Source organism: Mustela putorius, unplaced genomic scaffold, assembly GCF_011764305.1.
Source record: "Mustela putorius furo isolate JIRA1106 unplaced genomic scaffold, ASM1176430v1.1 tig00003870_pilon_pilon_pilon, whole genome shotgun sequence".
Classification (NCBI taxonomy): Eukaryota; Metazoa; Chordata; class Mammalia; order Carnivora; family Mustelidae; genus Mustela; species Mustela putorius.
The window spans coordinates 300,656-423,926 of NW_025422022.1; the positions used below are offsets into that span (position 1 = coordinate 300,656).

Below are 123,271 nucleotides of genomic sequence, written 5' to 3' on the forward strand. Positions count from 1 at the left end.
CATTTCTTCCAGCAGTGAATAGTTCCCAATCTTGATGCATGGGAGAATCCCCTGGGGAGATTTTGAAGGGACCAGTGCCCAGCCTGCGCCCAAGACACACTGGATGGGTTGGGCGCCCTCAGAGTGGAACCCAGGCAGCAGCTGACTCTCGCCGACACATGAGGTGCATGACCACTGCCAGGCAAATGGGTGGCCCCAGAGCATTCCAGAGGCAATCTGATCATGCAGGTGGGGAACTGTAGCCACAAGACATTTCAAAAGGATATAAAGAATCAAAGACTCTTTGATTTGGGCAGTGAGCAGCTGATCTCTAAGAGAATTGTGACTTTTCGGGCAGGATGCAAGTAAAGAAAACATAGCAAAGACCGGACACCAATACCCAGTAGAGACTTGTGAGACCCCCTTCTCCCAAACTTCCCTCCTCCATCCTCATTTTAAAAATCCACCCAATGTATGGATTTAATTAATGCATTCCAAAGAGTAAATGACCAGGGAGAACCAATTCTTTTTGGTTGTGCAAAGAACCAAAGCGATGCCCTTGGTTGGAGCCCTGGAACTTGATCCATCCTCCCCACGACCCCGCAACACACAGGTGCACATGTGCATCTACACACCTACACAAACACACAAGTACACATACCCACACGCACACACACATGTGCGCACTAATCAATATTTTATGACTCTCCATCTTTCTTCAAATCTTAGAATACTAAGGAGATCTTTTGCCTTTTAAAAACCTCTTTTCCTAAGTTTTGCTAATTCCCAGGGCCCTTCTCCTGCACTTCTTTTAAAAATAAATAGGCAAGTCCTTTTGGGTTTAGAGAATTTCATTTTTAAAAAGAGCGAAATAGATGAGGGTAGAGACATAATAAGCAAGTAAGATTACAGAATCTAAAAAATGCAGAAAATTCTGGAACCATGGTTCCAACACTCCTAATTGCCTTTTCAAGGAGATCTGGAACACTCTCCTACCTCCAGTTTCTATCTGTTTTTCCCAGTGGCTGGCTGGGGAAGCCCAGCAGCTTCAGGTCTTTGTTTTTATTCCTGGGAGTGAAATACACACCACAACCCCACCCGCTCCAACACTCCTGGCTCAGTCCTGAAGGACTCATCTGTCACTAGCCCCCCTTTCTAGCATCTCTGCCAGCTGCTATATATTGGGCATTTACTCCCACTAGGCTCTAAGCCCTAAGTCCAAAGACCATCTCTACCAGGGGAGAAAGTATTTGGGACATCAAGGAACGGGGGAGGGAACATTGAGCGACATGAGGTCTTTGTCACCTGTTCCCCAGAACATGGGACGATAAATGGAAGGCTTCCTTCTTTCAAAACCCCAAATGGGCCAAGTTAGTGGAAGGGAATACTTCACAGCAAAATAACTTTCAGCATTTACTAATTAAGCATGTGACATTGCCATTTTTTAGATATAGTAGAAATGGTTAGAGGTGCAACAGCTTAAAAGAACAAAATATTTGGCAAATGTTGAATAGCTGATGTCAACTATTAATGTCAAAATATGACAAATATTAATGTTAAAATATGCCACCAGCCTGCCAAAACTTTAAGTTACTAATATATCTGCAAGGCCCTTTGATAAAAGTTGTCCCAGGCACTTGGGAGCCTGTGGTCTAGTGGAGAATGCACTGTTCTAGGAAGCCTCACCCCCAGTTCTGCCAGAAGTAACTTAGATTAGTCATGCAGCCACTAGAGACCTCAGATCTTTACTTGTAAATTCGTGGCAATAACATCTGCCTAGGCTTGGTGTGTTCCCTAAGAACATTGGGGCATGTTGTTTAGCAGCAGTAGTATCTGGATGATAAGCACATAAAAAGGTGTTCAACATTACTATTCACCTGGGAAGTGTAAATGAAAACCACTCTGAGGTTACCCTATATTCACACTGGAATGGCTGAAGTAAAGGCATTGACTATACCATATGTTAGTGAGGATGGGAGCAGCTACTGGTGGGGATGCCAAATGGCACAATCACTCTGGAATCCCACGTGGCATTATGGTACCTCCATATGACCCAGCAATACCATGCTTGAGTATTTACCCAAGGAGATGGACTGTATTTCCACACAAAGACTCAAATGCCAACATACATGGCAGCATTATTCAGATAATGAAGACCTGGAAACAAATGCCCTTCGGTTGCTAAATAAAGAAAAGTCTGGAATATCCATAGGATAAAAACTGTTGGTCAATAGAAAGGAAGAAAACATTTTTTTGAACAGAACAAAATAGTAACACAAGCAGCAACATGAATGGTGCTCAAAATGTGCTGCTAAGTGAAGGAAGTTGACTTTTTTTCACAAAAAATTACAAATCACTTGATTCTGTATATATAAAAGTACACAGAAGGCAAAACTAGAGTGACATAAAGGTATCAGTAGTTGTCAGGGGTTGGGATCAGGAGGGGGATTAAATGTAAAGGGAAACAAGTTCAATTTTATGGTAATGGGAATGTTCCATATCTTTGTTGTGGTGATGGCTGTTCTATCAAATGACCAAAATTTATTACACTGTACTCTACCATGTGTATGATGTAGACAGTGTGCACACTTAAAATGCCTGAATTTTGTTGTATGTAAATAATACCTTATTAATTTAAAAAAATTAAGTTCCTCATGCAACATCTATTTTTAATATTATCATTATGGTGTTAGCCTTAGGGTAAGCAAGTGTCTGCTGGTTCCTACCATGGCCAGTATCACTCACTTATGGGGCTCTTGGCCAAGTTTAGGGATCAGCCTCAGTTCAACTCTACCACCTCTGCACATTCTAAGTGGACAACTGTTTCTTTCGTTGGCCCACAAGGCCATTGGAATTTAAGAACATCCTGTTTCCAGTAGGATAACCAGACAAGTGCAAAAGTAAAGTATGCCGCCCTTTGGGACAGAGCTCAGGGAACAGAGGCTGATGGTAGAGAGGCTTCCAGATGTCCGTTGCTATTCTCAGGAAGCCCTGACTTCTATATTCCAACCCCCCACCTCCCCTCCAAACCCTCAGTTTGTTCCTCAGAATCCACAGTCCTCGTGGTTCGTCTCCCCCTCCGGTTTCCCCCAACTCCCTTCTCGTCTCCTTCATGTTATTCCTCAAATCCAATGCAGGAGCGTGTAATAGGGCAAAGCATTAATGGGAACAGTAGTCAGGCTCCCATTGTGTAAAAACTAAATACAGGGTCATCAATTCATTCAAATAACGAAGTGGGTATTTATTTAAATAAACGGACCTTCTCTTCCACTTTATTGAATAGTGGAGAATTAGCTATAATGACCTAGCCAATTGGTCACTTTGTTCCCATGGAGTTTCAACTTTAAGGATGTTGGGAAGGCATCATTTAGAGTTATTTTGAAAACAGAGTCTGAGACAAGAGTTTGGATGCAGGTAGTTTATAGAAAAAGTAATCCCAGAAAGCAGAGTGAAGAATGGAGAAAGAAAGACCAAAAGAGAAGAAAAGTCCATCAAGATTGTTATTGGCCTGGCCAACCCAGTGGACAACTGGGCTCAGCTCCCCTGTGGATTCTGAGGAACTGTGAAGAATGTGCCTCAGCATCCTCTCTCCAGAGAACAAGAAGTTGCAGACTTCTTATTGACTTTCAATGCCCATGGGCTGAGGGTCCCCCCAATAGGTTTTGCTCCAAGGCTGTGCCTAGAGCAAAGGCATAGCCTTGGAGCCAAAGACGAAAGTCAGCTGAAGTACACATTTGCATGGACTTGGAACAACCCACTGCAGCTGCACTAAACCTAGGTGAGTGTGGTGCCAGACAGTAAAAAAGTGGGGCAGACAGTTTACCCTGTGACATGCATTGGGTGCCACATCAGTGCTGCTCAGGGGTGAGCAGGTTCCCAAGATCCTGTGACTCAATAAATGGTGTGGGTCTCCCTATCTGGAAGAACTGGAGGTAGAGCATGAGGCCCTCAACTTAAGGCTCAGACTAAGCCATCACACAAACAGATATGAGGACAAGGCTTAATGGTTTCACTTTAATTGCTTCTAATTCCTCCAGTGCAAGCTGAGGGCTCTCTTTCTGCCTGGTGCCTTGGAATGAAGTCTCCAGGTCTAAATGGAAGACAAGTTGCATTGGAGAAAATCTGATATCCTAGCTTTGTTCCTGGGGTGGGTGGGTAGAATATGCACATGTGTAAAATGAGCTGGGGTGGGGGGGACCAGATACTTGCCAAATGGCCTGGGGGATTATCTGTGCTTTTTGAACTTTTCTTTGGAGAAAGGGATGATCAGCAGGTTTCTGCCATTTTTTAAATACTATCTGAATGTGCCCAGCCTGCTCTGTGGAGGTCACTTCACCCTGAAGCTTTGAGGAAATGTCTTTAATTCTCCAAAAAGCTCACATCCTGGAACAAAACTCTTGTCCTCGCTAAAGAGGAGACCCAATCCCCAAGCAGCTCACAGATGGGAAATCAGAAGTCAAGAGGAGGGATTTCAGATAAGCTCTTAATAACTAAACCTTTTATTAACAATAGTGTTTCCCTGTACTGCAAATTTCCAGAACCTGGCTAAACACTTTGAGTAACTGAGAGTCCAATCTATCCCCAGAGTGTATTTGACACTCAGTTAAAAAATTAATTAATTAATTAATTTAAAAAACTGTATTAATTTCAACAATTCCAGAATGGCTGACAAATACAAACAAAGTTTTAGACTAAATAATAAAAATGTAATGGGGGATTTTCATTTTGAATGGTCAGATTGACTCTAAAACAAAGATAGCAGATAAGAGCATCTAATAAGTCAAAATCATAGACTTGTTTACAATGAATAATTATCTGGTAAAATACTGACCTAACCTAAGAAGAAGGCTGGGATATCAGATCATCCAAAATGTACTTCCTTGTCTTCCAGTTCAATTTATGTCCTTTCATGGCAGATGCTGCAAAGCAGGCTGTGGGAAGCTCTATGTGTGTGTGTGGGGGGGGTGGCATTTGTGAATTCATAAAAAATAGGAAATAATACCTATGTGAATATAGGCATAAAGAGAGCTTCTCTTTTTTTTAAACTTTATTTTTTTTTCAGTGTTCCAAGGTTCATTATTTATGCAACATGCCCAGTGCTCCATGCAATACATGCCCTCCATAATACCCACCACCAGGCTCACCCAACCCCCCACCTCCCCTCCAAACCCTCAGTTTGTTCCTCAGAATCCACAGTCCTCGTGGTTCGTCTCCCCCTCCGGTTTCCCCCAACTCCCTTCTCGTCTCCTTCATGTTATTCCTTAGGCTGCACACATAAGTGTAACCATATGATAATTGACTATAGAGTTTCTTTATGATACCATAAGTGCCACATATGTGCTAACTGCCTTTATGACCATAGTTGCCATTGCTGCAATCTTAGTATCAAAGGAACATCTCTTCTGTAACCCTTAAGAAGTAGATGCATTTTTCACAAGGGAGAGAATTCAAACCTTTTCAAATTGGCTCTTTTACATGTTTCTCCCCAACCCAATGACTTAGTGCCATCCTCACCAGAATAGTATCCATATAGTCAGGACATGCCTGTGAATGGAAATTAGAGGTAATGTGATAGACAGTTTCACTGTGGCTTTTGGTTTTGAAAGACCTTAGGGTAAACCCCAACTTGGTACTTGACAATTCACCTTGCTGTGGAAGACTCCATTTCCTTATATGAACAATTGGTATTGTAGAAGGATACAACATTTCACACAGACTACTATGGAGATTAAGTTAAATAATGAGGGCAAATCTCTTAGCACAAAATATCCATTCAATTAATGATGATAACTATGAACATGGTATGTCAGATTACTTTTCATGCACATAAGCAAAAGTGCTGGAATTCCTCATTGATTTGCCCCTGACTTGGGGCCAGTCTGCTTCTTTTGGCTGCACATTAGGACCTCATTTTAAAATGGTACATGAGAGCATAAAATTTAGTAACACTAATATCTATGTATTATATCCAAGGGAGTACAGCCATAAGTTAGTGCAGTATTGTCTACAAAAATATCCCATGGAATGGATCCCATATACAGTGTTATTAGGAGACTAGTGGATATTTTATTTTATGGCACAAGCTGAGAAGCTCCCGACTTGTATCACAAACTTCCTTGGGTTTACAGCTAAAGCAGTATTTAGGGAAATTATTAGCACTAAGTGCCTATATTGGAAAAGAGGGAATATTTCAAATCAGTGACTTAAGCTTCATTCTCAAGAAACTCGGGCTAGAGGGAAACAAACTGAATCTCAAATAAAAAAATAATTAAGATAATAAAAGAATCTCATGGTTCACCTCCCCTTCCAATTTCCCCCAACTCCCTTGTCCTCTCTAAATCCCCTTGTCCTCCATGCTATTTGTTATGCTCCACAAATAAGTGAAACCATATGATAATTGACTCTCTCTGCTTGGCTTATTTCACTCAGCATAATCTCTTCCAGTCCTGTCCATGTTGCTACAAAAGTTGGGTATTCATCCTTTCTGATGGAGGCATAATACTCCATAGTGTATATGGACCACATCTTCCTTATCCATTCATCCGTTGGAGGGCATCTTGGTTCTTTCCACAGTTTGGCGACTGTGGCCATTGCTGCTATAAACATTGGGGTACAGATGGCCCTTCTTTTCACTACATCTGTATCTTTGGGGTAAATACCCAGGAGTGCAATTGCAGGGTCATAGGAAAGTTCTATTTTTAATTTCTTGAGGAATCTCCACACTGTTCTCCAAAGAGCCTACACCAATTTGCATTCCCACCAACAGTGTAAGAGGGTTCCCCTTTCTCCACATCCCCTCCAACACATGTTGTTTCCTGTCTTGATAATTTTGGCCATTCTAACTGGTATAAGGTGATATCTCAATGTGGTTTTAATTAGTCCCTGATGGCTAGTGATGATGAACATTTTTTCATGTGTCTGATAGCCATTTGTATGTCTTCATTGGAGAAGTGTCTGTTCATGTCTTCTGCCCATTTTTTGATATGATTATCTGTTTTGTGTGTGTTGAGTTTGAGGAGTTCTTTATAGATCCTGGATATCAACCTTTTGTCTGTACTTTCATTTGCAAATATCTTCTCCCATTCCATGGGTTGCCTCTTTGTTTTGTTGACTGTTTCCTTTGCTGTGCAGAAGCTTTTGATTTTGATGAAGTCCCAAAAGACTATGGACTCTGAAAAACAATCTGAGGGCTTTGAAGTGGCGGGGGGGGGGTGGGAGGTTGGGGGAACCAGGTGGTGGGTATTAGAGAGGGCACAGATTGCATGGAGCACTGGGTGTGGTGCAAAAATAATGAATACTGTTATGCTGAAAATAAATAAAAAATAAATTTAAAAAAAGATAATAAAAGAATTTGATGAACTAGAAAACAGAAAATTAATAGAGAAAACCAGTGGAACAAAAGCTGGTTCTTTGAGAAGATCAATAAAATTGATAAGCACCAAGTCAGATTGACCAAGAAAAAGTAGACAAGAAACAAATCAGAAATGGTAGAGGTGGAATAATCATAGATTCTAAGATTATTAAAAGAACCATAGAGAATTTTATGAACAATTGTGTGCCAACAAACTTATGTGAAATAGACAAATTCTTTGAAAGACATTAACTTCCAACATTAACTCAAGAAGAAATAAAAACTCTGAATAGCCCTATATCTGTTACAAGAATTAAATTTAATTTGAAGTTAAAAACCTTCTCACAAAGAAAACTCTAAAAATATGGCTTCATTAGTGAGTTCTACCAAATATTTAAGGGATATTCTACAAGACTCTTCCAGAAAAGTGAAATGAGGAAATACTATCTAGTTTATTCTATGAGGCCTACAAAGGAAAAGCCATATGATCATATAAATATATGAAAAGAAAGTATTTGATAAAATCCAATATTCATTCCTGATGAAAACTCTCATAAAAATAGCAATAGAAGGAAACTTTCTTAACCTGATAGAAGGCATCCATAAATAACTTACAGTTAATATTATATTTAAGGTTGAAAAGTTGAATTTTTTTCCCTAAGACCAAGAATAATCAGAGTTGTCTATTGTAATATTGTACTAGAGATTCCATCCAGTATAATAAGATATGAAAAAATAAATAAAAGAAATCCATATTGGAAAGGAAGAAGTAAAATCATCTCTTTGCAGACATTATGATTGTTTATGCAGAAAATTCAATGGAAAACAAAAAAAAATCTATGAGAATTTTTTAGTTCAGTAATGTTGCAGGATATTAAGATTAATATGCAAACTGCAAACTCAATTTTATTTTTACAGTGGCAAAAAACAATCAGAATCTAAAACTTTAAAAATGCATTTAACTTCAAGAAACAGGAAATACTTAGTGATAAAATCTGACAGAAAGAGCAAGACCTAGACACAGAAAACTACAAAACACTGATAAAAGAAATTAAAGATCTAGTTAAATGCATAAATATACTGTGTTTCATGCACCCCAATGTTTATAGCAGTAATGTCCACAATAGCCAAACTATGGAAAGAGCCTAGATGTCCATCAACAGATGAATGGATAAAGAAGATGTGATACACACACACACACACACACACACACACACACACACACAATGGAATATTATGCAGCCATCAAAAAGCTGAAATCTTGCCATTTGCAATGACGTAAATGGAACTAGAAGGTATTATGCTAAGCAAAATAAGTCAGAAAAAGACAAGGAGCATTTGATCTCCTGATATGAGAACTTTGAGAAATAAGACAGAGAATCATAGGCAAAGGGAGGGGAAAATGAAACAAGAAAAATTAGAGAGGGAGAAAAACCATAAGAGAATCTCAATCTCAGAAAACAAACTGAGGATTGCTGGACAGAAGGGGGGTGGAAGGGATGGGATGACAAGGTGATGGACTTGGGGAGGTTATGTGCTATGGAGAGGGCTGTGAATTGTGTAAGACTGAAGAATCACAAACCTACACCAGTGAAGCAAATAATACATTATATTTTAATTAAAAAAATACTAGGGCACCTGGGTGGCTCAGTGGGTTAAATCCTCTGCCTTCGGCTCAGGTCATGGTCCCGTGGTCCTGGATCAAGCCCCGCATCAGGCTTTCTGCTCAGTGGGGAACCTTCTTCCTCCTCTCTCTCTCTGCCTGCCTCTCTGCCTACTTGTGATCTCTGTCAAATAAATAAATAAAATCTTAAAAAAAAATACTGTGTTTTTGTGTTAGAAGCCTCAGCATTTTTAGGTTGTCAGTTCTCTCCAAGTTAATTTATAGGTTCAATGAAATTTCAATTAAACTTCAGGAGGACTTTCTTTGTAGAAATTAACAAACTCATTCAAAAATTCTTGTAGAAATGTAAAGAATTTATAATAGCCAAAACAATTTGAGAAAGAAAAAAGAGGACAAATAATCCCTAATTTCTGAACTTATTATAGAACTCCAGTAATCAAAATATTGTGGTCTTGACCTCAAGATAGGCAAATAGATGAATGAGACACAATAAAGAGTCTAAACTGCACATATATAATCAACTGACTGCCTAAAGAGAGTGCGATGCAAAAAGTATTTTTTCCCAATAAATAGTGCTGGAATAATTAGATACCCACAGGCAAACAAACAAACAAACAAACATTCATCCATGCTTGCGCCATATGCAAAAAATAACCAAAAAGGCATTATGAATCTAATGAAAAGTTTAAAATAATAAAACTTTTAGAAGAAAATAAAAAAAGAAAATCTTTGTGACCTCGGGTTAAACAAAGATATCTTAGGTATGACATCAGGAGCATGATCTATAAAAGAACAAATTGATTAATGGAACTACAAAGTAAAAACTTCTGCCATTTGAAAGGCACTGTCAAGAGAGTAGAAAGGCAAGTCAGACTAGGATAAAATATTTTCAAATTGTATATCTGATAAAGGATCTGCATTGAAAATATATCAAAAACTCACAGAACTCAACAATAAAACACATGAACTATGTAATAAAAAGAAGAAGAAACATCTGATCAGACACATCACCAAAACTATACCAATGGAACTTAATACATGAAAAGATACTCAAATTAAATGGCCATTAAGGAATTCAAATTAAAGGCACAGTGAGATACCACTACACATCAATTAGAATGGCTAAAATCAAAAGCGTTAGTCATACCAAGCATTAGTAAAGATGTAGAGGAACTGGTAAGAATGTCAAATGACACAACTAATGTGAAAAACAGTTTCTTAGTAAGTTAAATATTCATCTAAATTAAATATTCATCTACCCTATTTTTCAGCCATTCTACTCCCAGGTATTTACACACACACACACACACACACACACGCCCCTAAAAAAAAAAAGAAGAAGAAAGAAAGAAAGAAAGAAAGCAGATGTCCATTCAAAGACTTATACAGTACATGAATGTTCATAGCAGCTTTATTTTTAATAAGCAAACTTTGGCTACAACCCAAAGGGTCCCCAACAGATAAATGCATAAAATGGGTTAGTCCTCAGCAACAAAAATTAATAAACTTTTCATATAACATAGATGAATCTCAGACTAATTGTGTTTCATGAAAAGATCCATACAAAATAATATATACTGGGGCGCCTGGGTGGCTCAGTGGGTTAAGCCGCTGCTTTCGGCTCAGGTCATGATCTCAGGGTCCTGGGATCGAGTCCCACGTCGGGCTCTCTGCTCGGCAGGGAGCCTGCTTCCCTCTCTCTCTCTCTCTCTCTCTCTGCCTGCCTCTCCATCTACTTGTGATTTCTCTCTGTCAAATAAATAAATAAAATCTTTAAAAAAAATAAAATAAAAAAATAATATATACTATGTTTATATGGAATTCTTAAAAAGGCAAACTAATTAGCATTAGCTCCGATAGAAAACAGATTAATGTTTGTATTGGAATGTGGGAGTGAATTCTAAGGGGCAAGAAAGAAGCCTTACAAAAAAGTGTGAGAAATTTTGAGAATTGATGTCTATGTTAATTATCTTGAGTGTGGAAATAGTTTCACAAGTATATACATATATCAAAACTTATCAAATTATAAGCTCTAAGTTTATACAATTTATTGAATGTCAATTATATGTCACTGAAGCTATTAAAATTGTGAGTATATTAGCTATTTTCTATATAAATTGCCTATATGCACCATTTCAATGAAGAATGTGTATAGATTTTTGTTAACTCTCTTCTTTTTATTTAGCTTATATTTATCAAAGTCTAATTTTACATCTCCTGGACCTAGTGAAAAATCAAGGCCTGTATTTTTAATGTCTTGTTTTTCTATTTCATTTTGTTAGTAATTTTTACTTATATTTTACAAAAGTATCAATTTGAAATGGATTGAAAATTAAAACAAACAATCCAAAACACCTGGTGTTTTTCGACCTATAGATTGAGAAACACCATCCTCACATAATTCCTCTCTATTAATTTGGATTGGATCACATGGTCATGCCCAGGCCATAAGAGAATCTGGGAAAGAAAGAGGAGCAACCAATTTTATCACATCTAGATGATATATGGGTGGGACCCAGAATGGTGGATTAAGGACCTTTGAATATCCACTTCTCCCTTAAAAAACAAAACAAGCAGGGGCACCTGGGTGGCTCAGTGGATTAAAGCCTCTGCCTTAGGCTCAGGTCATGATCCCAGGGTCCTGGGATTGAGCAGAGGGCCTCTGTTCCGCAGGGAGCCTGCTTCCTCCTCTCTCTCTGCCTGCCTCTCTGCCTACTTGTGATCTCTGTCAAATAAATAAATAAAATCTTTAAAAAAAATAAAACAAAACAAAACTGTCAGAAAACTAGTCCAAATCAACATTTTTAGAACTCTAGAAATTAATCAAAGGCTTGCAACAATCTGAGGAATATTTATTTAAGAGTAGCTGAATATCACAAGTACAGACAGCTTTGCAACACCTTAACTTGCCCTATTCTCATTCCCTCCTCCCCAGCTCTGTGGTAGTCTTGAAAAATAGCAGCTTAGCAGTCATAAGGGGGTGTATAGTACATTTGAAATTCCTCAAAAAGTTTCATCCTGAGAGCATTATCAATATCAGACCTATCTGGTGTTTTCCTGAGAAATCCCATTTTCAGGGCTTGCTGTTATTTGCCCTGACTTAGATCTTGTCCAATGAAAAAGGCCCTATCCCCAGGGCAATTGTCAAAAATGACCAATGACCATTGTTTAACACCTTAGTGTCCTCAGTTGGCATTACCAGGTGGGCTAATGAGACTGATTAAAAACCTAGAAGAAAGATCTGGAGAATGAGATATTCATAGGGGGGTTGGAAAAACTCTGACATATTTCAGGGGACTTAAAAAACCATGCACATGTACAGGGCTATGTACATACCTAGGAAAAAACTGAAAAGACCATAATCTATCACATCTGACCGACCTTGAGGCCTTGTACAAGAAGGAAGTGAAGGCTAAGGCAGAGCTCTAAACTGCTGTTTCATTGAAGAAGTGCCCCAATACTTAGAGACGGTCCCTGAGTAAAAAGTGTAATGCTTATGTTTAAAGCATTTATAAAAATCACTGTCTAATTATGAATTCATCACTAAACTTACACTGAGTAGAGACTTCAGTGGCCTCTTCATGACAGAGAATACAGACTTTACAAAATTAGTCCAAGAATATGATTAAATGGGCACCTGGGTGGCTCAGTGGGTTAAGCCTCTGCCTTCAGCTCAGGTCATAATCTCAGGGTCCTGGGATTGAGCCCTGCATCAGGCTCTCTGCTCAGTAGGGAGCCTGCTTCTGCTCTCTCTGCCTGATGCTCTGCCTACTTGTGATCTCTCTCTCTCTCTCTCTGTCAAATAAATAAATAAAAACCTTTTAAAAAAAGAATGTGATTAAACAAGAACAACAATGGCAAACCATATGAAGAGAAGAATTTTATTTCTAGAGTAACTATTATTTAAAATGTTCAATTTTCAACAAAAAAATACAAGACACTGAAATAAAAAGAGAAGTATTACACATAGAAAAGAACAAAAGTAATCAATAGAAATTATCCATGAAAAAGCTAAATTTGGGCACTTATTAAAAACACTTTTAAATAGCTATCACAGGGCACCTTGGTGCTTCAGTTGGTTAAATGCCAACTCGCTCTTGGCTTTGGTTTAGGTCATGATCTTGAGGTCATGGGATCGAGCCCCCCCTAGGACTCTGTGCTCAGTGCAGAGTTTGCTTCACATTCTTTCTCCCTTTTCCTCTGCTCCTCTCTGCTCTCTCTCTCTCAAAAAAATAAATAAAAATATTAAAAAAAATAAGAATATAAGCAAATAAATAGCTATTACAAATTTATGCAAAGAACTAAAGGAAATCAAGTCTAAAGAATTAAAGGAACATATGAAAATAGTGTCTCACCAAACAGAAAATATCAGTAAGAGATGTAGATAGAAGGATGCCTGGGTGGCTTAGTTGGTTAAACTTTCAACTTTTTATTTTGGCTCAGGTCGTGATCTCAGGATTATGAGACTGAACTCCACACCCAGGGCAAAGCCTGCTTAAGATTCTCTCTCTCTCTCTCTCTCTGCCCCTCCCCCAACTTGTGTATACTCTGTCTCTCTAAAAATAAGCAATAGATATCAATACAGATAGAAATTATTTTTAAAAATTAGTAATTATGTGGTTAAAAAGTTACAACTGAAATGAACACTTTACTAGAGGGGCTCAATAGTAGATTTAATTTGTAGAAGAAAGAATCAGTAAATGTGAAAATAGATTAATTTAATTATACAGCCTGAGGCAGGAAAAAATAGAATGAAGAAAAATGAGCAGAGCTTAACAGACAGCTGTGGGACACCATCAAGCATGCATCAGATACTCAGTGGGAGTCCCAGTAGAAGAGAAGAGGCAGAAAAAGTTGGGGGGAGGAAGAGAATTATATTTGAAGGAATAATGACCAAACACTTCCCAAATTTGGTGAAAAACATCAAGATGCTCAACAGACTTCAAGTAAACTAAAAGAGGTCCACACCTAGCAACATGTCATGATCAAACTGCCAGAAGACAATCTTGACAATAGCAAGAGAAAAGAACTTATCACATGCAAGTGATCCTCAATAAGGATAAAAGTTGACTTCTTGTGAGAAACCATAGAGGCCAGGAAGCAGTGGAATGGTGTATTCATAGTGCTGAAGGAAAAATACTGTCAGTCAAGAATTCTATATGTAGTAAATGATACTTCAAAAATAAAGGAAAAGCAATTCCAAGATAAACAGAAATTGAGAAAATGTGTTAATATCCCACCTTCTGTATAAGAAATAGTAAAGGAAAACCATTTGTATGCTAATGAAGTAAAATAAAGTAAATACCTCAACAAAGTAGTTTAAATAATAATAATAATATAGGGAAGCCTGGGTGGCTCAGTTGGTTAAGCAGCCGCCTTCGGCTCAGGTCATGATCCCAGCGTCCTGGGATGGAGTCCCACATCAGGCTCCTTGCTCAGCAGGGAGTCTGCTTTTCCCTCTGCCTCTGCCTGCCATTCTGTCTGCCTGTGCTCGCTCTCTCCCCCTCTCTCTCTGATAAATAAATAAAATATTAAAAATAATAATAATATGAATCATTCATGGGTGCCTGGGTGGTGATCTAAGGGTCCTGGGCTCGAGCCTTGCATTGGGCTCCCTACTCAGCGGGGAGCCTGCTTCTCCCTCTCCCTCTGCTACTCCCACTACTTGTGCTCTCTCTCTCTCTCTCAAATAAATAAATAAGATCTTTAAAAAACAATAATAGTCATAATAATAATAATAATAATAATATGAACCACTCAGGCTAACATGAAAGGGCAACAGATAGTAACTTAAATCCATATGTAGAGAAAAAGAGCACCAGTAAAGGCACACAGGTAAATAGAACATCTTTTATCTGATCTAAAAAACACTGCATAGAGAAATAATTATAAAAATATGTTGATGAGATGATAATATATAAAGATATAACTTATATGATAATAAGAGCACAAAGGAGAGGATAAGAATAGAACTATTCTGTAGCTAAGTTTTATATGCCATTTAAATTAAGTTGATATTAATGCAAAGCAGAATGTTTTAACTTAACATGGTAATTGTAATCCCCAGGAAAATCTCTAAGAAAATAACTAAAAAAAGTAGTTTAAAAAAAAAGAGAGATTTAAAATGATACACTAAAAAAATACTATTTAACACAAAATAAAAGAATGATAGAAGAATATGGGGCAAAAAGATATGACATATAGAAAGCAAAACTTGATTAATAATTACATTAAATGCAATTGGGTGAAATATTCTAATTAAAAGGCAGATATTGGCAGAATTAACTTTTTTTTTAAGATTTCATTTATTTATTTGACAGACAGAGGTCACAAGTAGGCAGAGGGGCAGGCAGAGAGAGAGGGGGAAGCAGGGTCCCCGCCGAGCAGAGAGCCTGATGTGGTCCTGGGTTCATGACCTAAGCCGAAGGCAGAGGCTTTAACCCACTGAGCCACCCAGGTGCCCCAGCAGAATTAACTTTTTTAAAAAGCCACAATCTAACTACATGGTACCTACAAGTGACAAATGCTGGATTCAAAGTTAGTTTGTAGGAAAAAAAGATATACTGATATACTATGCAAACAGTAAGCAAAAGACAGCTAGAGTGGTTATACTAACATCAGATAATATGGACTTTAAGACAAAAATTACTACTAGAATCAAAGAATGATGCTGTTTAAATTGCAAAAGAGACAATTGATCAGGAAGTAAAAATTACAAACATATGTGCCTAACAAGAGAGCTCCAAAATGGGTGAAGCATAAACTTAGAGAGTCGAAAGGAGAAATAGATAATTCACTGTAACAGTTGCAAAGCTCAATATCCTACTTTTAATAATGAATAGAACAACTAGACAGCAGATCAACATGGAAAGAGGAGAATTGAGAATGTGTGAACCAACTACACCGAACAAATGTGTATAGAACACCTGCTACTGAACTGGGCCCTTGGGCTCTCTAAACAATGGAAATTGACAAGATGCCAAACAGGAGTTCCAGGCGAGGCTTTATTGAGGCTTATGCTCAAGCACAAGGGAGACAGCACAGAGGAAAAGTCCTTCAAGCTGGCCCCAAGAAGAGTTGCAGGAAAGCTTTAAAGAGGCCCAGGTGGAAAAAGGGTAACATTTAAGCATGTAGAGGTAGAGATTTCTTGGCTCCTGTGCACCTAAAGGTCATGCTTCTTCATGTATTGCAAGTCTAACTGGAATGTTAATCTCCACCCTTGGGTGTGATTTTTAGTATTACAGTGAGAGGACATGTCGGTGAAAGGTCAGTGCTGGGGTCTACCTTGGCAAAGAGAGAGGTTTGGTCCTGACTTCTCCAGCCTTCATAGCTGAGTTCCTCCTTTCTAAGTTCCTCCTGCTTCTGCATTCCTGCAACATATACTACTCAAGAGGCACCTAGGTTTAGCTTTTCTTTTTATGGAGACAGCCAAGGAATACTGGATTTTGCAGTTAGAATTGAGGGGACCCAAGTACAGCCTTTGCTTTGCTTCAGACCCAACCTTAGCAGAATATACTTTATTCTCAAATGCATGAAGAACATTCTCCAGTATAGACCATAGATTAGGTCATAAAAGAAGGTCTCAGTAAATTTGGAAGAAGTTAAATTATACAGAGTATGTTCTCTGATCCCAAGTTAGAAATCAGTAATGGAAAGAAACTCACAAATAGGTGGAAATTAAGAAACACACTCCTATATAACCAGTAAGTCAAGAAGAAGTCATAAGTAAAATTAGAAAATACTTTTAGATGAATGAAATTGAAACACAACATATCAAAACTTAGGGGATGCAGGGAAAGTAGCGTTTATACCCAATTTATATGACTGTTAACATTTATATTAGAGATGGATGTGATCATCATCATGGAAATAACTTGAGAGTTACATCTATTCAATTGTACCAACATCTCTCAAAACCATTTTAGGACTTTTAAGGAATAATTTTTAGGGTATCCATTACAGTTTTTTTTTTAAACTTCAATGATAGCAAGTCTTTAAAGATTTTACTTAATTTTTGAAAACAGAAGTCATTTGGTGCCACGTTAGTGCATAAAGTGAATGGTGAGACTCAACAATCCCACTGTTGGCCTAAAGAAATGATACTGATCTGATGGAGGTATTTTCCAAACAAGATAGTGGGCAATTCCTAAAGAGGAATTCCAAACATGCATGAAATTTTAAAAAAGAGAGAGAGAGAGAGAGATTGGAATAAATGTATAGTCAAAGAAGATGACTATTTTGAGTACAGTAGTCACTTAAATGTATATTTTAATCCTGTTTCTAAATTAAGTATCTTCAAATCCTCTTTACTTTATGAATCCCACTATTCCCAGGTAGTTATCATTGTTATCTGCCCATTTTGCTTGTTTCCAAGAGAAACTGGAAATGGTAAATAGGCAAATATTGGCCTAGGATTTTGGTCTTCTTTTTTCCTTTTTAATATTTTATTTATTTATTTGACAGAGACACAATGAGAGAGGGAGCACAGCAGAGGGAGTGAGAGAGGGAGAAGCAGGTTCCCTGCAGAGCAGGGATCCCAATGCGGGGCTCGATCCCAGGACTCGGGGATCATGACCTGGGCCGAAAGCAGACACTTAACGACTGAGCCACCCAGGTGCCCCAGGATTTTGGTCTTCTAAGTTAAGTTTATATTGACTAAATGGGTTTCTATTTGATCTTAATTTGATTTTTCCATTGTTCTGACAATTGTACATCTGTTCATAAGTCTGGGAATATGTGTACATGTGTGTATATGCTCATACAAAAACAATAGACTGTTTTTAAAGTCAGAAAGTCCATGTGCTGCATATACCCATCTAAGCCTAATTTTTTTTTTATTTCTCTAGCTGTCTCCACAGGATACCAATACCACATAATAACTACCAATAACTAATAAAAATGGCTATTAAGTTATATGGAATATAAATGACTATATAAATGCTGAACAGTAAACACTGTTTACAGCTTACTAGGAGAAAATGGAAACCTCATTTTGCTGATACAAACAAGATCTCCTCTTATCTTATACGTTGAAGGCTATTATTTTGAAAATTACAAGTCCCAGTGGATTCCCATACCAGAAACAATTATTATCTGATTTGTTCTCTTTATGTTATTGATAATATGTTGTAAAGTACCTTAACATAAATATTCGATTTCTTAAGAAACATCTGGTTGTTACCCAAATCTGTAAGATAGCACAAGCTGAAGCAAAAGGACTGCTGAGAGGGACGTAAGTGAAAGCTATTGCAGAAAAACTGAGCAGAGCCATGGGATCTGGTTATAGGCAACTTGGAAGGCAGCTTGGCAGAGGAGCGAAAACATGTTTCACTTTGGAAAGCTGTGAGGTACTACACACCACAAAAGCTGCCAAGTTAATTTTGCATGATAAGATATGGGACAAAAAGGAAGCATTTTGGTAAAAGGATTTTTTAAAAACTATTTTAAAGCATTTATAAAAGTAGACCATACATTGTCTTTTGAAACCTTGGGGAAACTTCATAATTTTTGAAATGTAAAGTTCAATTTTATTAAACATATGGGTAAGTTTGAAATTATTCAGAATATTAAAATTAATTTGAAAATAATTAAAATACAGAAAAACCTCAGGTGTGCGTCCAAGTTCTGGGCAACATTAACATGGTATAAAAATTGCTCAGGAAATTTACAGTGAACAGGTGTGTGAAGTAATTGAGGGGAAAAAAAGTTCAGACATTAATTAGCAAGAATTATGAATATCCTTGTTGAATTGTTTTCTCTCGAGTTGGCATACTTTTAAGTATATTATGAAAGAAATTTTTAAAATTATGAATACACATGGAAAATAAACTCTTACTTATTCATAATATTCTATACTTTTGCCATTAATCACTTGATACACATGGAAGGGGAAAAAAAGGGGCCTAATCCAAAAGAAAAACAAATATTTTTAGAAGTTAATTCAATAAGTCTTGCTAATATTGTTGAAATGTTCTCCCAAATCCAGCAAAATGAGGATTCATGCATTCAAAGGGTATCTCTGTTGAAACTTACAGAGAAAAGAATAACTATGACAAAAATAAGACCCAAGTCCTATACTCAAGGAGCTTGTAGGAAAAGGGAAGCCAGACCAGAAAAGCCTAATTTGATTCCAGAAGGCTGGAAATAATGTAACAATCCCCATGAGAAACATAGAGGATGTGATAAGGACATTGCCCCAGAGGGGGAAGGATAGTTGGATTGGGGTGTTTATCAGGTAGACAACATAACAGACAAACGTTTCAGAGAGAGAGAAGGGGGTGTATGAAGTTGCAGAATTACAAGCAAGCCTATTGTGTGGTCGCCATCAGATGCAGTAGGGCAGTGCCGTAAGAAACACCTGAAAGGTGGGAGAGGCTTTGGAAACAGGCTGTGGGAAGAAGCTGGGAAGACTTGGGTTAGGGGGGTGTATTTGAAAGCTTGAAGAGCCTGGAAGAGTGTTTCATGAAATCCTAATAATCTTCGAGGAGGTTGTGAGTGATGACTTGAGGAAGAGAGTGAATAAAATGTTAACTGAAACTGGAGGAAAATGATCTTTGTAATATAGGGGCAGAAATTTAGCACTGTCATTTGATAGGAAGGAAAGTAGAAAATTTACCAATGAACTTTGTGATCTAGCTAAGGAGATTTCCAGATCCTGTTGACAGTACTTCTTGGTTTCTTCTTGCTGCTTATAATAAAATGTGGGGAAAGAGAGGTAAACTAAAGGAAGGCGTTCTACACAACGAGGGAGTTAAAAATTCCAGCCTCTCCAGATAATAAATGATAGTACAACTAAGAAATGACTGGAGTCCCTGGGGTTGTGAGTTCAAACCCCATGCTGGGCGTGCATGTTTTTTAGAAAAATAAAATCTTAAAAAAGGAAAACAAAAGAAAAAGAAATAGCTACCAGGTAAAGATCAAATCCAGAGCTCTCTGAAGAAACAATGGTCCAATCATGAAGCCAAGAGTTTCAATTTTTTAAAAGACTTCCGAAATATCCAAGACAATACAACATGGAATCATTCAGTCAAATAACAGGGCTTCTAAGAACTCCTAAGTCCCTCAGTAGGCTCAGCAGAAGTCTAAGGTAGAGAAAAGTGTATCTCGAAGAGATCTGTGGGGGTGGTCTTTTCTAATAGAGTTGATCCCAATAAAATTCACAGGCGACCTATAAAATTTTTAAAAGATTCATGTCACCAGGTGCACCACCAGCTTGGACTAAAATGGGCAAGAGAGCACAGAGAGGAAAGGGGCCTTTGAATTCTCAAACTTCCCTAGGCAGGAGTGAGGTCGAGGAACCACCAAGTAGCTGGCTCAGGTGGGAAACTACAGCCTTCACTTATTTCTACCTGTTGGAAGCTTCTAACAGCTCCCAATAAGATCCCAGGAGTTGTGGTGGCTTCGATCTCTCCCAGCACCAAGAATGACTGACAGGGCAGTGAGCATTCTCAGCACTTTCGTGACACTGTGCACATAGTGTTAGTGTGATGGGGACTCCAGAAATGACATCTTAGAGTGCTGGCCTCTAAGAGTGCCGGCAGGGGCCGCTGTTTCAGGGTGGGCTGAAGCAGCAGCAAGGAGGTGCCCTCAGATGCTGTCCTGCCAGGAGAAACTTCTCTGCTTGACGTGCTGGCTCCTGAACTCGTGTATGAAGCCTTTGGAAATCTCTAAAAATAACTGGGTGAGGTTGGAAGAGGCTCAGGAGCCCTCGGCTCTGCAGGTGAAGCCATGAGCCAACTAAATACAGATTAGGACCTTTTACGAGACCCTATTTGTACCCACAGCAATGTCTGGGGAACCTAAGTTCCAAGCACTCGGAGAAGCCCACTATGAGGAGCAGCTGAGGTAAGTTACTGAAGGAGGAGCCTCGGGACCTGCTTATCTTCCTGATGGGTGTGGATCATGAAGTGGGGTTGGTGTCCCCTTTCAGAGCAAGGAGTGGTAGGAGGAAGTGACAAAGTGGGTGGCAGGGTGCTCCCTTTGTAGGGGTAGTGAGGGAGATTGCCCCACTCACTTTACTTCAGGACAGAGCAAGGAGAAGGGCAGCAAGATAATTGGCTCTTACCTCTGAGTCCCAGGACCTGAACCTCTGCCTTGAAGAGCGGAGCTGTCCATTGGGACCTATATTGTGCCAGTACTGGAGGGTAAGGAAAACTGTTTCTCATAACATTTCTGACACTGACTGTGTGGGGTTTTCCCTTGTATTAAACAATTCTGGCATGAAGAACTTGCAGTTCTCACAGACCTCACAGGTTAAATGCTCAGTGCCACAAGACTGCCCCTACTTCAAGCACCAATCACTACAGTGGGTGCCCAGGTTACTCACACTTCTGTCTGACATGACTACACATGGAGGCTTCCCATGACTCCTTCCTAAGGCTCAATAATTTGCTACCATGGCTCAGAGAATCCAGGGGAAAACTTTACTCACTTTTACTACTTCATTATAAAGCACGTAATAAAGGATACAAATGAATAGCCAGTTGAGAAAGTACATAGGGCAAGGTCTAGAAGCATCCTAGAAGCGTCCTAAGCACAGAAACTTCAATCCCTGTAGAGTTTGAGGTAAGTCACTCACAAGGAGGTGTTCTTGTTCATCAGCCCAGGAACTCTCTAAACCCCTTTGTGTGGAGTTTTTATAGAGGTTCCATTACATAGGCATGACAGATAAAATCATGGGCCGTGGGTGATTAAGTCAATCTGCATCTCCTTTCCCCTCCCTGCAGGTGGAGGGGTGAGGTTGAAAATTCCAATCATCTAATCACATGGTTGTTCCTCAGGCAACCAACCCCATCCTCCAAGAGTCTGCTCAGTGGCATAAACTCAGGAATGGTTGGAAGGGGCTGATCATGGAGAAGAAAAGATACTTCTCTCACCCCTATCACTCAGGAAATTCTAAGTGTTTGGAAGCTCTGCACCAGGAACCAGGGATGATATCAAATACATAGTTGTTGTTGTTTTTTAAATATCACAATATCGCAGATGATCCATGAGGTTTCCTCACTTTGGGGAAGAAGTCAGAATGCTTCACCTAGCGGTGCAAGTTGGAAACAACCCGAGTTTCATTGAGAGGGATAGGATCCCTTTGTGTGAGACAATAGAAAATTTGGTAGGGCTATCTCAAGCCAGGTTGGGGTTGAGGGGGCTTGTTGACATAGAGTCAATGCCAGTCACTGCCGGGCTAGCATGTGACTTGGCACAGAAAGCATATCATCTTCAAGCATGCGTGTGTGCTGGGAGCTGAGGCATCCCAGCAGCATTTCCAGCCAATGCTGACCCCGAAAGTGATGTGGCAGCTGACAACGGGGAGCCATTATATTCTGAAATATTTCAGTAGCAAGTTTTCTGAAGCAGACACCTTACAGACACCTGTCTGAGGAATAATCACGAAGATACACTTAAAGAGATTGAATTGCTAAGTGTCTTAATAATTTATTAAACACTGTTCTGGCACTAGACACTTTGCATATACCTCAGCCCATGTTTTCTATTAATAGAAATTAATAGGGAAAAAATCCCAAATCTGTGTGGATACATCCCAACCACCACTCTTTTCAAGTGGGAGAGTCGTTTTGCCACCTTGGGCCCTGCCAAAAATGAATGCTTCTGGAACCCCAAATAAGTAGTGTGGCATCATTTTTTTAAGGTATGAGGTTCTGGGGCGACTGGGTGGCTCAGTCAGCTAAGTGTCTGCTTTTGGCTCTGTTCATGATCTCAGGTCCTGGGGTCAGGCTCCCTTCTCAGTGGAGAGTCTGCTTTTCCCTCTGCCCCTGTCCCTGCTCATGCTCTTTCTGTCTATCTCTCTCTCTCTCTCTGATAAATAAATAAAATCTTTAAAAAGAAAAAAACCTTATTCTTAAGGTATTGTGTTCTAAATGCCATGGGATTTTTAACATATCAGAATTTATCATAAAGGACAGAGTTTGTATTGCAATTACCAAGTCCACTCTGAATAATTTAACTCATTAACCAAAGGATAAATAAGGTCCATGTTTATTCTTCAATATAATACATATATATGACGGTTGTACATCTTTGTAAGGCAAAGAAATACAGCTGAATGAAACTATGCTCAGAAATAAAAAAAAATACATGAAATGTGCAATCACCACATTAAAAATACATTTTTATTTCATACCTACACTACTAAACCTCATTGAAAGGACTCACTGACATTCATCAGCTGGGACAACTACAAAATACATACAGTTCAAGACCGGAACACTCGGGTATTCATGTTTTCTGCTCCTTCGAATAAGTAGTAGTTGAGTTATAAGCCTTCATGGAAGGTGAAACTACCCACATCAAGATCACTTACAGAAAGGACACCTGACTAAAATGGAGCTCGGAGACATATGTAGGACTTCTAGCGGGAGAAACCATCGACTTCATGCTAGACAAGGAAGTCACCTTCATCCAGGACTCGAACATCTAGTCATCTAATAGTCCAGCTTCAAGTTTCCTTTAGGACAGCAAGCAACTTGACTTTTGGAAAGACCATTTTTATCTCAAAAAGGCTTTAGGGGAGCACCGTGATGGATAAGAAGATGGACTTTGATTCTAACTGAAGAAAGAGAAAGAAGAAAAAAGAAAGCGAAAAGATAAAGCAAAAGCAAGGTAGGAAGCATCATCATGGCTTTTGAGAAGTGAGCCACAGCAAGGGCACAGCCTCCACCCATGCCGAAATTGCCCAGGAACAGACACCTGCCTTGCCCTCTTGTCACACTCGCACAGAGGGACTTTCCAAATGAGGTTTCCTCATTGAAACTGGCCCGTCATCCATAGGGAACTAGTACATGTATGCAACCTGACACCATTTGGCTCATGCCTCAAGTAGGGGTAGTGGGAGCAGAAGGAAGAGAAAAGGAATGAAATAAAAAATAAGACCCTCATTTCCTGATATCAAATACATATTTTGATTATAAAACAAGAAAAAATTTTGCTATGCTAATTTCCATAAAAATGGTGAAAATGTCATACATAATTCACACAGCCTTCAAAACACATTCACATCAAAGTAAGCCACAACAATAGCAGCGTGCCTATTTACATTTTTGAGGAAAGAAAGCAAAATAATATCAAGTCAGACTAAAAACAAACATGAGAATTACCCCATTTCAACCTAGAAATCTTTCCCCAAGGTAGTTCAGGTGAAACTCCAATTTCAAATGTTTTCATGGCATGGACTGGGGCATGAGCTCTTTTCTCCCTGATTTTTAAATAGCAACAGGTTCTGGGGAAGTGTTGGTATCTTACAAATGACAAATGACGGCATGCTTTTTCTTGAATCCTTTGTGAGTTTTATTTCTCTCCAGGCAGTGGGAAGTGCCACATCCGTGCTGAATTTCTGCCTTTTTCCAAAGAAATGGCTACTGCCTGATGCAAGCAACTGAAGCCATAACGTCCATTAGGAGGGCGGAGGAGCAAATCAGGCTATCAAATCCTAATGACTTCTTGGAAAAATTGATCACAATAGCCCCAGTCTTGCCAGACTCAGCTTCTCTGGTCCGTGCTTGCATCTGGTTTGATTTCTCGGCTGTGCAAAGCCCCCTTTCCCATCAGAGTGGCAATCTACCAAGTTACCAGTTCTTGCAGGAGCAGCCACACTGGGTGTGGAGGGAGGGAACAGGATGAGCAGGAGACTGAAATTCTCCCATTTCGCTGTAACTCGAGACTGTAATCATCAACTTTGCAATGCAGACTATCCTCAGCTCTCGTATAAAAGGCACCCTGCTGACAAGGGGGGGGTCCCCATCCAAATGTGAAAATTAAACTCCGAATTCAAAGGGGATCCTTTTTTTAAAAAGTAGAGTCTCCTTTCTAAACCTCTTTTTTTTTTTTTTTTTTTAAATTACACCCACTGACTGCAGGGTCCTTAGTGGATTCATTTGATAAAGAAATCATTCCTTCCGTTGGCTTACGCTGCCTCTCCCATGTTTTGGGGTCTGGTGAAAGTTTCTCTGCCAAGGTGAGTCAGAATGGGACCTGGATGCAAAAGACCTGCTCTATCTGGTAGATTCCACCCTCCAGGACAGAAAAACGCCCTTCCATGAGGGGTTTCAAATCAGACCCTTGCATCTTATTTAGCATTTGAGAAGATGCCAGCTCTCTGCGGTCTGCATATTAATGCACGCATTGGCTTGTCTTTTTCCAGACTCGATGAATACCATCAGCTAAAGATAGCCCAGTAATATAACACTTCAGTCGCAGGGCTTTGTTGTGTTGTGTTGAGTTTTTTTTGTTGTTGTTGTTTTGTATTTTTTTTTTAAGGAAACCAAATTAAATATTTTAAGTATAGTCACATAACAGGAGCAGGAGAAAACCAACCTTGAATAAATGCATAGGCCAAAGGAAAAAAGAAATGCATATAATGCAAGAGCAAAGCTAGAAAGGAGTCAGTTTTATAGCTAGCATGACCACTAAATTGGCATGTGGTCTTCACTAAATTACACATTTTCTTCTGTCTCTACCTCCCCTTTACCTTGCACATGAGAATAAGAACATTACACATGCAGTTATTCACGGGCATGCTAGAAGGATCCACTAGGTGGATACGAGCAATGATGGAGAAAAGCCAATGCCAGGTAAAACTGACATCACTAATACAGCCATTGCTAAGGTATATGGTGTCTATTGGAGTCTAGAACCATTTACAGCTAAAAACACATTCTTATAGCTGATCTCAACACAGGAATTCTTTGGAAATGGCAACTAGGAGGACAGCTTAAGAAGCTGAATGGCAAGCATGAGGCTGGATGTGTGATAGGAGTTCAGTGTGGCTCTGCACGGCCTCTTCTTCACCAAGAAATGACACACACGTTTCACCATCGAGAGGCCCTCGCCTTTCTGTGCTATATATGGTAGGGCTCACTTCCGTTATTAAAAATCCGTAATGAGATGGCTCATGAGCTCAGGAACAAAAAGCTTCCAACTGGAATCATTCTCATATCCAAAGAGTGAGCAGGAGTGTTTGCCTCACCTCTGACTTCTGAGTGTTCTTTCTTCACAACCGCTGAGCCATGTGAGACTTTGCGTGGGTGAGATCACTGGGCTTCAGAAATGTTGGAATTTAACCAGAAACTTGAGCATTATTGTCAAAGCAGTTTCAACACTGGAAGCAAAGTGCCGTCCCTAGGAATTGGGATCCTCACGGCCCATCTCTCATTGACAACAGCAGCGTGAGGAAAGCTCTTGGGACTGTTACCATTACTCTAAATTCTAAACACTAGCCGTAAGCAAACACCTCTTGCTCCAGTGGTGAAAACTAGTGCCTTTCATCTCATGAATGCTCAGTCAGACGAGAGCAGAGAGTACCTTGTGAAATTCATGCCATTCATTTGAAAGTAGAATTGCTATTTGGAAGAAACCAATGAACTGGGAGAAAAGTTCAGAACCAATGGAAGACATGATGTCTGATGCCTCTTGCCTTAGGATTCAGAGACAGCTCAAGTTCCAGAAAGCAAATTATTTATCATTTGGAGTCACCTGATTTCAGACCAAATCAAATATATATATATATATATATATATATATATATATATATATATATATATATATGAGAAACCAAGTGTTCAAAGGTGCAAAAGACATAATTTTCTTCTGGTGATATGATCACCCCTTTGAAAGGCATAGATAGCTTAAGGACTGGAAGCTGTTTTCTCCCTCTCAAGGTATCCTCCAGGTTTAAACGTCTCCAGTAAATCTCCAGTCTGATTGTTCTAGTAAGCGGAGAAAGAGCAGAAATCATGTACCCCTTATCCCAGCAACTAAAATTAAAAAATAAACATTGAAAACTCAAGATGTCAAGGAAACATCTTCCCAATTATGTCCTACCGTGGGATGTGGGGATATGAGGAAAGGGGCATGGGGCTTGTCTACACCCCCAGAACCACAGCAGTAGGCACCCCCTGAACTGGGTGCTCCAAGTTCAAGTGCAGCGTCACCCCCCCCGCCCCCATAGCCACCCGTCATCATTGGGGTCAAGGCATCAGAACTGCTGATTTTTCCAAAAATCTTCCCAACACAGCAGCAACCACAGCAGTTTTCCTGCAAAGCAAACAAAATATGACTCTTGTTAATTCAGCAGGGCTTTTAAAATTGTAATTAGTTGGTTGTGCCCCTTAGGAAAACCACACATGATTTTTTATAATGCATGTGTGCGTGTGAGAAGGAAAAAAAAGAAACCCCTTGCAGGATTCCACTGCTTACCAGAGCTGGGTTGGGTTTTTATTTTTTCAGTTTATGCAAGATATTTTCGTACTATTTGCAAGATCGAGGGACAAGGCCGCTTTGTTTCATATGAAGCCTAGCCAGCTCCTGAGCTTTCTGCCACACTTTCTGTCCTGTGAGCTTGACCCCACATCAAGGTGACATCAAGAAGCGGGTGTGGGAACGTTTTCATTGCATTATGACAGTGTGTGACATGGGCCCACACAGTTTGCAGGCCTACATCACTCCTATGGATCTGAGGACATATCCTCCATTTTTATTTCACAGGTTGGCAGAAGATGGAATGGAAACCCAAAGAGAAATGCCACCGGGTTGATTTTAGTGTTTCCTCAACGCATCAAAAAACCTCTAACAAATTGCTGGAGATTTATATGCCTCAATTTACATTGTGGATCCTGCCTTATTCATAGGGCCTGGAAGTCATTCTTTTTCCACAGGAATAATCTTCAACCACCAGATTTTAAAAATCAATATTATCACAAAGTTGGTTTTACTCCTAACAAAGTTTGCCAAAACCCCCATCTTATCCTGGCAGGAAATACTATAAAAAAATGATTAAAAAAAAAAAAAAACCTTCTCAAATGAGGCTGCACTCAGAGTTAATATATTAAGCTTACATTTTAATTTGAAAGAAAAAAAAAAAGGAAAGAAGTAAACTAGGAAGTGCCCACATCCCATGGACCTGAAACAGCTCTTCCCCGACCTGCAGTGCAACCAAGGTGAATTTCTGTGGCTAACTGGAGCTGGAGGGACTAAGGAGAGGAAGGCAGCCAGCCCAAGTGACTATCTGGAGGCAGGCCCAGAGAAAGGTCGCCATCAAGCAATTCCAACCAAAACGGTATCCAAGCGCCAGTGTGACTGGCTCACATGTCTTTGTCCTCTGTAGAATGCCACCTCTTGGACTGCCACCATCCTCCATCACATTGGTCAACGTGCCAATGTGACATGGAAGGACTCTACCATCTCCCACTGTCATTCCTTCCTCATTCTTTCCCTGCTGGACCCTGGTCACAGGTCTGCCTTGCAATGCAACCTCCTGTCACCCAATGAATTCATTCCTACCAGGCCTCAAAAGTGACTCCAGTGCTCATGGTAGGAATGCAGTTTGTGGTGAACCCTTGAGGTTTATGGTCACTGTGGATGAAATTGGGAGGGAGAGCCGCCTGCAAACTCTGGTGCCCACCACTCACAGGGAAGGCTGGTTTGCACCTCAGCAAGCCCAGTGACCCAGGCCTCAGAGTATGGAGAGTACTTTCCTTCTCTGCATTTTCACAAGATGTAAAGCTTTCTTCTACTTTCCCAAAAACTTTACTTTGACACATGAGAATGGTCTTTGTAAGTAGGAAGCCCAAGGCTTGCTTTTGGTATTTCATAGATTTCTAGATATGTGACAGATTTCTAAGTAAATGACCCATGCACCAAGGACTGAATGCTTTCTAACTCTGGTCTGTGACTTTGTTATGATTTACTGATTTGTTTTTGCATGATCTTATTCTATGAAAGATTCAACACTTTACAAGAATATAAAGTCAAACAGACAAACCAAAACTTCAGACCAGAATAAATACCAATCAGAATAAAAGAGTAAGACCAGTGGGCAGCAAGAACACAGACTGGAAGGTCTTACACATTTGTTAAAATTGAGTTGAAGCGGGCGCCTGGGTGGCTCAGTGGGTTAAGCCGCTGCCTTCGGCTCAGGTCATGATCTCAGGGTCCTGGGATCGAGTCCCACATCGGGCTCTCTGCTCAGCAGGGACCTGCTTCCTTCCCTTCCCCTCTCTCTGCCTGCCTCTCTGCCTACTGTGATCTCTCTCTCTCTGTCAAATAAATAAATAAAATCTTTAAAAAAAAAAAATTGAGTTGAAGCAATGGCCATGGACTTACTGTCCCAAATTAGAGAACTGACTTGCTGGAAGGTAAATGGTCCCTCAACAACAATATAAATATTGGGATTCCTAAAAGTCCTCTGTGATAAGTACACTGTGTTAGAGCTTTCCTTCAGAGCATAAATTAAGCTTGCTTATTGATATAATCAAATGTGTTCATGTGTAAAACTATTGCTTATGTTTTCTGACAAAATTCTAAGTAGGGTAGAAGCTTTGTATGAAGTGGTATGAAGTTTGTATGAAGTGGTGATTACTCCAGGTCCAAGAATGGGCCAATACCAGAAGGCAACTCAGGGAAGAAAATAAGCATGGGCTTTAAATTCAGAGACAATTGAGAAGTCACATTCTACCATGTACTAGCAGCACAGCTTTGGGGGAGTTATGTAGTCTATGAGTCTCTGAGATTGGTTTTCCCAACAATACAAAAACCAAAAAAATTACAAATACTTCCTCTGATCCCACACAATTGTGAGGACAACCAGAGACTGTCCTCTTCAGCTATTAAAGTCTCCTGAGCTAATTATTGAGCACCTTCTATGTTCCAGGCCTTGGTCTGCAGGCTTTGCTTGGGTTATCTTGTTGGAGCCACTCAACAAGCATAGGAAGTAAGACTATGCTCAATCCATAAATAAGGAAATGGGTTTTTCCTGCTAGAAAATGGCAGATCCATGTTGCACACAAAGCAGTCTAAAATCAGAGCCCTCCCTCTCTGCAGAAACACTGCCCTCCTTCCCACAGTGTAGCACACATTTGACTTATTTCTTGTTCTTCTCTCTGAAGGCTTGCAAAAACATCCCTTTAGGAAAAGATCCAAGACCAACCTTTCAAATGGGTACCTTCCATGGGCTATTTGGTCACAAGGTTCTTCTCATTAGAGCAACAATTCTTCTTCTAGGGAAACCAGAAAACATTTAGAGAAAGATTAGAACTTTTTTTTAATCACTTCATTCCTAACTTATGAGAACACCTGAAGAGTTAATGACTTGCTACTAAGTAGAAAATGCTCTTAGAGAGATGTTCTAAAAGCCTGCATTGTTTGTTCATAGCAGCAATGGCCACAGTCGCCAAACTGTAGAAAGAACCAAGATGCCCTTCAATGTACAAATGGATATGAAAAATGTGGTCCATATATATTACGGAGTATTATGCCTCTGTCAGAGAGGATGAATACCCAACTTTTGTATCAAATGGATGGGACTGGAAGAGATTATACTGAATGAAATAAGTCAAGCAGAGAGAGTCAATTATCATATGGTTTCATTTATTTGTGGAGCATAAGAAATAACATGAAGGACTTGGGGAGATGGAGAGAAGAAGGGAGTGAGGGAAACTAGAGAGGGAGATGAACCATGAGAGACTGTGGACTCTGAAAAACAATCTGAGGGTTTTGGAGGGGCAGGGAGTAAGAGGTTGGGTGAGCCTGATGGTGGGTATTATGGAGGGCACATATTGCATGGAGCACTGGGTGTGGTGCATAAACAATGAATTCTGGAACACTGAAAAGAAATTTAAAAAATAAATAAAAATTAAAAGAATTACCAAAAAAAAAAAAAGCCCACAATATTCATGACCCTCTGACAGACACATTGACCTACATTCAGGATCCAACTTGAGCATGTTCCCCACTTTCCCTTGTTATCACTCTCAGAATCAGAAACAGAGGGATTTTGACTAAGCTAGAAGCAGTAGCGGAGACAGGACTAGATGTCTGAGATCAGGGCTTGTCATAGCAGGCCTTGACTGCTGGGTATGTGTGTTTGGTGTGCACGATGGGGAACAGTGGAAGAATTTTTGGTGGTACAGTAAGATGATCAGAGTTGTCATTAATGAAGTAATGATTTGGTGAATTAGAGAACAGATGGACAGAGGTAGAATATCGTGTTCTAAGGTATTTTATTAGTTCCGTAAATTGGAAAAAGGGCATGATCTAAGGTCATAAAGCTGGGAATGGAAAGGAAAGATAGACTTATTAGTTCTGGCAAAGAAGAAACAATGTCATAGTTGTTCAGTTTTCCTTCCTTCAGGCCCAAAGCATTTATTAAGTCTCCAGTAGGTGCTTGATGAGTTCTAACAGATTTGTAATTTGGAAATGCTTTGTTCCACTCCAGCTGAGAGCTGTTTCTGATGGAAGATGGGTTATATATGGATGGTTGGAAATGTAAGATCATACTACAGAAGGCAGAGAGCTACAAGGCTTTAATTCCTGGGGGGAAAAAATCCTTCTTAAATTTACTGACTGATTATAGGCAGGTTTAGTGGTTAAGGAATGGTAAGTGCTTTTAAGCATGAAACAATTAAAAGAGATAAATAAAAGTTCTGGAAAGACTTTAAAAATAAAAGTTAGATTTAAATAGTATATAGTTTTGGATAAGACTTCAATTCTCAACATAAAGTTAAATTCTGATTTTATAGAATGTATCGGAACCAAGATTATTCCAAAAATGAATCTTCTGGAAAAATCTAGCCTTAATTTTTCCTTGAAAAATAAAATACATTAAGCTTGAATACTGGCTTTTAGTAACACCAAAAATGTACAGAATGTAAAGAGTTCTGGAAACATCATCAGGCCCCCTTTGCCCAGAAGCCCATTATCCAGCAGGATAGCAGAGTGGTGAAGTTCTGCTCAGACTCCAGAGCCTGCCTGTCTACACTGGGATGCTAGCTCCATCATTTTCACCTGGTGGGATCCTGTACAAGTACTTAACCTCTGTCCTCTGTTTCCTTATCTAAATGAGAAGAATAACAGTACCTGTTTCAGAGAATTGGCATGTGGACTAAATGAATTAACTTCTGTAAAGCAGTTAGAACAGTGCCTGGCACAGTACCATATAATTATAACTTTCATGATAACTAACTAGATTTCTACAATGGAAATTTTTTTCCAAATCCCCATCATTCTTGAAACGTTCATTCACCTAAGTACCAACAGTTGGATAGAATAACAAAAAGGTGATTTTTGTTGTTGTTATGTGGTTTAAAAATATTTTAAGCACTTTTTAAACTGTATAATGTCATTATTTATCTGCAGTGGTTTCCATATTGTCCTGCCATGTCAAAGTGTATTTGGATACCAATAAGCTTGGATAAAAATACCTTGGTGGAAAATTGGCCCAAAATAGGTTGGTAACCCTAATAAGCAGTTTATGTAGTCTGGGTGAGGTACCAACTAGGTAAAAAGTCTATTTTTACTTGACATTGGTACCAATTATCAAGGAAAGGTATATTCAGACACAAATAAAACTCAGTTCTGATGCTGAATTTAGAAGTAAAGTTAATTTCAATAAGAACTGGATGTGGAAAAAATGAGTACCTGAAACACAGTCATTCCAAGGTTTGTTGGTCAGTGAAAAAGCTCCACTCTAAAACCCTGGGGAGTAGGAAGGATGGGGAGCAGAGATGGAAGAAATGAAAGTGTATCAAGCACATATGGCTCCAGAGCATGATGACCACCATCTTAACTGATGCTCAAGTTAGACTTTCCCCAATGAGGCCTGAAGACAGATATTGCTTATTGCCTCTCTATATATCTTGGCCAGTTAGACATCCTAAATGTTTGGTTGAGTATCTTAAATGTTACACTTCTGGTTCTGTGTTATGTGTATGATCCATAGGATGTGAGTGGAAAAGTCCAGAGGAGGCTGTTACAGTAATTCAGATGAGGGGTGTCATATGCCAGGATAACCAACAGAATGGAGAAGGTTAGACAGATTCTAGAAGTAATTAGAGAAAAGAATGTACAGAACTTGGAGATAAATTAAATACGAGATGGAAGGATGCAGGTGAGGAAGGAAATAGCAAAGCCCAGGGGGTCTGGCTTAAGCCACTCAGTGGGGGTCATTCTTGGAGGATGGTAGAGGAGGAGGGGAGATGGGGAAGACAAGTTCAGTTTAGGACTGAGAAGATCCAAATGGAAATGTCAAGTACGCAGGGGGATATATGGATCTGAAACTTAGGAAAAGAATCTGTGCTAAAGAGACAGATGGCTACAAGAACATAAGTGGCAATTGAGGCAGTAAGAGTAGATTAGGAATTTTATTGTACGAAGTTCACACAGAGTATGGGCTCAATTATTGTCAACAAGTACTCAGAAAAAAGGAAGAGAGAGAGAGAGGCAAACCAGAAAGCTGAATCTTAAGGATAGAGAACAAACTGAGGATTAATAGAGGGAGGTGGTCGGGGAATGGGCTGGATGAGGGATGGGGATTAAGAAGAGCACTTGTGATGAGCACTGGGTATCGCATGTAAGTGAGGAATCACTAAATTCTGCACCTCAAATTAATATTACACTCTATGTTAACTAACTTGAATTTAATTAGAAACTTGAAAAAAAGGATGAAAAAAACCACAAGTATTTAGGTCATCTTCATTCAGTCTTTGGTAAGAGTCTCCTTCACATATATTTATGTTGTTTTCTGGATCAACCTGAGTCTCACAGCTTTGTGGTGCTCAGAGAAGACTGAACAATGTAACCATAAACATTAAAATTCTGAGTTCTGTTTTAGGGAGGCATATTTATCCTGAATGTACACTAACCCATATATTCCCAAATATTGTTTGTTTATATATTCTAGACTATATATGTGTATAAGTGTGTGCACATAGTACAGTGATGTAATTTATATCATAATGAGTACAATGATTGAATAATAAACATAATAAATAGTTATGCTGAAAATATCTCCTAAACCATGTAAGAAGTATTTATTTAAAAAAAAAAAACTCATACAACTGCTCAATAAAAATATTTTAAGCAGTTCAACATTAGCACAAAATTGGAAGGCTATGAGAGATAGAATTAGACAGAACCCCATATGAGACTAAGATGCTTTTAGCCTCTGATCATCAAAAGACTGAGGTCAGGTAGAAAAGAAGAGGAAAAGCAACAAGCCTCCGTTACCTGTGTGATGAGTCTGGAGTGGAGCTTGTGATCTGACAGCCAAGGGTGTTTGAGAGCTTCACTTGCACTTATTCTCCAGCTAAAGGGAAATTTGGAAGGCTGTTAGCAGAGACACACTAAGGAGGCCTGAATCTGTCATTCACCTCAACTCTGGCCATTGCATTTGAGAGACCAGATGGCCAAGTGTCAAATTCACAGGCAGTTCTATCTTCTCTGGAACTATCACTGATGATTGTAGGGTACTATCAAATCCAGTCAGGGTAACAACAGCAGTGAGACAAATGAGGCAAATAATTCAAAATTGTTGTTCATAGTTGAACATCCACTTTCCAACACAAGTAACCATTTTTCATGCAATGCTTGAGCTTCATGAATTGAACATCTATCCATCAGCAGAAAAAAATAAATGTACACTTACTATTCCAAAAACAAAATGCTACAATGATTCTTGATAATTATAAAAGTGACTTTACATATTTAAGCTCTTAAAGCTCTTGAATAATATGCATCACTAACTTTTGAATTAAGAAATTTTGGGGGTGTCTGGGTGGCACAGTTGGTTAAGCTCCAACTCTTGGTCATGATCAGGTCGTGATCTCACTGTCATGAGATTGAGCCACACGTCAGGCTCTGCCACATTCAGTGCAGAGTCTGCTTGGGATTCTCCTTCTCTCTCCATTTACCCCTCCCACACATTCTTCTGTCTGTCTCTCTCTCTCTCTCCCAAATTAAATAAATAAATATTTTTAAAAAGAAATTTTGAAGACTTAAATAGATAAGGGGTTAATGTACATACTGAGAGAGAGTTCATTAGATACCTTTACAAAGAAACTATATCCTTTTGAACCAGCAAAGGTTTATATGATTTTAAAATAACATGGGAAAGAATTATAAAGATGATATTATTTTCTAATTCCGAGTTTTATAAATTTGTCTTGTGTGCTAACATTTATAACCTTAAACCTAATAACCTTTCAAAATAAAAACTATAAGTGAGTGCAACAGTCTGGAGCCTACTTCTGAAATAGTATCAAGAAAGTAGTTTCCAATGGGCATGGAGCTCCAGTTTGTAGATTTCTTCAGTAAAATTGCTTCATCAGATACTGAACATTTAAGTAAAAGACCTGAAGAGATGGAAACTCTTAACTTGAATCCATGAAGGAAAGTTTAATAACTTGGTGACAACATCACCATTAGTAGGACCTTAAACAGCCAGATATAATTTTTTTTGAAACTCTTGACCTCCACCAACCTCACCTGGAAGTGCTATTTTGTTGAATATCATAAATTTTCAGTATTGGACCTCCTGAAGCATTCCAATAACTGAAAGTGCCAAAAATTATTATTTCTGTACTGTAGTAATATAAATTTCTGAAAGCTGACTATTAAAAATAAATAATAACATAGTGCAGATAATTAAAATTTTGGTACAGTTTCAAGTTTATTTTTGCATCCAGAAATTTATTCTCTGATATTGGTACCAGGTTTTGACTGTAGTTTCATCCAACTATTGATTTGAACACTTGCCCAGTTGTCTTTCTGCTTAAATGTGTAGCTATCCCTCCTAAGGTATTAGTGAATTGCTCAGACCAAAGGAGCAGGCATGACATGGCACTGGATGCCACGAAGCAAGGCTATGACCTGCCCTGGGCTAGCCATGTGACTGCTTGACTACTATCAGCCTCTGTGTCTTCATTTAATCCAGAACATTAAATCAGATAACACATAAAAGCATATCTGTCTAATAGATTCTCAGTAGATGTAGATCTCTCCCACCAAAGATTTGACAGAGTTGACATTTTCCATCTGTTCACTGCCTATTGTTCAGTGATATATAAATATTAATAATAATAATAATAATAATAATGGTAATATCAGGTGTTGTGCCTTTCCATGAAAGATAAAACCCATGTCTGTACAGTGCCCCCTCCTCACACTGACACCCCCTGCCTAGCTAAGTCCTCCTTACCCTCTAGGACTCAGTCCCGACTGACCCTTTTCAACAGACTACCTTTGCATTAACTGCATTGTATTCTATCCTTTAAAAAAATATCTATCTCTTCTCTTAGATCATGGGTTACCTATAGACAGGGTCAGACTTTAAATATGTGTTCTCAATGCCCCAGACCCATTTCCTGGAAGACTACTGATAAAACACCTCCTTGGTGCAGGTATAGCTCCAGACCCATGTTGCTTCTTTAATCCCCTCCCCCCAATTACACCCTCCTATCTGTTCACGGTCATGTTTATTAATAACTTAAAAGCCATAAAGATAATAAAACAGTGAAGCCAGTATGGTTGGCCTTGAAAATCTTAAACACTGTTTACCATTTTACATTTTAAATATAAAACCACCTGAAAAAGTGTTTTTGACTAAATCACAATATCCTTCCACTGACTGTAATTCTTAATGACTGAGCCACCCAGGAGCCCCTCACTGCCTGTAATTCTAAAATGCAAGCCCCTCTGTTTCAAAGTCACTTTTCTTCATTAGCTGAATTCTTTAAGGTTTTATTTATTTATTTGAGAGAGAGAGAGAGAGTGCGCACATGCACAAACAGGGGAGAAGGGTAGAGGGAGAAGCAGACTCCTCACTGAGCTGGGAGCTCCATGCGGGGCTGGATCCCAGCATCCTGAGATCATGACCTCAGCCAAAGGCAGGATGCTTAACAGACTGAGCCACCCAGGCGCCTCCATCTGCTGAATTTTGAATTAACGTGGTTTTAGCATGACAGAAAATAGAAGACCACATAATATGTAATAGTTAAGTGGGCAGCCTTAGGGGAAGGTTGAATTTTGGATGCTCCGTTCTGCCACTGACTAGCCATATGCTCTTGGGAAAACTATTTAGAGTCTCATTAATAAAACAGGAATGATAATTCCCACCTCTCGGAGATGGATAGGGGTTAAAAGACAAGCCTATAAAGCACTTGGCACAGTCTGGCCCACAGCAGGCTCTGAAATGAAATGATAGTTAAGTATTCAGCTACACAGAGCCAGATATGTGCTTTGTAGATGTGAAAGGGGTTATGGAAATAACTTATCCCAAACCCTTCATTTGGAGGCCCAGTAAGAGCCCCTAATTGCTAGAGTCTTATTGCAAAAGGCAGAAGCAGGGAAGCTTTTGTAGCCCCTTTCAAGCCTTGTGACCAAACCAGTCCCTGATCTCAGTAAGCAAGGTCAAGAGCATCAAACTCCTTCCACTTACAACTTTTCTCAGGCATCAGAGATGTCACAAAGAGAATTTAGGAGTTATTTCCATGTATTATGGTAGCGTATGCTTCCCTATTCTCCCTCCTTCTTCTAAAGCCCGGAACCAACTTGGGTTACCTCTTCTCCTTAATCAAAAGCTTGGAGATAAACTCCCTGGCCTCCTCTGAGATGTCCTGAAATTCTTCATCCTCTAAGTCCCACCTGCAGGCCAGGATGTTGCTCAGGGTCTCAGCATCATTGTCCCCCAGGAAGGGAGACAAACCGCTCAGTCTGTAAGACAGAGGAACCAGAGTGAGGTGAGAGGTAAGGCTAACCTTCATCATTTAGGAGATCAGGACCCAAGTTGCTTTTTTTTTTTTAATTTTTTATTTTTTAGAAACATATATTTTTATCCCCAGGGGTACAGGTCTGTGAATCGTCAGGTTTACACACTTCACAGCACTCACCAAAGCACATACCCTCCCCAATGTCCATAATCCCACCCCCCTTCTCCCAACCCCCCTCCCCCCCAAGTTGCTTTTTAATTACTTTTATTACATGAGGTATTGTCCTAAGAGTTAACACAATTACAAGTAGACATACATTTACTTTTCAGGTGATGAGCAGGGAAAGAATTGACTCCTTTCACCCACAGGATTCACAGAGCCCAGAAAGTGACTCAACATGGCACGGTGGTGTTTATCTGTTAAAAGACCTAAATTGATGCCTGTGTGTAAGTGTCAGAGAGACTGGAGACCTGCTTACAGCATATAGGCAATGACGCCCACACTCCACATGTCAGTGGGAAAGGAAACAAAATCATAGTTCACAACTTCAGGGGCAAGAAATTCCGGAGTTCCAAAGTTCACCTTCAGCTTCTCTCTGGGTTTGTACCTGGAATTTGGGAGACAAAGTGGAGGGATGAGAGGGTCAATCAAACAGCAACCGTCATAGAAACTGAAAAGATGCTGTCTATAAGACAAAATAACTTCAGCCACGCAGCAAACTTTAAATACACAGGCTTTAAAAGAAACCGTGTATTTAGGAAATCGTGTTTAAAACTTGTTTTTAAAAGTTCCAGGAGTTTAAGAGTCATAATTCATACTGGAAAACCTTAATAACCTGAAACAGTGGCGGGGAAAGCTGGTAAAAATAGAACACCTGAAATCTAGAACACAACAAAAGGAAAACTGATACAATCCTTGACATACCAATGGCTTGAGTATGGCCATCTTAACGCGTAAGTGAAATGCAATTATTTGCATCCATTTTATATTCACCATTAAAGGACTGAAGTCCACATATAAACTCTGTTCACTTAAAAAGCTTATAGGAACCAGAACCCTTTGCAATCTCATATTCATTTTTTTAAAAGTAAATCTTCTCTTTACGGATGGAACAAATAAGAAGACTAAGACAAACTTACAAATTCTAAATTAATGTCTTCAAATTTAATGTATAAGATTTTAAGTTTTCTTATTTTTTTTTCTTGGATACACTGTAGAAACCTCTAAACATTCCAATTCCAAAGTCAGCAAGGTAAGTCTGGGATATAATTTTTGTCAAGTTAATTCTAAACGAGAGTCTAAAACCAAGAAGTGTATCAGATTTATCTTTGCAAAGAAAGAGCACCAACATGCTCACTACCTCCATTCATATACCTATGTCCAAATACACATACCTTCTGGCCAATCCAAAATCAATAATTTTTATTTGTTTAGCATCCCGATTCACACACAGGATATTCTCAGGCTGCCAGGAGAAAGAGACACATTAGCAATGAAAACAACCATCATTCACTCAAATTGTCCTTGAACCACAACTAAAAATACAGCAATGCTCAGGAAAAACATATCAGGCCTTTCACTTTGGGTCTGGCTTGTCTGTGTGGGTATTTTCTCCTTTAATTTTGTGGTGGATGAGGTTGTGGGTACCCTGCCAACCTTGCATTACCCTGCCTGTCTCTCTCCCTGGTTCTGCAGTTTACCATAATGTGTGAGTTCAAGCAGAGGCCTCTTTGAGGGAAGAAAGACAAGGAGCCTGCTTCAGTACCTTCCAAATGGACTGGTGGAGGCTGTCTCGGACTTGACTCTGCCCCTCTAAAATTATTAAGTACGAATTTCCCCTTCTTGGAGGAATATCTTTCCCGAAGATTTATGAGTTCCAGGAGAAATAGCCTGATTCATTTAAACAACCACACTGAGTATGCAATATAACGTGAACGCTCCTGACCTCCAGATTTTCCCTTTGCGCTCAGTCTATGGGAAAGTCATGTGTAAAAGGAAGACTTCCCCCCTCATTCATTCCTCATTCTCAGCAATTCCAAAGTTTTGCTGAGTTTGTTCTCAGTGCCCAAACCCTTGACTAAGTGTTCTCTTGAGTTTGACTCTGGTTAAGTCTTTGCTCTCCGTCAAGGTGACAGTCTAGGGGGTGAAGAGGGAGAAAACATGGATATTAGAATTGCAACTTGGTGTTTATGGAGTGTCTTATAAGGATGCTTGTATTTGTCAGGTCAGAAAAACTGAGGTCTGAGAAAAACAGGGAATTTGATTTAAAGTCTAGGTCATCCATAAAAAAGAATTTTCAAAGAATTGCTTGGAACTCTCAAGTTCTAGTCCCAACTCATGCCTAAGAGCTGGGGCACATTAGCCAAGTTGCTGAATGCCCAGGATCCCATGTCCCATCCTATAGGTGGGATCACAGCTATTCCCTCTCTTCCTGTCTTGGTGGAAAGGAGGTTCAAATGAGATCAGAAACTAAGAAGCACTTGATCAACATTCAATGGACCATTTGGTTGACATAATGTCTTTGGAAGTCCTTTTCTAAAATATCTCTAAAATATCTCTAAAATTGGTGTCCATGAATAAAAGCTATTAATGATGAAGTGGAAACTCTATAAGAACATTTGGTTTCAAGTTAAATAACTGATCAATATGAATAAAGTTGTCCAATTGTCAAAGAATACTATGATATAAAAATGTGTTTATGCTTTGAAGGCACTTCAAAAAGTTAATTTTTTTCTAACTATTAAAGAAAAGCATGTTCATTGAATAAGATTTGCAAAACCCAGAAAAATATAAAGGAGACCATTTTTCATTTTTAAGTCACCTATAATCTCCCCTCCAATGGTGATAAGCACTCTTAATATTTTTGGTCCTTTTTCTTCCAAGGAGATTTCTGTAAGGGATGAGTGGTCCTTAATGACCCATCCAGCTGTCGCCTTTACTATTATCTTTGCCTTCAAGCCATAACTAAAATTGCCCATTGCAAGTCTTCAATCAATGTTATGAAGCCACATACTGAGCTTTTTGACTTATGACAGGTCAGGTCCTAGTTATAGTTGCCAATCAAATCCCTTTAGGGATATCTGCAGAGTATCTACACTCAAGGAAAATGCTCCATGGAAACACATATTATAAAACTCAGTTTGAAGCCAGCGCTTTGCTAATGATTTTCAACCTCTGACTTTGTCTTTCATACACCACTTCCTCCTGCCCTGTGAATGGGAGAGGTAGCACACATAAATCAAAACAGTGAGGGAAGCTAAGTTACAAGAAGAGTAGACCATGGAAACCAATTTAAGGAAGTTAAATTTATTTAGCTCTATAATCCCCTATGACTTGCAATTGATGGTATGTTTTAGAGAATATATATTTTATCTTACGGTCATGCTGTACAAACAGGAAAATGAGAAAATGATTGTGCCACACAAGAAGAGGCAATTTATGATATTTAACCACAATATTAGAGCTGATCAGAGTTACTGAGTCTGGGTCTTTCCTTAGTTCTAACCATTTATAGTCCAATTCTAGGCACTTCATAATGGAAGAGAGATCAAAAGGGAAGGGTCATTAAATTAGATGAGAAAGGCAGGTGGCTTGGCTCCCCGCTGCTTACATAGGTTCTCCACCATGTCCAATTTGGTGCCAGCCCCACTTCCACCACCCTTCCCAGCTCCTCAGCATTTTAGCACTGCCCTTCTGGCTGTCCTATACCCCATTCTGCCATAGGTATCTACTCACTGCTCTAGCATGACCACAGAAAAACAAATCCCTAAAGTCCAGTGCCTCCTAAAAGAGTTGGAGACCACTAAGGATGCTTGGAGAGTGGGAAAACTTGGCTACCACTAGGGAATTCTGAGTTAGCTAAAATCCTCCTACCTACTTATTCTAAAAATGAGAGGGACACAGCAATGACCCCCACGGTGCTGGTGCTGGTGCTGGTGCTGGTGCTGGTGCTGGTGGTGGTTTTAATCCTAATCTTTTAGGGAAAGGATCTCCCACGTGGATTTCTTTCACAGGGAAGTTACAAGAATCTGAATAGTTGTCCCTGAAGGTAGAGATGTGCAAATATTAGGGGGTGATGAAAGCTGGGATTAGGAAGATGACGCTAAGAATCCAGGTTTTCTTTAATTTCCAAATATGTACCTCATGACAGCATAAATTTCCCAAGCTGGCAAATAGTATCTGACGGGACCCACTGATCTACAGGAGGGGAGAGTGGAAGGGGCTTCATTCCAAACAGCATGCTTTACCTTCAGATCCAAGTGGAGAATGTACATCTGATGCATGTGTCTTATGCCCTCACATATCTGCTTGATGAACAGGATGGAATCAAACTCGGTCAGATTGTAGTTGTCATCGATGATGCGATCAAACAGCTCCCCTCCATCCACACTGCAGAAGGAAGAGGTGTGAAGTCCTGAGTATGACTCCTTCCTGAACACAGCTATTTCTTGGTATAGCAGCTGGGTGTTTAAGCTCCCCTAACTCCTCCAGCAGGTGTGTGTGACTTCTCTACCTCCATCACTATCTCAGATAGATGATGCTTAGCTGAGGCCCTTTAATGCTACCATCAATTTCACTATGGGAAAGCCTCAAGGTCCCCATCATCCAGTGGCTGCAGCTCTGAAGTGAGTTCACATCTGCCATTTACAAACATATATGTATATTTAACATATACAAAAGATAAAGAGGACCTTACAAAGGCAGGGAGAGGAATCCCAAATACCAAGCAAAGGTCAAATGGGGTCTCCTCAGACTTTCAGTGTTAAAGAGCTCCTATGTGCTTTTTTTTAAAAGATTTTATTTATTTATTTGACAGACAGAGATCACAAGTAGGCAGAGGCAGACAGAGAGAGAGAGCCTGATACAGGGCTTGATCCCAGCACCCTGGGATCATGACCTAAGCCAAAGGCAGAGGCTTTAATCCACTCCTGTGTGCTTCTGATGCTAGACATTTTATTACCCAAATTCCCATTGCACAATGATAAACAAAACCCCAAGCGGAGGAAAGAATGAACTGAATCACAATAGTGAATCAGCGTTAATGAGAACTACTCACTTTCTAACTGCTTACTAAATTTTTACAAAAATGAAACCTAGTTGCAAGTCTCTTAGTCCCAATTACTAAGAATTTGATGTGAACTTTGTATTAAAGATTAGGCTGAAAATAAAGTGTAGTTCAAAATCACTTTCCTTCAGGTTAACCATAATAACCTTTAGGCTGGCTATTTGACAGTTTTATAGCTTAGATCTAAAGCTATGTCTATGAGGTTATTCTACTTCTCAGTAAAGTCACACATGGAGATGTGGATTCCTACATAATTTTCCTTCTGAAACCGATGCAGTTGTCTGGTACATGCCAGTCGGAATCAGAAGTGCACTAAGCACAGATCTAGCAACTTCCAAAGCAAGACAGAGCTACGGCTGCGTAATCATGGGGTCTGCACGTAGCTGTGCAGGGGAGGGGCTGGGGGCCGGTAGAACACGTACTACTCCATGACCAGGACGATGTCATTCTTTGACTCAAAGGCATCGTAGAGCTGAATGAGGTTCACGTGATCCAGCTGGTTCATGATGTTGATCTCATTCTTCACTTCATCCTGAGAAGAAGGACAGATGTTTTAGCGAAGTGAAGATGATGATGACAAGGAGAGATCCACGTGACACGGTCTTTACCTTATCCCTCGTGCTTCTGGTCTTGATGATCTTGGCCGCCAGCTTCAGACCTGTTGCTTTCTCTTCACACTTGTGAACCTGGCCAAAACGCCCCCTGTGGAAGAAGAGGACGTGGTGCCGCGTGAGGTGCGCCCCAGTGGAAGACGCAGCTGTCGGGGCATTTCTCTTTCGGGGTTTGAGTGAACAAACCTGTTAAGTGTATCTACTATAGCCAATAAGCTTCTAAAATAATATTAAAGTGCGGTCTCTCTGTCACGGGCTGAGGGGTTTCCCGGCCCTACCCCAGACCTACTAAGGCCAGAATCCAGGGTAAGTCCCCAGAATCTGCATTTTCAGAGCTCCTTAGGCGATTCACATGCAGCCTAAAATTTGAGAACTTGTTATAGGAAAAAAGAGAAGCTTTCTGAATACATATGAGTGGAATAAGCTAGGCTTTGTAAGCATATGAACAATACAGGGTGTGGGTCAGCCATATAAAATTATTTTGGAAACTGCATATAAATAAAGTAATAGCAATATTGCACATGGATACACATAATAAAAATACGTATAATATAATCACCCATGAGATTTTTTGACAATTTATCTTGGATATAAATTTATATATACTTTGAAGGACAGCTTCTTACACATGTAATCACATATCGAAATGCACAGTCTTGAACAATTTTAAAATACGACTTCTTTCTTTGATTCCTGATTTAGTAAAACAGAACACAGGTGCCTGCTTGTGCAATGTGGCTATCATGGTGTGGGTCGAAGGGGAAGCTTCCTGAGCAACATTGTGACCTGAAGGCCCACCACATCTGGAGGACTGCAGAGGTGAGGATGGTGGCAACAAGTGACAGAGGCAGTGTGGTGACCACCACTACGTCCCGCTCAACTCAGCTACATCTGTGCAAAAACAGATGGGTCTCAGAGAATGACATTCCTGTAAACAGAAGCCAAAGAAGGACCTGAATTCCAACTACCATTCCAGATCTAGTCTCTTTAGTGGACCACATGAACACAGCCCAGGAACCTCACCTGTGACTACTGATGAAGATAATGCCCTGGGAGTGCCACAGATGGCTCAGTGGGTGAAGCATCGCCCTCTTGATTTCGGCTCAGGTCATGATCTCAGGGTCCTGGGATGGAGCCTCTCATCAGGTACCCTGCTCATCAAGGAGCCTGCTTCTCCCTCTCCCTTTTCCCCTCCCCCTGCTTGTGCTCCCTCTCTCTCTCTCTCTCTAAAATAAATACATCTTTAAAAAAAAAAAAGGAAGGAAAGAAAATGCCCTTGGAATTTTCTCAAAGCATCTTCAACAAATAACTATTCTCCTTCCGAGACAATTGCTGGGTTACCACTGAAGTCCCTCATGACCCGAATGGGCCTCTACGTGCAGTAATACTAAAGACTCCCAGGGTACCTATTCATGTTTCAGAGTTCCCATTTGTCTGTCTGCCCTTCCTCATAGTCTCAAGGGCAGTTCTCTATCATGAGCAGGCTGACGAGCGAAGCATTCAGGTGGTTCCCCCTCGTGGAGGACAAAGGAAATATGGAGCCAGAAGAGGAAGAAGAAACTTCACAGTAGGGATGACCCCCCACCAATGACCAAATGCAGAAACATGCCCTGTAGTTTCTATGCATATTTTCCATGTGTTGGTAAAGTAACTTTTGTGTATAGCAGTATAAACATTCTGCTTCCTTTTGCTATTTCACATAGATTTGCTGACAGTAGCAAACTTTACAATTTAGACATTAAATTACAAGATATCAAAGGAGGGTTGTGACTATTGTAGAAGAGGAAGGAATATCCCCCACTAATAAATTCGGTCTGATGGACTGTACTTTTCCTCCTTCAAGGGGAGAGTGTACATTTAGACATCCTTCAAAACAATTCTTCGGTGACTGAAGCAATCACTCAAAACACATAATAGCAATTAATACAGTAACGACATAGATGGAAAACCAACAATAATGGTAAAAAAAAAAAAAGATTTAACACATGCCACAATAAATACACAGTGTTCACTCATTTCTACATTTTGTATCTTCATTTTCAAGTTTTGAACAGCTTCTAAGCTTCCTGGTGACTCACTAGGGTTTCTCCCACTTTCAGACATTACAACATGGGAAGTAAAGCAGATAATAAATGTGGACTTCAGTCACTGTCACCACATCAACATTTCTGACATCAGTGACGATTTTCAGAAATGCTTGCAATCTCTTAAAATGCTTCTTTATAATGTTTCTGGTTCTTGGGTCAAGGCTGGCAAACATTTACGCAATCCTCAGGATCTGCCTCTTTGAAAACTCTCTTCCTTTGTTGAAAGCGTGTTAAAATTGAGCATTACTTACCCTCCTAAAATTTCCGTTCTGCTCACAGTATAAAAACTGTTGATGGCTGCTTGTTTGGCTGTCACGATACGGTGATTAAACGGGGCGGGAGGAGCCGGGACATCATCTAGATGGTGAGAGGAAGAGAAGGGCCATTTGTTAAACAGACCTCTTTCTGGCACCCAAACTGGGCCCTATTTTGTGGCTAGTGATCCAGGGAATGTATGTTTTTATTGCATATTATGGTCTGTAAGACATAAAAGTGACACCTGACATCTTTCAGAAAGAATGTCAGGACCACAAAACTATGGTTTGTACCATCTTCAGAACAACTTTTAGAAATGCCACAATAGTTGAAAAGCTCTAATCCCAGTACAGTCCATACAGATAATTCTCCTAAGCCCGAAACCATGTAAGTTCAAAGATAAGAAATTGTTTGATCCATTAAAAAAAAACACTGATAAGGTCCATTATTTTAATTAAAACAAAGAAAGAAAGATGAAGAGATTCTTATGTCATTGAAATGTTGGCTATTATTCTATATTACTTTCCAAAATATTTTAGACTTTATTTAAGACACTTTTAAGGCACAAAGATGAAATTTTCCTGTCTGGAAATAAAACCACCAATAAAACTGGCTAAGTACATATGCTACAGCTCTCAAATTTCTCCTGCTTCCCACCCTCTTAGTTAGAACTAAGTGTTCTAACTCTAGTCCACGACATGATCAGTTCTAAAGCACAAACTCAGTAATATTCTTCCAGCGTTCTTTTAATTTTTCCATGGTTTGCTTTCCATGAGCCCATTCATTTCCCCATTTATTCCATATTTAAGCATCTATTGCATTCAGCTTCTTACATGCATACAAGGATACAAGGGGAGGTGAGTTGATAATAACTTTGGTTTCAGAACTTTAAATGTATTCAACGTGTAATTCTGGAGCACTTATCTTGTGCTAGGAACTCTGCCAAGTGCTAATATTTTTAAAAATTCAGATACTAGAAGTCTCCGGGAATCTAATTTGATATAGCCATTCATCTCTTACACCATAAATATGCTGAAAACGAAAGAAGTCATGCAAGAATTCTCTTGGTGGCATTCATCTCTTCAGACAAAAAAAGGGGGGAAGGGTGATTTTTTTACATACACCAATGGCATCAGTTGGCATTGTGCCTCCTTCAGGCTGTTAGGCTAGGTGGAATTCAGTTGGAAATGTTTGCTGGAAAAGATTAAGAAGTTCTAAAAGACTGAAACAAAAGCCATTTCCTACCCAGTAGAGCCACCAGATCTTGCTGTCTGGAGATCTTAGTTCCAGTGGACTCCAGGGGTTTGCCTTGTAAGCCCCCCTGGGCTTGTCCAGTTTCCTGTGTCCTAAATGCGTGTCCTTCACCTGGGCTCGCTACATCTATTCTGCACTTTTTGTTGTCCTCTTTGGTGAAGCACTCCTCCATCACCCTCCGCTTGCTGCTGCCAGTGGGTTCTGCTTTCTCAGCGTTCTGGAAAGTGGGCACTAGTGCTGAGTTTTCCAGGATTCGGGATGAGGAAATGGCTTTTACATTGCTGATACACCTGGAAAATAAAATCCAGCTGCAGCTCTCAACGTTTCAAGGAGATAACTTTCAGCTGGTCAAAGGTGTTAGCGCTAAAGCTTGCTGAACATGGTGGTTTGGTGAAGCTTCATGATAGAGTGGGCTGGTTCGGCATTTGGGATGAAATGGAGCAGTATGTTTCCCCGTCAAATGAAGAAGCCCAAGAACAGGTGTAGATGACTTGGATCCCAGGGACTCCCCTGATGACCTCATTATGACCCCAAGTTATTCCACGGAATCTTTACCAAAGGAGTCATTTTATGATACCTAGATAATTCGATCTTCATTTTTTTCACTTCCTTTTCTTATAGAAGAGACAGATGACTAAATTAAGTATACTAAGGGAAGTAATCATCTCTCTGAATATAAACAGCAGGGAGAGTAAACCTTCATTGATGAAAGAATTGAACTAACTTCAGTTTTTTAACAGCTCCTTACCTTACCAAGCACATCCTCGCAGTGATGGACTTTCGTAATAAATATTGGTTTTTACGTTTAATTCTTTAAAAATTAGGCTTCTCCATGATTAGCTTTCAAATACATTATTTATAAGTGAAATAAAAATTATATCTTAATTCCCTAAAAAACACACAGGTATTTGGATACTCTGTTCCAGATACATTCTGTGGCCCATCACAATATAGAGTAATTGATTGTGATTGGCTACATAATTACCTGAACTTATATGTGAAACTTTGCAGTTGAGGAAGAGTCCTTCTATAATCTACTTCTTACTCAATCCTTACAATAACCTCGGAAAATAGCCAATTTATCAGGCATAAGTTAAGAATTAGTTTCTTAACTTATGGATAAATCTGATCTCATTATTCAATTCTTGATCTTAGGAAGGATGTGCTTTATATTGCTAAAAATAAGAACGTCTTAATCTCTTAAAAAAATACTGATTCGGGGCGCCTGGGTGGCTCAGTGGGTTAAAGCCTCTACCTTCGGCTCAGGTCATGATCCCAGGATCCTGGGATCAAGCCCCGCATTGGGCTCTCTGCTCAGCGGGGAGCCTTCTTCCCACTCTCTCTCTGCCTGCCTCTCTGCCTACTTGTGATCTCTGTCTGTCAAATAAATAAATAAAATATTTTAAAAAATATTGATTGATAATAGTCATTATCTTTATCTATCAGTTAGTAGAAGAAAACAGTAAAAATGGCTGAAAATATCACAGGCAAGAAGAAAAAGTAATGGCAAGAAACAGGGCCAAGAGAAACCCACACCAGCTGGGAAACTAGTTTCTAAACCGTTGCTTTATTTTTTTTTTTTAAAGATTTTATTTATTTATTTGACAGAGAGAAATCACAAGTAGGCAGAGAGAGAGAGAGGAGGAAGCAGGCTCCCCGCTGAGCAGAGAGCCCGATGCGGGACTCGATCCCAGGACCCTGAGATCATGACCTGAGCCGAAGGCAGCGGCTTAACCCACTGAGCCACCCAGGCGCCCTAAACCGTTGCTTTAAAAACTCACTTCAGTTCTCCTTTTGGTATGGCCTTAAATTGCAACGGCACATAAGTCTACCAAAGACGTCAGCTGTAGGCGAGCAATGGTTTAAAGCCTACCTTTCCCAGAATCGATCACTGTTAGTTTTACCAACACACTGCTTTTTATCTGAGCACTTGTCCAACGCTGTTTCATTTGCAATTGCTGATTCTCCTTTCATCTCAACTTCTTTTCCACTAGGATCTTCCTTAGAATGAAGCCCATTTTTCTCTCCTTTGCACACTGGACGTTCATTTTTATCCACGATGGCTTGCTTATCATTTCCAGCACTACTGTTTTCTTGTCTGCTCAGTCTCTGTGTGCTTGAAATGCCTCTTGTGTCTTTATTTTCTCCTGGCTCTATGGAACTTCTTAGAGCAAAGTCTTCTACCTTGTCTTGTGGTCTTTCAGTAAGAAACGTGGCAAAACTTCTCTGAACTAGAGAGGCATTGGTCTTCTCAGAATTTTTCTCATTGAGTTTATTAACCTTCTCTTTCTCAGAGGAGGGCTGATTCTTCTGGGAAGATCTCTCTAAAAGCCACAAAATATTTTAATGGAGGACGCATGTGATCAGTATAATTTCGGCTTCACATAATGGCATTTCTATTCAGGTTTCTCTTTATCAGAAGATATACGCTTTGGAAAAGCAAAGTAGACGTGAACATGACCAATTGACTGACATTTGGGTTCCCAAAGAGTTTTTAGTTTGTAACTAGTAGGACCCAAAGCCAATCAAATAAAGTTATTCAAACAGCGCTTCTCCCAACACAGAGCTTTATGAACACGTAATTCCTTCTGAATAAGAACAATGACAACAGGACTTTTATACCAGAGCTTTTTTTATGCATAAATCTCTAGTCTTCTAAAGATGTTACCTGTGAGGGCCGATGTCCTTTTGTCTTTGACAGGGGCTGTTTCCTTCAGGCCAAGCTGTGACCATGACTTCTCCTTAGCCTGTGGATACACAATTGAATAATTGAAGTCACTTATTAATTACATCAGTGTTTCTCAACCTCAGCACTACTGACACATGGTGTGGGTAATTCTTTGTTGTGGAAAATGTCATGAGCATTATAGAACATTTTGTAGCATCTCTGTCTTCTACCCACCAGAAAACAATGGTAGCTTCCCTCCCAGTTCTAATATCCAAAATGTCTCCAGAAATTGCTAAGTGTCCCCTGGGGGTAAAATCATCCCAGATTTAAAACCACTGTATTGCATGATTCAAAAAAAACAAACAAAACAAAACACTAGAATTAATAGTAAGTTAGGGGACAGTCTGAATTGATGAAACTGTATAGACTACAATATTTGAAAACAAATGATCTCATTGCTCTAAAAGAAATTCTGTTAAACTCTGGCATTGTTTGTAAAAGAAGGCCCATCTTCATGAATGGATTAAAGGATATTGATAATGTATCGTCACCTCTGACCTCTGGTTATATTGTCTTGATATGGTTCACATATAAATCAGATAAAAATGAGAGGATCTATGTGACTAAGATTTTGTAAACCAAAAAGTAGGAGACTAAATAAAGTAAGCCACTGTAAATGAGCTTTCACATGGCTTAGAACAGATGACCCTTTTCCTAGGCAGGTAAACATCCTTCTCATAGTTCTGGCTTCTCTGAATTGGCTTAGCCAACTTTTCTTAAATACCACATAAAATATAAACATTAGCCCAATCCACCCAAGTTATCATAAATTCCAAAGTTTTGCACTATAAATTAATTAAATTGTGTGGATGTCCAAAGAATCAGTTTCTTTTCTTCGAAGAGAGAGTAAAATCTGCCTTAGGGTGACTTGCAAGCATGAAACTCCATGTAAGTGCAGCTCAGAGGCATCAAGACAGACTGCTGATGTACTTTTAATAATCCAAAGGGCAGCCTCATAGCTTCAGAGCATTTCCCTTTTTCAGATAGAGACATTGAAACACAAAGGTGGTAGGTTTAGTAAATCTGTGGAAAACCGAATTAGAGATTATATCCTCAGAGTTTGTAACTTCCTCTTCTAAGTAAAAGTGCAGGACAAATGTTCTTCAAGTTCTTCAGGCAAAGCCAGCTGCTCTTCCCTCTGTGTGCAGCATATCCACCCACCCCAGCATCACCGACAACACTTTTAAATATTTTTTCCATTAATTTCCCACTAGCCTGTAGGCCTTGCTTAAATGGGCAGGAAGACTGGTTCATCTTTGAATCTCTGGCACTTAGCCCAGTGACTACGATATAGCGATGATGGTGGTGATGATAGTGATGATGATGACAATGGTGGTGATAATGATGGAGGTGGTGGTGATGATGATGATGGTGGTGGTGACAGGGATGATGCTGGTGGTGGTGATGAAGATGAGGAAGAGGGTGATGGTGGTGATGATGTCAATGTTGATGTGGCTAATATACACTAAGCACTATCTACATACGGGGCACATTTCTAAGCATGTCAGTTGATCCTCATAGCAACCCTTTGGTTAACCCAAAGGTGAACCCTTTGGGATAGATATTATTAGCCACATTTTATAATGAAATCAGGTAAATTCCAAGGATTATGCAGTTCAGAAATGGTCGAGCCAGGATTATTAGTCAGCTGTCTTCTTCATTTTGTGCCTTTAACTATTACACTGTACTGTCACTCAGAAAAAAAAATAGATTACAGGGAAGGTGTGTTGTTAGTATTTACTGAGTATCTATCGCACAGCCAGTATCACAGGAGATAAGAAGGAAGATTAAGAGAGAAGGGTATAGAGGCACCTGGGTGGCTCAGTGGGTTGAGCCACTGCCTTCCGCTTAGGTCATGATCTCGGGGGTCCTGAGATAGAGCCCCACATAGGACTCTAAGCTCAGCAGGAAGCTTAGAGTCCTTTTGTCTTTGCCTGCTTCCCCCTCTCTCTGCCAGCTTGCTGCTCTGCCTACTTGTGATCTCTCTCTCACTCTGTCAAATAAATAAATAAGAATCTAAAAAAAACAGAGAAAGAGAGAGAGAGAAGGGTATAAAATGGAAACAAGTTAGTAGAGTGAAGAAATAAATATTTACCAAACAATTAGAATTAACATAGAAGAAAGGCAAGAGAGAGAGAATTCAAGTCCAACTTGGAAAACAAGTCAAATTAGCCAAATAAGAGAGTCTAACAAATTGTGTTTAAGATACTGTACAATTTTGTTTTTCAGTGTTTCTTTTTTGAAATGAAAATTCTTGGTGGGTAGGCTTTGTGCTTCTGGATTTATTCTGGATAAGATGAACATAGGTGGACTTGATAAAGAAAACAGGTATGTATCAATCAATTTCAGTTCATCAAAATAGGTAAAATGGAGAATTTGGAGGTAAGACTCCATGGAGTGCCAAACTGATGAGCCTTTGCCTCTAAGGTCATCCAGGTACTAGTGGCAACGTTTTAGGAGTTTTGTGAACATTCTTACGGTAGAGCAATGGGAGCTGACCAACAGGAGAAGCTGTCGATTCTGAAGAATATAAGAAACCAGCTTCCAAAAGAGGCTGGTTTTTTTCTTTGTCAATTATATATCACATATGTTTTACCACTTAAATAATGTAAGGAGGTCTTTATTCATTGCCACAGGTCATTGTATTTTTATTTCTCTATGTAATACTGACATCTAGAGGAAATTTGAACTGAGTTTCCAAAAAACAGAAGCTGTATTTCTCCTTTCCTGCTTCTGAACAGCAACTTCAGTATGAAGAGGGTTTTCATGTTATCTGAAGAAGATGATAAAATAGGAAGCACAAGTCTTTAGATATATCTTGTCCAAAGATGAACATATTTTCTACCCATTTTACTATGTTAAGCATGATGTTCTGTAAGGATTACTGTCCTCTTCTGTTAATAAATAAAAGTCATGTCAGAAACTAAGTTCCTTTGCTAAAATCACACTGATGACAGAGATGAGTGTGAGCGCCTCAGTGCTCTCAAATTCACTCATTATTCCTTCACTTAATAAATACTTCTATATTTGCATATGGATTCCTTTAATGACCAATTATTCATTGCTTTTTTAATAATCCATTGATGCATTTAGAATGACATACAGAAGAAAGGAGACCCAAATGCCCAAGTATTTAAAACAAGTTCTGTTCTCTCCACTCTGTACAGTTTTCTTGACTGGAGTCCTGAGTGGGGAATGTTTCCAAAGTAGTTTTCAGGTTGTATAAAGGACATGTTAGAACTCATTTCTATTTGTTTTCTATTCTTTTAAAATTTACATTTTATATATGTTTTAAAACATGTATGAATAAAATTGGACAGGTATATAATTTATAAGTTTCTGTCATATGCTAAATTTATTTATAAAAATAAATATACACATATTGTTTATCAATGTGCATATTTCTGAATAAACGTTGGGATTTACTTAAATGCATTTTACTGATAGCAGTGCAAAATCAAAATAATTTGAGGACTTCTTTCAAATAACACCATTTCTTACATTATGATTTTCTGAAATAATGTGCTTTAGAGAAGAATTATTCTAATCAGCAGGTTCAAGGGCAAGTACATAATTTGAACAATGAGCTCATTTCTTGCAAATTGCTTGTAAGAGGTCAAGATTCATTGCTTAATGACTATTTTGACATTTAGACCAATTGTATGCATCTTATACTCTGTCTCCAGGCAGTTTCACTGACTGCCATGGAAACAAGAGCTACTCAGGAAGACAACATCCATCCGGAAGCCTGTGTCCACCTACCCACTGTGGAGTTCACTCCCACCGCAGACCACAAGTCTGTCCCAGTACTACACGACAACTCTGTTTCTCCTCAACGTGGTAGAACAACCAAAAGGAAAATTAGTTCTGTTGAATGACTTTGCCTCATCCCTCTCCTTTCCATTCAATACAAACCAACCTTAGAAATCCATCTTAAAGTGGATTTAAACTTTTAAAGAACAGAAAGGCAAACAGCTACTGCCTCCTCTGAACGCCCTCAAAGCAGTGATCATCTTCTGGGTATTCTATGGCCACTTGACATGCCTGTCCCCAACCTGGGATATGGACCCTTGTCTTCACATTTGTTTCCCCAGCACCACATGATGAATATGCTTGGTGAACCTGTGTATAGTAAAGGAAAGAAGTGCCTGCAGGACGGGTATCCTCATTCTGACAATGTCCTTTTTTTTTTTTTAGAGTATTTATTTATTTATTATTTATTTTTACTTTTTTATGTGCAATTAGCCGGCATAGAATACAAGATTCGTTTTTGATGGAGTGTTCAGTGATTCATTAGTTGCATATAACACCCAATACTCATCACCACACGTACCCTCCTTAATACCCATCACCCAGTCACCGCATCCCTCCGCCCCACTCCCTTCTGTGACCTTCAGTTTGGTTCCCAGAGTCCAGAGTCTCTCATGGTTTGTCTCCCTCTCTGATTTCTTCCCATTCAGTTTACCTTCCCTTCCCCTGTGGTCCTCTGCTCTGTTCCTTATGTTCCACATACGAGTGAATCCATATGATAACTGACAATACTCTTTAATCAGGCTGTGTCACTGAAAAGCCCCACTCTCCCAGCACCATCCGAAATGTATCCCTGTCACTGATGCTCATATCCTTTGCATCACTTAACTGATGGTAAGTTATATCCTCGGCCCTGTATTTGGGGATTATGATTGCTACAGAAAACTGTTTTCTTACCATCACAATGGAACATGACTATACTAACTGCACAGCCCGAGCTTGTCATTATCACTGCTGTGGCGACGCCAAGATGAACACCTTGTCATTATCACTGCTGTGGAGACGCCAAGATGAACACCTTTTGGTAATTTTAACCTAATACCTAGAAATACAAAAACAAAATGATAACAATGTATAATGACTGTTAAACTTTGGGCTCATCGTGAGGAAGAGAAAAAAAAATGGAATACAATAAAATAAAAGAAATACAAAAAGAGGAATTTTCAGAATATCAAAACTACATTTCCTTGCTTGAGTAAAAAAGATAATTTTAGAAATTCTTTGTAAAGTAAATCTATTTCTTTTCATCTTCAGGGCACACTCAAATTCTTGCCCTAAGTGAGAAGACTCCCTAAAGTCCCCGGGCTGATGAAAGGAATGTTCACAAAGCATAACCGGTTTCATGGTCCATCGGGACTGGCACAGAATAAGGCAAGACAGGATCGAACGGACCAAATCCAGGAAGGAAAGTGTTCACCCTGGCCTGAAAACTCAGTAAGCAGACCCTCCCCTGCTGCTGAGAAGAACATCAAGGATAATCAGTCACCTGAGAAAATAACCCTGCAGGAAAATTAAAGCCTTTTGATGCATTCACTGTTACATGGGCAGTGCTTCATTCAGAAAGCAAAAGACCGGAAATTAAAGGCTGGTTCAGGAGAGTCTAATTAGACCATCTGTCAAGTGAAGATACGTGGTAATTTTACTTTTATTCAACTTTAAGATGTATTGAACAGAATTATTTAAAAAAAAAAAAAAAAAAGAGTGTACTATCACATTTAACTGTCTCCTCGAGCAGGAAAGACTGAGTAGGGAACAGCGCTGGTCAAATGCACTGTATCGGGTTATTCCTCATTGACTACAGACTTTTCTTAATTTAAATACACTTTCAGGTTTTCTTATTCCAATAAGCCCTTGTTATGGCCAATACCATGCAGACCATATGTTCAGTCCTGATGCGATGTGTGAAGACTGACAGGTTAGGGGTAGCAGACCCCTAATATCTGCCCCACCATCCCAAGGGCCAGGCCAGGCTGTGGATGAGAGGTACAAGTCATTAAAACCATAGGCTCGCCTCCATTCTTCTAACCAGCCGGCCTTTGCCGATTTTAGAAGAAGCAGTTAGAACAAGTTAAGAATCGTCACCTAAATATTTAGTCACGTCAGGTACTTTGATCATATAGATTGTGTTTTTCCCTCATCTTGTGCCCAAGGGATAAGCTTACCCAAAACATCTTATAAATGAACTCATATTATTTTATATCCTTCTCATCATCACTTCTCCTGCCCTCCCCACCAGAAAATGCTGAGCCCTCTGACTCTAACTGCTCCTTTTCCCCAACTACCCACGTGACTTCTGTTGGCCACACACGCTATACCCCACCTTCCAGGCCCAACCCTCCTTTGTTCTAAACAGGTCAAAACTAGGGGTGGGGGGCAGGCGTTTGACAATATTTAATGCACAGGTTCCACCCCTAAAGAGGGCGTGCGGCTGCACACTACTGTTTTTTCTAATATCCACCCCACCCTCCGCCCCACAGCCACACATACACACCCCAATTCTAAGGTACTGCAAGGGTTGGGAGCCACTGTCTCTGTGTTCTCAGCTCCCCTCACTCTGGGTTGTTTTGTCAAGGTGGGGTTTCTTCCCTGAGTCCTTCTTACCATCCAGGCTGCTGTACCATAGTTTTGAATGACAGTAATAACACTGGAGACGTGGTATCTCTCCAAATCCCGAGTCCTCTCCAGCACCAGCAAGGCTATGTGACCCTCTCTAGGACGGATCACCCAGCGAACCACTGCCTCTACCTTGCCGGCCGCCCAGGGACACATGTACGGACATGAGCCTCAGGCAGACTGGCCCAGAGACCACAGAACATCCTCTTCAAAAGGGATCTCAGGGACATCCAAGGAGGGCAAGCCAATAAAAAAAAACCCAGCATTTCTAACCACACCTGAAATCCTCTGCCTTGCTTCCTGGTCAAAGCTCAATTAATTGAAAGTGATTTAGCTCCTCTACCAAAACGGAGGTGAGCAGAAGGCAGCCTGACTCCACTTAAGTGGAGAAACACCACTCCACGCAGTGTAGAATTATTTATAGCCCTTTACACAGAAGTGTATCTGAAAACCATAAATGGTGGCTTGCTCTGCCCTCTTGGGATTCTGCCACCAGAAAAACAAGCACCTGAGCATTTCAAAAACAAGGCATCAAGATTATTAAGGAATTGCAATGTGTTGTGTTGTGTGTGTGTGAGAGAGAGAGAGAGACAGAGAGAGAGGAGAGAACAACCAATTTCAAATGCAGGTATAAATGGGATTATAGCTCTTTGATGTTCCTCTGATTAAATTGAGTCTTACTTAGTAAGATTCTTCTTTTACACTACATAAGACCCAACCTTGGAATGTTTTCACATGAAGTATATAGTGTTTTTTCATCACCTAATAAAACTCTTCTACTTCTTCCTGCCGCAGACAGTTTTACAAGCATTCATTTCACATAGTGTTCTCAGTGTGCTTTTTAATTTTTATTTTAGGTTCACTTTTATCACTCCATCTCCTGTCTCCTGCTCTGAGTAAGCAATCAGCATTTTGGTCCAGCCTCTCACCACAGGCTGGCTCGTGGAAGTAGCGTCTGCTGGCAGAGGCTCCTGGGGAACTCTGTGTTTCCTCAGGTGAGGTGATGTGTGGTCCCACGGGTTGTTAAGGAGGTTCTGAGATTTGAACTTAGATTTATCAAGCAAAATATCTAACCTCATTATGGTTTGTCTTTCCATATCTTACCCTGCACAGCAAATTTTGCAAGCACACTACAAAGTAGCTTTAAAAAGCTATCTCTGAAAAAATAATGAGAAGTTGCAAAGCTCTTAAAAAGTTTCTTAAAGCTCTTAAAAAGTTATATAGTTTTTGGAATATATAATCCAAACTCAGTAGATAGAAACAATCAGTCATGACTATCCCCAAACCTTTCATTATCTAGTCCCTTCTACTCAAAGTAGGTCTGGGGACCACAGTGACCTGGGACCCGCAGAGCCTCTCAGCCCCTCCCTTCACTTATCCAGTCAGAATCTGCCTTTTAACTATTCCCAGGTGATTCCCATGCACATTACAATGTTGAAAACATTGATCCAGATAACATCCATAATGACTTGGTGCTAAGAAATATTTCACAAGATATTTGTCATGGCTGCTTGTATTTATTTGAATCTGTCTTCTGTCCATAAAAAGCCATCATCACATTTGGTTAAGCTCAGAGGGAGGACTGTGGAGAAAGCAGGAAGGAGCTAACACATGTTCCGCTGGTCTGGATGTTGGCTGCCCTTGAGGGCAATGGCCAGTGTAAGTCCAGAACTGTGTGGAATATCAGTGAGCTTTGAAGAATGCCCAGAATTTTGACACTGACCCAAGGAGTCCTAGCAAGGACTCAGAAGGGTGCGTGAGTGAGACCTGCTGTACCTAATTTCTAGGGTCTCTGCCAAACTCAGGTCTCATAGAAAAGAAACACTAAGGGGTAAAGGTTCTGCAATGGGCCGAATGTTTGTGTCCTGCCAAAATTCATATATTGAAGCCCAAACTCCCAATTAAACTTCCAATATAAGAAGGTGGGACCTTTAAGTGGTAATTAGGTATAGATGATGTCATGAGGGTAGACTCTCTGGTGAAATTAGTGTTTTTATAAGAAGGAAACCTGGTCCTTTCTCTATCTCTCTGCCGTGGGAGGATACAGAGATATTGCAACTGTCTGCAAGACAGGGAAATGATTCTCATCAGAATCAGACCACCCTTGGCACCCTGACCTCAGCCTTCCAGCCTCTAGAACTGTGAGAAAGAAATTGCTGTGCAAGCCACTCAGTCTATGGTATTTTGTTACAACAACCTGACCTAAGGTACAAGGAAACTGTGCCAATGGTAAACTCTAGAGGAAATCAGTAATATATTCTGATCAGTTCAAAAATGCAAAGAATACAGTTAGGATTGTTAACACAAGTGCTATAACTTGGTTGCTATAAAGGTGATTATCAACCCCTTAAAAGGAGCAAAAGAAATTTTATTTAACCCAGTTCTGATGAAACAAAACTTTTACAGTACACAGATAGTACATAACGTCTGATACCATCTAACTGTCTGTGCTTTCACTCCTAAGATAGACTTAAAGGCTCAATTTATGGAGCACATTCTGAACACCTTAGTGAACTCTCTGTGTTCTTATCTCATTCTTTTGTTTTATTATTTACACACAGGAGAATATTCAGCTGGTACTCTGGTACTCTACCAGTTATACAAATAGGGAAGCACTTCCATCCTGGAGGATGTCCTGAGCCCTCCCAAACAATTCACGACCTAACCACCCTCAGGACCCTCCTAAGATCCGAAACCTTGAAGGTCAAGTATCTGGCATGGCTGGGACGTCTATGTGCATGGGGACCATCCAGTGCAGTCTACTCTGAAAGATGAGTGACTGCAGACTCCCAGCTATGAAATTCAGTTCTGCATCAGCAACCATGAATATAGTATGAGTGCACCTGGCCACAAGAGTAGGCTTATGGCTGTATAATTTTTAATATCGGAATAAAAGCTTTTAATATTATCTGTGCTGTTCCTAGAAGTTAATTATTCATAGGAATTGGAAAGTGTGCCTTGACACTCAAGGAGAAAGCAGTGCAGGGGAGTAAAGAGGTAGGAGAGTTTCTATCAGCAATACCTTTGCCCACCTTAGACACTGGGATAGTGGCCCAAAGTTTATCTCCTGCCCCAAAGATTCCTAATCAGTAGGTCTGGGCTGCAGCACAAGAACATTTTTCACAAGATTTGGAAATGGTTCTGTTGTAAGTGCTCCAGGGATCATACTTCCAGAAAGTGTAGAAACTCTTACTCATTATTCAAGACCCTACCTCAAGAAGTTTCCCTTTGTGAATTCCTCCTTAAACACTCTGGTTCCACATCCTTCTGCCAGAAGAGAAGTCACTCTTTCTTCCACATTTATTGATGATACATCCATCACGTATTTATCATACTGTGTTGGCATTATTTGTTTTCACACCTGACTCTGCCTGCATATCTTGGTATTTCTAGCATTTCACACGGCATTCGACAGATAAACACAGACTGAGTAGAAAATAGGGGTCAGGGCTGATGTGGGGCAGTATTTACTGAGCATCTCAACCAGCTGTGTAAAGTTTTCAGAAGGGGTGCTGTAGCACACCCTTTATTATATCTGGTTTCAGGCTTGACTGTCTTGTCCTTAGTCTCCTGTGGCACCCAGAAGTTCCCTCTTTCATGCAGAGAAATTTGTTGGCCTGAACCTCTAGGAGAAAGCTCATAGTCTTCTCAGACCTTTGCAAGAACTTAAAGGCTTGTGTTACCAATTCACATCTGAGAGTCCACCCTGAGTGTGGGTTATTGAACTAATGTATCATTTGACCACCTTCCCAGCAAATGTCTTAGACCTCATAAAAATCAGAACATGTCCTGTAAATATTCATTTGCTTAATGCATATATTTAAGATCAATTATTCATATACCTATATCAACCATAACTTTAACATTCAATAATACACTAACATAGAGAAACACTTAATGAATATATTTTTTAGAAGATTTTATTATTTTTAAGTCATCCTTACACCCAACTTGGGGCTGAGGCTCACAACCTCGAGGTCAAGAGTCGCACACTCCACTGTCTGAACCAGCCAGGTGCCCCAAGAGCTGCTTAAAGGATACTTTTGGTAATAAAATGAGAAGAGGTTAGATATTGTTATTGCCACATTTCACTTTGTTGTGATTATGAAGGAGACAAGCAGTACCTATCTCCTCTGAAGTGTCTGATTACGCTTCTTTGGAGAGCACCTAACTCAACATTAAAATAGATGCTAAATAAATGGCTCTGCATTTTCCTGCCAAAGCCATTTACCATATTTCTAATGGTGATTAAGTCAGACATCATATCCATTACTCCAACATCCCTTTAGCGCTCAAGTTCTGTGATGCCACAGAATCAAGAATAAATCTTGGCACACTTACAGAGCACGCTCAGAAGCTTCCCACGCTGGCAAGAATCTGCTGCTTGGTGCTTTTCTATGGATCTTGTCTCTTGGCATCTATTTATGGGGATGATTTATCGAAGTAAGGCCTAAGTAAAAGTGTCTTTATGGCAGATCATAGAAAAAAAATCATGCTTGTTTGGTTTGTGCTATTTATTTAGGTCTCCATTTCTCAGCAGGTGAGGGCTTTGCTTCAACCACTTTAAGCCCTGTCAACACCAAAGGAGTTCTCCTCCAGATTTTATCAGCAAAGTTTCTGATTTGCTCCTTGCTACCAGGAGATGGGAGTAGTCTCTGAGTTCTTCAGAATTCTCCTGCTGTGTCTTCTCAAGCGCTGTTCAGAGGTAGTGACTGGTGAGGTGGGGTTGAGTTTGTAAAACATGCTGCTCAGGTTCCTTTCCAAATTCATGGTCTTAGGCAGCTATGGCAGAGAGCTTCATTTGCTGATTCTGAGAAGAACAATGTCCTTATTTTCAAAGCCAAGAGATTGCTACTTCAATAGACAAAGGCAAAACAAAGCAAAAGGTAACCTTTTTAATGTTGTGGAAATTAGCTATTTACTTTTCATGTTGGTTCATGGCAAAACAGGAAGGAGCCTGAAAAAATCACCTTAGATTTAACATCACAAATTTAAATGAGGTTTTAGAGAGAAATTAAAGGAAGGGAAGGAGTTTGCTTCACAGTCCAGTGGGTCAGATACATAACTTTTGTATTCTTTTGTATTCTCAACCGCACAATGTACTCCCCAAAATCCACAATATTCTAAGAGTTCAAAACAAGACAAGGAATTCAAAAACTTACTAAATCATAAAATCCATTTGAATCTAGAGAGATCTTAAAGAGCATTGTGAAATGAGTTAAGGAAATCTAACTCAAAACTGGAAGGGGGAAGCCATGCTGGGATGGTCACACACATGCTACTCATTGTAGCTTGCTTAGTTCCACAGGAAGAAGGAAGATTTCCTATCAACCCTGGTAACTGCCCTAAACTGCAGCCAATGAGAGGACCCTTCACTTCCAACACCTACAGCCAGTGAGAAGCCACCACCACTACGAACTCTCATTTCTGCACCAGTGAAATTCTGTTCTAAACAACCTCTTCCAAATTCCTCCTCTCCTCCATGAAAGGACACTCTCCTCCTTTGTTCTCTGTACTTGGAATGTGCTTGGAGAAACCACGCTCCAGACTGGAAATGAGTCTCTCTCTCTCCTGATTGGCACCGGAGCTACACTCCAGTGTTCAAACCCACAACCATTAAACATCCCCTGCCTCAGCGTCCTAAATAGTTCAAAGAGTGAAAGTCTCTGATAAACCGTAACAGGTTGATATGTCTAATGATCCGCTTCTGCTTAGGCGCTCTAGGAGATACCCATCCTTTTCTCCTTAGTTCTTCCACCCTTGTTGGTTTATTGGGTCAAGATTTCCTAGGAAAATATCATGCTGGAAGTTCTTTCTCCTGAAAGAGGGAAATGATTCTAGAATTTCACAGCAGCAACCAAAATAACCCCCTAGTAAATCTCAGGACACTCAACATCTTTTATTTGCTATGTCTCTGATCGCCCCTAGAGCTAATTCCAAGGATGCTAATCATTTGTCCCTGTAGGATCAGCTACCACCCTTCTGGGTAAATCCTCAACTGATATTGTCAGAATATACAGTGCATCTCTTATTAAGATACAAATAGATCCCCCAAAACCTCTCCCCATAATTAATCAATATCTGTAAATAAAGAGCCCCTTCAAGACATTAAGCCTATAATAAAACGGTAAGGGCCAGGGCCCCCTTATCCCCTGTATCAGTCCCTGCGACATTCTTATTTTTACCTGTGAAGAAACCAAATAGCTCGTCTGGGACTTCCAAGCCATAAACAATATTGTCAACCCCCACCATTCTATTTTTCCCAACCTTCACTTTATTTACCTCCATCACTACTGAGAGCAAATTTTTTTCATGATCGATTTATGTAGTGCTTTCCTTAGTATCTCAGTACTCACAGAAAAGGTCCTTCCTGGTACCGAGGAATAAATGATCCAATTCTTTTTTTTTTTAATTTTGTTACATAAATTAACCCATTTATTATAGGCTAGCAATGTTTCAAATGGCGGCTCTTCTACTGGTCTTTCATCTCCTTCAGTCTTCTGATGGCAGACTTTACTGTGACAGCAGAAGTGGTGTTGTAGGTCCAGGCGCCACCAGCGACGGTTTTCATGCAGGAGCCACAATGCCAGATCCCCACAGCTCGTCTTTTCATCTTGGTTTTGCCACAGAAGGAGCAAGTGTACTTGGCGTGCTGGCTTATCTCAATCTTCTTCACCATCTTCCTGAGGGAGGCACCATATTTGCCCACGATTCCGACCTTCTTGGTGCGTTTAGCCATGTCGCCTCAAACTAGGTCTGAGCCCCGAGAGCTAAATGATCCAATTCTTGATCAGCAATCTTTTTGAAGAAAGATCTCTTTCAAATGGGGGAAATGTGAAAATGTGTTAAGGAAACTTAATACAAAATTGGAGCCAGGAGGCCATGAAGGGGGTAATTCTCATGTTCATGGCACCTGTCACAGCTTCCAAAATCCAGCAAGAAAAAGGGAGAATTCCTCTCCCTGCCCAACCTAGAGCGAATGACAGGCCACCACTAGTTCCAGTGCCTGCAACCAATGAGAAGCTGCCACCACTCCAAACTTCTCTTTCTCCAATGAACTTTTGTTCAAAACAACACCTTCAAATTCTTCCTTTTCTTTATAAATGGACACTTCCCTTTTTTGTTCTCATAGGCAAGTGGTTGCCTTAGTTTGCTTGTCCTGAATGGCAATTCCTCTGTTATTCCTAAATAAACTAGATTTCTCTTTTAAAAGATTGACAGAACGTAGCCCAATCAGCTCAACTGGAGATGAGAAATCAGCTTCTATCCAATTTCACCTAAGTATAGAATTTAACCATGTTTAACGTGTTCCTGCTGAGAGGAAGGCTGTTGATACTACTGGTCATTTTTCCCACAGCACCTTCATCCTTAAAAACATAATAGGACATTGTGGCATACAGTCTCAACCTTTATTTCTTCTCGTTAAAAATCCACCCATCACAATACAGTTTTGAATGTACACATAGTTCTTGGCCTTTCATTTGTTATTATATGTCAGTTTTTTATGATGTTTAAAAAAGTAGGGAGCTATAGATTGTGTTAGGTATAGGCATAAGCATAAGCATTAAAATATATTTTGGTACTGGGTTACTATTGTAGGAAGTACACAGGTCAAGTAAGCTTTAAAGTGTCTATTTTTGTTTGGAGGATAAACAAATCCTTCTCAAATAAGACATAATGATGGATAGGATTAAGAAAACTCTATTAGCACCTGCAGTAACTATCTGAAGAGAATCTTTAGCCTTAGGCTAGACATCCCCTGAGAATGGGGAGTGGCTGGCTTATTTTCCTTGGCTTGTGAAGAGCCCCACTTGGAACTCTCTGTGAGGTGAGAGGAGCGCACTATCATGCATGCCATGTATTTCCATAGGAAGCAAAAAACAATTGCAGACTTGCACTTCTACCCTCCTGGGGATTATGCTAGACTACACCCAGAGAGCAAGACATAAATACATGCCTATGATGAGGTGACAGCTGGTCTCTGCAGCAGAAATGCACAATCACTGATGGGAAAGTTCAATTGTGGGTACTCCAGGAACAGGATTAAAGTCTGTTTTCAGTTAGGAGCCTTCATAAAAGTGTACTCCATCTGTGTTTACTACATGCAGCTGCACCTCTCTCAACGTGCTTAATGAACTTTCTCTTCTTTGTGAACACTGACTTAAACTCAAAGCTAGTCTTAAGTAACTATTATGAGCAAAATACTTGTATAAGACATCATAGACCAATACATGTGTGTGCTCCTCCTCCATTGACTGAAAGGGTCTACATACTTCATACTCATGCAGGGTCTACATACTTCATACTCATGCACCAAGCTATCTCATCAAATTCCAGAAAATAAATCTAAACTGTGAAATGAGAAACTGTTAAAAGGAAAAAAAGAAGTAACTATTTCCAACTATTCTGGTCATATCTCATTATGTTCATGTATTAAAATTTAGGCAATAGTCTAAATATACTTGAATTTCACATTTAATGAGATCAGTTCAATTTGGCATTTAACAATTATTGTAAAATGTTTCATTTTTATTTAATTCAGCTATAAGCAATATATTTTTCAAACTGACCTCATTACTGGTGGAATACATTTACACACACACACCTATATATATAACTTACTAGCAATATCGGTCAACTCTGAACTTCTTCACATACTATTACTTTGTTGTTGTTCATTTTCTGTTCACTCCCACAGAATTACTCTATTGGCACCAACTTTTCCCATCTAATAGAGAAGTAGTGTTATTTAAAAATAAGTAAGTTCTAGGTAGATGTTATAATAGTGTTAAGTACATTTTATGAATTCTTATAATTAGAATCGCCACAAAATTTTCTCTACTGAAAGTTGTTACAATAAATGTCAAGTCAAATGCAGTTTTTCTTTAGAATTTTAAAGAGAGTTAACCAGATGAGAATTACAACTCCTATGAAAATCCATATTCTATAAAATGGAGACTCCAGCTGCAAAAATTCCTCAACTCAAAATCCTAAAATTTTTTTTTAAAAATGATTAAATAAGTAGGGCTAGTATATTATATAATGTGGATATATATTTTAATGAAACAGCATACCATTCACATACATTTCACAATCATCCATATTTTTATTAAATATTGCCCCATCAATACTGATTTAACCAAATTAATGTCTGCAGACTATACATAACCTTTCCCCTTAGATGACCTAATATCATTATTAAAATTTAAAAATAAGAATTTTAACAGAATTACCCCCAACCTAATATCTAAATAATGTTTCATTTTAATAACTAATAATGTTAAAATAAGTTCCCTTTCTAAGCTCAAGTTCCAGTCAAAGAATACTAGCTGCAAACTAGAACCTGAAAAAGCTGACAGTGAGTATATAAATATATTTGTATCCTTGTGCTTAGAAATAATAGAACTGTGTGCATATGATTGATATTCTTTGATGAAAGTTCCACTTTTAAAAAATTTGTCTTGAAGCATTGTATTTTGGTACATTCTCCTTCAATGCTTTTATGGATCACTTTTCAGAGGATATGAAAGAGTTGACCTCTACTTATCAAAGTTCAGCTCCACAAAGTTGCCATATAATATAGGTTTCACTGCCATAAACTTTGGCTGTGGGGAAAAAAAAAATCATGGCTCACCTTTCCATTTCCTCTGCTAACAAAATGGAAGGAATTATCCAATATCAAAAAATATATTTGCTTTGATTTAAGCCATTAGTCTTATTAGACTGAGGGAGTGCGGGGATAAGTCGCACACAGAGATTCCTCCTAACACACTGAGAGATTCTGAGAGCTCTCAGCTTCTCACCAGGGTTGTTGTTCTGTTTCTACCAGGACTATATGTTCCAGTCCTCTTAATCTTTTGGCTTGTGACTCACATACTCCAACTCACACCTACAAGTTCTGGTTTCCTCCTTACATGGCTCCCTCAATGCTGAAGTCTTTATATTATAGGAAGGCCTGGGTTCACCTTCTGGCTTCAACACCTCAGTGTATTTTCCTACCTAGCACATCACCCTGCAAACACTATCTGGTTTTTTTCTAAATGAGCAACTCTGATATGACACTTTTAAAAATATCTTAAAACTTTAACATCTCTTGGTAAGCCATGTACCTATCAGATTTCTGATGGTTCCTGTTCTCTTAAAAGATCCCTTGATTTCTTCTGCTTAGACCTTATCCTGTTAGTGGTACTAATTATTCATGCGTCATCAGAAACTGATAGCTGTGTGACATTTCTTCTTATTTTGGTCATCATAACACTCTACCGGTCTTTTCATTTACCGGTATAGTTGACATCTATGAACATTGATCTAAGATTTATTCCTCTTGAAGAATTCACCAATTCTTTCACTCAACTCCATACAAACGATCTTAAAATGTTTTATTCCCATAATCCCAGCGATTACTAGATCTTAATATCTGGACATGGTATAAGAATTTTGAACTCTGAATATCTAAACTAAAACTTAACAATTTGATACCCCACATTGGCTTGCCTTCCTGTTATTCCAGTTTCTGTCAATAGCGCAATGATACTTGTCTCCTATTTGTTAATCTTCTAGTGAAGCGTCAGGTCCCACTCAGTGCAAGACAAGGCCAGATCTGGGCCATGCGTTAGAACCCTCCATCCTCCCACTGTGCGTAGTTCATAAAATAAGCTCACCTATCTTAGAATCCAAAGCCATGGCAAGCTCCAATGTTTGAGCCCTTGAATGGTGACAGGAATCCAACAAATGAACAAAGTGGAACAAATGGGAATCCAGAGAAACATTGCTGTGAATTCCAATCAAGAAGACTACATTTTGAAAGGTCTGCCTATGGTTATTAATGAACTATGTACTGATTTCAGGTCTAATGATACAGCTCCAGCCTCTAAAAGACAACCAAGGTTTGAGGTCTAGACTCAGCTCTTGCACACACCATCAAAAATTTAAATGGGGGAGAGGGGGGCACCTGGGTGGCTCAGTGGGTTAAAGCCTCTGCCTTCGGCTCAGGTCATGATCTCAGGGTCCTGGGATCGAGCCCCGCATCGGGCTCTCTGCTCAGTGGGGAGCCTGCTTCCTCCTCTCTCCCTGCCTGCCTCTCTGACTACTTGTAATCTCTATCAAATAAATAAATAAAATCTTTAAAAAAAAATTTAAACAGGGACCAGCAGAGCCTAATCCTAGTATCTGGTACATCCTCAGGAGATGGAGTATTTTGGTGTAGGGGTTCAGGTATAACAGGCTCATTATGAGGATTCAGGGAACCCACCATGGTAAGCCACACATGTGAACTATGTTGAGGCCTGGATCAGCTTAAGCTTCATGCAATGGTTTGAGATACCAAAAGGAACCCAGTATCTGCACAGAAACATTTCATTTCCCAAATATTTGAATAGTGAGAAATTCCTAAAATAAAAGCCCCCCTATCTAAGGAATGTCAGAGAGGTCAAGGCTGCCTAGTGGTTCTCACTTTACATGAAGCCTGTGGATCCACAGCTCACTGATGGTGGTTGTGGGAAACTAAGGCAAGAGATCCCTTGAAAAGGAGGTTAAGCTTACACTCGGAAGTCATGGAACAACGTTCAAAGTCAAAACATTCATGACAGGGCAATGACCCTCCAGTCCTAGCTGCATGATAGAATCACCTGGAGAGTCTTTGAAAAACACCAATCCTGGAGTCTTCATTCAGACCAATTGTATCCACAATTGTGGAGTGGAGCCCACACTTTGGTATTTTCTCAAGGCTTATAGCTCTCAGATTTAGCAAATGAAAGCATAAGATGCTCAGTTAAATTTAAATTTCAATAAAAAACAAATACATTTTTTAGCATAACTATGGTCCATACAATATTCTTATACTAAAAAAATTATTGATTGTTTATCTGAAGTTTTATTTTAACTGGTGCCTTATATTTTCTCTGGCAACCTATGTGACTCTAATGTGCAGTCAAGGGTTGGTAACAAGTGCGTTAGGGTTAGCTTGCTAGGGTGCTATCCCTTGAATTTGCAAAGTTCGTCTTAGTGGAAAGTGAATTCTGTCACCACATTCAGACTCCTCTTTCAGGTCTGGGGAACCAGAGATTCATTCACCAAACTATCAGTGTGTGTTGAGGACATGCTAAGATTTGACAATAAATAAAATCTTTCATACTTGCACATATATTCCATTAAAATAAGAAACACCTTTTAAAAAATAATTACCTAGATAGTAATTGATCACATTGACATTCTTATCATTATTTCTTTTAAGAAAAGTCCATTTGGAACATGACTTATAGGAAAACAACTCTTTAAATAGAGTTATCAAAGGTACCTTATTAAAAATAAATTTTTTAGATATTGGATTAAAGCTTCCTTCATCTATAGGTTTTCCGGCGCTGAAAGCTAGTTCCAGTGTTGAATGATGCCTCCCTCCTGCTCTCCACTTTCATTTTTGGTAGTGTTAGAAGCTCTCAAGCCATGTGGTTCCTTAGGAGATTCAAAGCACACTTTTTAGTAATTTTTAAAGTTGGTTTTAAAATGTTGAACAGGGTGAGATCAAGGGACAAAGGGCTGAGTATTTTATAGTACTGCAATATCACAGCCGATATCTCACAGCATCACGAATAGTTTGTTACTAACAATGCACAAGGTATGGAAATCTGTAAGCCTTTTATTTTCTTTTCCAAATCAGAGTGGTATGTTGATTTTTCATAATACTATAACTTGCACTAACTCATCTCTAGGTGTGTTTGTTTAAGATTTTATTTATTTATTTATTTATTTGACAGGGAGAGAGAACACAAGAAGGGGAAGTGACAGGCAGAGAGAGAAGTAGGCTCCCCACTTAGCAAGGAGCCCGAAGTGGGACTTGATCCCAGGACCCTGAGATCATGAGTTGAACTGAGGGCAGACACTTAACCAACTGAGCCACCTAGGTGCCCTGCCAGGTGTTTTTTTCTTGAGTGAGACAGATGGGGTGGACCTGTGGCCAGTCTGCTGTGCTATGCACAGCCCTGCCCGCACCCATGTATACAAGTCTAAGGATAGCAACCGTCATCTTCCATGCATGCTGCAGCAGAGCACATACTGAAAACCACAGCTCTAGATTCCTATCAATCCATTCATTAATACACATTGAGTCTTGTGTTTTAATTACTTACAACTTCAACCTTCTGTTATCCAGTTTATATGTCTCTGAATTTCCCACTAGACATAGATTTCAATTGCAGAAATCAATCTAAGTCATGGCATTCCCACATCCCATGAGAAAAGGGATGAGTTTAGCATGACATTTTCTTGATGAATGCAAGCTACAATTTTTTGTTAGTGTTGATATGTTAGCAAACCCCTACTTTCACTCCCAGATGGTGCTATATACTAAATATTCTTAACTACCAGTTAGTTTCCAATTTTTCATTAAATTCTCTTGCAAATGTCTCAGTAAGGATGAGAGAAAATGAGCAGAAGAGTCTCTTTTTTATTTTCAAACTGTGTTTTAGTATGGCACAAGAAGAAAATTTTCTGGTTGTTTTCCATGAGTTCTTCTGTGGAGTGTCAGCCCCGTGGGATGGTACATGAATAAGCTTTAACGGGATGGCATTATTTGAGGTTCTATGAGGTGTCAGGATAGTTTGGAATGGGATCTGAGGCAGCGTTTGGCATGTAATAGAATCCACTAATTAAAAACAGTTTTTCAGTAATGGTTAAAGTTGGGTATATTTGGTTAAACAAAAAAATAAGGCACATTTTAAGGTCTGTAATTTTAAAGTAGATGCTGAGGATTTCACTCCCGAGAGCAAGATATAGTAATATTTGTTTCCTACAGTCACTAATGCTCTTCCCTCCAAAGGTACTTCTACACTGATATAAACAATAAAAATAATAGTTATACATTATGCAGGGGAATATGTTTTAGAGCACATATCAGAGTCTGCCCTTGAAGTAAGTTTTTTCTCAGCTTTAGTTTTAAAGCAGAAGAAAGACTACTGTTAAGTGGTTTATTTAAAGAAACGGTCACCGTGTTCCCACTAATACTCATCGTAATCTAAACCCCTCAAGCACTACCCTCCCAGTAACAACAGCTTCATCATGTTCTGGGGCTCTTATTCATCAGGGGCCACCTGAGCTGATGGATGACCTCTGTGGAGAGAAGCCATAAGTCCCAGCTGGTTCCCTTTTGTCTATCAATGGTGTTCACCGGCTGTGTTCTTAAGTACCCATGTGCTCTCTCTGACACGCAGGTCTCATAGGTCTCAAGTTAGCAAATTCCAGAGGATGGACCATTTATGCAGAGGCTTGCATGTTTGCAAATAGCCTGATGAGCTCTGCCCAGGCCTGGGTGTCTACCTCGGGCCTTTTAAAACCCAGTAGGAAACCACCAATTATTCAGAGAATATCATCAGTGATACAAAATTTCAAGCGATCTCTGACTTGAGCTAAGCAAAGTATTAACAATAAAAACCTAGAATATTCAATAGTCTATAACACTCATATTTTGAGAAGTTGATTTTAATGATCATGAAAGTCATAAGCAGTGGTTTCTAAATTTAATTAAAGCAAGATTAACCAAACCAAATTTCTAAGGGTTAGGAGTATTGAGGTGAAGAAGGCCCTGTGAGGTATGCCTATCTTCAAGGAGTCAGAGTCCTACTCCTTTCACACTAAGACTTTATGGTGAAAGGGCCAGATACAAGCTGTTCTGCACTTCTCGGCAGGGTACTGTGCTTCAAGTCATAAAAAGTCCTGGAGAAAAGAGGCTCTTCAAACCTATAAAATGTTAACTCCCAGGTGGGATCATCTCCAACAAAATTGAACCCAGCATCCTGGGTTCTAGTTCTATTTCTGCTTACCAGCTGTGTGTCCCTGAGGAAGGCATTTCATATCTCAAAGACTATATTTTTCTCTGCCAAATGGACATACTTTCTACTAGATCCAAAGATTACTAGGAGGCTAAGATATGGGGACAAATGTGGAAGTGTTTTTGGAAAAAGAAAAACAACTTAAACACTACTATTTAGTCTTCCACAAACAAGCATTCTCAAGTGTCTGCACAAATGGTGTTTGCTCTGAATCCTCTCTTTACTGGCAAAGGAGACATTTCTGTGCATTTCTACATCTAGACTGTCACCATTGCTGAAATAGAAGGTGTCCAAGCATGACCCTGATGCTTGGAAGAACAGTCTCCCTCTTACATAAGAGTTCACACAAAGCCGCCACTGGTATTACGTGAGAGAGGGGGAGTTCCCCACCCCAAGAGTCAGGACACGCTTAACTGTCAGAAATCCCCTGGGGAGGTCATTAAGGACCAGCACGGATGGCCAGGTGGTGCAGAGTTTCCCAGCCAGTACCATTTAAAGGTCGTATTCCATATTTAGGACCAAGGATAGGCTGGCCAATGTGCCCTGAGCTACCATTCAGTCGAGAACTTTGTGTTTTTTATTCGTCTTCAAAACACAAATAAGTCATGGCCACTCCCACTTGAACCCAGAAGGAAGAATGAATTTCTTTTTTAGTGAAAAGTAACAAAAAACAAAACCACCATGAGATGCTACTCATCAGGATGGCTACTATCAAAAACAAAAACAAAGAAAAAAACAAAAAACAGTGTCGGTGAGGATGTGGAGAAATTGGAACCCTTGAGCACTGTTGGTGGAAATGTAAAATGGTGCAGCTACTGTGGAATGATATAGCAGCGAAAAACAAAAATACATACATATATAAACAAACATAGCATTGCCATATGATCCAGCAATTCCATTTCTGGGTTTATACCAAAATAACCAAAATAACTAAAAGCAAAGAACCATCTGTATATTCGTGTTCACAGCATTATTCATAATAGCCAAAAGGAGGAAACAACTCAAGGATCTATTGACAGGTGAATGGATAAACAAAGTGTGGTATATACATAGAGCCTTAGAAAGGAAGGAAGTTCTGACACAGGCCACAATATGGATGGACTCTGAAAACATGCACAGTGAAATAAGCCCATTGCAAACAAATAGTGTATGATTCCACATAAACAAGGTACCTAAGAGAGTCAAATTCATAGAAACGGAAAACAGAAGGATGTTTACCAGGAGCTGGAGGAGAGAATGGGGAGTTAGTATTCAATGGGTACAAAGCTTTAGTTTTGCAAGATGAGAAAGTTCTAGGGATGGATGGTGGTGACGATAGCCCAGCAGTGTAAATATTCTTTGAAGCCACAGAGCTGTACATGTAAAGATAGTTAAGATGGTCTATTTTAAACTATATTTTGCCATAATTTTTTAAGTCATTGAAGCTAATATATGTTTTGTTTTGGGGGACTTTCTGGAGAGAAAGTAGGCTAACCAGACAATTGTGGACAGAGAAAAGTGCCATGTTAAGGTTTCCTGGCTACATGAAAGGCTGAGCACAGAAGATTTTATTTGCTAAGACGAAAAGGAGTACATCCCTAAAGGGCATCTGAGTCAAAGCTTCCTGCTGACTTTCAAGAATGAGCTGGTCCTGCTTCAGGTGTCCAGTCTGTAGGTGAGGATCAAAATCACAAACAAATACCTGTTTGTCTCTGGTTCACCTTTGCAGAAATACTTGTTCTCTTTCCATTTCTGAAAGAGGTACATATTTGCACCATATGGAAAATGAAGGTGTTTTCCCTGCCAGAGAAGGAGATGAAATGTTTGCACAGTAGAAGAACTCAGAGCATGTGTGAAACTAAAGTTCTTTGGAAAATCCAAGATTTATGGAACCTTTTCTCTGCTAGGCAGGAACCCATGGTTTGTTACACACCCACCAGCCAGGTTCTCAAGACTGCTGCCACTGTGAATTTTTGAGTCTTCACACCACACTCAAAGCTCTCTTTTCCCCAGTTCCCTTTCCTGAAAAAAACCTCCAATAAATACTTCTTTGTAAATGCACAAGAATAACAAAAATGAAAGATTCTGCATATGCACTGTTGATAAGTGCATTGGTTAAGCTAGATAATTATCTCTTTCTTTATTTCTTTTTCTCTTCCCTAAAGAATTTGAGGTTACTTACATGTGGTTAGAACATTTTAAAAACAGGATTTAGTACCATGACCAACAATTTTAAATGACAACAATTTTTATGGACCCTAGGTCGGTGGAGTTTTCATATATATTGAAGCTGGTGGAGGTGAAGTTTTCAAGGCATCATAATCAAAACATGAATCATCTCTTCTTTGGTTTTTCTTTTACTTTTTAGGTTGAAAATAGACTATCAAATACTAGCAAGGATCAGAATGTGTGTAAGTGTGATCCTATTGGGATAAATCCTTTAAAGCCTTTGCATATATACTGATATGTACATAAAAACTTCTGAAAGAAATCACAAGAAATGATTAACAGTGTTTACTGTGAAGAAGAGAGAAACTTGAATTGGGACCACAGAGTAATCTCTGTCCACTTTTAAAGTTTTCTGTACATGGGACGCCTGAGTGGCTCAATGGGTTAAAGCCTCTGCCTTTGGCTCAGATCATGATCCCAGGATCCTGGGATCAAGCCCTGCATCAAGCCCTGCATTGGGCTTTCTGCTTCGCAGGGAGCCTGCTTCCCCCTCTCACTCTCTGCCTGCCTCTCTGCCTACTTGTGATCTCTGTCTGTCAAATAAACATAAAATCTTTTTAAAAAAATAAAATAAAGTTTTCTGTACAGTCTGAATTTGCTAACCCAGGCCTATATATATTATCTATTTTAGATATAGACATAGATATATAGATACAGATATATAGATATATCAATAAATATAGATAATATATATATATACACACACAATGTGTGTATATATACATATATACATATACATGTATATACACAATATATATATTCAAGATAAATACATATACACATATGTATGTACATATATACATATACATATATATACACACACTATATATATTTTTTTCAAGAAATAATGTTGGATATGCTCAGAGAAATAAGACAGAGCCCCTGAGGATTCTTTATAATCTAGTAAGAGAATCTAATAAGCACATTAATAAATAATTAAATAATTATGCATGTGCTGTAATTGTTTAAGAATTTGGATTCAAATTCTAAGTTGGCCATTTTCTAGCTGTGTGATTTTGGGAAAACTACTGAACCTTTCTGTGCCTCAATTTTCATCCACAATAGGGTAATCACAGCTAATGATAAGCATAGCTCCTACCCTAGATAATCAGAGCTCCTACCTTATCACGTTTTTATGAGCACTGAATGAACATATGTAAAGCACTAAGGACAGTGTCAGGCACATGGGAAGTTCTCCCGAAACTCCTAATGTTATTATGGGAAAGATGCGAGATAGGTAGTACACCAGCATAGGACAAAGAGAGATTTCTTTCACCTCTGTCCAGGGTTATCAAAGGCTTTGAAGTGAAGACGTTGCTTGAGCCAGGCCCTAAAAGATAAATCCATTTTTGCCAGTGAATAGAAGGAAAAGGACATTTCAGGGAAAGAGAACAGTGTGAGAAAGGGCAAGGCGAGGTGGCTGCCTGGACAGCAGCCCAAAACAGGCAGTTTGAACTCCTGAACTTTCCTTCCAGGAGCGTCTCAAGGAAATGAAAAAGAAAGAGCAACTTTGTTCATTTTTAAAGTCCAGTACGTAATTTGTGTAAAGTCTGACCCTTCATATGGTATTTCAGACTCACTTGTTAAATTGCTTTTTTATAGTCTTCTTGGTAGAAGTTCACACCTGATCAAACATCTGTAAATGAACTAGTATAAGAAATGAAAATCCTGAAATATAAAGCAGATACCGACACAGACCTCCAGAGCACAGACACGCAGGATGGAGCAGGCCTCACACCTCTGCAATCCGATTGACACCTGCTTCTGGGGTCGAGTCATTTGCAACACACTGTTGGGTATTGGGAAATGGCCTTGTGACGGGTATGTATGCCTCAGCACCACCGAGTGGGATTCAAGGCAAAGTCCAGCACATCATCACATTCCCCTGGTCGTCCCCAGATCTGAGTGTAGACCATGACCTTACACTCCTCAACTCAAAGTCACGTAGAGTGGGCACTACGTGTTTGACACTGTGCAAAGTCTCACTCAATCCTCACAGGGAGCCTCTGGGAAAGCATTCTGATTTCCTTCTTGTAAGGGAAGAATTGAGCTTCTGAGAAGTTACACAATTTGCCCAAGTTCCTGGCCGATAGTTAGGATTCGTAGCCACAACTTAATTCTGCATTCAGTGCTCTTTTCACTACCTGCTGTCTCCTCTGAGAAATGCCTTAAACTCAGCACACCAAGATGTCACAGTATCAGAGAGTGTTAAAGATGGAAGAAGTCCTAAACATCTACCCTGTGGTCTCCAACCCATACACTGAGAAGCCCCTGTATTGCCCATGATTCCATACGTACCCTAAGCATTGTCTAGAGCCTGTGTCATGGATTGCCCATCCAACATCCTTCTCCCATCTTCCCTTCTAACGGATACCTGAGCTACTGCATAATGTGCTACATTCTTTCAACCTCCTTGGCAAATGGGGTAGCTATGGAGATATAAGCATAAAAGAATAAAAAGCTTTAAAGATTTTTTTTTCCCTCCATTGCCCCTCCTTCTTCAGGCTCTAAGAAAAGCAGAGACTGTGGCAGGAGCTCCAGCAACCACCTTGGGACCATGCAGAAAAGGCCAGAGAATTTCAGAGACTTTGGCTATAAGCCAACACCTCTGGCCTTCTTTATTGTGAGGGTCTAAATCTGTATGTGTTTATTCCACCATAGCTAGAGCTCTCTGTCTAGAAGCTACATAAAATTTCTAAGTGATATACTGGCTACATAATAGCACAAACTGAATGTGGGACTATTGTTCAAATGTTTGTTGATACTGGTGTGGTTAGTAAAATTCAGACTTACTTGAAAGAACTGCTGAATAAGGGGCGCCTGGGTGGCTCAGCGGGTTAAAGCCTCTGCCTTCGGCTCGGGTCATGATCCCAGAGTCCTGGGATCGAGCCCCATGTCGGGCTCTCTGCTCAGCAGGGAGCCTGCTTCCCTTCCTCTCTCTCTCTGCCTGCCTCTCTGCCTACTTGTGATTCCTGTCTGTCAAATAAATAAATAAAAAATAAAAAAAAAAAAAAAAAAAAAAAAAAAAAAAAAAAAAAAAAAAAAAAAAAAAAGAACTGCTGAATAAAAATAGCTTTCAGTCACGTATGTTCTCAACAGGAAATAGCAGAAGTATGGCTGCTATTGTAAGGGAGTCTGTGAACCTTTTTTCTTTTACATTAATAAGGCTGGAAGTCACTAATCTCATTAGATCCCTAAGTGACTTTGTAAGTCCAGGTCTCTAGATTCATGGTGGGGTCCTCTTTCCACCATTCCACTGGCATCGCTTTGGACTGCTATTGCAGACCCATCACACAAACAGGGAGTGAGCAGAAATGGGGAGCTAATTTTAAGCAAAATTCTTGGGGCTTCTTAGGGAAAGCCAGCACTCTTCACAAAGAAGACTCTTCAAAGAGCAGGAAGTGCAGCTAAATCTTGGGTTATTTCTTTGAATCACATCCATCCACATGGCAGAAAACACTCCAATTTTATGCATAAAGATTAGCACATTGAGTGTTTATCAGTGAGGAATGACAGAGGAAGGAAGGACAGAAGGAGGGAAGAGGGAAGGAAGGTAGGGCAGGAGGAAAGAACGAAAGAATGGGCTGTGGAAAGAAAAGAGCAATGGGTAGTATTAAAAAGAAGCAGAACAAACAACATTCCTGTGAAATGGAAAGCTGAGGCACAATTTCCCCATCTTTTATAATAGTCCCTTAGAGTGTGAAAAGAGGGCCACTGTTTCACAGGTAAAATTGTGAATTTGAAAGCAATTAAACATAGTAATTTTTCCCACCCAGCTACAGAATTGAATGTGCCAAATAATTTAGTATTAATTGACTGTGAAAATGCATGGCATTTTATAGCCCTTGAATTTCTTGCCTGTGTTTAGTGATTTATTAATTATAAATGACATGTTATATTTCACAGTTTGTCTTTCTGTTATTTTCATTAGAGTAAGTTCTTAACAATTCCAAGTTCAGGTACCTGAGAAGTCTATTAAAAAAAAGTATGAAATTTGTTTAAAAAGAAGTGCAAATTTAATCCAGGTCTTTTAATTCTATAATACAAATTAATAGCTAATAAAGTATGGTTCAAGTACATGCCATATCAGATTCACATCGACAAGTAACGTTTGTAATCAGAACTAGTTTGTCTTTCTACGTGTAAGTTCTAATAATATCCCTGAATGTTTTCTCTCTCACCTAGGTTGCTAATCTAGAATCTTGTTTACACTAATTTTTTTAATCAAATCCTCCCTCTGCCAAGTAGAACAAAAGTAGTTTTTCTTAAGCAAATCCTGTCCTGCCAAGCTGAACAAAGTTAAACTTTAACCAATTCCGTTATCACTAATGATAGGTTAGCAAAGTTGGACTACATGAGGTTTTACTGTGAGAATATTGTGTTAATATGCTCTCATATTTAATGAAAACTGGGGTTGTTTTTTGACCTAATAGCCCTTTTTGAATAAGTTATGTGAAGTGAAATCACAGCTGATATATTTGTAAATGTACCAATAGGAACTTTCGGATTCAAAATTTTCCTAACTCCACACTCTGCTCCTTCTTTGAACCCCCTTAAAATAATAGTAAAGGGATATGTAAAGTGACAAAAACACAAACACACAGTAAAAAAAAAAAAAAAAAAAATGAAAGGAGATGACAGTAATCGACTTTTTGGAAGCTGGAGGCAGATGAATAAGTGGTAATCAACTGGGCATATGCAGGAAAGCTGAATCTTAAGACAAAAGAGGAAAACACTGAGAACTTAAATTGTCCCACAAACCCCATAACCTTACATGGAAACCTTCAAATGTGCTTATCTTTAAGTCCTATTCCCAAAAATTGTTTTCTGGCATGTGGCCAAGAGTTTGGACTTTTTTTCAAATTTCCTAGGCAACTCTAATATGCAGACAAATTTTGGGATTCCTGCCCTAACATGAAAAACAGAGATTTAAAACTAATAAAACAAAGCAATTGGAGAAAACAGAGATTATGTGTAGAAAAGAAAGCTTTTTGAAAAACTCATCACCACCCTCAGAGAAATAGGAAAATGTATTAAATCTATGTAACAAGAACAGGATTCATTAAAAAAGAACCACTCAGAGAATTCAAAAATATTCTTGGAAATTAATACTATGATAGTAGAAAACTTCCACAATAAATAAGTCTCATTGAAAGCAGAGCATGATATAGAAAATAAAAATGAAGTGACAAGATAAGAAATTTAGAAGACTAGACTAAGAGACCCAATATTCAAATACTAGAAGCTCAAGAACAAGGAAATATGAGATTCTCCAAGAAAATTTCCCAGCTTGAAAGATGTAAGAGCCCAGCAACATCCTTCACAATGGATGAAACAACTGCACAAGGCCTATCATTATGAAATTTCCAAATTTCAGGAAAAAATAGAGGGTCTGTCACAGCTGCTAGAGCGAAAAGAGAAAAATATATGCCACATACAAAGGATCCGAATTCTGAACTTATGGGCCTTTTTCGTTGTAACATGAAAGCTAGAAGACGAGTTACAATGCCTTCCAAATCCTGAGAAGAAATTATTTCCAGTCTGGAATTATACACCAGATAAACCATTATTCAAGTACATATGTAAAATAAGTTCTCAAAATATTATATCTCTCCATCACTTCCCAGGAAACTACTAGAAGATGTGTTCTATCTAAACAAAGGAGTAAAACGAGAAAGAAAAACAAAGGATATCTACCAGAAGATACCCAATATAGTAGACAGGATCTCTCTACACCGAGTGGGAGTAGAAATCCTAGAATATCAACTGTGCTTCAGGCCTAGGTGGCAACCAGCATAGAACGAATTAAAGTTCAGATTGATTAGCAGTCTGGGAGAAATTCCTTCAAGAATGTAAAGTCGATAGGATACCTAATATATCTGAAATTTTGTAGAAAAGATTTAGGCAGTTAATAGTTTTGTTTGGAATTAATGACAATTTTTTTAATAAACAAATTTTTAAAATCAAAGCAACTATTAACTCCAGGGAAAAGAAAAGGCTGAGCAAGAAATGAAAATACACAGTGAAATTCTACATTTTCAAAAACAGCATAATTGAAACACTGAAAATTTACTTAACCAAAAATTACAATTATGTTGGGAGAATGAGGAGAGTAGGCAGGATATCAAAGGGGTGTGTGTGTGTGGTGGAGGCGGGAGATGAAAGAGACTTAATTCTTATCTTTCTTTCTACAGCATTCAATTAAAGAAGCCTAAATATGAAATGGTAAAACAACACATGCATGTTATTTAGACAGGTAAATAACAAAAGAATCAGATAAAACAAATGAAAATACTTGCCTCTGATAAGGGGGAAATAGAGAATAAGGGTAGGGACCACTGTTTATCACCAAAAATTTATAGAACTTTATGACTCTTTAAATTATATGAATGTATAATGAATATTTTTAAAATTATATGAAAATATGAACATTTTTATGTAAAACCATTTTATGTGTCTTATATGTAAAATATTTTAATTATGAGTGAGCTGCCCCAATTTTGGCAAGACAGTTTGAGCCCTTGTTATATCACCTTAATAATTCACTTTTACATTTACTAATTCACATTTTTTCAATGATATATGAACTTCTCATATTGTTACTTCTCTAATTAAAAAAATAAGTTTTGTGTTGTCTGATAACTATTAAGGTGACTAAGATTTTAAAGGTAAGCCTTCTCATCCCTGTGCAGCATCAAAAAGAGTGTATTTTAAAGTTTGCAGTGAAGTAAATTTGCTCAAGCAATTCAGCATTCAAACAGTCAAAAGTACAAAAGATTCAAAGCTCTCTCAGTAAAACTGGATGACTGCCCTCACACTAGGCTATCTTGAGGTTTTCTTTCTCACTGACACCTTAGGGTTTGCATTTCTTCTTTCATTTAGAATCCTTTCTCCAAATTTCCTCTTCATTTATGGCTTAGTCAAAACACCTAATAAAGTTGGGGCTTTTCGCATCCTCAGTAAGCACTCAGGTAGAACTTTTTGGGTTGTAGGTAACTCTGGCTCCAGTCATATCTGGCTAGACAGACACTTTTCATTAGGTTGCTAGTTTTCAGGGGAACCTATCTCTTTCTGGGCTCTTCTACGCAAAGGTCTATTGACTGTTCCTGATATTCTTTACACTGGCCCTTAGTCTCCACTGTAACCAAGAATGATGTTTCTCCTTTTCACTTAGCACCTGTGCTAGTGAGGTAGACACATAAAGGACATTCTGGCAGCTGCTTAGCCACCATCATCCTAATGTTCTTGCTCCTGAGGGTCCAGTGGGGGGTTGCTCTGGATTAGGGATTTGTTAAGGAAAAACAACAGGAATCCCAGAGGGTTCAAATCTATAGGAGCTGTGAAGGGGTTTTCCAACTTTGAACCAGCTGAGGAGCAGCCAAGCGGAAAGGCATCTAAAGATCTTAGTCACCCTGTACTGAGAAACGAAAGTGAGAAGGGTCACTGAGAGCCATAAGGGAATTTGTGGAGGAAAGAAGAGAGCCTCTTTTTTCTTTTGCCAAGTAAACTCACACTACAGAAATTCATCCTTTAGACCTTTATGGCCAGTTGTGGAATAATCCAAGACATTCGAATCTACTCCACAGTTCATTATTTACTGGAGATCTTCAGGGAATCCATTTCATCATGATGGCGTGAACATATTAGAGCACAATGTAGTCTTTCTAAACACTGCATGTAGCACAGCAGCAGACAAATGAAAAATTAGTTCATGTCTTGATGATGATTAAGATTGACAGGGAAATCCTCATGGAGAATTCTCATATTCTATTAAGAAACATAATTTTTTAAGTTCAAGCTCACGTCACAAATAACTCAAGCTTACTAAAACTATATTAAAATTAAAAATATATTGTGTAGCTAAGTAGGATGCTAGACTTAGCATCTTTTGAATTAAATCTTGACATGCAGAGCACTTTTCAAAATAATCTCATATATATATATTCAAAATATATATGTTTTTTTCAATCGATGAATCCTATAGTCTGGAGAGGCATGTGAACGTGTCTCATTTAAAACCCTGACAAATAGTTGTCCAGCTACAAACTCATGGCTTCACGGTCATGTTCCAATGTGGAAAGACTTCGGTGTTTGGAAGGTCCATTCTTATATACCAAGGTCCGCATTCCTGGTCTCATCTTCAAAGACACTAACATTGAGTTTACCAAGGAGCAAGTAGTGGCCATTGGTGCTGGGCTCTTTTCTCTTGGCTGACTTCTCTCCTTATCAGTTGTACCTACTATCAAATGTCTCATGGAGTTGAGAGGCACTAAGGCATTTCTAAAAAGACTAAAAAACAATCAACATCTCCAACGTATTTAGAAAACGTGTAATGCTTGTTCAAGTCCAAAAATGGTACTAAGACTCTGCAACTATAGAATTGCAAAAAAGTACAGTGTTTCAAGCTACAGACAGATGTAATAAAAAGCAGAGAAGATGTAGGAGGTGAGAGGAAGGAAGGAGCTCTGTGCACACAAAGCCATAGCCATTTGCCAGGAAATAGTTGTAAGTGTTTGGAGACTGCAGGTGAGTGGTTTTCATGAAACCAGATCTCAGTGTTAGGTGTCTGCTTAAGTAAATTCCATCCTTGGTGCACTCTCCTAGCCATTGAAAACATTCCTCACTCCAACTTAGAAGACACAAAAGCCCTGCCCAGAGTTGTAAGGCCATTACAAGATATGAGAAAGCAGAGGGAAAAGCAGAAGCAGAGGGAAAAGCCTCAAAGCAACCCCAGACCAAAAACAGCCCTCACACCCTTGGCTTTTCTTTCCTATATAATTAACCAAATGATAACTCAAGCTGAAACAAATTTCTATGTAAATATCTTAAGACTGGATTATTATCTTACAGCAGGAAAGACCAATTTTGTGGTATATAATACTTTGGAATTATAAATATGTGTCAGATACTGTTACCTGAAATGTGGCGCTAGTCAAGTCTACTGTGTGGTTTCAGAGAGTGTAGACACAGGCAGATGGGTGGAACCCCAAAGGCCTGGAGAATTGGCTGTTTCTGGTCTCTTTGGCAATCTTTATTAATCTTAAAGAACTGGCTCCATTAACAAAATTGAAGTCAATTACTACTACTCTTTAAAACAAAATACAGTGGATCCAATCTTCTGCCTCAAACACAAAAACTTGGGATTCTATTAATCTAAGAGTCTGGACACAAGGAAAGAGCAAGGCACAGGGAAGCCTCACAGGGGTTTTCGAGGTAAAATGGAAATTGAGAAGAGTGGGGGCATGCCAGGAGAAGACACTGCCCCCGAGCTGGTGACAGGAAGGCATTAGAAAGAGCCCCTTCTCCTCCAGAGTCTCAAGGACACAATCTCCCCCAAAAGCAGGTGGGAAGCCGCCCACAGACAGGCATCCTTTTAAAGACAAAAAAAAAAAAAAAAAAGGCAGGGTTTTCAAAAGTTTAGAATACCTACGAATTACTAGGGGTTGTACCTAAATATAAAGATCAGAAATTTTAATTTTATGGGTCTGGGGTAGAGGGGGTAGAGCTCAGAAATTAAAAAAAAAAAAAAAAAAAGAGTAGCCTGGTTGGTTCCTAAATTCTCCTTTTCCTACTTATTCTTCTTGTAATTATTACTATTATTAGCTAGCATTTACTGAGGACTTCACAATGGCTTGGCCCTGCTCTTATTTAAGCCACCGCAATCTTGCTCACTTTTCTTCCATTCCACACCCAGGAAAGCCAAGGCATAGAAGAGTGAAGTAATGAATCCAAGGCAATGTACGTAGTAACTTGTAGAGCGGCTAATTCAATTTTTAAAGGGAACCCAGGTGCCACAAAATCTTGACAAGTAGCATCAGAGAGTGGCGGGGGCAGGGGGTGGGGGAGTACCATCCCGTCCGGTCCCCTCTGGTCCCGGAGCAGCATGCTTTGTTTCTTCCTATTTGTTTTAAGGAGTTTTTCAGATATAAGACAAAGGGGGTACAATGAAACCTGCCTGTTTGCTATACAACGAGAGGTTTGTACCAAGCCATCTGGAAGGGCCATTTCAGTCTTTTACCTACCTAATCATGCAATGTTTGAAGAAAGAGCTTAAAAATAAAAGAGTTTGGGGCACCTGGGTGGCTCAGTTGGTTAGGTGTCCTCTTTGGGCTCCAGTCATAATCTCAGGGTCCTGGGATCCAGCCCCTGCTCCGCAGGGAGCCTGCTTCTCCCTCTAGCTCTGCTGTTCCCCCTGCTTGTGCTCTTTCTTTGTCAAATAAAGATTTAAAAAATCTTTAAAAAAAAAAAAAAGAGTTTGATAACACCCAGCCTTTGGGAGTTTCAAGCTAAGCTCCTCTGTCAGGTATTCAGTCCACAATCACACCCAAGGTTCTGGGGCTTTAGCAACCAGCCCCAGGCACAAACACATGCTAGGCAGCCTTATTTGTGAGCCATGCCCCATTGCTGTGCAAATAAAACTACAGGAAACCCAGAGAAATTTGAATTTCAGATAAGCAATGAGTAACTTTAAGATATATATGTACATCTCAAATATTCCATGAACAGACTTACACTAAAAATGATGCACGGTTTATCTGAAATTCAGATTTCATTGGGGGTCCTAAGCTTTATTTGGCAACCCTGCCCTACAGCAGTGGGCCAGACCCCCCCAAGGGGAGTTTCTCTTTAGGCCTTCTTGGACCCTTTCCAGACTGGAGACTTTCATCTTCATCAGATGTGTTTTAATAACTTCGGGGAGAAAAGCGAAGGTCTCATTTTGTTTCTTTCTAGGAGCTCCCCCTTAGGGGCATTTTTCAGCATTCACCCACCAAGACCATTGGGAGAGGAGTTTTTGCCCAACTACAAAGGAGCCTGTTGAAACCTATCTTGGAGGCAGTGGTTTCTGTGATTTTCTTATTTACATAACCCAGAAGGGTTACTCAAGCAATTTCTCCCAGCAGGACCACTGGGCCCAAGACAACTTTTTGCCTCCATCCAGATGGAGATGCATTTGGCAAATGCTAGCTTTTCTTCTCCCTAAAGCACTGCCTTCCCAGGAAACCCACTAAGCTTTCGCAAATGCATTATTTACATTCTTAAGGATGAACTCTTAGCAGTTCAACAAGAATGAATGGAGAGCAGACTAAGAGCAAGATCTGGTTCCAGCCGGACGTGCATATTCAGTGTGTGGGTCACACACCACACAAGGCTGCTCTTCCAGGAGGCAAATGGACGGTAAGCCAGTGTGTTCCCACAGCTAAGCCTAAGGAACAGATGCCTTTTTCTTCTCCCATAAGTGATGTTAGCTGACCAAGACTTCAGCCCATGAGACATATAGAAAGATGTTCCTGCAAGTCTACTGCCTTAGAGGGAACTCTTTTCAAAATGTTGCACAAAGGTACTTTCCCAGCTTAAAGTGACTCTGTATCAGGAGAATTGTCCAGCACAGGGGGAGAAAGACTACGGAAACACTGAGAGGGGGCAAGTCTCAAAAAATCAGTTTTCCTTAATTACAGCATTGAACCAAGAACTCTAAATAGCCAGAGGAGCAGGTCCTTATGTGGTTAAAGGCTCTGGCGTTTGCTTAAGAGGCTAATTTTCAGCCCACATTCTCTTACTCAGCACTTTTAATCAAAATAATCAGTCCAGTGTCCAAGGGGAACAGGGAATGAATAGAGCAGTGTAAGAATCCCTTGTTGCTAATGAAATATTTAAAATCCAGGACAGGGATGGTCTGTACTATTTAATACAGAGGAGACTCTTACCATGCTCCTCCATACCCTGGTGTGTGTGTGTGTGTGTGTGTGTGTGTGTGTGTGTGTGTGTTTGCAAGAGGAAAAAAATAGAATTTATGCACCTTAAAAAATATGAAGTGAAAAATTATCCATTAGCACAGCAAAGACCTATTTCCAGGAAACAGGTTTTAAAAGAAAATTCCTGACGTCCTGAGGTTAAAACCAGGAGGTGTCAAGACTTTGAAAGTGAACGATGAAAGGGCCCCTGTGTCCAGGTGCATACAGGCTCGCCTCGTTTCATCTGTTAAGGGAGGCTGGTTAAATCCCTGGTTGTGGTCCAAAAATATCCTGGCAGTTAGCATCTTGCATTAAAATTTATAAACCACGAAAGGCCTTTTCTTAAAGAAAAGTTAATTCAGGCTGGATGGCCTGGAAAAAAAGAAGAGGTATTTAAAAGGAGTAGTCATCAGAAGTGGTTATATGGAAAACTAGAGGTAAGTAATGCTTTTTACTCCCCTAAAACATACTAAAAATACAGCAATAGTAATTTCAGAAGGAAGGGAAATGGCACCAAGTATAATTTCATTTCTAAGAAGTCCCAGAAATGAGCCCTGGAATTGCCAGAATTGACTTTTAGGGGCGACAAAATAATGGTAGGAGTATTAGCAGGAAATCAGAGCTGTCAAATGCAAGGAAACAGGCTTCCCTTTGCTATCTGCACTCCGGAGCCAGCGCCTCTCTCCCCAGACTCCGGTCAGGCAGGTCTGGAGGGGTACTCAGCCCTTCCCCTTCATCTCCCTCTGCTGTGCCTCCTTCTTTAGTCCACCTATTCAGTTCGCCTTTATTGAGCACCTCCTGTATGCTGCCCGGCTCTGTCCATTCTTATTCAGTCTGCGGAGGTGAACTGAAGCACCATCTGCTCAAAGAGGCAAGTTACCTGCAGGCAAGGCCCAGTCCCCCAGCCTCTGGGCTCCTCTTCTCCCTCAGCCCTCTTTTCAATGGCCTGACTTCTGGGGGGGGCCAGAGGGGAGACAGTTTCTTTCACTCACAGCTGCATCCACACCTACTCACCACCCACCCAACATCCACCCAAGGGGGTGTCCAGCGAGGACTGGCAAAACGAATGATCTCTAAACCACGATCCCAGTTTCACGGGCCCATTTTATCTGGTTTATCTTTTATTTCAAAAGGACTTAGAGATAAGGCTTCGAGATTGGAGACTTAAGGGGGTCAGTATAGAAGGGAAAGAGGCAGCAAGGAGAGGGTGATCATAACAATAGATGTCCATGAGTGCTCCCATCTACATGGTAGTAAGGTTGTCCTGCAGGTGACTCCATTTCTGCCTAAACCCAAGTGGGAGGAGAGAAAGCCCCAAACAGCCAAGGTCTGTGGGTCTGTCCCACAGGAGATCAGCCTGGACCCTCCTGCCAGCTGCGCTTGGAGAATTACAGCCCCTGAGAACCATGCTTGAATTTGCCCAGCTTGGTTTTCCTCCTGATTCATATAATCAGACATTTCAACCTCGACTAAATGATAAGCCTCTCAAGTAACAGTAACAATAATATTAACGTGAGCTCCCATTTACTGAGTGCTCAGTGTGTATCAGGCAGAATGCTAAGGGCTTTATACACAGTGTCTATGTATTCTGCATAGTAGCCCGCATGACAGCAGCGTTATTAACCCCATATTTCAAATACCTGCTCAGCAAGCTACAGGAACTGACCTAGGTCCAACAGCTAATTGTGACGGGCACTGTAAATCCCATTTCTTTGGCCTCCTCTATAGAGCCTAGGGGGTATCTGGGCACTTAAGAAGCATTTCATAAATCTTTTCCAGCTGGCCTGAGCTGAACAGTGTAGTTCCTTGCATTTCTGGTGACAGTAGTTCCCACCTGGGCTTACACACACAGCTAGGATCCATCTGAGCTGGACCTTGGTCTTGACAGAGCTTAGTGGCCAACTCTGCAGTGACCCCAGGAATGCCATTCTGTGCCAGGCCATGACCCTTGAAGCTGCTGGAGTCTTGGGAGGAGGTAGAGTCAGCATTCCGGGAGGTTAGTGGAATCTTTATTGCCAATGCCATAAAACTGAAAATCTAGAGGGTTTTGCAGGAAGGGCCAAAGGGACTGGACTGTGCTTCATTTCTGCTGAGTGTGACCTCACACTGAAGAAGGTTTAGGCTTCACTCCGCCTGACCTTGGCTGTTCCTCCCAAACATTCTTTCATTGAAAACCTTCCTTGACCCTCTGTCCCCAAATGCTCTCCTAATCTATTTGTGGCTATGTTGAGGGCTAAGAATACCGGGGTTGTATTTCATCCAGTGTCTCAAATACATTCAAGGAAGGCTTACTTTATTATAATGATTCAGACAGGAACAGACTTTCCTACCTGCCTGCACATCGTGCAAAATGGTCCTCAAATCTTCTTTAAACCTTTGTACTATATCTTTCTTCTTATCGGATTATTGTTAATCTGTTGGTTTTATCCTGGATAAATCCTCTTTTGTAGGCTACCTTAACTACCTAGTGTATCTTCTACACAACTGTGAGGAAGCCAGCACTCTCTTCTGTCACTGGGTATGAAAGAACCAAATTTCTAATCCTACAAAACATTTCTCATTTTAGTCTTGATGCAACTGATGCAAGGAAAGAAGAGTTATGGTGGAAATGGAAATATATATGTAAAAACTATAGTTTCCCACAATTTTCCATGAATTCATAATCCCCAGAAACCAAACAAGCAACGGGAGGCTCAAGAAGTTCTATAATAATAGCTGACAGTTATACAGCATTAACTCAGAACAAAAATCACCTCATTCGTGTGTATTATGACCAGCTTATTCTATAGATAAGAAAATTGAAGTGGTCACAAGACTAACTTCACAGTAAGAGGTAGGGATGATGAGTCCTCAGGCCAGATATTTCAAAGTTTCATATATTTTTTAAAAGATTTTTATTTATTTATTTATTTATTTATTTATTTATTTGACCAAGAGAAAGAGATCACAAGTAGGTAGAGAGGGAGGCAGAGAGAGGAAGCAGGCTCCCTGCTGAGCAGAGGGCGGATGTGGGGCTCGATCCCAGGACCCTGAGATCATGACCTGAGCCAAAGGCAGAGGCTCAACTCACTGAACCATGCAGATACCCCTAAAGTTTCATATATTTTTATAGTCTAACAAACCCCCAGCAATGACACAACATCACCTTCTCAGTTGCCAGTCGGAATCAGCTGATATGAACAAGTTTAGGGATAGAAGGGAAGTGAGCAGGACGTCAGTCAAATGGTTTCCCTAGAACAGCGCTAACCACTTCCCATAAGAATCCCCTGAAGGGTGATTAGAAACACAGATTCCCAAGCTCCACTCCAGGAGATTCTTCATCAGTGGCTCTTGGGAGACTGGGGATCTGTGCACTCCCCAAGCCTCCTAGGTGATCCCCATGTTCAAGAGCATCTGAGACATGCTGCCTTCCAACATGTTTCTCCTCCCAGATAAACTCTTGGAGAGTTACATAACATAGTCAAGGTCACTTATCTAATGTGAGTGGCAAAGGCCAGAAGGACCCACAGACTCCAGACACCAGTGATCTTTCCACTTGACCCTGAGAGCTTCTGAATCAAAAGCCGTCCCAAAACCGGTGCCAGTGGAACGCGATGGGTCCAGCGGCTCCAGACCACACATGCTCATGCTTACGTGCTAGGAAGCACCAGCACAAGAAGAAATTCAGGGACCAGATAGAATCGCAGGGATTAGTCCTTTACTCAGCACATACGTGGCTTTCAATTAAACCACCTGTTGCTTTGCGGACAAGAGCAGACCAAGGGATTTCCATGACGCACAGTCTCATCAAGAGGGCTGCAAACTCTCAAATGAGCAAGGAACTTGATGCCGGCACCCATCGCTGAGAGGACCAGTGTGACCCTCGCAGAGAGAGCAGGCCATTCCTGACACTTCACAGGTTCTCTCTCCCAGCTACTCTCACTGGCCAGAATGCAAACTTTGTATTTTGTCTGCCTGGGAAATCTTATGGAAAGAACTATTATTAGACATATTTATTTTATCAAGGAAAATATTCTCATAAAATGTTCAAGAAAGGATATTGCCTGGTTCCCAAGAAGCAGCCAGAGAGACCCCTTGGAGGAAACACATGTAGACATTTATGTCCTGAATATATATGTGCATGTATACATGTAATATACAAATATATTACATAGGTAAGCATATATTCATAAGTGCAGTCAGAAATGTTTATTTTCCTTTTAGCAATTTTTTGCAGTAAACTTTGGCCCTTTGTTTTTCAGTTCTAGGAGTAACGAATCTTCTAGTGCTTCTCAGACTTTAATATGCATATGAATCATCTAGGGGCCTTATTAAAATGCATTCCTATTTAGTAGATCTGGGTGCGACCTAAGAGTGTATTTCTAACAAGTTCCCAGGAGATGCTGATAAGTCACAGACCATGCTTTGAACAATGAGATTCTGATCTGTAGTGGATGACCATCTTCATCGCACATAAACAGCAACCGTTAAGGATCAGAATATATAAGAGGAACAAAAAAATAAAAACTATGTTCAAATTAATTTACTCTTTATTGGATAATTAATTTCAAAAGGGACTTCAGAATCCATGCAGTGTCCCTTAGATATAATTATAAATAATTTTCACTCAATTTTATTAGAGTCATTTCAGGGTACAAGTTGATAGGCAGATTTTGACTTGAGAGAAAGAGGAAGAAGGCAGAAAACACCCAGAACTATGGATGCTCTCTTATTGCAGACACACTGATCTGTGGGTAAATGAAGAATGCTGGAGTGTATCAGATCATACCAATCTCTCAAAACTGATTCTGGCAGTCTAGAAACGATTAAAATTTTATTCAAGCGTGTCCTCTTGGAACTTTGGGGGGAAATGTCCAACACCAATATCATTCCAAATATTCTGCTACTTGGAATTCTACTCATTGCTTTGTTTAAATATTTGACATAAGCGTATTAATAATTCACTTCAAAGACTTAAAATATGAAATTGTTCCTAAAATGTATTGGTAATAAGTAGAGCACAAATGAAAATGGACATGCCCAACACAGTTGCTAAGAAGGATAAAAGAAATCCAGAGAGTGATTCCCCACAGAGAAGGAGTCCCAGCTTTTTAGGAGCAGAGACCCAACCTGTGAAAAAATTATTACCAGAAAGGACACAAAAACTATCTACACCAATGGCACATGTTATTTAAATGGTTTACTTAAAATGATGTAGTCAAGGAAAACTTGGTGGGCAGGGTGAGATGGGCTGTCAGATTAGAATCAATGGTGGTGTGATTTGAATCTAACCTTGAAGGACAGAAAGGATTTCAAAAGGTATAGGAGAGGAGAAAAAATGAGGTAAGGTATGATGAAAATAAAGAAGTGGGAACAGATATTAAATTTGGGGTCACATCTCTGTGCCAGGCACCAAGCCACTTGTTAACAGATATATTAGCTAATATAACTCTCCCAATTATTCTGCAAGATGGGCATTCTCACCCATTATGATGAACTAGGGATAGAGATTCAGGTTAAATGGCTAAGGTCACACAGGGGTAAGGGGCCCCACGGGGATGTGAATCTGGGGCTATTTGATACCAGAGTCAATAACGGATCTCTCTAAACCAGCATTCCCCAAGGTGCATCTATGGCATCCTGAGACGTGAAGATGAGTCAGGAAACAGAAGAGTTCAGTGGTTAGATAAATTTTGAAAGCTCTAGGATAAAGTAGAATGCCAATAATGTTTCAGATATCAGCTAACATTTGTTGAATGCTTCCCATGGCCTGGTTAAAATGGTTCTGTTGTTTTAACAGAGGACCTCTCGGAGCTTTTAATATTGTAATATGCATTGAGAATTTCCAATGTTATCTGTTGGAAAATAATATTAATAATCCCACATAAGATGATATGAGCATACAAACATACAGTATTAAAATAGAATAACTGGAAATAGACTGATAGGCTTCAATTAAAGATCATTATCTTCTGGTGGGTAAGTTTAAGAGTTAGATATTATGCCTAGTAAGTTTCCATTCTTCCCTGTATCCCCCAGTAATGTACAGCTCTCTTAGTAAACTGTGTGTGCCCTCCTGAGCTTGGGACCAGGGGTGGTTTTCAGGGAACAGGGTCAGGGAGTCGAGAGGTAGAGAATGCAACTTCTCTTGTGGTACCCAACAGGTAGGTAAGTTGGGCCTTATCATTCACCATTTGAAATATCAAGAGATGAAGGTGCTGGAGAGGACATCAGTGGAGTCTCCTGCGCCTTTAGTCATACTGGTGATAGTAACTGTTATAATTTGGGAGTTCATAACTCTTTGTTAACTGTCTCTGTGTCAGGCTTTATGAGCCACCCGTTGCCTGGTCCTGTGGCAGGTTCAGTAACATGCGTCCAATAAAATAATGGGCTCTTCCTTCTCTCATGTTCTATTAAGCCGATGTTACTAAATTTTTCTCTGTGTCACACACAGTGGACCCTTGAACTGCATGGTTGAAAATCCACATATAACGTTTGACTCCCCCAAAACTTAACTACCAGCAGCTTCCTGTTAACCAGAAGCTTTACCAACCATGTAAACAGCCAATTAACACATATTTTGTATGTGATGTACTGTATTGTTACAATAAAATAAGTCGATTTAGCTTATCATTTGCCAGCTTTATTATGTGTTTGAGAGAAGCTTTAGTTCCAATGTATTCTCGCCTGGCTTCTGCTGTGTTCATGGACCAACACCCGCCGATGGCTGCAGCCACAGGACACACAGTCCCTAAGATCAGGATTAGCCTGAAGTGATGTGACATCACTGCCCAGCCACAGTTAACTTTTGCAACTTTTTCCCGCTAGAGGTCACTGTTACTTCACATTTCCAGAACACAGCCTCACTTTGTCAAGCCAAAGAAACTGGACCGCTTTCAATCTAGCGGCTCTGGCTCTGTTTGCATAGAGAAATAGAACAAACAAGCAAGCTATTCACCAAACGGAAGCTACATTTCAGATAATGTGAAGATAATACAAACTGTCTTTGGAAAATACATCAGAGACCATTTGTTTTCAAATATTTCACATTTAATTAAAAAAAAATTCCAGTTAAATTTTCTTCAAATAAATGTAATTTTCCTTTTCATGTTTTTGGGCAAGCTAACACATTCAGCAGATATCATGATACATAGCGGTATAACTCTGGGCAAGTGCCTGATGTCATTAAGCCTCACTTATCTATAAAATAATTTTATTATTTTATAATATATTATAATATTATATATATAATATAGTATATATTATATATAATATAATGTAATAATTATACAAATGCATTGGACCACTGAGGATTAACTGAGATACTGTATGAAAATTCTTAACAGGTGCCTGGGGCACAATAAACATAAGTGTTTGCAATCATTAGTGCTATCCATGGAGCCAATCAGGTAGTGCTTACAAAGTTTAAGTGAGTTCTTATTTGTAAATTGCTTAGAACAGGCTCTGGAACACAATAAGGGCCACTAACGTGCTTGTTAAATAAAATAAGTAAATAAATAAACAGACCAAACTGAAAGCATAAATCCTAAAAGTCAAATGCAAACACAGCCTTAAGAATTCAGAAACTTACCTATATTATCATATTAATTCAACATGCTTATTCTGGAAGGTTGGGAAGAAAATGGGGACCTAACACAGGTCACTATCCATTCTTAAATTTCTAAATAAGTACAGATTGCCAAGGGGTCCAAAGGGAGATCCTTACATAAAACGTCTCTAATACGGGGAACTCAGATTAAACAGAAAAGAGACATTTTCTACCTAAATGTGTATCCTGTGTTTACCCTTTAAATAAATAATCTTGTTTCATCAGATTCTGCCTCTTTTTGATGCCCTGCTTGTGTCTTTGAGTTCCAGGTATCTACACTCCAAACCAGAGTCGTATCCTGCGACGACTATGGGACAGTCCCAGAGAATCAACAGTGTGTCTTTCCGCAGTAAAAACTCAGTAATTCTTTACTGAGTAGATTAATATAGAATATGGACACAAAGATCTAAATGACTTTGATACAGGCTGATTAACTACATTTACATTCCTGTTTCATCAAGTACATTTTTAAGGAAGACTGGCTCTTTCAAAAACAAAACAGAACAAAAACTTTGAGCATCTGGTGGTGAATAATGCTATGATTACTAGGACAGTTTGGTCCCACTGCCGTATTTTGTGCTGAGGAGCTAGGAGTTTACCCATCATTGCCTATTCATCAACAGGGCAAATGTCAATGCAGTGGAAAAGGTCAATAATTTGAATGATTATGAAAATAGTTTTGAACTTGCAGACCTCCAAAAGGTCTTAGGGTTCCCCAGGGGGTCCAGGGACGTCCCTTGGAGAACTACTGGCCTAGCAGATGATGTCCCAGTGAAAGTGCTGAACAAGGCAAGATTCATCATGAGTTCCCCTTGCCTGTTCCATCCCCCTGTTTCTCTTTCTTGGACAATTTGGGAAAATACCAAGGGTTGCTAAGACCTTCCTTAGGGTTTAGGCTGGAATGGGTGATGATCACTTTCTGGGGCTGCACTATGATGTTATCTGAAGCACTCTCCAGAGTACTGAAGGGACATGAGTGACTCAGGGATGTGCAAAGGCCTCTGGCAGATTCTAGGAGACTTAGAAGCTCCAAATAAAATATTCAGCTCCTGCTAGTTCCTCCTCTCTTATCTTCCAGTGTCCAAGGGAGCTCAGAATCAGAAACCATCCTCTAGACCAAATATATGCTAGAAGCAAAGATGTCCAAGCTAGAAGGGGACCCCTGGAATGGCAGATACTCGGAATAGAGGGATAGCACAATGCTTGTCAGAGGTTGATTATGCCCCGTCAAAACTCTGCAGTTAAAAACTCCATGGGTATACCTGCACTAGGCATTGCAGAAATAGCAGAGCAAAAGTCCATGTAGAATTGTATGGCTGGGGGCTCCTGGGACACTCAGTCAGTTAAGCATCTGACTCTTGATCTGATCTGATCTGATCTCAGGGTCATGAGATCAAGTCCTGCATGGGGCTCCCTGCTCAACAGGGAATGTGCTTGAGATTCTCTCTCTCTCTCTCTCTCTCCTTCTCCCCTTGCCCCTCCCCCTGCTCTCTCTCTCTCAAATAAATAGATTTTTTTTTTTTTTAAAGAGGACCATATGGCTGGATGCGGGGAAATGCTATTATAAAAAATTTATATTGCACAGAAGGTAGAGTCATTTCTCAAGGACACAAGAAAAAATACATTTATGAATTAAAATATTGTCTCTGTAATTCATTTTTATACTTATCCCTCACCCCAATTAGTTCAGATAAGCCCCAAACCGTATACTAAATAGAACAGGGAAAGCTGGGCGCCTGGGTGGCTCAGTGGGTTAAGCCGCTGCCTTCAGCTCAGGTCATGATCTCAGGGTCCTGGGATCGAGTCCCACATCGGGCTCTCTGCTCAGCAGGGGGCCTGCTTCCCTTCCTCTCTCTGCCTGCTTCTCTGTCTACTTGTAATCTCTGTCTGTCAAATAAATAAATAAAATCTTAAAAAAAAAATACATATATAAAAAAAAAAAAAAGAACAGGGAAAGCTTACAACCTTGTTCACTGTCTACATTTGGAATGCCAATGCTAGAAGTTAAAGATCAGGTAGACAAATGGAAAGGCTGGGCTCACATGCCCCTCATTCCAGCCAGGCCACTACCTTGCTTTAGAATTTCCTGACACCCCGCCACTGACAGCAGCATTCAACCTGCTCTCTTACCACCTGAGCTTTCTAACTGGGCACCTTGCTGCTCTGGTGCCCAGCTCCTGAGTTGAAGCCTTGTGGGAACTGTTCATAGAGGAAGAGCCTGAGGCACGGGAAAGTTAAGAAGCAGGATGCTCCTGCCTAGAAAGAGGTGGCGCCAAGGCAAGATGCCAGTGGGCCTGGCTGATGGCCAGCCATCCTTCGAGGCAGACCTGCAGGACTCGAAAAGCTGCCCTTCTCCAGGCCGGCTGAGTCAGCACCTGCCTGGGATACCTGTGTCGCTGTGTTCACATGGGACATGGCCAACACGGAGCCTTCACAGCCACCATGGAAAGAGCTGCCCACCCCTTCTGTGAAAAAGTCTGGCTCTGATGAAACTTCTGTTTTTTGTAAAGAGCGACTTGGAAAAAACACAGGATGGTAATTCTGCTTTTAGCTGAGAATAGTCTCTCCGTGTAATGAATCTTGGTCAAGTCCAATTTACCCCTTTTGGGCTTTGAGTCCCCCTTTCAAAGAAGGATTTGGATGAGCTGACCACCAAGGCTCCTATGTGTCTAGGTCCCTAATCTCTGAGTCACAGCTTCCTTGCTAGAGCACAGGTCTTTAGTGTCCCATTTGTTATGGAAATGCCACACTGACCTGGGCTCCTCAGAACCCCCGAGTGGATGAAGTTCATGAACCATGGATTATGCTTCATGCTTGTGCTGGGATCCAAAGGAGCACTTTATTCCTACCAAATCAAGGGACTAGCAAATCAGACGCTCTTCCCGAAGTCAAAGTTGTAAATGAGGTTGAAGTGCATGGGATGCCCCTGGGAACCGACAGTCACCTATATGCAACTGAAAGGGCCAGGGGATTAGTCCCCCGATAGATGGGACGGCTCTTGACCAGTGGCGATGACCCAATGCATCACTGTTGCCCGCCTCAGTCATCTGGGTGGACAGTTCTGAGGTCATCCTACGCAGCAGTGGTGAGCCTCGCAATGTGAGCTTGTTGGGGCTTCTTTCCTTCTCTACTTCACACTCCCCAGGCCCCTATTCATCCTTGTTGAGGCGAATTCCAAAAACAAACCATCTACCCACATGCTTTTGTCTCAGCTCTGCCTTCTGGTGGGACCTAAAGAGCAACAATAGGGAGAACACGGGTCTAGGCGTGTAAGAAGCGCTATGTAGACTTTACCTATTATCAGTTTTCTGTGTACCCACTGTCTTGAAGGAACACTTTGAATTTCTCTGCTCTCCAAGGCTATCTGCTTATCACAAGTTTCCCTGGTCTTTTTTATTGTCATTACACAGTGAGCAGAAAATGAGAAATAGATTTGAAAGTACCAAGTAGCACAGGGCAAAAAACCGGAACTAGCCTCTGAGTCTAGGGGTCCAGAGGCTAATGTGAGATCACCTCATCATTAGGGATTTGGGGTGATTTTAGATTGTACACTAATAAGCCATTTTTAAAAGTGTATGTGTGTGTTATTATGTCTTTGAAAATCTAGAATAAACATATCAAAACCATGATTTCACTCTGCTGTTGCTTTCACTAAAATTTTTTAAATGACTTGATATGTGAAAATAGTAATCGATAAGGGTTGAAGTAGCGAAACCCATGAAGGTGGACTGAAAACCTGAAGTCTGAGAAACCCTAAGAGCTCAACATGCTTTCCCAACTCTAATGTTTGAGGTGAATTTCATTAGCAAGTATGTTAAGCATGTTCTTACTTAAGAGCAAAGACTTGATTTGCAATATTTATATTTTTTATTATATTGCTTTAACTTTTAAAGAAAATAAGATTTTTTTTCCTCATATTACACTGAATAACATAAAACTCTTATCATTTTAATTATTCTGAGAACCTGAAATGACACAAACAATATGACTCCTCTGTGTGTTTGGTTTAGGACACCCAGAGCTTTACATAGGCAAGCATTTGTACCCAATGTATTAGAAAAATCTTTCAACTCCTTTATGTTCTATGGATATCCCTATACCTGTATGCCAATGCTATGTTTTATGTCCTATGGATACAGAGTACACTAACATCACAAGTATGATCTCCTGATGCCTTTGGAAAAGGCAGTTCCTAAAACTTCTGTGCTTTTAGATATTTCTAAGACAATAGGTTGTCCATATTTCTAAATAACCATTAGCAATGGGGAGAGAAAAGCAGTAAGATACGTTATAAAAATCTAACTTAAGAGACATTTTCTTTACAACTAAAAAGTTGCAAAAACTCCTTGAAATACATTCCCACAACATTCCCAATTAGCACATATATCTTGCTGACCTTGTCATTGGGAAATAGTAAGAAGGCTACATTCTGAGAGCTTGGGTGAATAACTCATTTTTTTCCATATAGAAGATGAAAACCCTCATGGTATTTCCCATAGGAGATGTGTTAAGCAGCCAAAAATGAGTAATGCTTGGACAACAATGACCGAGTCTGAAAACACAGACCTAATGGTGACAATAGGTCAGACCCAAAGAGAAGAGACTTAGAATGTTTTATGCTCTCACTAAAAAAAAAAAAAAAAAAAAAAAAAAAAAAAAAAAAAAAAAAAAAGTCTGTTCCTATCTATCTTTCTCCCATCCCTTTTACCTTGTCCTCAACAAAGATAGATCAGATAATAAACCATTCCAAGGTTTGGCAATTCCTCTGAAAGTGAACCTAACGGTCCCCGAAATATTGACTGTGTCAGGGTTCCCTGGAAAGGGAGCTGTTATGAAAGTCCAATGCCTTGGAGCTCTCAGTCCAACACCATCAGGATGCTGAGGGGGCAGTTCCTTGTTGAGTAAATATAAAGAAGCCATCAACATGCACGTATAGAGACAGGGATATATGCCCAACTCCCCTGAAGAAATTTTTTTAACTATAAATCATGCATTCTCAACAAGGACAGTATCACCCCCCAAAGGGGTAAAATTGTTTCTTTAGGTGGGGTGGAAAAAAAGTATTCCTTTTAAGTATAAAGCACAGACATACCTGTAATACGTAAGCAGGTATACTGTATATCAGTGGTGTTAAGATTTCTTGGGAGGGGGTGCTCCTGGGTGGCTCAGTGGGTTAAGCCTCTGCCTTCAACCCAGGTCATGATCTCAGGGTCCTGAGATTGAGCCCCGCATCAGGATCTCTGCTCAGTGGGGAGCCTGCTTCCCCCGCCCCACCACCGCCTGCCTTTCTGCCTACTTGTGATCTCTCTCTCTCTCTCTCTCTCTGTGTCAAATAAATAAATAAAATATTTTTTTTTAAAAAAAAGATTTAATGAGAGGGGTTTCACTAGGGGGAGAAAAACCTAAAAGCTCTGTACAGAGAGTAGATGGTGATCAGGCAAAGTGGAGGGACATTGCTGAACATCCCCTTCCTGGGAACCAGGCTTGTTTCTGTAGTCTCTTCCAAACAGTTTTATACTGTCATTAAAATAATGTATCTTATGCTAATTGATAAAAGAATTAAATTTGTGGAAAGAGCTGTTTTCCCAGACGCAAATACCCTCTCTTGGGAGGTGCTAAAATCCTTAGAATCTGAATTATTTCTCTTCTTTCAGAATTGGGCTATTCTCCTGACTGAATTCCATTCCTGGAATAGCTGCGGCATCACGTGAGAGGCATTATCTGGCAAGGTTCCAAAGAAAGAGCATATAGGCTGGGCAAGCGGGCTCCCCCAGGGGGCTCCCCCAGGGGAGGTGGCCACCCTTCATGTGCTGCTTTCACCATAGACATGATAATGGGGACAGAGTTTTGCTCTCGTGTCATTTTATTTTCATAATTAAGTCATATGTGTAGTATGGGAATGGAGAGCCATTGACATTATTTAGCTCTGAAAACCAAAATAGCTCACCGACGATTTGAACATGCAGCAGGAACGGCTGCTTTGAGGTTCCCCGAAAGTTGGTGCAAGTGTGTGGAATGTTGAAATGTGCCACATGCCACTATTATTATCCCAACCCCTCCGAAGGCGGTAGTCTTAGGCAAGGATTAAGACGGGGCATGCATTCCGTCTCCTTTGGCAAGCACCGCTCCCTGGTTGGAAATAGCACAGTAAATAGAACAGTAAAATGAATCTTAGTGAAAAGCGATGTTACTACCTGCGTCTCCTCCAGAGCAGGAGCCTGTCTGTGGCCTCCCCGTGTCATCACGGACTGGAACACACGCCAGAGTAAGGAAGACGAGATAAGACACGCGCTACCTACAATCCAGATGTCTTTTCTTCTAAGTGCTAAGTCCATTCTCGGGGAGCGGCTATGGAAGCCACTTGGCTTATATGCTCCTTCCCTTGCCTGATCTAGCACGACGAGCACGTTCTCAAGCACACGCTTGTTTACATGCCTGTTCCTGAGGAGCAGGCGTTGCCTGATGGCAGAGGGTTCTCGCGGGGCCCTGCGATCTGTGTTTCCAGCTACACGATCAACAGACAATCTGTCTCTTGAAAAGGAAAAATAGGATGGCCTGCATGACAGATCTGAAACAGGTGTAGAGGCAGGGACAGACACGCCGGTGACAAGGTACACCCACTCGAATGCACTTGTCCCCAGTTCAAGGACGATTAACACCACAGAAACTGGCTGTGCCACCGCCAGGGAGCGTTCTCCGTTCTCCTGCCCTTCGGAGCAAAGGAGCAAGGAGATGCGGGTGGGGAAAAGCAATTTTAAAAATCACAAAACGTCCGCCCTCGGCCGTGGTATTTTGATATCCACGTCAGTCATTCTGAGCACCGCTGGTGGTATAATTTCACAGTGGTTAGTCAGGAAATGCCATCTGCTATTAAGCACACCAACTGCAATCAACATAGGGAGATCCACGCTTTGCTCCAACCCACTCAGTGCTATTCACATCCTGTCGGTAAATATTTTTCGTTTGGCCTTTGGAGCCTTTGTAGCAGGCATTTAAGATGCTGCCTCTGGTGGAGTCATCCTTATTTCTACCTCCAGAGCTCTGCCTCACTCCCCTGGCTGGGACCGTGCCTTTCAGATGGAGGATGGGAACAGGGTTCTACAGAAAGGCGGCGGGTGGGAGGGAGAGCCAAGGACAAGGAGGGAAACATAGATAACCTTGGGCAGAGAAAGTAGATACATGTTTCATAAGCGGGAGTAGGCAAAGGGAGGTGGACAGAACCAACTGGGAGATTAGAACCCTGCTTGTCTGGCCCTTTTGTCTTTTATTAAACAAGTGTGTGCACGCACGTGTGTGTGTGTGTGTGTGTATTCAACAGTAAATTATATCCAAGAGAAGTTTGTGTATTAAACAGTAAGTTGTATCTAAGACAAGTACAGCAAGGGGCTATTCATCTAGGTAATAAGAAACTAACCAAAGAAGAAAACTTGGACTTGATTCTACAAAAATGATGCTAATTACTTTTGAGAGTCATTTACCATCTACGAGTTAATAGTATCATATAGTATAATATAACAGTATAATATAACATTCGCTACTGAGCTCATCCCTTGTATGGAGCAGATTAATTTTTGTGTGTTTTACTTTATTTCAACACCATATTATGTAGGTTTAGACCTTGTTTGTTATGGCATCTCTGCTATAAGCTTTTTAAAAGTTCTGCATTATTTAGTTGATTTTGAACCATCCTCTAGAAATAATGCAATGAGAAAAGTCACTAGAAAACAGAATAAAAAGGGAAGTAGAAAAAGAAAGTAAGCAAACCATAGGAGAAAAGTAAAATATGTGGCATTTGACGAATTCAACAAAAAATAAAGTAGAGGAAAAGAAAAAAGATAGTTAAAATTAATCTAGTGGAGGAGAAGTAAGTGAAATAGAAAAACTTGGTTAAGATAAGGGGGAAATAAAGGAATCTGAGCGAAACCAGCCTGGACTAGGGAGCAAAGACCTTTCCAGAAAGAAGTGGTACTTCACGCCTTCCAAACAAAGCTTCCACATCACTAGAGTATTCGAAATTCAGAGTAAATTATTTCCAGTGCATCACAGTGACATTTTCTACTGTGATTAGCAATGCTAATCTTCTCAAAAAGAGAAGGAATAAAAAGAGAAAGGAGAATAAATTTTCTTCACTGACGGTACATTATGGCAAGCATTTTTTTTTAGACCATCCCTGAAGAGTGACAACTGATATTGTAAAGATTTACTGTGGCCCCAGCAGAAGATGGAGACATGTCAGTGTAGCTCTGTCTGCAGACCTGCAGACATCTGAGCTGCTGGCAAGCCCTTCTCCACCCACCCACGGCCAGGGCCCGCTGCCTATCCTGGCACCCACTGACTGGGCTGGCCAGGGCCTCCAGGACTATGACCTTGGCAGCCACAGAAAGAAGAGCTCTGTGTCTCCCCTTCATGTTCCATCCCACTGCCACAGGGCCAGAGAGAGAGAGAGACAGGGAAATTTATTGCTGACATCTCTGGGCCCTTCGCCATTAACAAAGAAGAAGCTGAATGGGACCTATGGAGCTTCCAGCCACTCCTTTCCACCTTCTGCGTGGCGTTGACTGCAGGATTGAGGCCAGGAAGCCCAGGTGAGATGCAGGACATCAGACCAAGTGCTAAGGACGCTCCTTTCTGAGGAGCAACATTCTCAAGCTCTTCCTCAAAAATATCCTAAAATATTTAATGCCCCAATCATTTGATTTCAAATATCCTGAAGCAGTTTATCATGAAAACAATTCTTCCTTAAAACATTTCTGTTCCAGTTTAGCACCCCCTCACTCTTCAAAGATAATTCCTATTTCTAAAAATTACACCACAGAACCCAGAGAAAAACAGTTCTAGAAAAATAATCGAATTCATATAAACTATTACCAGTAGCTGGTTATTTCAAAGTTATCCAATAAGATTGTTTTGTCTTCTCTGTCCTAGAGAAATTAATGAACAGAAAAAGGAAGCCTTCTGTTTATTCATTTTGCATCAAAACAGCCCTAAGGAGGAAGTCCTTCATATGGGACTTACATTTAGTCCATGGAAATTTCTTTTCTCAAGAGACCTAAGTTTCAACCCAACTCATTTCTTTATTTCTTTTCTCCAGCACATTTTATCATTCCATACTCACTGACAGTGAGAAGACTTTTCTGCCCTAGTTACTTAATGGCCCTGCTTCATTGTCCGTGACACAGTTAGAAATGCCCTCCCTATCTGAACAGTGCTCTTAAGAACAGTAGTTGGACAAAGGATGTTTCCCAATCCTCCCTATAAGAACCACCTGTTCTGATCTAAAATACTCATTCCTAGCCTTCAGCCAGAATGCAGAATTCACTTCCACAGATCTGTTCATTCCACAGACATTTTGGGGACCTCTTCTGTGCTAGTTACCAGGAAAGTCCTAGCACAAGTGATTCAAGGTCTTGACCTTGAAGAGCACTGTTGAGAGAAAGGTGACAGACATTCAAAACAATAGCATATGCTAGAAGAAAAGCACACGCACCATGCTGTGAGGCCAACCCTGGGCCAGGAACTGCACTTCCAGGGATCCATGAGTGGGACTGACTGAGCCAAGAGAGGAGAGGAGACTGCTGCTGGATGACATTTCTCAATCATGATGACATGACAGACACTGTGCTAAGTGCTTTATATACATTATCACACTTAGCTTCCTCAACAGTCATCAACCCATTATTCTGATGAGGCAGCATCTTGGCTGAGGTTAGGAACTTGCCAAAGATCAAGTAGTCAGAATCAGGCTCAGGACCTCATTGTGCACATCTGAGGACCCAGGCATAGCCTTCAGGGAAGGTTTGCTTGTCCCCGTCACTGACCGTCACTGTCAACAGTTATGCCACCCATGCTGTGAGGAACTCAAAGGCTTGAGAAAATTAGAAACTCTTCTGCAGAGCAATTGTGCCCCTCATAGTGCTTCTCTGAATTTCACGCCCAGATCCATCCTTGTAATTGATCCTGCTCAAGAAATGTGTGTTTCCAGAAGTTCTCATTCATAACTTCTAAGCCACTAACCACAATGAAGAGAAGCCTGCTGGTAAAGATGCACATTCAAAGGCATCTACTTGCCAACCTCAGGTGTATAATCTACAACACGTAATCCTCAGGGAAACACAACGAAAAATGTTTTAACCATAAAATTTCCTTAATTCTTTACACACGCGACAAAAATAGAATTTGACGAGTCTGTTAAATGGCTACATTTACTGATTCATGTAAAAAATAGATAAAGTAGAATTGATACTTTTTACAAGACTAATTTACCACATAATTACCTCATTCTTTCCAGATCTTGTGTCCTGTTCACTAGAACTTTCTTCCAGAAAACATTTCACTTTCTCAACCTTTTCCATGCAGTGGAAGAAGGCCATTTTCTCCAGTTCGTTACTGTTATAACATGTGTTGATTTCTTCCAGCCTCTTCACTTTTAACATCTTGGTGGTAAGTCCGATTAAGTTACTGTCTGGAGTGTGGTTTTCATCTCTCTCTGTCTCTGATTTGTAAATTAAGACGCAATCATGAGCTTTGAGCGTGCCTTCCTCTTGACTGTTTAAAAAAAAAAAAAAAAAGGAAACAAAGTTCTCATCACTTACTCACATATTGGACTTTTGAAGAAAATGACCAGTGAGAATTTTGAAGTCCCTTCTATTTAAACTGAAAAGAAGATCCAAAATTAGGAAGAGAAATGCCAATGTTAATATCAAGTTTCAAATGCTAGAACTTTGAAAGAAAAAAAAGGGGTTTTTTCCCCCACCTTTTCCTACAAAAGCGAACAGTAAAAGGCAACCTTCAGTTTCCCTGGGTGACTGTGTCCCTCATTATATAAAATAAGATTTATATCAAGTGACCAATTTAAATATAGAATATAAAATTTCTTTGGGGCTAACTGGGATTGCAGATTTCCCTCCTCCCATTCCTGTGTGAGGGGGTCTCTCATCCTTTCCCTGGGGGACTTTTGTCCATCTGGGGAGTGATCTCCACCAGATGTCTCAATTCCAGAGCTCTTCTCTGTTTACACCAGAACTGCTTATTTTAAAAATGAAGTTTCCTTACAGCCTTCTCACACAGATAAGATACCTAGATAGTTTTCTTCGCATTGTCATTAACTGTTAGGTATCAAGGAATGCAAATCGTTGTGCTTTCCTTGAAATAATTTCATTACAAATTAAGTAATACACATAATACCGCTCTGATACTAGAGATCTACACACAGTATGTGTCCACATACTTGATGTATGGGGGTTTGGGGAGAGATTGGTTGGAATTCGCAGCGGGTTCTCACCGCTGACTGCTGAGGCCCCCTGCTGGCCGTTTTCTGAAAATTACTTCCAGCTTTTTCTCAAATTTAAAATCACCTGCAATTATCTCCACAAAACTTCATATTTCATTCTCTGAACTCAGATAGTAAAATTCATATATACCTTGAGTTCCAAATTATTAAAAATCCAATGCTCTGTGAAATTCTTCTTAGACACAAAGACCTTACTTCAAACACTCTGAAATGTAAGTAGTACCAACCAGAGTTCTCTACAATACATTATAGATCAATACTAGCATTCCTTCAAATTGCCCTGAAAAAAAAATTATTAAAATAAGGAGGCAGATGCATGGCTATTTCTAAGGCAAACTATGACTTATATACAATAAGTAGCTGTAGATGGTTCTCAGGTTGAATCAGGAAGCCACATAAAAACTAACATATTAAAAAGAAAACAGGTCCAAGATATAATAATTTTGCAAAGAAATAATAAATGCTAAGCTCTACCTGAAGTTTGGTACAACCTGTTGTTTAAGGCAATATGGAAAGAGGAGATGCAAGAGGTTATAACAATTACTTAAAATATAGTAATTACCATGTATAGGAGGACATTCTAGGGTCTGGACCACTCCAAGTGCAGAGTACAATTTCCGGCAGATAAAAGGAAGTTTTGCAGAGTTCAAGATGACTACGCAATTCTCTGGTAAAAGTCTTTACTCTCAGTTGGTGTAAGTCTTCTGAAAAGACAAGTGTCCACTCTGAAAGGAAGTATCCTCTCTCTCAAATGCCACTTTGAGCCCGTTTAAACTAATATGGTCCTTGATCTCATGTTGCTCAGCTGTTGCCTTCTTAGTCAGAAGGGGAAGAACATTAATTTTAGACACCAGGCTTTTCAAGGCCAATGGCTCCATTTCAGAGGTCAGGTAAGGAGAGGATGTACTGGGAACAGTGGATGAAATATCACCTTCACCTTTTCTTCTCATCAGTGTGGCAATACTCTCAGAATTACCAAGGACCATTTGCTTTGGCGATCAGATGCCCTGCTCTCATGTCCCTTTTAGACTCATGATGATTTAAGTGCTCATTCCCAGCCAAGAGGATTCTGGGTGTGAGAATCCTACAGCCACCTTTATTTGTGCATGTGACACAAAGAACATACATAACTGGAATAGGAGACATCTTTTGAAAACACAGCAAGTTTTGGTTTTCTCAGTGCTTAAATTGATTTGCCATATCTCCAACTGTTTCCAGCTCTAGGAAAGGTCAACTGTTTAGGCATCCACAGAGTTGCAAAAACAAGAATGAATTTTCATAAATTCTCCTTACAAAGAACACTGTGACTTTACCCCCTATTGTCTGTCACAGGTTAAGAAGAGGGAATCTAGGGCAAACAACCCACCTGCATGAACCAGCCCACCTACATGATCCCACCTACATGATCCAGGAGCATATCTCTGGATTTAGTTAAGTGTCATAAAACCTCAGCTACCCGAGCTCGTAATACAGACAATCATACAATTCTTCAAGACCCAGAAATCATCTTCCTCTTTGGAGCCTTAGCTGACCCTGCACTCCCCACACCAACACCAGCCTCTAGAGTTCTCTTGTTTTTCCAAAAGAAAAAAATTTCTTATTCTTAACTCAGATCATTGTGCTCCATATAATATAAAAATACATTTCCATTTTGAGTAACATATAAGGAATTGTAGCAAAACATTTAAAAAGGAAAACTTTAGGTGTTTTTCTAGGATTAGAGAACTTTGTTCTTTAGGAGGAGTAACTAAACAAAACTAGGTATTTGCTAAAGGTAAATTATTTAACAAAACTGTTACGAAAAGAGTGAACTAATTTGAGGTTACCAATTTTGCCATAGTTAAATCGCGAAAAAAAAGTGATAAAGTGATAAAATGACAAATCCCCTGCCCAAAGGCAACGTGTATGGCCTTCTGCTGATGGCCTTCTAACTTCCATCCAGACCATCCATATAGGATCAAATCTTCCATCCCCTCAGTCCAGCAAACCAGGTACAGGCTCCAATGAACCAGAAAACAGCAAGATCTGCTCCTTTGCTTTTTCTTTTAATAAGTTGTTTTATTTTAGGGTAGTTCGAGATCTACAGAAAAGGTGAAAAGTGAAAAGATAGCACGGAGAGATTCCCCGTGCCCTCTTGTATACGCAATTTCCCCTATTGTTAACATCCGACACCTGTCACAGTTAGTGAACCAATGCTGATATGAAACTGCATGTTTCATTCAGAGTTAATGAGGTTTTCCCCAATGTCCCTTTTCTGTGTCTGAATCTCATCTAGGAATTTTCATTCCATTTAAAGCCACCAGAATTTGTGATGGATTGGATCTGGGGTGGGAAAGGAAGATGATAGACAAGGATGACTTTTCCATTTTTTTCCTGAGCATTTGAAGGTCAGAGCAGACATTAACTAAGATGGAGAAGGGCCATGGCGGGGGGGACAATTTTGGGGGTGGATGATCAGGAGCTCAGCTTTTGACAGGTCCATTGGACATTTAAGTTGAATAGGTTGTGAAATTGAAATCTCGACTTCAGGGAAGAAGTCCAGATTGGAGATATAAATTTGGAAGTCATCATTTGTAGATAGTTCTATGCACAATATATTTGATAGATATTTGTTGATTGATAACTAGAGAGAAGCTTTTAAATTATGTCTATCATAAAAAAGGAAAACTCAATTAAAACAATCTGTGCTACTTGTCTTCTAAAATTAGATGACAGTCCAGTTCCTGCTATGTCGTATTATTTTCAGCTTCTGATAGCACAGAGGACAAGCAGCCTGGTACAATACTTGACCACCAAACAAAACAAAACAAAACAAAAAACTATATAACATAAGCATGTCCATTATGATCTGTCTACATAGCCTCAGCATCCTAAGTCCATACCCCCCAAATAATTGGAATGTCTTAAAGATGCTCCTATGCTTGGAAAAGTTGACAATAAAGCTATAAACAGACTCGGTGATACTTTTCCTGGCTATCCCTGATATTATGAAGATACTAATCCTTTTTTTTTTTTTTTTAAGTACTAACCTCAGAAAAACCACATTCCACAAAGCCATGGGAATTGCAGTTCATTTCAGGGGACATTTTCACTAATTAACAAGAGACTGTAATGTCAAAAAAGCCATAAAAGCAGGGATGGCCAAGGACCATGTGCTGGTTGGCATTCAAACAAAGCTGAGTAGTGCTTATAATTTCTATTTGGACACAGCATTCTGAATATTTCCAGAACAGCAAACCTCTCGAACATTTATTCACAAAAGTGGAGCAATCTTCACAAGTACCAAAATGCAAATCAAAGACATCCCTGATATCCACATAACTATTGAATTTTCTTCCTTTCAAAAATCACCGCTAAAATGAGCCATAAAAGCAAAAACTTATAAATTGCTCTTCACAGAAATTCAAAATTTGCTCTTCAAATGGCAGCATAGGAAAATGAAAAGACAAGCTACAGACCTGGAGAAAATACAATGAAGTTATACATTTGATAAAGGATTTGTGTCCTAAATAATATAACCAACTCTTACAGATCAGCAATATAATAACGACCTAATTTTTAAAAGGGACAACAGATTTTAAGGACATCTCAGCAAAGAAGAGACATAAAAAAGTGGTTACAAAGCACAAGAAAAATTGTTCAAAGTCAGTCATTAGGGAAGATGTAAATTAAATCATAATGAAATAGCCTCTTACACCCACTTGAAGAGCTATAATTAACAAGACAGACAAGAGTAAATGGTGAGGACGTGGAGTGACTGGAACCCTCATCATGTATGTTCATGGGAATGTAAAATGGTACAGGTTTTGGAAAACAGCTTGGCAGTTTCTTAAAAAGTTATTTCCTGTGTGACCTAACAATTTTTTTTCTAGGTATCTTACCCAAGAGAAATGAAAACATGAACACTCAGAGCTTGGCACATGGATGTTCCTGGCAGAATTATTCACAAGAGCATAAAATTGGCAACACCATAAATGTCCATCATTGGTTTGGTAAAAAGAAAGAGAGAATGTGATGTGTCCATTCAACTGGAATACTGCTCAATAATAAAAAGGAAAGAAGTACTGATCCCTGCTACAACTTGGATTAAAAAATCATTGTGCTAGGTGAAAAAAGCCAGAAATAAAGACCACATATTAAAGAGTTCCATTTGTTTGAAATGTCCATAAAAGGCAAATCCACAGACACAAAAAGTAGATTCGTGGTTTCCTGGGGCTGAGAGCAGGAACAGGGATTAACTGTAAATAAAATCTTATTGAGGTGGTGGAAATGTTAAAAAAAAAAAACTGTTCTGTGGGACACCTGGGTGGCTCAGTGGGTTAATAAACCTCTGCCTTCTGCTCAGGTCATGGTCTCAGGGTCCTGGGATGGAGCCCCGCATCAGGCTCTCTGCTCAGCAGGGAACCTGCCTCCCTCTCTCTTTCTCTGCCTGCCTCTCTGCCTAGTTGTGATCTCTGTCTAATAAATAAATAAAATTTTTTTAAAAAACTGTTCTTTTGTGATAAGTGTGCAACTCATTCAGTTTCCTAAAACATTGTTGAATTGTATACTTAGAGCGAGTGAATTTCATATGTAAATTATACTTCAGTAATGTAATTAAGAAAAAAGAAAACCTAATAATATGATAGACAAAGAGTAAGCTTGTTAAAAGAAAACAAAGGAACAAAGCACTACTGAACATTTATGGACAGCTTTTCCAGGTGACCAAGGCTGGGATCCAAGGAGACATAAATTATACCTGTTACTTGTTGGGTCACCTGGGGCCAAAGAAAAGGAGAAGAAAACAGTGAGTGGGGAAAAGTCAAGACTCTCACTCTTTTCTTCTGGTATGAACACTACATAGTGCATGATTTGTAACTAATAGAAAAATTAGTGGCAACTTAAAACTAAATTCTATCTCATTTTCTTCTCAGAGACAGAGACATTTCTTCTCAGAGCAAGGATAATGATTCTGCAGAAAGTACAGTTGTATTTACATTAGACCCTTATTATTCCCAAGTGACTTTTTGTAAGTAGCTAAATTCTGTGTAATTAAAAAATGAAAATAAAAACAGGAGGGTTTAAAAAAAGCAGATAAAAATATAGATGGGACCATTTAAAAATTAATCTTCAGAAAAATTAAATAATGTTCTAGTTCATTACTTCTATAATGGTTGAACAATTTGTTTGACTAGTTATATCCCTTTTTACTTTCTTATAAAATGTAAATACATGTCACTGAGTAAATATAGTAAGGCTTAAACAATACATGTAATATTTAGTTGGAAGACAGAACATTGTATAAATATTGTACTTAAATAAATTTCCAAAGCTCATATGACTTTCATATAATTTTTGTTAAATATTTTTCCTTTCCTCTGACGTTTTTCTTTTTTTAAAGATTTTTTAAATTTGTTTTATATATAGAGGGAGTGCATGTAGGCAGGCGCCAGGAAAGGGGGTAGAGGGAGAGATTCCCAAGCTGACTCCCCGCTGAATGCAGAGGTCACATGGGGCTTGATCTCAAGACCCTGAGATCCTGACCTGAGAGCTGAAACCAAAAGTCCCGCTCTCAACCACCTGAACCATGCAGGCATCCGTCCTCTGATTTATTTCTTAAACTTAAAACCTACAGAGAATTTGCATGGATAGAACAATGGCTATGCATATACCCTTTACATAGATTCACCAAACGTTAATGTTTCCTGTATTTGCTATCTTCTCTGAGAGTAAGTCACAGACCTCATGAAACTTCATCCCTAAATACGTTAGTGTATATCTCCTGAGAATAAAGATAACGTTCCCACCTAACAGGATCCAAACACAAATCACACAGCACACTTAGTTGGCATGTCTTTTTAGTCTACTTTTACATATTTGGGGAACAATAACCCAGTCATCTTCATGACATTGATAGTGTTGGAGACTCCAGACCTATATTTTCACAAAATATCTCTCAATTTGAATTGTCTCCTTGTCTCTTCATGTTTAGAACTGAGCAAACCATGGGGTATGAAAACCATGTAAGTGATATCGTGTCTTTCCAAATGTCACAAGAGGTAGTACATGGTGTAGCTTGTAGTATGATCAGTCATGTGAAATTTGATGATCTGATTAAGTTTTCCAATGTAAAGTTACCCTTTTTCTTTTTGGAATTAATAAGCAGCTCTGTGAATTTATGGATATCCCCTTCCCCAACAATCTATCACCCTATGATTTTAGTATCTATTCTTGCCTGAATCAATTATTACCAGAGCCATTCTTAAGCGGTGATTTTCTTTTTTTTCTCTCCTTTTGTATTTATTTTTTTTATTAACATAATGTATTATTTGCCCCAGGGGTACAGATCTGTGGATCATCAGGCTTACACATTTCACAGCACTCAAAGCAATGATTTTCTAATTGTATCATTTCTTCTCCGTTTATTAACGGGTATTCATCTGTAAAAGAAAGGAGGCCAGCATGGGGACATCCTGGCCTCCTTTGCTTTTTAGTATCACCACGAACTGGTGGATTTTTAAAATGAATATGCATTCCCTATATTATTCATTTTGATGCTCAATTTCTTCTAGATTTGATCCATGGGAGCACTTTTGAGCATGCTCCTGTGTACTTTTGACATGCCGCCATTATTTATTGAGTACTTCCTTACTTTTATGGCATAACAAGATGTTCATAGCTCATGTTGTACCTTTCCAGCTCTATTTCTAGAATCTGCCATTTCTCAAAGGAGCCCTGGTTCCTTTTAGAGAAGAATGGTATTTAAAAATTAAGACAAGGGTAATAGGAGTGTTCTTTGTTACTAGGGTGTCATTGCTTCTAGCTCCTTCATGGACAAAACTAAGAAATATAGTTTTTTTTTAAATCATGAGTTCATACTTGTAAATTTCTAATTCTAACCTAACACCATAGGATTCTTTCTTCTCTTTCCCCCATCCTGTATACATATCTCCCTCCCCTAAAAATAAAAAACATAATAAAATGCTTGCTATACGGTAAAATCCGTGCTTCTCTGTGACTACCTACTTCAACCAAGGGAGCAAAGTCTAAAAGTGTTCGCTACCAAATTTTTAAAAATTCCATTCTACAGCATGAATCATCTTTTCCTTAGTTTTGGGAATTGGAGGAAGGGTATATTTACATTTACATTCTTGGGAATGCTTTTCTACCTTCTAAATTAGAAGTGAATTTCAGGAGCTAGAAGAAGCTTATGATAGTAACAAGGCATGAAATTACAGAAGTGCAAAGCCCAAGTCACGCTCTTCTGACCAAATGTTGGCCTGCTCTTCCCAAGAGGGTAAGGTTCAGGGGAGAAATTTTCCATGGGGAAAAACACTGCAGTAGAGAGGGTATTCTGATGAGGAGATGGGTGAATACTTTACCTACTTTTAGAGATGTGTTATTCCCTGATAAAGGTAAAAGTGGTATTTTTATGTAGATGATAAATCTGGCTTTATGTAATGGTTCACAGTATGTTCTTGGGTTTTATGCTATATACTTGAAAGCATTGATTTTGGGGGGGTTTACAGAAGGACCATAGGAACTGGCAAAAAGGCATTACACAGAAAGGACCATAGGAGCTGGTAGAGTGGCCTCATACGGAAATACTCTCAGTGTAAATGAAGCTTGGGTGGGCATAGGGCAAGGGACACTCTCATATACTTCTCATTGGAATGTAAATTGTTCTAATCTTTATGAAAGGCAATTCAGACATACCTTTTGACTCTCAAGTGCATTCCTAAAAATTTTGCCTCTCCCCAAATAGAGTTACACACAAAATATTATATTTGAAGTCATCCACGATGACATTATTTATTATATTTAAAACCCTGTAAGAGAACCTAAGTTCAAGATGGTTGAATGGATATGGTACTTCTAGAAAAAAGAAAATTAGGCTTCCATTAAGTCCCATGTAAAAGAATGTTTAACAACATGAGAAAAGATGGCTGTGGTAGTTTGGAGGAAAGGGACAGGTTATAGAATAGTGTATGCAATAAGATTCCAAATTTGACTAAAAAAAGATGCACAGTAAATATATAGATGAATGGTAATCAGATAGATACACTGTTAGGAAAATGGATAAGGTTGCTACACCAAATATTAACAATGGGTAACTCTAGAGTAGAGATGGAAATTATGGTTTGTTCTTTTCAAGAATTTCAGTTTTTCTAAAATAAACATGTATTTTCCTCTTAATCTGAAAAAATGCCATTAAAATCATAAATGCCATACTAAGGAGACTAGCCTAGTGGATAAAGCATGGGCTTTGGAAACATTTAGACATGCATTTGAGGATTGCTTGTTGTCTGAAGTCAGCAAAGTTGCTCCATTTTCCTGAGCCTAGGCTTTTTTCATCTCTTAAATGAAGACAACATTTACCTTATATGGTCATTTAAATATAAGAAAGGAGATAAGAATGGCTAATGCATCAGAGGGGCTTGATAAATGTCAGCCTACATGGTTATTTTCATTGGTAATATAATATTACCAATATATACATTGGTAGTATTTTTATAAAAAATAAAAGGTATCAATTGAAAAACATAAAGCTCAAATTCTAAGAAGGAAAAATTCTCCCAAGTACCTCAATTTTCTTAACAACAGTGCAAGATCACTTACTGTTACTGTACATCAGGGCCTCACCAGTCTATGGCTGCAAAATGCAGTCATGCTAACTCGAAATATATTTTTCTTTCATGGAATATACATATTTAGAAAGGACATACAACTGTATGTACAGCTAAGAAATAATTAGAAACACCCATAAAGCTACTAGAATACTGCCAGCACCCCAAAATCCCATTCCCTTGTCCTCCCCCTTAAATTAACCACTAATTTGAAATCTTATAACAATTTCTTTGATTTTCTTTGTAGTTTTACCACTTATATGTGCACACTAGATATACAGGGGTTTTTTTGTTTGTTTAAGATTTTATCCATCTATTTGACAGAGAGAAAGAAATCACAAGTAGGCAGAGCAGCAGGCGGGGGGTGGGGGTTATCAGGCTCCCCACTGATGCAGGGATCAGTCCCAGGACCCCGAGATCATGACCTGAGCCAAAGGCAGAGGCTCTACCCACTGAACAACACAGGTGTCCCAATATACAGTTTTGTTTTGCCAGCTTTGGATTTGTGTGTGTGTAGATGTATTCATACTATTTGCATTATTTTTTATCTTGTTTTTCTGTTAAATCTGTCTTTGATTCATCATATTATTGGGCATAGTTGTCTCTGTCATTTTTCATTATCATGCAATATTTCGTTCTATAAATATTATAAAATTTATGCTTATACCCTACTATTGATGAATCTTTTGGCTCTTTTCAGCTTGGGACTTGTATGAAATTGTTGTGCATGCATGATGTGTATTTTCAATGTATACACCAATATAGATCCATTAATGTGGTTAATTACGTTATTGAATCTTTTAGTGTAAAATCAACCTTGAGTTTCTAGAAAAACTCAACTTGTTATTCCCTACTATCTTTCACATATTACTTAATGAGATGTGTTAATATTTTGTTTTTGACATTTCTCCATCTATATTTCTTGAGTAAGATTAGCCTATAGTTTTTCCTTTTAAAAAAGTCCTTATGGGGTTTTCAGCCTTCTTTCTGTTATAACACATGCATTAATGTTACAATTTTAAACTCTATTGTTTTAAGTACATCTCTCGGGTTTTTAAATGTAGTATTCTTGTATCATTGAACTTAAAACATGTTCTGCTTTTAAGATTTTATTTATTTATTTGACAGAGAGTTAGAGAGAGATCACAAGTAGGCAGAGCGGCAGGCAGAGGGAGGAGAAGCAGGCTCCCCGCCCAGCAGGCTGGATCTCAGGATCCTGGGATCACGACCTGAGTTGAAGGCAGCCACTTAATCGACTGAGTCACACAGATGCCCCTCAAAATATGTTCTTATTTCCATTCTGAATTCTTGACTAATGGGTTATCCAAAATGTGTTTCTTTCTGTATAGAGGGTCTCCCTGTCCCTCTGCCAAATACTGGGAGCACTTCTCAGAAATTCAGGACCTAACAAATTTTTGTCTTGAGGCTCAATTCAGGAAACTGCAAGGCCAGGCTACAAAATCACGCAGAGCTGAGCCTGTAGCCACACTGATCAAAGATAGGCACTCTTAACATATTGCTCAGTGCCAAAGCAACCTTTCCCATAATCTCACAGGAGCAGTTATGGCTTTGGGTTTACTTCCAGCTCACTCTTACCATCAGGGTATTGCCCTTTGGGTGTACCAGCTTAGCACAGGAAGGTATAGTAGACCCCTCGACCTGGGTAGACCCCAAGCTGGACTACTGTCCTCCTCATCCCATAAGGCCACCAAAACCCAAGCCCACGTCTGACAGAATTGCTGAATCCTGCAGGGTAAGAACTTTCCTGTGCAGGTCCCTCCTGTTTCTGGATTTCGACTTTCCTTGAAGTTTTGTTTATTTTATCAGGCCTTTGATACTTTAAATATTTTGAAAATATTTTACCAGCATCTTCAGTTGTTTCCAACTGAATTTCCCAGCTGTCATTATTAAAAATGAAAGCCCCTTGCATGGAGCACTGGGTGTGGTGAAAAAATAATGAATACTGTTCTGCTGAAAATAAATAAATTAATTTAAAAAAAAATGAAAGCCCCTCACATTCATTTTTTTTAATCAAGATAAAATTTGCTTATGGTGAAATGTGGAAGTCTAAAATACTATACTGTGGGTTTTGAGAGATGTGTATACCCAAAAACCAAGAAACCAATCAGGATATAGAACATTTCCATTATGCCCCCTTTCAGTCAATTACCCCAGAGACAACCATCTTCTAATTCCTTTTTTTTTTTTTTTAAGATTTTTTAAGATTTTTTAAGATTTAAGGGGTTGGGAGGCAGAGGGAAAGGGAGAGAGAATCCCAAGCAGATTCCCTGCTGAGTGTGGAGCTGATGCAGGGCTTGATCTCACAACTCTAAGATCATGACTTGAGCCAAAATCAAGACTCAGATGCTTAACCTACTAAGCCACCAGGTGCCCCCATCCTTCTAATTTCAAACAATATATTTCTCCTGCTCTTACCTTTTCTTGAACTTCCTATTAAAAAATAATAATCTGGGGCGCCTGGGTGGCTCAGTGGGTTAAGGCCTCTGCCTTCAGCTCAGGTCATGATCCCAGGGTCCTGGGATCGAGCCCCACATTGGGCTCTGCTCAGCAGGGAGCCTGCTTCCTCCTCTCTCTCTCTCTGCCTGCCTCTCTGCCTACTTGTGATCTCTGTCTGTCAAATAAATAAATAAAATCTGTTTTAAAAAATCATAATCTATGCTGTTTTGTGTTTGTCTTCTTCCACTTAATATTTGTGTAAATCTTTCATGTTGTTGCATACATACACAGTTCATCCTGTTATATTGCAAGGCAGTATTTCACTGTGGGAATAGACCACAGTTGATCCCTTCACCTACTGATTTACATTGTTTCCAGGTGTTTTCTTGTTTTGGTTCGGTTTGGGGGTTTTTGCTGTTAAGAATAAAGCTTCTATAAACATTATTCAACAAAATTTTTGTAGACATGTTTTCATCTCTCTTGTGTAAACACTTAGGAGTACAAGTGCTAGGTCATAGGGTAGATGCACGTTTAATTTTACAAGAAGTTTTTCAAAGTGTTTGCACCATTTATACTTCCACCAGCAACATACTAGCAACGTATGGAAGTTCCTGTCGCTCTACATCCTCACTGACATTTGGTATTGCTAGTCATTTGAATTTTAAATCATTTGCTTGGGTATGAAATAGGACCTCACTGTATCTTTAAAAATCAATATTGTTCAGATAAAAAATGAGTGCAGATAATAAACTGCACTCATTTTAAGGGTAGAGTTTGATGTGGGGTTTTTTCAGTTTGATATTTTTATAAATATATATAACTATGTAACCATTTCCTCAATCAATACACACCATATTGCTGTCGCTACCTCGCCAAATCCCTAATACTCTGTCACCACCAATAATGCCCACCCTTCTTCCCCAGATAGCCACTGACATGAGTTTTTACACTAGAGATTAGTTCTGCCTAATCTAGAATGTCACATAATTAGAATCATACAAAATAGACTCTTTTGTGTCTGGTTTCTTTCATTCAACATAATGCTTCTGAGATTTATTTATCTTGCAGTATATATTGGCAGTTTATTTTTTACTGAGTGGAATTGCATTGTATTACCAATCCAAAATTTGTTTTTCCATTCATCTGTTGATGGGCTTTCGGAATGTTTCCAGTTTGGGGTTATTATGAATAAATCTACTATAACCATTTGCATACAAGTGATGTTGTGTTGGATGTTGTAGACATGTTTTCATTTCTCTTGGGTAACTTCCTTAGGAATAGAATCACTGGGTTATGCAGCAAGGGTATGTTTCACTTTTTAAGAAAATTGCTAAATGATTTTCCAAAATGGTTATACCAATTTGGTGTATGAGCAGTGAGTTAGAGCACCAACTGTTTCTTATCTTCCGATGTTTAATATTGTCAGTCATTTTTTTCTTTCCAGTCTTTCTAGCAGGAATGTAGTGGAATTTCATTGTTTTTCTTTTTAAGATTTTATTTATTGAAGAGAGAGAGAGAATAAGTTGGGGGAATGGGGGAGAGCAAAAAGCAGACTCCCCACAGAGCAGGGAGCCTGACATGGAGCTTAATACCAAGACCCTGAGATCATGACCTGACCCAAAGGCAGATGCTTAACTGAGTGAACTCAGGTACCCCTCATTGTACTTTTAATATGCATCTCCCTGTACATGTTTCCTGTGGTTTTTGGCTATTCGTGTATCTCCTTCATGAAATAATATTTTATACCTTTTCCCCATTCTGCTTTATTATTGAATTGCAAATATATTTTTTTATATATTCTGGATGTAAGTCCAATGTAGACAAAGGTATTGAAATATTTTCTCTCAATCTATTGTGTGTGTTTTTATTTTCCTAAAGATATCTTTTGAAGAGCAGGTATTTTTAAATTCTGATGAAGTCCAATTTATATATACCTATATTTTTAATAACTAATGCTGTTTGTGTTTTCCCAAAAAAACATTGCCCCAAAGTCATGAAGATACTCTTCTACATTTTATTGTAGAAACTTTATACTTTTAGCTTTTACATCAAGGTCTGTGATCCATCTTGAATTAATTCTTGCCTGTGATGTAAGGTAGAAGCCAAAGTTCATTTTTCTCTTTTGTTTATTCAGTTTTTGACAAGATCATTTGTGACCTTCACATTAATTTTAAATGCCTTTTTAAAAAAGGTGTCTAAGATTCTCCTTTGCAATGCCTCACTCTAACAACCAGTCACCTAGCAGCTCCCAATGTATCCCTAACTTATTTCTGGAAATTCCTCAAAGAGTTGCTTCATTTGTATGACCAACTATTCTGTGGGCTGCAGTCATCATGTCATGTCTGCAGGGCTCTACACAAAGTGAAGGTCAATGCTCAAGAGCCTCCTCGAAGAAGCCTGACTGTTGCTGCAGCTCATGGTGTCCACGGTGCAAACATCAACCTCTGTTCCGGGGCTGCTCTCCACAGGTGCTGTCCACAAGTGCTCAGGAGCCAGAGCAGAGTGAGAGAATATGGCCTCCTCTCCAACTCAGTGCTGCTGGGTCTTCTAGCTCCCAAAGCAGCACCATTTACACCCAGAACATCCAGTTTCTCACAGTTTGTTCATCTTCTGGTCTTCAGCCCTCTCAACATGAGTTTTCAAATGCAGTTTGATTGGCAAGAAAGAAACAGATGTCATGGTAAGCCCTCTACATCTTCTGCCACCTTCAGTTAAAATCCATGTCTCCCCAAAGCAACTCAGGCTGACTTCCCAGGGTCAATTCTCCATTGTCCTAGATGACCACCTTACTCTCACCTGATGGGGGGAAAAAAAGATACCTTTTTTTCTTTATGGAATGTTGTCTAAATACCTTTGTGTCAGCAGTAAGTCTTTACCAAGCCTTTCCATAAATGAAAACCCAGTCAGATGACTTTTAAGAAGAAATAGAATGCTCCAGATGTGAACCTTAGGAGAAAAGTCTGTACTTGAAGTCTGCCTGATTGCTTTTCTTCATGGATTCCATTCAAGTACATTCCTATTGTCCACTACATGGCAAGCCTGTGGTCTGGCCCTGCGCAAGCAAGGTGACAAACTCTATCCTATGATGGAAGTGGAGGCAGGAGTGCAAATAGACCTGTAAATGGACAGGTATAATCCTATGAAGATATCCATGATAAAAAATAGACAAGGTATCAAAAGGCACCAGAGCATATGGCAAAGGGTGCCAAAGCAGCCTAGAGGCAGGTAAGCAGGACTTACCTAAACTGAAGAGTAAATAGTAATCCAGACATAGCAAAGGACTAGAAGGAAACTCTAGGGCAAGAAAGTAAGATGCATATGTGTGAAAATATAATGATTATCTTTAGTGGTTTTGCCATGAAATATAACAATGGCTGCTAGTTTGTGGCAAAAAAAAAAATAATAATAATTACCTTAAGAAGACATCTTTCTCCTATTTTACTATTATACTAAAATTGTTTTTTTTAAATCAGGGATTGAATTAAAATTTTTTCTACACCACTTCAAATTTCACTTTAGAATATTAAGAGACCTGCTCTCTCCAACAATTTAATAATACCTAGTACAGGTTAACACAATTCAAAAAGAAAACAAAATAATAGATAAATGCACTGAAAAGGAAAAGGCAAGAGTTCTGACAACAATTCTTTGACACCTGCTCGGTGTCCTGTAATTAATTCAATTCTGACACCAACTAACCAGGATTAGTATCAGACACCACAGGCTAAGGGAAAAGTCCTCCACAAGACTGCCCCCACACCATCCTCAAGTCTGAGGGGCCAGCTGCACTCGTGAGGGGTTCTCATGACCCTCTCATTTTTGGATTAATTCACTAGAACAAATCACAAAATTCATTGAAAGCACTCTACATACAATTACAATTTTTTTAGCGAGGAATACACAGAATGCGATGTCTGGAAGGGTACCAGATGCAGAGTTTCCATGCCCTCTCCCTTGGAGACAAGGCTCATTCCTTTCTCTGCCCATCAGTATGCTCACCAACCAAGCATAAAGAAGCTCAACTGGGCCTTGGTATCCAAAGTTTTCACTGGAGTTTCATTATGTAGGCATGCTTAATTAGATCACTAGCCAAGTGATTAAACTCAATCTTTAATGTCCCTCTCACCCCCAGGTTGGTACGAAGTTCTAATTGTGTGGGTGGTCTTTCTGGTGACCAACCACCTTTTTGAGGCTATGTTAAGAACCTATCAGAGGCAACCTGATTGGCATAATACTCTACTGTCACTCAGTAGAGTCCAATGGTTTCTGAAGCTCTGAGTCAGGAACCAGGGACAAAGTTCAGATACATTATTTTTATAGTACATCAATAGAAAATCATTTAAAACCAATAAAAGAGTTCTAAAAAAGCCAAATATGAAATAAATTAATAAAAAGTCAATGCATTTCTTTTATACCAATAAAACCAATAAGAAAATAGAATACTCAGAAGACGTTATTATAATATCAAGAAAATGTACACAACTTATTAGAATAAACTGAATAAAAAATGTGGCATAGATTCCAGAAGATACAGGGGAACATCAGGAAAGAAAGGAACATGAGGTTAGGTTAGGGAGAGGAATCACAAAGCCAAAAGGAGAACAGATAATCATAGGGCTCACTTCTAGGATGGTGACTAAAGATGTCAGGGATTAAATGGACTCAAAATGTCCAACATAACTGGGGTATAAATATGAGGCAGCAAGATGATATCTGGAGGTTCAATAATACTTGACCACAGGGCTTATTTGAGTTACCCACTGAGTACATCATTCCCAAACTGACTCTGGGGAAGGAGGACAGAGAAGATAGTTAGGCGGCTAAGAGTAAACTGCAGGGCCAGTTGAAAACAATCAGTGGGTTATTTAAAGAGAAAATTTAAGCCTGGATTTTACTGCTTTACAATAGTCTCATTTCCTGCAACCTTATCATATGGTTTTAATTTATTTGTATTTAGCTGATTTTTAAAAGAAAGATTAAATTTGGTTAGAAAAATCAGTATGGTAGATTCAGTTTTATTTTTCTACCATCACCATCTAGTGGAGAAAACTTCAAACTTCAGGCACAACGAGGTAGGGTTCAGAAATAAAATAAAGGCATTGTTGGGTCGGGCACTACGCTACACACGTTACATTTATAAGGTCATTGGCTTCTCACAGCAGATCAGGTAGTGCCTCATGGAGGTAGGCACTGTTGTTCCTCTTTTAAGTTTGGGAAAGTGAGTCTGAGAAGTTGAGTGTCTTGCCCAAGGTCACACTGTGGCCAACTCAAATCCAGATTCCTGAAGTCCATGTCAAACGCCTCACAGTATATCCAAATACCTCAACTTTATTCATGAATATGACTATGGATGCCGTATACATACATATGTGAAGATTTTTCTTTCTTTTTATATTTTTCCCTTTTTCTTATTATTTCTTACATATTATATATATGAGCAAAGCACATGTATTGAAAAGAAAATATTGTATAGTTTTGTATTCTAATTTTTACTCCATATTACGTAAATACTTTCCCATTACAATAAATACTTTTGATTTACTCATATATACATATACATATTAGGTAACAATGAAGACAGCTATAGAATTACATTTATATGTAAATATACAGTGTAATCCCAAAATGCATTTTGAAAAACTTGAAGAAGCTGCTAAAATATAAACTATGCTGATCTGAGTAGATTTTCCATAATAACATGTATTATTTCTAAAAATAAATATATTTTAAGTCTTATATTTACCAAAAGAATAGACATTCAAGAAACTTTGCCATTGTCTGATTTGTTGTAATTATTTAAAAATAATTCGTTTGTGTTGCGGTGATCATATGTCCTTTTACTTCTATAATAGTTTAAATTAATATAGTACATTACATTCCCATGTTTAGTAACATTTTCCTTCACAGCCTGTTTTAAGGACAGTCCTAGAACCTGAAGAGTACCAGAATTTACCACACCAAAATATACCACTTTTGCATAAGGATTAAAATTGACCCTTAAACAACACCAATTTGAACTGGGTAAGTCCATTTACATATGAATTTTTATCGATAAGTACAGTCCTGGGTTGGAGTACCTGGTTGGCTCAGTGGGTTAAGCCTCTTCCTTTGGCCTCAGGTCATAATCTTAGGGTCCTGGGATGGAGCCCCCACATCAGGCTCTCTGATCAGGGGAGCCTGCTTCCCCACCTCTCTCTGCCTGCCTCACTACCTCGTTGTGACCTCTCTATCAAATAAATAAAATTTTAAAAAACAAAACAGTACTGGGCACCTGGTTGGCTCAATTACCTGCTTCAGCTCAGGTCATGATCCTGGAGTCTCAGGATGGAGTCCCACATCAGGCTCCCTGCTCAGCAGGGAGTCTGCTTCTCCCTCTGACCTTCTCCCCTCTCACGCTCTCTCTCTCTCTTTCATTCTCTCTCTCACATAAATAATAAATAAAATCTAAAACAAACAAACAATACTGATATGTGGAATTTAAGAAACAACAACAAAAAAAAAAAAAAAAAGGGGGAAAAAAACAGAGAGAAAAGCAAGCCAAAAACAGCCTCTTAACTGAACAAACTGGTGGTTACCAGAGGGGAGGCAGGTGGGGCGAAGTGTTAAATAGGTGATGGGGATTAAGCAGTGTACTTTTCCGGAGGAGCGCCAGATGGCATATGGAAGTGTTGAATCACTATATTGTACACTTGAAACTAATATCATACTGTATGTTAACTAACTGGAATTTAAATAAAAACTTAAAAATAAAATATTTAAGACTGCTAAAAAATAAAAATAAAAACAGTGCTATGCTGTAAATGGATTTCCTCTTCCATATGATTTTTCTCAATAACATTTTCTTTTTTCTAACTTACTTTAAACACAGTATATAACATATACAACATATAAAATATGTACTAATCAACTGCTTATGTAATGGGTAAAGCTTCCCATCAACAGCAGGCTATTAGTAGTTAATTTTGGGGAGAGTCAAATGTTATATACGGGTTTTCAACTGAGTGTTGGGAAGAGATCACTGCTCCTAACACCACAGTTGTTTGAGGGTCAACTAACTGTATTTTGAGCTGAAGACAATTAAGAAGCAGCAGATATAATAAAAGCTCTCTGCTCTCCCCAATTTGCCTAAAAGGAAAACATAAATTTGTAAAGACGTCCCTCCTCCCCTCACTACCAGAAAGGACAGAAGTTAATTACCCAGGGGAAGCCTGGGTGGCTCAGTCTGTTAAGCCTCTGACTCTCTCTGATTTCAACTCAGGTCAAGCATCTGATTCTTGATTTCAGTTCAGGTCATGATCTCAGGGTAGTGAGATCAAATCCCACATCAGGCTCCACATTCATCATGGAGTCTGCTTGAGATTCTTCCTCTCTCTCCCCTTCTCCCCCTCCCCTGCTTGCGCTCACTAAATAAATAAATAAAATAAAATAAAATCTTTTTTAAAAAGAAGTTAGTTCCCAGAGACAGCTCTAGACCCTTATCAGCCCCCAGTTGGTACCAGAGGAATCACGAACTTAACTGGCCCTTATCTTCCATTTGTTTCCCATATATTTACCTTTCCACAATTTGTCACTCTTGAAACTCAGGCTTTTTCCTTTGTCTTATCACTCCTCTACAGATATATCATTCTTCTGTTAAGATGTAGTAAGCCCACGCTCATCACTAAGCACTTCCATGTGTATGAGTGCTTTACGTGTTAATGTTTTTCTTTCTTTTTTTTATTTTTAAACTTGTTTTCTCTTTTAGTCTGTCTTTTGCAAATTTGATTGACGGGGACCAATAAACTTAAGATGGGTAGGGGTAAAAGACTTTTTCTCTCCCTAACAAACCTCTTCTCTAAGTACTTGCTTCTGTGATGTTCTGCGATGGTTGCTCTGGGGGATAGGTAAAAGGCTATAGAAAGTCATGCTCCTTCATTTTTGCACAATTTCAGATTATGATGACCAAAGAATAAAGATTTTTATCTCATTTTTACATATTTTTTCTATTAATTTTCTTTTTGAGCCTGACATATCTAGTCAGAAAATCATGAAAAAAAACTACATCTCACATCTTTTCACAACTTCCAGGAGGCTGGGCCACACACTTCACGTCCAGTTATCAACTGAAACAATGCTTCCTTTACCTGAGCTTTTGATTACTATTGTTTATCTAACTCTACTTCCTTGTGAGTCTTTCCCCTTTTGTATTTTTTGTTTTTTTGTTTTTTGTTTTTAAAGATTTTATTTATTTATTTGACAGAGAGAAATTACAAGTACACTGAGAGGCAGGCAGAGAGAGAGAGAGAGAAGGAAGCAGGCTCCCTGCTGAGCAGAGAGCCCCATGCGGGACTCAATCCCAGGACCCTGAGATCATGACCTGAGCCGAAGGCAGCGGCTTAACCCACTGAGCCACCCAGGAACCCGTCTTTCCCCTTTTGTAAAATCATCTTAATAAAGAGACTTACAAAATCCTCAGCATTTGCTTTGGGATAAGTTTCATGGAGATGTTCTTGTACAGATTAAATAAAAATATCATTCTTGTCAACTTTTAGAAAAATTCGTTCTTTCCTAAAATTCATTGTTTTTTCATTCTTCACTCTCCCTCAATTTTCTTCCAAATTACCAAAAAAAAAAAAAATAGTAATAGTAATAATAATGCATCCTTACATTTTTGAAGGAGAGGTTTACAGAAAAGTAGAAAATAAAATTGCAGACAATAGTA

At 39.5% G+C, this 123,271-nt stretch overlaps 2 protein-coding genes across 4 annotated transcripts; both read right to left on the reverse strand.

Annotated features, from left to right (window-relative positions):
- Positions 1-26,482: 26,482 nt before the first annotated feature.
- On the reverse strand, positions 26,483-104,296 carry MYLK4 (myosin light chain kinase family member 4). Of its 3 annotated transcripts, none has more exons than XM_004753608.3 (15): positions 104,070-104,296; positions 102,492-102,762; positions 49,385-49,463; positions 48,590-49,040; positions 46,708-47,006; positions 45,459-45,564; positions 43,118-43,211; positions 42,932-43,041; positions 41,692-41,833; positions 38,839-38,909; positions 37,923-38,051; positions 37,296-37,448; positions 33,966-34,044; positions 29,890-29,959; positions 26,483-26,999 (listed from the first exon to the last, which is right to left on the reverse strand). In XM_004753608.3, the coding sequence occupies exons 1-14, from the start codon at positions 104,084-104,086 to the stop codon at positions 29,915-29,917; spliced, it is 2,046 nt and encodes a 681-aa protein (XP_004753665.1). In that variant the 5' UTR covers positions 104,087-104,296; the 3' UTR covers positions 26,483-26,999; positions 29,890-29,914. The 3 variants fall into 3 exon arrangements, with proteins under 3 accessions (XP_004753665.1, XP_012912223.1, XP_044922930.1); XM_013056769.2 differs by lacking the exons at positions 102,492-102,762; positions 104,070-104,296 and adding exons at positions 54,152-54,296; positions 98,412-98,787; XM_045066995.1 differs by lacking the exons at positions 46,708-47,006; positions 48,590-49,040 and having other exon boundaries at positions 104,070-104,287.
- On the reverse strand, positions 62,325-62,621 carry LOC101681153 (60S ribosomal protein L37a-like). The gene has a single exon (XM_013056771.2). The coding sequence runs from the start codon at positions 62,604-62,606 to the stop codon at positions 62,340-62,342; it is 267 nt and encodes an 88-aa protein (XP_012912225.2). The 5' UTR covers positions 62,607-62,621; the 3' UTR covers positions 62,325-62,339.
- Positions 104,297-123,271: the final 18,975 nt, after the last annotated feature.

Bases quoted from the DNA above. Each gene is read 5' to 3' on its own strand.
- LOC101681153 (XM_013056771.2), bottom strand. From the start codon at position 62,606: ATGGCTAAACGCACCAAGAAGGTCGGAATCGTGGGCAAATATGGTGCC.
- MYLK4 (XM_004753608.3), bottom strand. The intron at 43,042-43,117 runs GTAAAGACCGTG...CCTTCTTCTCAG, and splicing joins CCAGAAGCACGAGGGATAAG to GATGAAGTGAAGAATGAGAT. The intron at 38,052-38,838 runs GTATGTGTATTT...CCCAAATTCCAG, and splicing joins GATTTTGGATTGGCCAGAAG to GTACAAACCCAGAGAGAAGC.